General features: G+C 47.4%; 2 protein-coding genes across 5 annotated transcripts; both read left to right on the top strand.

Moving 5' to 3' along the window:
* Positions 1-31,166: 31,166 nt before the first annotated feature.
* On the top strand, positions 31,167-64,564 carry LOC142188965 (TATA box-binding protein-associated factor RNA polymerase I subunit C-like). Its single transcript, XM_075262075.1, has 15 exons — positions 31,167-31,249; positions 36,900-37,037; positions 46,384-46,477; positions 46,712-46,821; positions 48,454-48,549; positions 48,676-48,746; positions 51,894-52,132; positions 52,479-52,598; positions 54,179-54,296; positions 56,072-56,143; positions 56,239-56,374; positions 56,448-56,576; positions 61,974-62,151; positions 62,230-62,367; positions 62,679-64,564. The coding sequence occupies exons 2-15, from the start codon at positions 36,903-36,905 to the stop codon at positions 64,370-64,372; spliced, it is 3,330 nt and encodes a 1,109-aa protein (XP_075118176.1). The 5' UTR covers positions 31,167-31,249; positions 36,900-36,902; the 3' UTR covers positions 64,373-64,564.
* A 10,786-nt stretch (positions 64,565-75,350) lies between these two features.
* Positions 75,351-112,246, top strand: LOC142188967 (putative HIT-like protein Synpcc7942_1390). 4 transcript variants are annotated; one of them, XM_075262078.1, is made up of 8 exons: positions 75,356-75,406; positions 92,222-92,544; positions 92,623-92,675; positions 95,211-95,323; positions 104,817-104,948; positions 110,439-110,543; positions 110,756-110,828; positions 112,095-112,246. In XM_075262078.1, exons 4-8 carry the CDS (start codon positions 95,213-95,215, stop codon positions 112,184-112,186), a joined length of 513 nt encoding a protein of 170 aa, XP_075118179.1. In that variant the 5' UTR covers positions 75,356-75,406; positions 92,222-92,544; positions 92,623-92,675; positions 95,211-95,212; the 3' UTR covers positions 112,187-112,246. The 4 variants fall into 4 exon arrangements, with proteins under 4 accessions (XP_075118178.1, XP_075118179.1, XP_075118180.1 ...); XM_075262077.1 differs by lacking the exon at positions 92,222-92,544 and having other exon boundaries at positions 75,351-75,406; XM_075262079.1 differs by lacking the exons at positions 92,222-92,544; positions 92,623-92,675 and having other exon boundaries at positions 75,369-75,406.
* Positions 112,247-144,179: the final 31,933 nt, after the last annotated feature.

Below are 144,179 nucleotides of genomic sequence, written 5' to 3'. Positions count from 1 at the left end.
ACTCAGCCTCATCAGGAGCATGTCCAGGTGTTGTAGGGAGGTCATACAGACACGTGGAGGTCACACATACTACTCAGCCCCATCAGGAGCATGTCCAGGTGTTGTAGGGAGGTCATACAGACACGTGGAGGTCACACACACTACTCAGTCTCATCAGGAGCATGTCCAGGTGTTGTAGGGAGGTCATACAGACACGTGGAGGTCACACACACTACTCAGTCTCATCAGGAGCATGCCCAGGTGTTGTAGGGAGGTTATACAGGCCCGTGGAGGTCACACACACTACTCAGCCTCATCAGGAGCATGTCCAGGTGTTGTAGGGAGGTTATACAGGCCCGGGGAGGTCACACACACTACTCAGTCTCATCAGGAGCATGTCCAGGTGTTGTAGGGAGGTCATACAGGCCTGTGGAGGTCACACACACTACTCAGCCTCATCAGGAGCATGTCCAGGTGTTGTAGGGAGGTCATACAGACACGTGGAGGTCACACATACTACTCAGCCCCATCAGGAGCATGTCCAGGTGTTGTAGGGAGGTCATACAGACACGTGGAGGTCACACACACTACTCAGTCTCATCAGGAGCATGTCCAGGTGTTGTAGGGAGGTCATACAGACACGTGGAGGTCACACACACTACTCAGTCTCATCAGGAGCATGCCCAGGTGTTGTAGGGAGGTCATACAGACACGTGGAGGTCACACACACTACTCAGTCTCATCAGGAGCATGCCCAGGTGTTGTAGGGAGGTCATACAGACCCATGGAGGTCACACACACTACTCAGCCTCATCAGGAGCATGCCCAGGTGTTGTAGGGAGGTTATACAGCCACGTGGAGGCCACACACACTACTCAGCCTCATCAGGAGCATGCCCAGGTGTTGTAGGGAGGTCATACAGCCACGTGGAGGCCACACACACTACTCAGCCTCATCAGGAGCATGTCCAGGTGTTGTAGGGAGGTCATACAGGCCCGTGGAGGTCACACACACTACTCAGCCTCATCAGGAGCATGCCCAGGTGTTGTAGGGAGGTTATACAGGCCCAAGGAGGTCACACACACTACTCAGCCTCATCAGGAGCATGTCCAGGTGTTGTAGGGAGGTCATACAGGCCCGTGGAGGTCACACACACTACTCAGCCTCATCAGGAGCATGGCCAGGTGTTGTAGGGAGGTCATACAGGCCCGTGGAGGTCACACACACTACTCAGCCTCATCAGGAGCATGTCCAGGTGTTGTAGGGAGGTTATACAGGCCCAAGGAGGTCACACACACTACTCAGCCTCATCAGGAGCATGTCCAGGTGTTGTAGGGAGGTCATACAGGCCCGTGGAGGTCACACACACTACTCAGCCTCATCAGGAGCATGCCCAGGTGTTGTAGGGAGGTTATACAGGCCCAAGGAGGTCACACACACTACTCAGCCTCATCAGGAGCATGTCCAGGTGTTGTAGGGAGGTCATACAGACACGTGGAGGTCACACACACTACTCAGTCTCATCAGGAGCATGTCCAGGTGTTGTAGGGAGGTCATACAGGCCCGTGGAGGTCACACACACTACTCAGCCTCATCAGGAGCATGTCCAGGTGTTGTAGGGAGGTCATACAGCCACGTGGAGGTCGCACACACTACTCAGCCTCATACTGACAGGTTTTATGGACATTACATCACAGTTGGATCAGCATGTAGAGCAGGGGTAGGGAACGTACGGCTCTCCAGCTGTTGCAAAACTACAACTCCCAGCATGCATACTTGCTCTGCTGTTCTTGGAACTCCAATGAAGGTGAATGGAGCATGATGGGAGTTGTAGCTTCACAGCAGCTGGAGAGCTGAAGGTTTCCTATCCCTGGTGTAGAGGGTTTTTCCACTTTAATTTTGGGGGCGGACTCCAAATCCAGGTCTCAATTGGTTAAATGTGATTTCCATTGATGATGTTTCTGGGATTTTGTTGTCATCACATTCAGCTTTGTACAGAACAAACAATGAGAAGATTTCATTCCTTCAGATCCAGGAAGTTATTGGGGGGCCCTTTAGTTTTTTTGAGCAGTGTACCCTCTATAGAGGACAGGTAAGCGATGGCGATGGGCTTGTGGAGGACACATAAGAGGTGGTGATGGGAGAATCGTGTGAGCCTTTACTATTTGTTGCACGATCTGAATTATTCTGGTCACACATTCCCAAGTTTTATGGTTTTTTGACTTAGTCAGAAATAGTTTTGGAAACACTTAGTTCCCTTCGCTTGGGTTTCGTACATTGTTAGATGGTGGAATTCATCCGCATACTTGGGCAGATAACTCTGTAGAATTCTTAGTACAGGCATGTTGTACATCTGATCCTTCCCATACGTCCAATAATAATGATCCATTCCTGTGATTTGTCCTCTATTCTCAGGTAACATTAGTGTGGCCTCCACCATGACTGGCAACACCAGAGATTCCTTCAACTTCTTTGGAACAAGAGCCATTTGCTCCTGCAACGACTCAGCACAAAGCTCGCAAAGTCCTATAACCAGAAGCAGCACCCCGAAAGTGACCGTCACATTTACCAGCCAGACCAGTATGAGCTGCAGAGGTAGATAGCACATTGATATGCAGCACATCTTGCCTTGGCCTCTGGCACAGGCCTTGCTTTCTGTCAAGTTTTCATACTTCTGTTTCCAGTTCTCCAGACTTCTTTGTCCCTTCTCCACACTCCTCTTCCATCCTCTTCACATTTCTGTCACCTCCTCCAGACCCCCCTGTATCTGTGTCTCCCTCTGCAAACTTCTCGGTTCATTCCTTCAGACCCCTCTGTTCCTGCAAATACATTGGAAATACATTGGTCTACTTCTCAGGACTTCTCTGTTCCCCTGTAGGCTCTTCTGTCACTTTCTACAGAACCTTCCTAGTGTCCTTTCTTCCAGATCCCTCTCATCCCATGTATATCCCTTGGTTCATTCCGCCAGACCACCTCTACTTCTGCAGACCTTCTTTCTCTCCGTGCACACTCTTCTGTTCTCTGCTCCAGATCTCTTGGCCCATTCCTCCAGGCTCATAGTTTGGATGGTAGCTTTAGGGCTCCCCAGATTGGTACCAGACATTGTAAGTCCCTTCAGGATTATCAATAGGTAAATACAGAACAAAACTGAGTCTCAGATTCTTTTGTGTGATCTTGTAATAGGTGACATTTCTGGTATTTACGTGATGATGACCCCGTTGAACTGGTGGGAGGCCCTGCGCTATTGCCGCCGCTACTACACAGATCTACTCAGTATACCAGATAGGAACACCCAGGACCTGGTGGCCACTGCAGCTGCGAACATCACTAGAGAGTCATCTGGATTGTGGATCGGGCTCCGTCGGCATAGAATTTGGGGCCTCCTATATTGGACAGATGGGCAACCTACAGATTATGTGAACTGGGGAAAACATAGACCAGCTGACCCCTTAAATAAAATGTGCACTGCCCTAGAACCAGACAAGAACTTCACCTGGTATGACCACTGCTGTGACAGAAAACTGAATTTTATCTGTTATTGATCCCTCTCCATAAGTTCTCACTTACTGTGATGTCATAGAGAACAGGACTGACACTGCCCTGACTATGATGTCATAGGTACAGGACTGACACCTCTCCTGATAATGACACTACCCCATCTGTGATGTCATAGAGCACTGCACTGATAACTCTCCTTCCATAGGCACTGCCCTATATATGACGTCAGAGCACTGGACAGACAGCACTCTGGATGATGACACTTCCTCAAATGTGATGTCATGGAGCACAAGACTAACTCCTTCCTTACCCTGACATTGCCCCTCTGGCTGAGCACTAGACTGACGCCTCTTCTATCCTCTTAGTGTAATGCGCTTGAGGCCTGGACTGACTCTGCTGGGTGATATCATAGAGCGCTGGACTCACACATCTTCTTACATCATCACTTATTGTGATGTAATAGAGCACTGACATCATCAGTTACATCACTGCAAACTTTGACCTGTTGCCTTTCTGATTTGTGTGTAATAAAACCAGAATCTGCTTGCAGACGAGTCCTTCATGTGCAACAAAATCATAGAACTTGTAAGAGAATTTAACAGAATCCAAGAATGGCCCGTAAGTGAGTAGCCAACCATGGGTGCCCCTCAGAGTAGAAACTTAGTCATGGGTTTCTTGTATCAGAAAGCACTTGGAAGTCCAAGTGTGGATATGGGCAGCGAGCATTGGTTGGCGACTACATGTGGAATCAGAAACAATTCTAGGAATAAAATATAAAGTTCTCCCCCTCCCCCACAAGGCTCTCACAGCAGAATGTAAGGAGGGAGAGATCACACAGGCAATACTGTATCGGAGTGTAGAGAGGGAGGAGAGCACACATAGCAGTATATAAGGAGGGAGAGATCATACAGGCAGTATATAAGGAGGGAGAGATTACACAGGCAGTACTGTATCCCAGTGTAGAGAGGGAGGAGAGCACACATAGCAGAATGTAAGGAGGGAGAGATCACACAGGCAGTACTGTATCCCAGTGTAGAGAAGGAGGAGAGCACACATAGCAGTATATAAGGAGGGAGAGATTACACAGGCAGTACTGTATCCGAGTGTAGAGAGGGAGGAGAGCACACATAGCAGAATGTAAGGAGGGAGAGATCATACAGGCAGTACTGTATCCGAGTGTAGAGAGGGAGGAGAGCACACATAGCAGTATATAAGGAGGGAGAGATCATACAGGCAGTACTGTATATGAGTGTAGAGAGGGAGGAGAGCACAAATAGCAGTATATAAGGAGGGAGAGATCACACAGGCAGTACTGTATCCGAGTGTAGAGAGGGAGGAGAGCACACATAGCAGAATGTAAGGAGGGAGAGATCACACAGGCAGTACTGTATCCGAGTGTAGAGAGGGAGGAGAGCACACATAGCAGTATATAAGGAGGGAGAGATCATACAGGCAGTACTGTATCCCAGTGTAGAGAGGGAGGAGAGCACACATAGCAGTATATAAGGAGGGAGAGATCATACAGGCAGTACTGTATATGAGTGTAGAGAGGGAGGAGAGCACAAATAGCAGTATATAAGGAGGGAGAGATCACACAGGCAGTACTGTATCCGAGTGTAGAGAGGGAGGAGAGCACACATAGCAGAATGTAAGGAGGGAGAGATCACACAGGCAGTACTGTATCCGAGTGTAGAGAGGGAGGAGAGCACACATAGCAGAATGTAAGGAGGGAGAGATCATACAGGCAGTACTGTATCCCAGTGTAGAGAAGGAGGAGAGCACACATAGCAGAATGTAAGGAGGGAGAGCTCATACAGGCAGTACTGTATCCGAGTGTAGAGAAGGAGGAGAGCACACATAGCAGTATATAAGGAGGGAGAGATTACACAGGCAGTACTGTATCCCAGTGTAGAGAGGGAGGAGAGCACACATAGCAGAATGTAAGGAGGGAGAGATCACACAGGCAGTACTGTATCCCAGTGTAGAGAAGGAGGAGAGCACACATAGCAGTATATAAGGAGGGAGAGATTACACAGGCAGTACTGTATCCGAGTGTAGAGAGGGAGGAGAGCACACATAGCAGAATGTAAGGAGGGAGAGATCATACAGGCAGTACTGTATCCGAGTGTAGAGAGGGAGGAGAGCACACATAGCAGTATATAAGGAGGGAGAGATCATACAGGCAGTACTGTATCCCAGTGTAGAGAGGGAGGAGAGCACACATAGCAGTATATAAGGAGGGAGAGATCATACAGGCAGTACTGTATATGAGTGTAGAGAGGGAGGAGAGCACAAATAGCAGTATATAAGGAGGGAGAGATCACACAGGCAGTACTGTATCCGAGTGTAGAGAGGGAGGAGAGCACACATAGCAGAATGTAAGGAGGGAGAGATTACACAGGCAGTACTGTATCCGAGTGTAGAGAGGGAGGAGAGCACACATAGCAGTATATAAGGAGGGAGAGATCATACAGGCAGTACTGTATCCCAGTGTAGAGAAGGAGGAGAGCACACATAGCAGAATGTAAGGAGGGAGAGCTCATACAGGCAGTACTGTATCCGAGTGTAGAGAAGGAGGAGAGCACACATAGCAGTATATAAGGAGGGAGAGATCACACAGGCAGTACTGTATCTGAGTGTAGAGAGGGAGGAGAGCACACATAGCAGTATATAAGGAGGGAGAGATCATACAGGCAGTACAGTATCCGAGTGTAGAGAGGGAGGAGAGCACACATAGCAGTATATAAGGAGGGAGAGATCACACAGGCAGTACTGTATCCGAGTGTAGAGAGGGAGGAGAGCACACATAGCAGAATGTAAGGAGGGAGAGATCATACAGGCAGTACTGTATCCCAGTGTAGAGAAGGAGGAGAACACACATAGCAGAATGTAAGGAGGGAGAGCTCACACAGGCAGTACTGTATCCGAGTGTAGAGAAGGAGGAGAGCACACATAGCAGAATGTAAGGAGGGAGAGCTCATACAGGCAGTACTGTATCCGAGTGTAGAGAGGGAGGAGAGCACACGTAGCAGTATATAAGGAGGGAGAGATCATACAGGCAGTACTGTATCTGAGTGTAGAGAGGGAGGAGAGCACACATAGCAGAATGTAAGGAGGGAGAGATCATACAGGCAGTACTGTATCCCAGTGTAGAGAAGGAGGAGAACACACATAGCAGAATGTAAGGAGGGAGAGCTCATACAGGCAGTACTGTATCCGAGTGTAGAGAAGGAGGAGAGCACACATAGCAGAATGTAAGGAGGGAGAGCTCATACAGGCAGTACTGTATCCGAGTGTAGAGAGGGAGGAGAGCACACATAGCAGTATATAAGGAGGGAGAGATCATACAGGCAGTACTGTATCTGAGTGTAGAGAGGGAGGAGAGCACACATAGCAGTATATAAGGAGGGAGAGATCATACAGGCAGTACTGTATCCGAGTGTAGAGAAGGAGGAGAGCACACATAGCAGAATGTAAGGAGGGAGAGCTCATACAGGCAGTACTGTATCCGAGTGTAGAGAGGGAGGAGAGCACACATAGCAGTATATAAGGAGGGAGAGATCATACAGGCAGTACTGTATCCCAGTGTAGAGAGGGAGGAGAGCACACATAGCAGTATATAAGGAGGGAGAGATCATACAGGCAGTACTGTATCCGAGTGTAGAGAGGGAGGAGAGCACACATAGCAGTATATAAGGAGGGAGAGATCATACAGGCAGTACTGTATCCGAGTGTAGAGAGGGAGGAGAGCACACATAGCAGTATATAAGGAGGGAGAGATCATACAGGCAGTACTGTATCCGAGTGTAGAGAGGGAGGAGAGCACACATAGCAGAATGTAAGGAGGGAGAGCTCATACAGGCAGTACTGTATCCGAGTGTAGAGAGGGAGGAGAGCACACATAGCAGTATATAAGGAGGGAGAGATCATACAGGCAGTACTGTATCCCAGTGTAGAGAGAGAGGAGTGCACACATAGCAGTATATAAGGAGGGAGAGATCATACAGGCAGTACTGTATCCCAGTGTAGAGAGGGAGGAGAGCACACATAGCAGTATATAAGGAGGGAGAGATCATACAGGCAGTACTGTATCCGAGTGTAGAGAGGGAGGAGAGCACACATAGCAGTATATAAGGAGGGAGAGATCATACAGGCAGTACTGTATCCCAGTGTAGAGAGGGAGGAGAGCACACATAGCAGTATATAAGGAGGGAGAGATCATACAGGCAGTACTGTATCCCAGTGTAGAGAGGGAGGAGAGCACACATAGCAGTATATAAGGAGGGAGAGATCATACAGGCAGTACTGTATCCGAGTGTAGAGAGGGAGGAGAGCACACATAGCAGAATGTAAGGAGGGAGAGATCATACAGGCAATACTGTATCCCAGTGTAGAGAGGGAGGAGAGCACACATAGCAGAATGTAAGGAGGGAGAGATCATACAGGCAGTACTGTATCTGAGTGTAGAGAGGGAGGAGAGCACACATAGCAGTATATAAGGAGGGAGAGATCATACAGGCAGTACTGTATCCGAGTGTAGAGAGGGAGGAGAGCACACATAGCAGAATGTAAGGAGGGAGAGATCATACAGGCAGTACTGTATCCCAGTGTAGAGAGGGAGGAGAGCACACATAGCAGAATGTAAGGAGGGAGAGCTCATACAGGCAGTACTGTATCCGAGTGTAGAGAGGGAGGAGAGCACACATAGCAGTATATAAGGAGGGAGAGATCATACAGGCAGTACTGTATCCGAGTGTAGAGAGGGAGGAGAGCACACATAGCAGTATATAAGGAGGGAGAGATCACACAGGCAGTACTGTATCCGAGTGTAGAGAGGGAGGAGAGCACACATAGCAGTATATAAGGAGGGAGAGATCATACAGGCAGTACTGTATCCGAGTGTAGAGAGGGAGGAGAGCACACATAGCAGTATATAAGGAGGGAGAGATCATACAGGCAGTACTGTATCCGAGTGTAGAGAGGGAGGAGAGCACACATAGCAGAATGTAAGGAGGGAGAGATCACACAGGCAGTACTGTATCCGAGTGTAGAGAGGGAGGAGAGCACACATAGCAGTATATAAGGAGGGAGAGATCATACAGGCAGTACTGTATCCGAGTGTAGAGAGGGAGGAGAGCACACATAGCAGAATGTAAGGAGGGAGAGATCATACAGGCAGTACTGTATCCCAGTGTAGAGAGGGAGGAGAGCACACATAGCAGAATGTAAGGAGGGAGAGCTCATACAGGCAGTACTGTATCCGAGTGTAGAGAGGGAGGAGAGCACACATAGCAGAATGTAAGGAGGGAGAGATCATACAGGCAGTACTGTATCTGAGTGTAGAGAGGGAGGAGAGCACACATAGCAGTATATAAGGAGGGAGAGATCATACAGGCAGTACTGTATCTGAGTGTAGAGAGGGAGGAGAGCACACATAGCAGTATATAAGGAGGGAGAGATCATACAGGCAGTACTGTATCCGAGTGTAGAGAGGGAGGAGAGCACACATAGCAGAATGTAAGGAGGGAGAGCTCATACAGACAGTACTGTATCCGAGTGTAGAGAGGGAGGAGAGCACACATAGCAGAATGTAAGGAGGGAGAGATTACACAGGCAGTACTGTATCCGAGTGTAGAGAGGGAGGAGAGCACACATAGCAGTATATAAGGAGGGAGAGATCATACAGGCAGTACTGTATCCCAGTGTAGAGAGGGAGGAGAGCACACATAGCAGTATATAAGGAGGGAGAGATCATACAGGCAGTACTGTATCCGAGTGTAGAGAGGGAGGAGAGCACACATAGCAGTATATAAGGAGGGAGAGATCATACAGGCAGTACTGTATCCGAGTGTAGAGAGGGAGGAGAGCACACATAGCAGTATATAAGGAGGGAGAGATCATACAGGCAGTACTGTATCCCAGTGTAGAGAGGGAGGAGAGCACACATAGCAGTATATAAGGAGGGAGAGATCATACAGGCAGTACTGTATCCGAGTGTAGAGAGGGAGGAGAGCACACATAGCAGTATATAAGGAGGGAGAGATCATACAGGCAGTACTGTATCCGAGTGTAGAGAGGGAGGAGAGCACACATAGCAGTATATAAGGAGGGAGAGATTACACAGGCAGTACAGTATCCGAGTGTAGAGAGGGAGGAGAGCACACATAGCAGTATATAAGGAGGGAGAGATCATACAGGCAGTACTGTATCCGAGTGTAGAGAGGGAGGAGAGCACACATAGCAGTATATAAGGAGGGAGAGATCATACAGGCAGTACTGTATCCGAGTGTAGAGAGGGAGGAGAGCACACATAGCAGAATGTAAGGAGGGAGAGCTCATACAGGCAGTACTGTATCCGAGTGTAGAGAGGGAGGAGAGCACACATAGCAGAATGTAAGGAGGGAGAGATCACACAGGCAGTACAGTATCCGAGTGTAGAGAGGGAGGAGAGCACACATAGCAGTATATAAGGAGGGAGAGATCACACAGGCAGTACAGTATCCGAGTGTAGAGAGGGAGGAGAGCACACATAGCAGAATGTAAGGAGGGAGAGCTCATACAGGCAGTACTGTATCCGAGTGTAGAGAGGGAGGAGAGCACACATAGCAGTATATAAGGAGGGAGAGATCACACAGGCAGTACAGTATCCGAGTGTAGAGAGGGAGGAGAGCACACATAGCAGAATGTAAGGAGGGAGAGCTCATACAGGCAGTACTGTATCCGAGTGTAGAGAGGGAGGAGAGCACACATAGCAGTATATAAGGAGGGAGAGATCACACAGGCAGTACAGTATCCGAGTGTAGAGAGGGAGGAGAGCACACATAGCAGAATGTAAGGAGGGAGAGCTCATACAGGCAGTACTGTATCCGAGTGTAGAGAGGGAGGAGAGCACACATAGCAGAATGTAAGGAGGGAGAGATCACACAGGCAGTACTGTATATGAGTGTAGAGAAGGAGGAGAGCACACATAGCAGTATATAAGGAGGGAGAGATCACACAGGCAGTACTGTATCCGAGTGTAGAGAGGGAGGAGAGCACACATAGCAGTATATAAGGAGGGAGAGATCATACAGGCAGTACTGTATCCGAGTGTAGAGAGGGAGGAGAGCACACATAGCAGTATATAAGGAGGGAGAGATCATACAGGCAGTACTGTATCCGAGTGTAGAGAGGGAGGAGAGCACACATAGCAGTATATAAGGAGGGAGAGATCATACAGGCAGTACTGTATCCGAGTGTAGAGAGGGAGGAGAGCACACATAGCAGTATATAAGGAGGGAGAGATCACACAGGCAGTACTGTATATGAGTGTAGAGAAGGAGGAGAGCACACATAGCAGTATATAAGGAGGGAGAGATCACACAGGCAGTACTGTATCCGAGTGTAGAGAGGGAGGAGAGCACACATAGCAGAATGTAAGGAGGGAGAGATCACACAGGCAGTACTGTATCCGAGTGTAGAGAGGGAGGAGAGCACACATAGCAGTATATAAGGAGGGAGAGATTACACAGGCAGTACAGTATCCGAGTGTAGAGAGGGAGGAGAGCACACATAGCAGAATGTAAGGAGGGAGAGCTCATACAGGCAGTACTGTATCCGAGTGTAGAGAGGGAGGAGAGCACACATAGCAGAATGTAAGGAGGGAGAGATCACACAGGCAGTACTGTATCTGAGTGTAGAGAGGGAGGGGAGCACACATAGCAGAATGTAAGGAGGGAGAGATCATACAGGCAGTACTGTATTTGAGTGTAGAGAGCACACATAGCAGAATGTAAGGAGGGAGAGATCACACAGGCAGTACTGTATCCAAGTGTAGAGAGGGAGGAGAGTACATACAGCAAAATGTAAGGAGGGAGAGATCATACAATTAAACATGAAACCAGAACCAGTTACACTATCAGAACAAAGCAAAAACTCAGCACAGACCCAGCTACGCCCACATGAAGCATTTGCACACAACAGGCTAACTGGACACCCTTCTACTATGTGATGACTACGCTCCTCATGGGTGGTGTCTGACCAATCGTCTTTGGCGCACAGCCCAGGAGCATAGTGTTCTAGAAGAAGCCACTCCTAGATTGCGTACTGGGCGCCAGTGGAAGTGCCACTCTGATGGAACACTATATGGCTGGTAGGACCTTTGCAGACCAGCAGAACACATGTAACTCAGCTGGATAGTGAGCTTCTCCTCCACTTCTGATAGCTGCTCCAGACAGGAAGACAACTGCATACACCCCACACTGGTCCACAGCCGCACATGTCCTACACTGGAAAACAACTGCACACACCCCATACCGATCCACAGCCACAAATGTTCTCCACTGGAAGACGACTGCACACACCCCACACTGGTCCACAGCTGTACATGTCCTAGACCTGAAGACAACTGCACACACCCCACACTGGTCCACAGCTGCACATGTCCTACACTGGCAAACAACTGCACACACCCGATGCCGATCCACAGCCACACATGTCCTACACCAGAAGACAACTGCACACACCCCACACCGGTCCACAGCTGCACATGTCCTTTATATGCCGATTTTTTTCTTATGTCCAATGGCACAACGACTGTGAACACTTTTTTCCTGTAAATAAATTGGTTGTATTTTCTTCAAATTAGTGTGTGCAGCAGCATTTTTGTATACTACACTGGAAGACAACTGAACACACTACACACCAATACACAGCCACACATGTTCTACACCGGAAGACAACTGCACACACCCCACACCGGTCCACAGCTGCACATGTCCTACATCGGAAGACAACTGCACACACCCACACCGGTCCACAGCCGCACATGTCCTACACCGGAAGACAACTGCACACACCCCACACCGGTCCACAGCTGCACAAGTTCTACCCCAGAAGACAACTGCACACACCCAACACCGGTCCACAGCCGCACATGTCCTACATCAGAAGACAACTGCACACACCCCATACCGGACCACAGCCACACATGCCCTACCCTGGAAGACAACTGCACACACCTCATACTGGTCCACAGCCGCACATGTCCTGCACTGGAAAACAACTGCACACACTACACAGCCGCACATGTCCTACACCGGAAGACAACTGCACACACCCCACACCGGTCCACAGCTGCACAAGTTCTACCCCAGAAGACAACTGCACACACCCAACACCGGTCCACAGCCGCACATGTCCTACACTGGAAAACAACTGCACACACCCCATGCTGATCCACAGCCACACATGTCCTACACCGGAATACAACTGCACACACCCCACACCAGTCCACAGCCACACACGTCCTACACCAGAAGACAACTGCACACACCCCACACCGGTCCACAGCCGCACATGTCCTACATCGGAAGACAACTGCACACACCCCACACCAGTCCACAGCCGCACATGTCCTACACCAGAAGACAACTGCACACACCCCACACCGGTCCACAGCTGCACAAGTTCTACACCAGAAGACAACTGCACACACCCAACACCGGTCCACAGCCGCACATGTCCTACATCAGAAGACAACTGCACACACCCCACACTGGTCCACAGCTGCACATGTCCTACACTGGAAAACAACTGCACACACCCCATGCTGATCCACAGCCACACATGTCCTACACCGGAATACAACTGCACACACCCCACACCGGTCCACAGCCACACACGTCCTACACCAGAAGACAACTGCACACACCCCACACCGGTCCACAGCCGAACATGTCCTACATCGGAAGACAACTGCACACACCCCACACCAGTCCACAGCCGCACATGTCCTACACCAGAAGACAACTGCACACACCCAACACCGGTCCACAGTCGCACATGTCCTACATCGGAAGACAACTGCACACACCCAACACCGGTCCACAGCCGCACATGTCCTACACCGGAAGACAATTGCACACACCCCACACTGGTCCACAGCCGCACATGTCCTACACTAGAAAACAACTGCACACACTGGTCCACAGCCGCACATGTACTACACAGGAAGACAACTGCACACACCCCACACTGGTCCACAGCCGCACATGTCCTACACCAGAAGACAACTGAAAACACTACACACCAATACACAGCCGCACATGTCCTACACCGGAAGACAACTGCACACACCCAACACCGGTCCACAGCCGCACATGTCCTACACCGGAAGACAACTGCACACACCCCACACTGGTCCACAGCCGCACATGTCCTACACTAGAAAACAACTGCACACACTGGTCCACAGCCGCACATGTACTACACAGGAAGACAACTGCACACACCCCACACTGGTCCACAGCCGCACATGTCCTACACCAGAAGACAACTGAAAACACTACACACCAATACACAGCCGCACATGTCCTACACCGGAAGACAACTGCACACACCCCACACTGGTCCACAACTGCACATGTTCTACACTGGAAAAAAACTGCACACACCCCACACCGGTCCACAGCCACACATGTTCTACACCAGAAGACAACTGCACACACCCCACACCGGACCACAGCCGCATATGACCTACAACGAAAGATAACTGCATACATCCCATACCGGACCACAGTCAAACATGCCCTACCCTGGAAGACAACGGCACACACCCCACACTGGTCCACAGCCACACATGTCCTACAACAGAATACAACTGCATACACCCCACACCGGTCCACAGCTGCACATGTTCTACACCAGAAGACAACTGCATACAGCTCATACTGGACCACAGCCACACATGCCCTACCCTGGAAGACAACTGCACATGTAACACTCAGGAGGGCCAGGGCTGGTACCACGGGTAATATATCAGATGTGACCGGCTTTCAGGAGGTCCCTGGGTCCCAAATGTGCACAAAATCTCCTTTTTGATGTCCCCGACTACCCACCCCCACGTGATATCTGACAATGACAACAGACAACCAGGTCTCGGGGGTAGTCGTTGCTCTTTTACTAGCAGGACAAAGTAATACAAATGTACATATGGAGTAATTCTTCACATACAATACAGCGATCTTTGTAGGTAGTGTCCAGTTAGCAGGTGATGGAGCTTGGAGCAGGAATGCTTTGGATAGTTTAATTAGTAGTTGCTTGGGTAGTTAAACTTGTATATACTTGTAAAGATGGCCTGTATCCAGGGGGTTAGTCCTCAACAAACTGGGTACACGTATGTAGAAGAGCAAATACAATTTTCAGCAGCGGGAGACCCTCAATTTATGCCAGACTAGCTATGGGCTTCTTAAATATAGATTTGTCCCAAAGACTTACTTGAATAGAGAGATATGTGTAGAAGTCCCAGATGTATGGATAAAACAGGTTCGTAAACTTTAGTGCTCGTAGGCTTGGAGCTTCAGAGGAAAGTGTTCTCTGAGGAGAATCTAGAGTACAGAGGAAAAGACATCTCTGTTTGGAATGCCCTGAGACTTGGCTGCCATTTTCAGCTCCACATGTGCTGGTAGCTCCACACAAAAGACCCAGACAAAAGGTCCCCAACCCCCCTCGAGGGGGGCTGTAACTCCTCCTCCTCCAGGCCAGTCAAGGGAGCTTGATTGGTCCTGAAGGTCACCTGATCATACTGGACATTCCTGTACACTGGCAACTCAAATTACAATGGCAAGTATAGGCAGGTGTAGTTCACAAAAACATCCACAAGATGGCGCATTAATAGACCCCCCCCCCCCCTGTGTGCTGGCTCGGGTAAAATAGAAACACTGGTAAATATATAGAAGGAATGAAGGGGGAGGAATCTCTTTACCTTATATGCAAATGTCCATACCATCTCGGTCTGCAAGGACTAGTAAAGGGAATGGGATGAGCAGTACCAGGACATTACACACACACCCCACACTGGTTCACAGCCGCACATGTCCTACACTGGAAAACAACTGCACACACCCCATTATTATTTATATAGCACCATTAATTCCATGGTGCTTTACATTTGGGGGTTACATACAGTACACAGAATATACAGGTAGATATAATACTAACAATGACTGACTGGCACAGTGGGGTAGAGGGCCCACAATCTATGAGGGAAAGGGGTAGAGACAGAAGGAGAGGGGGAGACTGTACAGATGGGGGTGCGGTGATAGTGTTATAGGGGGGTGTAGGCCTTCCTGAATAGGGGAGTCTTCAGTGCCTTCTTGAAGCCTGTGATTGTGGGGGTCAGTCTTATGTGTCGTGGTAAGGAGTTCCAGAGTATGGGGGTGTCAGGATTTGAACCTGTGACCTGCTGTCTTGCTCAGTGTCTCCTTGCTACCTGAGCTATCAGGCTCGTGGAATCATGGCCTGTTGGACTTCTGTGTGGAGCCTACTCCTGAGGCTCATCAGCTGCTGCTAATGATTGGAACCCGCCCTGTATTAACCTTGATTGGACTGGCTATATATAGGTGACTCTGACACTTCCTGTTGTGTTGGTATTGTGTTCTGTTTATTCCGGATACAGCCTGAACACCCAGGAGACCTCCTCGCTGGAGATCTTCAGTTCCTTGGAACTTCACCTGCTGGCTGCAAGCTCACCGTAGCTTTACTACAGCTCCTGAAAGACTACAAACTTCTACCTGGTCTTTACTCATCTGCTCTTGGACTACTGCCTCAGACCCCTGTGGGCTATCCACCTGCTGTCTCCAGCCTCCTCTGCATTTACCCGACGACTGGACTCCTGATCCTGTACCACTAGTATCGTGACAGGGGGATGCACGAGAGAAATCTTGGAGACGGTTGTGTGAGGAGCGGATGAGAGCAGAGCGGAGTAGGAGGTCATTGGAGGATCTGAGGTTACGTGTGGGCAGGTAGCAGGAGATGAGGTCAGAGATATATGGAGGGGACAGGGTGTGGATGGCTTTGTATGTTAGCGTTAGTAGCTTGAACTCAATTCGCTGGGCTATGGGTAACCAGTGGAGGGACTGGCAGAGGGGAGCAGCTGATGAAGATCGGGGCGTGAGGTGGATTAAGCGAGCAGCGCAGTTTAGGGTGGACTGGAGGGGGACGAGGGTGTTAGCTGGGAGTCCATGGAGAAGGGTGTTGCAGTAGTCTAGGAGGGAGATTATGAGGGCCTGGACGAGCATCTTGGTAGTTTCCTGGGTGAGGAAGGGGCGAATACAGTGGATGTTCTTGAGCTGGAGGCGGCAGGAGGTGTTGAGGGCTTGAATATGTGGCTTGAAGGATAGTTCAGAGTCCAGGGTTACCCCAAGGCATCGGGCCTGTGGGACAGGGGTAATTGTGGTTCCATTAACTTTGATGGATGGGTCAGGTGGAGAGGCCATACAGGATGGGCTGAAGATGATAAACTCTGTTTTCTCCATGTTGAGTTTGAGAAAGCGGGAGGAGAGGAAGGAGGCTACGGCCGCTAAACAATCTGGAACTCTGGCCAGTAGGGAGGTCATGTCTGGTCCAGAGATGTAGATTTGGGTGTCATCGGCATAGCAGTGGTACTGAAAGCCATGAGATTCTATGAGTTGGCCCAGGCCAAGGGTGTAGATGGAGAACAGGAGGGGTCCTAGGACGGAGCCCTGGGGGACACCTACAAAGAGAGGGCGAGGTGAGGAGGTGGTGTGCGAGTGGGAGACGCTGAATGTGAGGTATGAGGAGATCCAGGAATGGGCCAGGTCTGAGATACCAAGGGATGAGAGAATTTCTAACAGGAGGGAGTGGTCAACTGTGTCAGAGGCAGAGGAGAGGTCGAGGAGGAGGAGGACAGAGTAATGGCGCTTGGCTTTGGCGGTTAGCAGGTCGTTAGTGACTTTTGTTAGGGCAGTTTCAGTGGAGTGTCGGGGTCTGAATCCTGACTGAAGTCTGTCAAAAAGCAGGTTGGATGAGAAATAGGAGAGTTCGGAGTGGACATGCTGCTCAAGAAGTTTTGAGGCGTACGGGAGCAGTGAGATGGGATGATAGTTGGCTGGAGAGGATGGGTCGAGGGACGGTTTCTTAAGTATAGGAGTGACAGTGGTGTGTTTGAAGGCTGAGGGGAAGGATCCATTGGTTAGGGATAGATTGAAGAGATGGGTTAGGGCTGGAGTAATGACTTCAGCGAGTTTGGGGATGAGATGTGACTGAATTGGGTCGAGCACGCAGGAGGTGAGGTGGGATTTGGAGATTAGAGAGGAGAGTTTTTCGTCAGTTATGGAGGAGAAACAGGTCAGGGATGAGGAACAGTAAGTAGTTGGTAGAGGGGTTGTCAGGGGAGTAGGGTGAGACTGTCTCTGATGGTGTCAATTTTAGTTTTAAAGTAAGAGTCAGTCGTCAACTGAGATAAGTGATGTCGGAGGGGGGGCAGGAGGACGGAGGAGGGAGTTGAAGGTGGAGAATAGCTGTTTGGGGTTGCGAGAGAGTGCAGATATGAGTGTGGTGAAGTAGACCTGCTTGGCAGAGGTGAGTGCGTTCTTAAATGAGAGAACTGCTTCTTTGTACCTGAGGAAATCCTCCTTAGAGTGGCTTTTCTTCCAGAGGCGTTCTGCAACCCGGGAGGCACGTCTCAGTTTTTTAGTCAGGTCAGTGTGCCAGGGTTGTCTATTGATCGGTCGGGCTCTGGTGTATGTGTAGGGGGCTACAGAATCAAGGGCTGAAGTAATGGTGGTATTATAGAAGGCAGCAGCGGCATCTGTGTCCTGGAGTGAGGAGATGTCAGAGAGTGGTAGGAGAGAGTCTGAGAGGGTGCAGGTGTCAAGGCGGTTGAGGTTCCTGTGGGGGCGCGTTGGTTTAGAGGTTGGGGTTTCTATTGAAGAGGAGAGGGCAGAGAATGTCAGCAGGTTGTGGTCCGAGAGCGTGGATGGAGAGTTAGAGAGGTTGCATATGGAGCAGAGGCGGGTGAATATTAGGTCTAGTGTGCCCCCCTTTATGTGGGTGGCAGAGGAGGACCATTGGGAGAGACCAAAGGAGGCGGTGAGGGACAGGAGACTGGAGGTGGGGGGGGGGTGGCATGTGTTAATGGGGATGTTGAAGTCACCCATGATGATGGTGGGTAGTGGTGTCTGTGGGTAGGAAGTGTGTAAGCCAGGTGGTGAAGTGGTCGATAAAGGCAGCGGTAGGTCCCGGCGGTCGATTTATGACGGCCAGTTGGAGGGTGAGTAGATACGAACAGAGTGCACTTCAAAGGATGGGGGGGTGAGGGCAGGTAGCGCCTGGATAGGGGCAAATGAGCACTTGTCTGTCAGGAGGACGCCTACACCTCCACCAGGTTTGTTGTTGGGGCGGGGGGTATGTGAGAAGTGCAGACCTCCATAGGAGAGGGCGGCGGGGGAGGCTGTGTCTGAGGGGGTCAGCCATGTTTCTGTGAGACAGAGAAATGTAAGTTTAAGAATAAAAAGGTCGTGGATGTAGGCAAGTTTATTACATACGGAGTGGGCATTCCATAGTGCACCAGGGAGGGCAGGGGGAGGGGTAGGAGTGAGTGTGATTGGTAGGAGATTTCGGGGGTTCTGTGCTCTAGCACCAGTTGTGGGGAAACGGCTGACAGTGGAGATTTGCTGGGGAGGTCCAGGGTTAGGAGATATGTCACCAGAAGTAAGGAGGAGTAAGGAGGAGTGACAGCAGGTGTAGGTAGGAGAGGCTGTGGGGGGGTTGTGTGTGTCTGGGGCAGAAAGCCTGCAGGTTTGTGAGGACCTGCACAGAGAAAGTTATATGGTGGGGTAGGAGAGAGGGAGAGATGAGGATTTCTTTACTGACCAGGCTGGTTTGGGGTGGAAAGTGGTTTTTACAAGGAGTGGAAGAACAACAGTGATTAAAGTGAGAAGCATTTCTGTTAGAGCAGTTTACAGCAGTTGGATTATGTTACCTTCTGTTCCCTTCTGGTGCAATTCTGGCATAATTCTGAAGCTACACTTAGTTGCATACTTGGATTGCACACTGATAGCACAAATGACCGGAGGCCTTACATTTATACAAGCCAAAGTTTGTATGTCTATCAGGTGTGAATGGGCTGTGCATATAAGCAGACGCAATCGGGCCAGGGGGAGCCCAGCAGGGTGTACAGACAGGGGGAGCCCGGCAGGGTGTACAGACAGGGGGAGCCCGGCAGGGTGTACAGACAGGGGGAGCCCGGCAGGGTGTACAGACAGGGGGAGCCCGGCAGGGTGTACAGACAGGGGGAGCCCGGCAGGGTGTACAGACAGGGGGAGCCCGGCAGGGTGTACAGACAGGGGGAGCCCGGCAGGGTGTACAGACAGGGGGAGCCCGGCAGGGTGTACAGACAGGGGGAGCCCGGCAGGGTGTACAGACAGGGGGAGCCCGGCAGGGTGTACAGACAGGGGGAGCCCGGCAGGGTGTACAGACAGGGGGAGCCCGGCAGGGTGTACAGACAGGGGGAGCCCGGCAGGTTGTATAGACAGGGGGAGCCCGGCAGGGTGTACAGACAGGTATCACAACTGATATAATGGCTACAAAATGCTTAGAGACATACCAACAGAATGCTTGATTGATAATAGCAGGTAGAAAGAAATACAGTTAGACTGGACACAGGAGTGACACTCATGCCGATCCACAGCCACACATGTCCTACACCTGAAGACAATTGCACACACCCAACACCTGTCCACAGTCACACATATTCTACAACAGAAGACAACTGCACACACCTCATACCGGATCACAGCCACACATGCCCTACCCTGGAAGACAACTGCACACGCCTCATACTGGTCCACAGCCGCACATGTCCTGCACTGGAAAACAACTGCACACACCCCACACTGGTCCACAGCCACGCATGTCCTACACTGGAAAACAACTGCGTACACACCCCACACCGATCCACAGCCGCACATGTCCTACGCCGGAAAACAACTGCACACAACCCACACTGGTCCCTAGCCACATGTCCTACATCGGAAGACAACTGCACACACCCCATACCGGACCACAGCCGCACAAGTTCTACACCAGAATACAACTGTACACACCCAACACCGGTCGATAGCCACACATGTCCTACACCGGAAAACAACTGCACACACCCCACACCAGTCCACAGCCGCACATGTCCCACATCGGAAAACAACTACACACATCACACACTGGTCCACAGCTGTACACATCCTACACTGGAAAACAAATGCACAAAACACAGTCACACTTGCCCTATGCCAGGTGACAGTTTCAAACACCTCAAACCCACAAATCTGCATATTTGCAGATGACAGCAATAAACAGCCCCAATTAGACCACAGTTTACCATAAACCACAGCCTGATTGTCCACAACTGCAAACTCCATTTGTCAGACCACAGTTCTATACGCTCATGTTCAGACTACAGCTATATACAGCCATGGACAGACCACAGCTGTATACTCTCATAGTCAGACTACAGCTGTATACTCTCATCAGTGGCGTAACTACCACCATAGCAGCGGTAGCAGCTGCCACAGGGCCCGGGACATTAGGGGCCCGGTGACAGCTGCTACCGCTGCTATCATTATTCTCGGAGGTCTTTTCGGACCCCCGAGTATAATGATCGGGGCCCCCTGTTGGTGGAATACTTTCCACCAACAGGGGGCCCCGAAGCTGCAGCAACGGCTGAGACACAGGAGCTGCAGCTCGGGCTCCTGTCAGCGCTGCAGGACGCTCCCCCTCTCTCCCCCCTCCCTTTCTCTGCTGTCCTCTGCCCACCAATGAGAGGAGGAGGCGGGGCTTATCGTCCAGCACAGAAGAGAAGAGGAAGAAGCTGCTCCAGGAAAATGACACTGAAGCTACACAGGTACGTACTGGGGTTACTTATTACTATCAGGCATTTGGGGGGATTACTTGTGTTTTAGTAACTCCATGTGCCTCATAGTAATAGCAGTTAACCCCATCATCTCCCTCACATTAACCCCTGTGTGCCTCACCATAAGAGTTACTGATATGTAGCTTATAGATATGTAGGTTATAGAGGAGCAGATTGTATATAGTGTCCTATCTACAGGATATAGAGGAGCAGATTGTATATAGTGTCCTATCTACAGGATATAGAGGAGCAGATTGTATATAGTGTCCTATCTACAGGATATAGAGGAGCAGATTGTATATAGTGTCCTATCTACAGGTTATAGAGCAGATTGTATATAGTGTCCTATCTACAGGTTATAGAGCAGATTGTATATAGTGTCCTATCTACAGGTTATAGAGGGGCAGATTGTATATAGTGTCCTATCTACAGGATATAGAAGAGCAGATTGTATATAGTGTCCTATCTACAGGTTATAGAGCAGATTGTATATAGTGTCCTAGCTACAGGTTATAGAGGAGCAGATTGTATATAGTGTCCTATCTACAGGTTATAGAGCAGATTGTATATAGTGTCCTATCTACAGGTTATAGAGCAGATTGTATAGTGTCCTATCTACAGGTTATAGAGGAGCAGATTGTATATAGTGTCCTATCTACAGGTTATAGAGGAGCAGATTGTATATAGTGTCCTATCTACAGGTTATAGAGGAGCAGATTGTATATAGTGTCCTATCTACAGGATATAGAGGAGCAGATTGTATATAGTGTCCTATCTACAGGTTATAGAGCAGATTGTATATAGTGTCCTATCTACAGGGTATAGAGGGGCAGATTGTATATAGTGTCCTAGCTACAGGTTATAGAGGAGCAGATTGTATATAGTGTCCTATCTACAGGTTATAGAGGAGCAGATTGTATATAGTGTCCTATCTACAGGTTATAGAGGAGCAGATTGTATATAGTGTCCTATCTACAGGTTATAGAGCAGATTGTATATAGTGTCCTATCTACAGGTTATAGAGCAGATTGTATATAGTGTCCTATCTACAGGTTATAGAGCAGATTGTATATAGTGTCCTATCTACAGGTTATAGAGGAGCAGATTGTATATAGTGTCCTATCTACAGGTTATAGAGCAGATTGTATATAGTGTCCTATCTACAGGTTATAGAGGAGCAGATTGTATATAGTGTCCTATCTACAGGTTATAGAGGAGCAGATTGTATATAGTGTCCTATCTACAGGTTATAGAGGAGCAGATTGTATATAGTGTCCTATCTACAGGTTATAGAGCAGATTGTATATAGTGTCCTATCTACAGGGTATAGAGGAGCAGATTGTATATAGTGTCCTATCTACAGGGTATAGAGGGACAGATTGTATATAGTGTCCTATCTACAGGTTATAGAGCAGATTGTATATAGTGTCCTATCTACAGGTTATAGAGCAGATTGTATATAGTGTCCTATCTACAGGGTATAGAGGAGCAGATTGTATATAGTGTCCTATCTACAGGGTATAGAGGGACAGATTGTATATAGTGTCCTATCTACAGGTTATAGAGCAGATTGTATATAGTGTCCTATCTACAGGTTATAGAGGAGCAGATTGTATATAGTGTCCTATCTACAGGGTATAGAGGAGCAGATTGTATATAGTGTCCTATCTACAGGTTATAGAGGAGCAGATTGTATATAGTGTCCTATCTACAGGTTATAGGGGAGCAGATTGTATATAGTGTCCTATCTACAGGTTATAGGGGAGCAGATTGTATATAGTGTCCTATCTACAGGTTATAGAAGGGCAGATTGTATATACTGTCCTATCTACAGGGTATAGAGGGGCAGATTGTATATAGTGTCCTATCTACAGGTTATAGAGGAGCAGATTGTATATAGTGTCCTATCTACAGGTTATAGAGGGGCAGATTGTATATAGTGTCCTATCTACAAGGTATAGAGGAGCAGATTGTATATAGTGTCCTATCTACAGGTTATATAGAGCAGATTGTATATAGTGTCCTATCTACAGGTTATAGAGGGGCAGATTGTATATAGTGTCCTATCTACAGGTTATAGAGGAGCAGATTGTATATAGTGTCCTATCTACAGGTTATAGAGGAGCAGATTGTATATAGTGTCCTATCTACAGGTTATAGAGGATATATAGAGGTTATATACAATCTGCTCTATTACCTGTAGATAGGACACTATATACAATTGATAGGGACATATGGATCCCTCCGTATGTTGTAGAGGTCCTAATTAGATAATTAATTAGCAGGCCTAGATGGACTGCAGCCATCTTCTTTAAGCCTGGAGAACTGATTAAAGACACAAGATGGTAGTGTATCAAAAGAGTTCTGATTTTATTATAAGAAAAAGGTAGTTTAAATACATTACAGACAAAGAGCTGGCTTGGCTATTCTAATCAATACAACCATGATTGGTTATAGAGATATAAGACAAGCCTGGCACATGGCTATTGGCTGAGGCTCATTATAATCTGCATCTCATTATAACTTTCCACACTGGGATGGACTTTCCCATGAAACAAAGAAGGATTCAAAATACTTATGTGTGAGCTAACATCCCAGACTATGTCTATATGTATATATCATGGCAAAAGAGATAAGATGACATGTTGCAACTTGATTAACAATGAGCTACATAGATTCTGTGTCTGTACACTCTAAGTGACCTTCATATACCATAAAATATGACAGAGTGCCCAGAGACCATAAGATTAATACTTTTGTTGGTTATGTGTCCAAACATCATGTAAAGGAGATAAGAGATATACAAAGTCAGCTGCATCTTCTCAAAGTGAGCCCCTTGAGAGATAAGGATTAGCAACCTATGCATTAACGTTAATTATCACATTCCTTAAAATCTAACAAGGGGCCTCCTTGACTTAAGCAGAAAAATACATACTTATACAGTTTATATGTGAAAGAGTACAAGATGGCTGCCAAAATACAAAGATGGAGGACTTAACTCTAACACAATCTGCTCCTGTATAACCTGTAGATAGGACACTATATACAATCTGCTCCTCTATACCCTGTAGATAGGACACTATATACAATCTGCTCTATAACCTGTAGATAGGACACTATATACAATCTGCTCCTCTATAACCTGTAGATAGGACACTATATACAATCTGCTCCTCTATAACCTGTAGATAGGACACTATATACAATCTGCTCCTCTATAACCTGTAGATAGGACACTATATACAATCTGCTCCTCTATAACCTGTAGATAGGACACTATATACAATCTGCTCCTCTATAACCTGTAGATAGGACACTATATACAATCTGCTCCTCTATAACCTGTAGATAGGACACTATATACAATCTGCTCCTCTATAACCTGTAGATAGGACACTATATACAATCTGCCGCTCTATAACCTGTAGATAGGACACTATATACAATCTACTCTATAACCTGTAGATAGGACACTATATACCATCTGCTCCTCTATAACCTGTAGATAGGACACTATATACAATCTGCTCCCCTATAACCTGTAGATAGGACACTATATACAATCTGCTCCTCTATAACCTGTAGATAGGACACTATATACAATCTGCTCCCCTATAACCTGTAGATAGGACACTATATACAATCTGCTCCTCTATAACCTGTAGATAGGACACTATATACAATCTGCTCCCCTATAACCTGTAGATAGGACACTATATACAATCTGCTTCTCTATAACCTGTAGATAGGACACTATATACAATCTGCTCTTCTATAACCTGTAGATAGGACACTATATACACTCTGCCCCTCTATACCCTGTAGATAGGACACTATATACAATCTGCTCCTCTATAACCTGTAGATAGGACACTATATACAATCTGCTCCCCTATAACCTGTAGATAGGACACTATATACAATCTGCTCCTCTATAACCTGTAGATAGGACATTATATACAATCTGCTCTATAACCTGTAGATAGGACACTATATACAATCTGCTCCTCTATAACCTGTAGATAGGACACTATATACAATCTGCCCCTCTATACCCTGTAGATAGGACACTATATACAATCTGCTCCCCTATAACCTGTAGATAGGACACTATATACAATCTGCTCCTCTATAACCTGTAGATAGGACACTATATACAATCTGCTCCTCTATAACCTGTAGATAGGACACTATATACAATCTGCCCCTCTATACCCTGTAGATAGGACACTATATACAATCTGCTCCCCTATAACCTGTAGATAGGACACTATATACAATCTGCTCCTCTATAACCTGTAGATAGGACATTATATACAATCTGCTCTATAACCTGTAGATAGGACACTATATACAATCTGCTCCTCTATAACCTGTAGATAGGACACTATATACAGTCTGCTCTATAACCTGTAGATAGGACACTATATACAATCTGCTCCCCTATAACCTGTAGATAGGACACTATATACAATCTGCTCCTCTATAACCTGTAGATAGGACACTATATACAGTCTGCTCTATAACCTGTAGATAGGACACTGTATACAATCTGCTCCTGTATAACCTGTAGATAGGACACTATATACAATCTGCTCTTCTATAACCTGTAGATAGGACACTATATACAATCTGCTCCTCTATAACCTGTAGATAGGACACTATATACAATCTGCTCTATAACCTGTAGATAGGACACTATATACAATCTGCTCCTCTATAACCTGTAGATAGGACACTATATACAATCTGCCCCTCTATAACCTGTAGATAGGACACTATATACAATCTGCTCCTCTATAACCTGTAGATAGGACACTATATACAATCTGCTGCTCTATAAGCTGTAGATAGGACACTATATACAATCTGCTCTATAACCTGTAGATAGGACACTATATACAATCTGCTCCTCTATAACCTGTAGATAGGACACTATATACAATCTGCCCCTCTATAACCTGTAGATAGGACACTATATACAATCTGCTCCTCTATAACCTGTAGATAGGACACTATATACAATCTGCTCTATAACCTGTAGATAGGACACTATATACAATCTGCTCCTCTATAACCTGTAGATAGGACACTATATACAATCTGCCCCTCTATAACCTGTAGATAGGACACTATATACAATCTGCTCCTCTATAACCTGTAGATAGGACACTATATACAATCTGCTGCTCTATAAGCTGTAGATAGGACACTATATACAATCTGCTCTATAACCTGTAGATAGGACACTATATACAATCTGCTCCTCTATAACCTGTAGATAGGACACTATATACCATCTGCTCCTCTATAACCTGTAGATAGGACACTATATACAATCTGCTCCTCTATAACCTGTAGATAGCACACTATATACAATCTGCTCCTCTATAACCTGTAGATAGGACACTATATACAATCTGCTCTATAACCTGTAGATAGGACACTATATACAATCTGCTCCTCTATAACCTGTAGATAGGACACTATATACAATCTGCTCTATAACCTGTAGATAGGACACTATATACAATCTGCCCCTCTATACCCTGTAGATAGGACACTATATACAATCTGCCCCTCTATACCCTGTAGATAGGACACTATATACAATCTGCTCCTCTATAACCTGTAGATAGGACACTATATACAATCTGCTCTATAACCTGTAGATAGGACACTATATACAATCTGCTCTATAACCTGTAGATAGGACACTATATACAATCTGCTCCTCTATAACCTGTAGATAGGACACTATATACAATCTGCTCCCCTATAACCTGTAGATAGGACACTATATACAATCTGCTCCCCTATAACCTGTAGATAGGACACTATATACAATCTGCTCTATAACCTGTAGATAGGACACTATATACAATCTGCTCCTCTATAACCTGTAGATAGGACACTATATACAATCTGCTCCTCTATAACCTGTAGATAGGACACTATATACAATCTGCTGCTCTATAAGCTGTAGATAGGACACTATATACAATCTGCTCTATAACCTGTAGATAGGACACTATATACAATCTGCCCCTCTATAACCTGTAGATAGGACACTATATACAATCTGCTCTATAACCTGTAGATAGGACACTATATACAATCTGCTCCTCTATAACCTGTAGATAGGACACTATATACAATCTGCCCCTCTATACCCTGTAGATAGGACACTATATACAATCTGCTCCTCTATAACCTGTAGATAGGACACTATATACAGTCTGCTCCTCTATAACCTGTAGATAGGACACTATATACAATCTGCTCCTCTATAACCTGTAGATAGGACACTATATACAATCTGCTCTATAACCTGTAGATAGGACACTATATACAATCTGCTCTATAACCTGTAGATAGGACACTATATACAATCTGCTCCTCTATAACCTGTAGATAGGACACTATATACAATCTGCTCCCCTATAACCTGTAGATAGGACACTATATACAATCTGCTCCTCTATAACCTGTAGATAGGACACTATATACAATCTGCTCCTCTATATCCTGTAGATAGGACACTATATACAATCTGCCCCTCTATAACCTGTAGATAGGACACTATATACAATCTGCCCCTCTATAACCTGTAGATAGGACACTATATACAATCTGCCCCTCTATAACCTGTAGATAGGACACTATATACAATCTGCCCCTCTATAACCTGTAGATAGGACACTATATACAATCTGCACCTCTATAACCTGTAGATAGGACACTATATACAATCTGCCCCTCTATACCCTGTAGAACAGGACACTATATACAATCTGCCCCTCTATAACCTGTAGATAGGACACTATATACAATCTGCACCTATATAACCTGTAGATAGGACACTATATACAATCTGCCCCTCTATAACCTGTAGATAGGACACTATATACAATCTGCTCCTCTATAACCTGTAGATAGGACACTATATACAATCTGCCCCTCTATACCCTGTAGATAGGACACTATATACAATCTGCCCCTCTATAACCTGTAGATAGGACACTATATACAATCTGCTCCTCTATAACCTGTAGATATGACACTATATACAATCTGCTCCTCTATAACCTGTAGATAGGACACTATATACAATCTGCTCTATAACCTGTAGATAGGACACTATATACAATCTGCTCCTCTATACCCTGTAGATAGGACACTATATACAATCTGCCCCTCTATACCCTGTAGATAGGACACTATATACAATCTGCTCTATAACCTGTAGATAGGACACTATATACAATCTGCACCTATATAACCTGTAGATAGGACACTATATACAATCTGCACCTCTATAACCTGTAGATAGGACACTATATACAATCTGCTCCTCTATAACCTGTAGATAGGACACTATATACAATCTGCTCCTCTATAACCTGTAGATAGGACACTATATACAATCTGCTCCTCTATAACCTGTAGATAGGACACTATATACAATCTGCCCCTCTATAACCTGTAGATAGGACACTATATACAATCTGCCCCTCTATAACCTGTAGATAGGACACTATATACAATCTGCCCCTCTATAACCTGTAGATAGGACACTATATACAATCTGCACCTCTATAACCTGTAGATAGGACACTATATACAATCTGCCCCTCTATACCCTGTAGATAGGACACTATATACAATCTGCCCCTCTATAACCTGTAGATAGGACACTATATACAATCTGCACCTATATAACCTGTAGATAGGACACTATATACAATCTGCCCCTCTATAACCTGTAGATAGGACACTATATACAATCTGCTCCTCTATAACCTGTAGATAGGACACTATATACAATCTGCCCCTCTATACCCTGTAGATAGGACACTATATACAATCTGCCCCTCTATAACCTGTAGATAGGACACTATATACAATCTGCTCCTCTATAACCTGTAGATAGGACACTATATACAATCTGCTCCTCTATAACCTGTAGATAGGACACTATATACAATCTGCTCCTCTATAACCTGTAGATAGGACACTATATACAATCTGCTCTATAACCTGTAGATAGGACACTATATACAATCTGCCCCTCTATACCCTGTAGATAGGACACTATATACAATCTGCTCTATAACCTGTAGATAGGACACTATATACAATCTGCACCTATATAACCTGTAGATAGGACACTATATACAATCTGCACCTCTATAACCTGTAGATAGGACACTATATACAATCTGCCCCTCTATAACCTGTAGATAGGACACTATATACAATCTGCTCCTCTATAACCTGTAGATAGGACACTATATACAATCTGCTCCTCTATAACCTGTAGATAGGACACTATATACAATCTGCTCCTCTATAACCTGTAGATAGGACACTATATACAATCTGCTCCTCTATAACCTGTAGATAGGACACTATATACAATCTGCTCCTCTATACCCTGTAGATAGGACACTATATACAATCTGCCCCTCTATAACCTGTAGATAGGACACTATATACAATCTGCCCCTCTATAACCTGTAGATAGGACACTATATACAATCTGCTCCTCTATAACCTGTAGATAGGACACTATATACAATCTCCTCTATAACCTGTAGATAGGACACTATATACAATCTGCTCCTGTATAACCTGTAGATAGGACACTATATACAATCTGCCCCTGTATAACCTGTAGATAGGACACTATATACAATCTGCCCCTCTATAACCTGTAGATAGGACACTATATACAATCTGCTCCTCTATAACCTGTAGATAGGACACTATATACAATCTCCTCTATAACCTGTAGATAGGACACTATATACACTCTGCCCCTTTATAACCTGTAGATAGGACACTATATACCATCTGCCCCTCTATAACCTGTAGATAGGACACTATATACAATCTGCTCCTCTATAACCTGTAGATAGGACACTATATACAATCTGCACCTCTATAACCTGTAGATAGGACACTATATACAATCTGCTCCTCTATACCCTGTAGATAGGACACTATATACAATCTGCCCCTCTATAACCTGTAGATAGGACACTATATACAATCTGCTCCTCTATAACCTGTAGATAGGACACTATATACAATCTGCTCCTCTATAACCTGTAGATAGGACACTATATACAATCTGCTCCTCTATACCCTGTAGATAGGACACTATATACAATCTGCCCCTCTATAACCTGTAGATAGGACACTATATACAATCTGCTCCTCTATAACCTGTAGATAGGACACTATATACTATCTGCTCCTCTATAACCTGTAGATAGGACACTATATACAATCTGCTCCTCTATAACCTGTAGATAGGACACTATATACAATCTGCTCTATAACCTGTAGATAGGACACTATATACAATCTGCTCCTCTATACCCTGTAGATAGGACACTATATACAATCTGCCCCTCTATAACCTGTAGATAGGACACTATATACAATCTGCTCCTCTATAACCTGTAGATAGGACACTATATACAATCTGCACCTATATAACCTGTAGATAGGACACTATATACAATCTGCTGTATAACCTGTAGATAGGACACTATATACAATCTGCTCTATAACCTGTAGATAGGACACTATATACAATCTGCTCTATAACCTGTAGATAGGACACTATATACAATCTGCTCCTCTATAACCTGTAGATGGGACAGTATATACAATCTGCTCCTCTATAACCTGTAGATAGGACACTATATACAATCTGCCCCTCTATAACCTGTAGATGGGACAGTATATGTATAGTGATATAGAGATTAGATTGTCAGCTCCTGGGGTCAGTAATACTCAGGGCACTGTCGGATATAATGGCGCTCTCTGTATCAGCAGTAATGATGACGTCACGGTTTTAGTCAGCTATAAATCTCCCAGTGTGGGGCCGGGTAGGGGGCGTGGCTTTCGCCATTTTACCACTCCCTCTTTTTGTATTGTGGCGCTTCGGTGTGACGCTACCGGAAAAGGCGGGGCCTCTATAAGGAGGGGCGGAGTTTCCAGTGTCACGGTTTCTTTGCTGTGTATTGAAGTAGTGGAAGCCGGTCACGTGTTAGTGGTGTGGGAGACGCGGTGAGTACTGAGGGGTTTACATGGGACTGCTGGGAAGAGAGACAGACGGAGGCGCGCACCTGAGACTGCTGGGGGAAGAGAGAGAGGCGCGCACCTGAGACTGCTGGGGGAAGAGAGAGAGGCGCGCACCTGAGACTGCTGGGGGAAGAGAGAGAGGCGCGCACCTGAGACTGCTGGGGGAAGAGAGAGAGGCGCGCACCTGAGACTGCTGGGGGAAGAGAGAGAGGCGCGCACCTGAGACTGCTGGGGGAAGGGAGAGAGGCGCGCACCTGAGACTGCTGGGGGAAGAGAGAGAGGCGCGCACCTGAGACTGCTGGGGGAAGGGAGAGAGGCGCGCACCTGAGACTGCTGGGGGAAGGGAGAGAGGCGCGCACCTGAGACTGCTGGGGGAAGGGAGAGAGGCGCGCACCTGAGACTGCTGGGGGAAGGGAGAGAGGCGCGCACCTGAGACTGCTGGGGGAAGGGAGAGAGGCGCGCACCTGAGACTGCTGGGGGAAGGGAGAGAGGCGCGCACCTGAGACTGCTGGGGGAAGGGAGAGAGGCGCGCACCTGAGACTGCTGGGGGAAGGGAGAGAGGCGCGCACCTGAGACTGCTGGGGGAAGGGAGAGAGGCGCGCACCTGAGACTGCTGGGGGAAGGGAGAGAGGCGCGCACCTGAGACTGCTGGGGGAAGGGAGAGAGGCGCGCACCTGAGACTGCTGGGGGAAGGGAGAGAGGCGCGCACCTGAGACTGCTGGGGGAAGGGAGAGAGGCGCGCACCTGAGACTGCTGGGGGAAGGGAGAGAGGCGCGCACCTGAGACTGCTGGGGGAAGGGAGAGAGGCGCGCACCTGAGACTGCTGGGGGAAGGGAGAGAGGCGCGCACCTGAGACTGCTGGGGGAAGGGAGAGAGGCGCGCACCTGAGACTGCTGGGGGAAGGGAGAGAGGCGCGCACCTGAGACTGCTGGGGGAAGGGAGAGAGGCGCGCACCTGAGACTGCTGGGGGAAGGGAGAGAGGCGCGCACCTGAGACTGCTGGGGGAAGGGAGAGAGGCGCGCACCTGAGACTGCTGGGGGAAGGGAGAGAGGCGCGCACCTGAGACTGCTGGGGGAAGGGAGAGAGGCGCGCACCTGAGACTGCTGGGGGAAGGGAGAGAGGCGCGCACCTGAGACTGCTGGGGGAAGGGAGAGAGGCGCGCACCTGAGACTGCTGGGGGAAGGGAGAGAGGCGCGCACCTGAGACTGCTGGGGGAAGGGAGAGAGGCGCGCACCTGAGACTGCTGGGGGAAGGGAGAGAGGCGCGCACCTGAGACTGCTGGGGGAAGGGAGAGAGGCGCGCACCTGAGACTGCTGGGGGAAGGGAGAGAGGCGCGCACCTGAGACTGCTGGGGGAAGGGAGAGAGGCGCGCACCTGAGACTGCTGGGGGAAGGGAGAGAGGCGCGCACCTGAGACTGCTGGGGGAAGGGAGAGAGGCGCGCACCTGAGACTGCTGGGGGAAGGGAGAGAGGCGCGCACCTGAGACTGCTGGGGGAAGGGAGAGAGGCGCGCACCTGAGACTGCTGGGGGAAGGGAGAGAGGCGCGCACCTGAGACTGCTGGGGGAAGGGAGAGAGGCGCGCACCTGAGACTGCTGGGGGAAGGGAGAGAGGCGCGCACCTGAGACTGCTGGGGGAAGGGAGAGAGGCGCGCACCTGAGACTGCTGGGGGAAGGGAGAGAGGCGCGCACCTGAGACTGCTGGGGGAAGGGAGAGAGGCGCGCACCTGAGACTGCTGGGGGAAGGGAGAGAGGCGCGCACCTGAGACTGCTGGGGGAAGGGAGAGAGGCGCGCACCTGAGACTGCTGGGGGAAGGGAGAGAGGCGCGCACCTGAGACTGCTGGGGGAAGGGAGAGAGGCGCGCACCTGAGACTGCTGGGGGAAGGGAGAGAGGCGCGCACCTGAGACTGCTGGGGGAAGGGAGAGAGGCGCGCACCTGAGACTGCTGGGGGAAGGGAGAGAGGAGCGCACCTGAGACTGCTGGGGGAAGGGAGAGAGGAGCGCACCTGAGACTGCTGGGGGAAGGGAGAGAGGCGCGCACCTGAGACTGCTGGGGGAAGGGAGAGAGGCGCGCACCTGAGACTGCTGGGGGAAGGGGCTGGGGTGGATGCCGCACCAATCGTTTATCACATGCTCTTACACATGCGCGTTGAGCTCGTCACATGTTCTGTATGTTCGCCATGCTTATACAAGGTGTTACTGGGCGAGTAATTATTGGGGAACTCATAAAATTTGCAGATGATATGAAGATAGGAGGAATAGCCAACACTAGAGAGGAGAGAGAGTGTATTCAAAAGGACTTAGACACACTGGAACAATGGGCGGAGGCCAACAAAATGGGATTTAACAGGGACAAATGCAAAGTTCTACATCTGGGTAACAGAAATGTAAAAAACATATATAGTATGGGAGGAATAGAACTAAGTGATAGCATAGGGGAAAAGGACTTGGGCATAATAGTAGATCACAAATTCAACATGAGCCAACAGTGCGGTGCTGCTGCAAAAAAGGCGAATAAAATTCTGGGATGTATTAAGACAAGCATTGAATCTAGATGAAGAGAGGTCATTATTCCGCTGTCCTCTTCCCTGGTCAGACCACACCTGGAATACTGTGTACAGTTCTGGGCGCCTCAATTCAAGAAAGACATCGATATATTGGAGCAAGTCCAGAGAAGAGCAACCAAAATGGTGGAAGGTCTGCAAACCATGTCCTATGAGGAGCGGCTAAAAGAACTGGGATTGTTTAGTTTGCAGAAGAGAAGGCTGAGGGGAGATTTAATAGCAGTCTACAAATATCTGAAAGGTAGTCACAGTGCAGAGGGATCTCCCCTATTCTCATTAGCACAAGGAAGTACAAGAAGCAATGGGATGAAACGAAAGGGAAAGAGATACAGATTAGACATTAGGAAAAACTTTCTGACAGTGAGGGGAGTGAGAGAGTGGAATAGGCTGCCACGGGAGGTGGTGGGCGCTCCATCAATGGAAATCTTCAAGCGGAATCTGGATAAACATATAGCTGGGATGATTTAGGAAAACCTGCACTCGCAGGGGGTTGGACCCGATGGCCCTTGAGGTCCCTTCCAACTCTACCAAAAAGAAAAAAAAAAAAAGAGTTATTGACGTCACATTGTGGCCTTTATGCTCATTTGTCGCTACAACATCTTTTGACCTATGACCCTAACCATTTTTTAGTTTTTTTTCGCATGTCTTAAGCATTGTATGTATTTGACTATATCTATATGTGTGTGTGCGGTATAACAGATGGTTTGGGGTATAACCGTCCGTGGAGTCTCATCTTCCTCTTCGTTGGTGACTGCTATATGGGGAGGTGGGGGTGGGGCAGGTGTATTGGGATAAATATAACAGTCCGTGGAGTCTCATCTTCCTCTTAGTTGGTGACTGCTATATGGGGAGGGTGGGGTGGGTGTATTGGGATAAATATAACAGTCCATGGAGTCTCATCTTCCTCTTAGTTGGTGACTGCTATATGGGGAGGTGGGGGTGGGGCGGGTGTATTGGGATAAATATAACAGTCCGTGGAGTCTCATCTTCCTCTTAGTTGGTGACTGCTATATGGGGAGGTGGGGTGGGGCGGGTGTATTGGGATAAATATAACAGTCCGTGGAGTCTCATCTTCCTCTTGTTTGGTGACAGCTGGACACGTATTGGGCAGCGATCTCCACAGTGGCCTCTTCTTCTCCCAGTAGGATGTAGAGTTTCCTCTTCTCCCAGTCTGGGATGTGGGCAGAGAGTCTTTGGTAGTAGACGGCCCTCACAGCTGAGTATTTGGTGCAGTGTAGCAGGAAGTGGGTCTGGTCTTCTAGGGCCCCCTGGTCACAGTGCTGGCACAGTCTCTTCTCCCGTGGCTTGTACGTCTGCCTGTATCGCCCCGTCTCTATCTCTAGGTTGTGGGCGCTCAGTCTGTACCGGCTCAGGGTCTGTCTGTGCTTGGGGTGGCGTATTCTCTCCAGGTAGGTGGCCATGGTGTAGTCCCTTTGTAGGGATTGGTACACATTGGTGAGTTTCTTGGAGTTATTTATTTCGTTTCTCCATTCTTCAATGTACCGCTCTCTGTTTGCCTCTGTGGTCGCCTTTATTTCCACCTTGGTTATCATCTGTTGGTGTTTTTGGTTTGGTGGTTGGCTGCTGTTTGGTTGGGGGGTGTCTGGTTTGCTCAGGTGGCTTAGCCATGCTTGGTGGTGGTAGGAGTCGCTCCCCTGGATGTGTGCCTGGAAAGCTAGCGCCCTCTTCTGTATGGTGAGCCATAGGGGGAGTCTGCCTAGCTCTGCCCTGCAGGCTATGTTGGTGGTGTTGCGATGGACATGGAGCAGGTATTTGCAGAACTCCAGGTGGAAGTTCTCTGTTGGGCTGGAATCCCACTTTGACTGGTCTGGGTAGGTGGCTGGGCCCCAAACCTCACTGCCATAGAGAAGGATCGGGGAGATGACAGCGTCAAATATCTTCATCCAGACCCTCACCGGTGGTTTGAGGTGGTACAGTTGTCTTCTGATGGCGTAGAAGGTTCTGCAGGCTTTTGCTTTCAGGGTTTCTATTGCTGCTTTGAAGCTTCCTGATTGGCTGAGCTCCAGCCCCAGGTAGGTGTAGCTGTTGGTTTTCTCCAGTGTGGAGCCGTTCAGTGTGAATTGTGAGGTGGTGGAGGCTTTATTGTGGCCCTTCTTCTGAAATACCATGACTTTGGTCTTCTTCTGGTTGATGGGTAAGGCCCATGTGGTGCTGAATTTTTCCAGCACTGACAGGCTTTCTTGGAGGTCTTTCTTGGTGGGGGCCAGGAGTAGGAGGTCGTCCGCGTATAGCAGGAACTTCACCTCCCGGTCGTTCAGGGTGAGGCCTGGGGTTGGTGAGGCCTCCAGGGCTGTAGCCAGTTCATTGATATAGATGTTGAAGAGCGTTGGGCTCAGGCTCCAGCCTTGTCTGACCCCTCGGGCCTGTTGGAAGTATGCGGTCCTTTTCCCATTCACCTTCACACTGCACTGGTTTCCGGTGTAGGAGCGCTTGATGACGTCATACGTTCTTCCTCCTATTCCACTCTCTAGGAGTTTTAGGAGTAGGCCTGGGTGCCATTCTCTCCATTAAACAAATGGTCTGCCATGTAAATAATGAAGAGATGAAGGCCCTCTCCCGAGTGCTGCAGCCCCTTCAAACAACTGATCAGCGGGGATCCCACTAAGCTCTTATTAATGCCCTGTCCTGAGGACTGGAGGAACCCTTTAATTTAGACAGTTCTGCAGTAGTTTTTGCCATTAGGGGTAATTACGTTTTTTAGTCAGTGACTAATAGGTTTGTGATAAGTTGCTGGGACCAGCAGAGACCCCGCAGTATGGCAACCAGCTTTCACCATACATGTAGGACTGATGTCGGCAAGTGAAAGGAAAAGGTGGTGTTTGAGGGGCCCCAAGGAAGATGTCGAGTGTGCAGTGTGTGTGATGGACCCTGAAGGAATGTTAGGGAACAGTGTGTGATAGGCTCCGGGGAATATTGGGGGGGGGGGGGGGCGTGGCATGTTACAGATCCATGGTTGGTGATGAAGGAGCAGTGTGTGCTGAGCCATGGGGTTGATGTTGGGGAGCGACGTATTCTGGCCTCCAGTTCTCACCTCTTCTCTTTGTCCTCTCAGTGGATGGAGCTCCCTCATTCGCGGTTTCCGGGGTACTTCCTTGAGGGCTCCACTAATCGAGAGACCCCAGTTGTTGCTTCAGTCCTGGGATGGGGCAACCATGGCAGAGTTGTAGAGAGCATCAGAGACCCCGATAAGGTGAGTGCTTTATTATATGTATAGGGTGTCCGCCCCTTTTCTTTTGTAATTTTTACAGGACTGGTCATGTGGTACATGAGATCCTAGTGATAGTATCCTCCAGCAGCGTGCAACCCTTATAGTCTATGGGTGTTGCATAATTTTTTTGCATTAAAGTTCACCTTCACTTATAAACAAGACTTCATACATGACTAGTGCAGGTGTATATGACACTGTGTAATAGATGTCTTCTCTTTTCCTCCTATTATGCTCTTATCTGACGGCTTCTTTACATTATGTTATATTACATTATATCTGTCTTCAGCCTTACATATAGAGCTCTATGGGGAGGAAAGGGGGGAGGAAGAGTCTTCTGCTGGCTGGTTCATTGATTTATTGCCTCATTCTGTGCACTCCGAGCCTCCTATCTACAACATAGCAGAGCAAAAAAAATGTCAGGTAACATCAGAGCCAAGTGGAATTCTAGTAGCAAGCCAAAAGTCAATACAGAGCGGTCCCGCTCAAACGAAGTAGCACCATAGAGCAAGCACCAGGATGAGGAAGTGGATGGCTTAAATATCCCTCCTCAGCTGCTAGTTGAAGAGGTCTAAAAGATTTCGTCAAATATAGGAAATATCGGGGGACACTGGGGGGATTGTGTCTAAGTTGTAAAATACTTTTGGTAGAAGGGGTGAGAGATCACAGTTGAAATAGGGAAAGTTATTGGATTTAAGACTAAAATAATACAATGTGACTAGGAAATAACAAGTAATACTGGGGAGGATATAACTAGTAATACTGGGTGAGATATAACTAGTAATACTGGGTGGGATATAACTAGTAATACGGGGTGGGATATAACTAGTAATACTGGGTGGGATATAACTAGTAATACTGGGTTGGATATAACTAGTAATACTGGGTGGGATATAACTAGTAATACTGGGTTGGATATAACTAGTAATACGGGGTGGGATATAACTAGTAATACTGGGTGGGATATAACTAGTAATACTGGGTGGGATATAACTAGTAATACTGGGTGGGATATAACTAGTAATACTGGGTGGGATATAACTAGTAATACTGGGTGGGATATAACTAGTAATACTGGGTGGGATATAACTAGTAATACTGGGTGGGATATAACTAGTAATACGGGGTCGGCTTCTGTTCCTATTCAGTCACTTTCCCTTGTAGTTTCCTATGCCCTGACATTGTATTTCTCGCTCCTCCTCCTCTGTTTCCTCCATTAGCGGCAGATCTGAGCGCTCTCTGTAATCTTCTCCCTCCATTCTCGGCTCGGCGGTATTACTTATTATTATTATCATATCTTTGTTATATTCGGCTCTGATGAAGGTCTAATATAAACCGAAAACCGTCTCCCCCTTATTATTGGATTGTAGATTTCTGTAATAAGTTTCCAATTTCTTTGCACAACTACACTACACCAAGTTATTAGGAGCAGCAGGGGTGGTGCTACAATGTCACAGACCAGGTCGGAGTCAGTCACACGTCTGCTCTGTATTCCCGGGTCAAACACATCACCACGCCCTGTTTTTGTGAATGTGTATATAATTTTGTTAAAAACTGTTCATTTTGGAATATTTGGGTTGAATCCGGTTCTTTCCGAACTGCTTTGCACATCTTTACTGTCCAAGTCCCATTACATTATACAGGGCTGAGAAATATTCACCGAGCCGCAACCATATCTTCTCACCTTCCATGTACAAAGCTGAAGGAACCTCAGGGGTAACGAGGGGTCATTACTAATTTATCTGCTATGAAATGAGCGGCACAGATTATAGGAAGGAACAAAGGCCTACTAAGGGTCACCGTAACCGTTACGTAACAATACCATTTATTTATAGAGCCCCATTAATCCCATGGTGCTGTACAATATTATATTAATCCCATGGTGCTGTACATTATTATATTAATCCCATGGTGCTCTGTACATTATTATATTAATCCCATGGTGCTCTGTACATTATTATATTAATCCCATGGTGCTCTGTACATTATTATATTAATCCCATGGTGCTCTGTACATTATTATATTAATCCCATGGTGCTCTGTACATTATTATATTAATCCCATGGTGCTCTGTACATTATTATATTAATCCCATGGTGCTCTGTACATTATTATATTACTCCCATGGTGCTCTGTACATTATTATATTAATCCCATGGTGCTGTACATTATTATATTAATCTCATGGGGCTCTGTACATTATTATATTAATCTCATGGTGCTCTGTACATTATTATATTAATCCCATGGTGCTCTGTACATTATTATATTATTCCCATGGTGCTCTGTACATTATTATATTATTCCCATGGTGCTCTGTACATTATTATATTAATCCTATGGTGCTCTGTACATTATATTAATCCCATGGTGCTCTGTACATTATTATATTAATCCCATGGTGCTCTGTACATTATTATATTAATCCCATGGTGCGCTGTACATTATTATATTAATCCCATGGTGCTCTGTACATTATTATATTAATCCCATGGTGCGCTGTACATTATTATATTATTCCCATGGTGCTCTGTACATTATTATATTAATCCTATGGTGCTCTGTACATTATATTAATCCCATGGTGCTCTGTACATTATTATATTAATCCCATGGTGCGCTGTACATTATTATATTAATCCCATGGTGCGCTGTACATTATTATATTAATCCCATGGTGCTCTGTACATTATTATATTAATCCCATGGTGCTCTGTACATTATATTAATCCCATGGTGCTCTGTACATTGTTATATTAATCCCATGGAGGGGACAGATTGTGGATGAGGTCAGAGATATATGGAGAGGACAGGTGTGGGCAGAGATATATGGAGAGGACAGGTGTGGGCAGAGATATATGGAGAGGACAGGTGTGGGCAGAGATATATGGAGAGGACAGGTGTGGGCAGAGATATATGGAGAGGACAGGTGAGGATGATGTCAGAGATATATGGAGGGAACAGGTGTGGATGGGGTCAGAGATATATGGGGGGACAGGTGTGGATGAGGTCAGAGATATATGGAGGGGACAGGTGAGGATGAGGTCAGAGATATATGGAGGGGACAGGTGAGGATGATGTCAGAGATATATGGAGGGGACAGGTGAGGATGATGTCAGAGATATATGGAGAGGACAGGTGAGGATGAGGTCAGATATATATGAAGGGGACAGGTGAGGATGAGGTCAGAGATATATGGAGGGAACAGGTGTGGATGGGGACAGAGATATATGGAGGGGACAGGTGAGGATGGGGTCAGAGATATATGGAGGGGACAGGTGAGGATGAGGTCAGAGATATATGGAGGGGACAGGTGAGGATGAGGTCAGAGATATATGGAGGGGACAGGTGTGGTCAGAGATATATGGAGGGGACAAGTGTGGTCAGAGATATATGGAGAGGACAGGTGAGGATGAGGTCAGAGATATATGAAGGGGACAGGTGAGGATGACGTCAGAGATATATGGAGGGAACAGGTGTGGATGGGGTCAGAGATATATGGAGGGGACAGGTGAGGATGAGGTCAGAGATATATGGAGGGGACAGGTGAGGATGAGGTCAGAGATATATGGAGAGGACAGGTGAGGATGAGGTCAGAGATATATGGAGGGGACAGGTGTGGTCAGAGATATATGGAGGGGACAGGTGAGGATGAGGTCAGAGATATATGGAGGGGACAGGTGAGGATGAGGTCAGAGATATATGGAGGGGGCAGGTGAGGATGAGGTCAGAGATATATGGAGGGGACAGGTGTGGTCAGAGATATATGGAGGGGACAGGTGTGGTCAGAGATATATGGAGGGGACAGGTGTGGTCAGAGATATATGGAGGGGACAGGTGAGGATGGGGTCAGAGATATATGGAGGGGACAGGTGAGGATGAGGTCAGAGATATATGGAGGGGATAGGTGAGGATGAGGTCAGAGATATATGGAGGGGGCAGGTGAGGATGAGGTCAGAGATATATGGAGGGGACAGGTGTGGTCAGAGATATATGGAGGGGACAGGTGAGGATGAGGTCAGAGATACATGGAGAGGACAGGTGAGGATGAGGTCAGAGCTATATGGAGGTGAGAGGTGAGGTCAGAGATATATGGAGGGGACAGGTGAGGATGAGGTCAGAGATATATGGAGAGGACAGGTGAGGATGAGGTCAGAGATATATGGAGGTGACAGGTGAGGATGTGGTCAGAGATATATGGAGGGAACAGGTGTGGATGAGGTCAGAGATATATGGAGGGGACAGGTGAGGATGAGGTCAGAGATATATGGAGGGGACAGGTGAGGATGAGGTCAGAGATATATGGAGGGGACAGGTGAGGATGAGGTCAGAGATATATGGAGGGGACAGGTGAGGATGAGGTCAGAGATATATGGAGAGGACAGGTGAGGATGAGGTCAGAGATATATGTAGGGGACAGGTGTGGTCAGAGATATATGTAGGGGACAGGTGAGGATGAGGTCAGAGATATATGTAGGGGACAAGTGTAGTCAGAGATATATGGAGGGGACAGGTGTGGTCAGAGATATATGGAGGGGACAGGTGAGGATGGGGTCAGAGATATATGGAGGGGACAGGTGAGGATGAGGTCAGAGATATATGGAGGGGATAGGTGAGGATGAGGTCAGAGATATATGGAGGGGGCAGGTGAGGATGAGGTCAGAGATATATGGAGGGGATAGGTGAGGATGAGGTCAGAGATATATGGAGGGGGCAGGTGAGGATGAGGTCAGAGATATATGGAGGGGACAGGTGTGGTCAGAGATATGGAGGGGACAGGTGAGGATGAGGTCAGAGATATATGGAGGTGAGAGGTGAGGTCAGAGATATATGGAGGGGACAGGTGAGGATGAGGTCAGAGATATATGGAGGGGACAGGTGAGGATGAGGTCAGAGATATATGGAGGGGACAGGTGAGGATGAGGTCAGAGATATATGGAGGGGACAGGTGAGGATGAGGTCAGAGATATATGGAGGGGACAGGTGTGGTCAGAGATATATGGAGGGGACAGGTGAGGATGAGGTCAGAGATACATGGAGAGGACAGGTGAGGATGAGGTCAGAGATATATGGAGAGGACAGGTGAGGTCAGAGATATATGGAGGGGACAAGTGAGGATGAGGTCTGAGATATATGGAGGGGACAGGTGAGGATGAGGTCAGAGATACAGTTAGGGCCAGAAATATTTGGACAGTGACACAATTTTCGCGATTTGGGCTCTGCATGCCACCACATTGGTTTTGAAATGAAACCTCTACAACAGAATTCCAGTGCAGATTGTAACGTTTAATTTGAAGGGTTGAACAAAAATATCTGATAGATAATGTAGGAATTGTACACATTTCTTTACAAACACTCCACATTTTAGGAGCTCAAAAGTAATTGGACAAATAAACATAAACCAAACAAAATATTTTTATTTTCAATATTTTGTTGTGAATCCTTTGGAGGCAATCACTGCCTTAAGTCTGGAACCCATGGACATCACCAAACGCTGGGTTTCCTCCTTCTTAATGCTTTGCCAGGCCTTTACAGCCGCAGCCTTCAGGTCTTGCTTGTTTGTGGGTCTTTCCGCCTTAAGTCTGGATTTGAGCAAGTGAAATGCATGCTCAATTGGGTTAAGATCTGGTGAGTGACTTGGCCATTGCAGAATGTTCCACTTTTTTGCACTCATGAACTCCTGGGTAGCTTTGGCTGTATGCTTGGGGTCATTGTCCATCTGTACTATGAAGCGCCGTCCGGTCAACTTGGCAGCATTTGGCTGAATCTGGGCTGAAAGTATATCCCGGTACACTTCAGAATTCATCCGGCTACTCTTGTCTGCTGTTATGTCATCAATAAACACAAGTGACCCAGTGCCGCCATTGAAAGCCATGCATGCCCATGCCATCACGTTGCCTCCACCATGTGTTACAGAGGATGTGGTGTGCCTTGGATCATGTGCCGTTCCCTTTCTTCTCCAAACTTTTTTCTTCCCATCATTCTGGTACAGGTTGATCTTTGTCTCATCTGTCCATAGAATTCTTTTCCAGAACTGAGCTGGCTTCTGGAGGTGTTTTTCAGCAAATGTAACTCTGGCCTGTCTATTTTTGGAATTGATGAATGGTTTGCATCTAGATGTGAACCCTTTGTATTTACTTTCATGGAGTCTTCTCTTTACTGTTGACTTAGAGACAGATACACCTACTTCACTGAGAGTGTTCTGGACTTCAGTTGATGTTGTGAACGGGTTCTTCTTGACCAAAGAAAGTATGCGGCGATCATCCACCACTGTTGTCATCCGTGGACACCCAGGCCTTTTTGAGTTCCCAAGCTCACCAGTCAATTCCTTTTTTCTTAGAATGTACCCAACTGTTGATTTTGCTACTCCAAGCATGTCTGCGATCTCTCTGATGGATTTTTTCTTTTTTTTTCAGCCTCAGGATGTTCTGCTTCACCTCAATTGAGAGTTCCTTTGACCGCATGTTGTCTGATCACAGCAACAGCTTCCAAATGCAAAACCACACACCTGGAATCAACCCCAGACCTTTTAACTACTTCATTGATTACAGGTTTACGAGGGAGACGCCTTCAGAGTTAATTGCAGCCCTTAGAGTCCATTGTCCAATTACTTTTGGTCCCTTGAAAAATAGGAGGCTATGCATTACAGAGCTATGATTCCTAAACCCTTTCTCCGATTTGGATGTGGAAACTCTCATATTGCAGCTGGGAGTGTGCACTTTCAGCCCATATTATATATATATAATTGTATTTCTGAACATGTTTTAGTAAACAGCTAAAATAACAAAACTTGTGTCACTGTCCAAATATTTCTGGCCCTAACTGTATATGGAGGGGACAGGTGAGGATGAGGTCAGAGATATATGGAGGGGACAGGTGTGGCTGAGGTCAGAGATATATGGAGGGGACAGGTGAGGTCAGACATATATGGAGAGGACAGGTGAGGATGAGGTCAGAGATATATGGAGGGGACAGGTGAGGATGAGGTCAGAGATATATGGAGGGGACAGGTGAGGATGAGGTCAGAGATATATGGAGGGGACAGGTGAGGATGAGGTCAGAGATATATGGAGGGGACAGGTGAGGATGAGGTCAGAGATATATGGAGGGGACAGGTGAGGATGAGGTCAGAGATATATGGAGGGGACAGGTGAGGATGAGGTCAGAGATATATGGAGAGGACCGGTGAGGATGAGGTCAGAGATATATGGAGAGGACAGGTGAGGATGAGGTCAGAGATATATGGAGGTGACAGGTGTGGCTGAGGTCAGAGATATATGGAGAGGACCGGTGAGGAAGAGGTCAGAGATATATGGAGGGGACAGGTGTGGCTGAGGTCAGAGATATATGGAGGGGACAGGTGAGGATGAGGTCAGAGATATATGGAGGGGACAGGTGAGGATGAGGTCAGAGATATATGGAGGGGACAGGTGTGGCTGAGGTCAGAGATATATGGAGGGGACAGGTGAGGATGAGGTCAGAGATATATGGAGGGGACAGGTGAGGATGAGGTCAGAGATATATGGAGGGGACAGGTGAGGATGAGGTCAGAGATATATGGAGGGGACAGGTGAGGATGAGGTCAGAGATATATGGAGGGGACAGGTGAGGATGAGGTCAGAGATATATGAAGGGGACAGGTGAGGATGAGGTCAGAGATATATGGAGGGGACAGGTGTGGCTGAGGTCAGAGATATATGGAGAGGACCGGTGAGGATGAGGTCAGAGATATATGGAGAGGACAGGTGAGGGTGAGGTCAGAGATATATGGAGGGGACAGGTGAGGATGAGGTCAGAGATATATGGAGGGGACAGGTGAGGATGAGGTCAGAGATATATGGAGAGGACTGGTGAGGATGAGGTCAGAGATATATGTTGGTTGACAGGTGAGGATGAGGTCAGAGATATATGGAGAGGACCGGTGAGGATGAGGTCAGAGATATATGGAGAGGACAGGTGAGGTCAGAGATATATGGAGGGGACAGGTGAGGATGAGGTCAGAGATATATGGAGAGGACCGGTGAGGATGAGGTCAGAGATATATGGAGAGGACCGGTGAGGATGAGGTCAGAGATATATGGAGAGGACAGGTGAGGATGAGGTCAGAGATATATGGAGAGGACAGGTGAGGATGAGGTCAGAGATATATGGAGAGGACCGGTGAGGATGAAGTCAGAGATATATGGAGAGGACAGGTGAGGATGGGGTCAGAGATATATGGAGGGGACCGGTGAGGATGGGGTCAGAGATATATGGAGGGGACAGGTGAGGATGTGGTCAGAGATATATGGAGGGGACAGGTGAGGATGAGGTCAGAGATATATGGAGGGGACAGGTGAGGATGAGGTCAGAGATATATGGAGGGGACAGGTGAGGATGAGGTCAGAGATATATGGAGGGGACAGGTGAGGATGAGGTCAGAGATATATGGAGGGGACAGGTGAGGATGAGGTCAGAGATATATGGAGGGGACAGGTGAGGATGAGGTCAGAGATATATGGAGGGGACAGGTGAGGATGAGGTCAGAGATATATGGAGGGGACAGGTGAGGTCAGAGATATATGGAGGGGACCGGTGTGGCTGAGGTCAGAGATATATGGAGGGGACCGGTGTGGCTGAGGTCAGAGATATATGGAGGATGTTTGATGGATGTTCTTGAGTTGGAGGCGGCAGGACGTGTTGAGGGTTTGAACGTGTGTCTTGAAGGATAGGTCAGAGTCCAGAGTTATCCCAAGGCATCGGACCTGTGGGACAGGGGTAAGTTTGGTTCCGTCACCTTTGATAGATGGGTCAGGTAGAGGGGCCATATGAGGTGGGGTGAAGGTGATGACCTCCCTTTTCTCCATGCATTCCATCCATTTACCTTCTGTGTCGCCATCAGACGTTGTCAGTCACTGTCCCATATAGGACTTAGTCTTCTTCCCTATCACTACATCTTTGGAGTGTGGGAGAAAACACAGGGAGAGCCAAGAAACTCCGAGCCACCTGCGGCCCATGTTAGTAAGTTGTGGTCGGAGAGAGAGCAGAGGCCGCTCCATTGACTGCCCCTATATGTGAGTGACGAAGGAGGTGGGAAGGGCCGGACGTCTGGAAGGTTGGTTTGAGTTATTGGGGATGATTTGGGTTTCTGTAGATAGGGAGTGTTAGTCAGTAAGACATTCTCAATGTTCAGTGATCGCCTAAGGGCGCAATAGTTTATTTATCGGAGTCTGATATCATTTTATGGGCTCTGATTATATTTGGCTTTAGAAAGCGACTCGTCGGTGGTGCAATCTGCCAGTTCTCGCCCTGTAAGTGCATTTATCCTTTGTCCCCGTCTTTCTCCTCCAGAATCCTGGCCGGTTCATCCCCTTGTACAGCAGACAGAAGGAGACTTGGATCCCAGCAAAGCCTGTCCCTGCCCCTCTGCTCCCACCCAACGCGGGTAAGACTGGAGAATTGTAATTTAGGATTTCATGTGTCAGGAAACCGTCAGCAGGTAGGGCTTCTGCTATCAGTAACCCAGGCCCTGATTGTTGGTTTAACCTCCCAGTGCTACATAGAAACCATCAGCAAGGAATAAAAGGTGATGAGGGAGATTCAGCAGTGGGGTTCAGGCTATGAGAGGGGAAGCGCCCCCGAATGGGATATTTCTGCTTCTGACTGTTTCCTTTTCTAGATTGCAGATTTGCTCCGGTTACAGAGTCGGATTTGGTTTATAAGAAGACAAAATATGAGCGACACACAAAACCAGATGTGTCTGGGGTGACCCTCGCCTTCAGCAAACAGGTCAGGGGTGTCCTAAAACCTTTCTAGTGAGAATCTGTATCTGACGTCAAGATAAGGGAAACCGAGAAAGTGGGAACACAAACAGCGCGGAACGCGAATAGTCTAATACAGTGCGGGGGGTAATAGTGTAATACAGTGCGGGGGGTAATAGTGTAATACAGTGCGGGGGGGGGGGGGGTAATAGTGTAATACAGTGCGGGGGGTAATAGTGTAATACAGTACGGGGGGGGTAATAGTGTAATACAGTACGGGGGGGTAATAGTGTAATACAGTACGGGGGGGGTAATAGTGTAATACAGTACGGGGGGGGTAATAGTGTAATACAGTACGGGGGGGGTAATAGTGTAATGCAGTACGGGGGGTAATAGTGTAATACAGTATGAGGGGGGTAATAGTGTAATACAGTATGAGGGGGGTAATAGTGTAATACAGTATGAGGGGGGTAATAGTGTAATACAGTATGAGGGGGGTAATAGTCTAATACAGTATGAGGGGGGTAATAGTCTAATACAGTATGAGGGGGGTAATAGTCTAATACAGTATGGAGGTAATAGTGTAATACAGTATGGAGGTAATAGTGTAATACAGTGCGGGGGGGGGTAATAGTGTAATACAGTGCGGGGGGTAATAGTGTAATACAGTACGGGGGGGGGGTAATAGTGTAATACAGTACGGGGGGGTAATAGTGTAATACAGTACGGGGGGGGTAATAGTGTAATACAGTATGGGGGGTAATAGTGTAATACAGTACGGGGGGGGGTAATAGTGTAATACAGTACGGGGGGGTAATAGTGTAATACAGTACGGGGGGGGTAATAGTGTAATACAGTACGGGGGGGGGTAATAGTGTAATGCAGTACGGGGGGTAATAGTGTAATACAGTATGAGGGGGGTAATAGTGTAATACAGTATGAGGGGGGTAATAGTGTAATACAGTATGAGGGGGGTAATAGTGTAATACAGTATGAGGGGGGTAATAGTCTAATACAGTATGAGGGGGGTAATAGTCTAATACAGTATGAGGGGGGTAATAGTCTAATACAGTATGGAGGTAATAGTGTAATACAGTATGGAGGTAATAGTGTAATACAGTGCGGGGGGGGGTAATAGTGTAATACAGTACGGGGGGTAATAGTGTAATGCATTACGGGGGGTAATAGTGTAATACAGTATGGGGGATAATAGTGTAATACAGTACGGGGGGGTAATAGTGTAATACAGTACGGGGGGGTAATAGTGTAATACAGTACGGGGGGTAATAGTGTAATACAGTACGGGGGGTAATAGTGTTATGCAGTACGGGGGGTAATAGTGTAATACAGTATGGGGGGTAATAGTGTAATGCAGTACGGGGGGTAATAGTGTAATGCAGTACGGGGGGTAATAGTGTGATACAGTTTGAGGGGGGTAATAGTGTGATACAGTATGAGGGGGGTAATAGTGTAATGCAGTACGGGGGGGTAATAGTGTAATACAGTACGGGGGTAATAGTCTAATACAGTATGGAGGTAATAGTGTAATACAGTACAGCTGGGGGCTTGAGCACATGGTGTACATGTATAGGGGGGCTGGAACGCGTTTTGTATGTATGTAGTCTAGGTTGGCACTGACTCTTCCTTCTCTATTCCACAGATTGGAAACTTTTGCTGGGATCATAACAGCATTGCTTTCCAGTGTATGGGCCGACTGTTGGAGCCGCACTGCCATCTGGGAGATTCCCTACTAACGGTGACACCTCAAATATTACACATCAGACATAGGAGACACTGCCACATGACACAGAGTGATGGGGGACACTATGACAGTAGCACCCCCATTATTACTTGTATTTCTGAACAGCCTATGTTTTTATAGGGTAACATCCGTGAACACTCCAAGCGGATGACCAGCCTGATGCAGTGTCTGCAGAGCGCACCATACCAAGAGTAAGCCCATCCTGCGGGTCCCCACTACACCCCTCATGTCATTGTTACTATTACTCATTGTATGATCTTCCCAGTGGGTAACCCCTGATCTTTGGGTGGTATTTCTATTTCTATCATGATTTCTCCTACCATCTTGCTTCCGCTGAGTTCTGCTTCCGCTGAGTTCTGCTTCCGCTGAGTTCTGCTTCCGCTGAGTTCTGCTTCCGCTGAGTTCTGCTTCCGCTGAGTTCTGCTTCCGCTGAGTTCTGCTTCCGCTGAGTTCTGCTTCCGCTGAGTTCTGCTTCCGCTGAGTTCTGCTTCCGCTGAGTTCTGCTTCCGCTGAGTTCTGCTTCCGCTGAGTTCTGCTTCCGCTGAGTTCTGCTTCCGCTGAGTTCTGCTTCCGCTGAGTTCTGCTTCCGCTGAGTTCTGCTTCCGCTGAGTTCTTAGTATTTATTCCTCTCCATTACTTGATCTCTTTCCGCACATTGGCGGTTGCTGGTGGACAGTCTGCCACGTTTCGGTTTGGCCCTTGTATCTGCGAGTTCCACGTCCACTGGTCTTTCATTGCTGTATTTCTCATGTATCTGCGCTGTTCACCAGGCCACGAATCACCATCTTCATACACGCCCATCTCCAGACGAGCCTCTGAGGCAAGGGGGTGTGTCCAGTGGTTTGATTGGCCGGGTGCTTATGACATCAGCGTAAGAGGCGTGTCGCTAGTCTGGGCCTGTCCTTTATAAGGGGAAGTGCGCACAGACATCGGCGTCCGCAGTTATCCAAGTATTGGCGCCCACCACCAGGACATCGGGAACAGTTCTATCCACAAGTGCTTGTTATTTTGATTCTCCTGATGAATTTAGAAACGCGTGGAGCGATCGGGCACTAGGAGGTCCCTTATACTTGTAACCAGATTGCCCCCATAATATATGCTTTCTATGTGCGATGCTTCCCAATGTCTTTTTGTTTGTAGGGTATGTTGGTTACTCGGTGTAATTGAGGTGGGGTCTGCTTAGACATCCAGCATTTTCCCCTCCTTTTATTAAGAGCTGTTTGGCTTCTGGCCTTTCCCAATCACTGGCCGAGGGGCCCGATAAATTCTACCCAGTAGAAACCACATACTGGGACTAATATCCTGAGCACCATATGGGACCATTTATTAGGATGCCGATAAACGGGATGTCTGGGCTTCCAAGACTACGGGGCCCTATACAGTCATGCAGACCCTCAAACCACCGAATATTTATGACCTCAGACGACCTAATAATTTATAGAAAAATTCATTATTATTTCCAGGATTAGGTTTTAGTTTCACTTTTCACTTCAGGAATCTCTTCATTCCTCCTCTATCATCATTTTATCAGCTTCTCTTTCTGTTCCCTGTGTCTCCTCCTGTCATCTCATCACTGTCGCCGGTCCATTTATCCTTCTTCTCAGTCCATTCCTGGTGTCTCTTCTCCATTTCTCCTTCTTCTCAGCCAGTCCCTGTTGTCTCTTCTCCATTACTCCTTCTTCTCAGTCCATTCCTGGTGTCTCTTCTCCATTCCTCCTTCTTCTCAGCCAGTCCCTGTTGTCTCTTCTCCATTACTCCTTCTTCTCAGTCCATTCCTGGTGTCTCTTCTCCATTTCTCCTTCTTCTCAGTCAGTTCCTGGTGTCTCTTCTCCATTTCTCCTTCTTCTCAGTCAGTTCCTGGTGTCTCTTCTACATTACTCTTTCTCAGTCAGTTCCTGTGTCTCTTCTTATTTCTCCTTCTTCTCAGTCAGTTCCTGGTGTCTCTTCTCTGTTCCTCCTTCTTCTCAGTCAGTTCCTGGTGTCTCTTCTCCATTCCTCCTTCTTCTCAGCCAGTCCCTGTTGTCTCTTCTCCATTACTCCTTCTTCTCAGTCCATTCCTGGTGTCTCTTCTCCATTACTCCTTCTTCTCAGTCCATTCCTGGTGTCTCTTCTCCATTTCTCCTTCTTCTCAGTCCATTCCTGGTGTCTCTTCTCCATTTCTCCTTCTTCTCAGTCCATTCCTGGTGTCTCTTCTCCATTTCTCCTTCTTCTCAGTCAGTTCCTGGTGTCTCTTCTCCATTACTCCTTCTTCTCAGTCCATTCCTGGTGTCTCTTCTCCATTACTCCTTCTTCTCAGTCCATTCCTGGTGTCTCTTCTCCATTTCTCCTTCTTCTCAGTCAGTTCCTGGTGTCTCTTCTCCATTTCTCCTTCTTCTCAGTCAGTTCCTGGTGTCTCTTCTACATTACTCTTTCTCAGTCAGTTCCTGGTGTCTCTTCTCCATTCCTCCTTCTTCTCAGCCAGTCCCTGTTGTCTCTTCTCCATTACTCCTTCTTCTCAGTCCATTCCTGGTGTCTCTTCTCCATTACTCCTTCTTCTCAGTCCATTCCTGGTGTCTCTTCTCCATTTCTCCTTCTTCTCAGTCCATTCCTGGTGTCTCTTCTCCATTTCTCCTTCTTCTCAGTCCATTCCTGGTGTCTCTTCTCCATTTTTCCTTCTTCTCAGTCAGTTCCTGGTGTCTCTTCTCTGTTCCTCCTTCTCAGTGAGTTCCTGGTGTCTCTTCTCTATTCCTCCTTCTTCTCAGTCAGTTCCTGTTGTCTCTTCTCCATTCCTCCTTCTTCTCACTCAGTTCCTGGTGATTCCCTTCTTTGTTCCTCCTTCTTCTCAGTCAGTTCCTGTTGTCTCTTCTCCATTCCTCCTTCTTCTCAGTCAGTTCCTGGTGTCTTATCCATTCCTCCTTCTTCTCAGTCAGTTCCTGGTGTCTCTTCTCCATTTCTCCTTCTTCTCAGTCAGTTCCTGGTGTCTCTTCTCCATTTCTCCTTCTTCTCAGTCAGTTCCTGGTGTCTCTTCTCTGTTCCTCCTTCTTCTCAGTCAGTTCCTGGTGTCTCTTCTCTGTTCCTCCTTCTTCTCAGTCAGTTCCTGGTGTCTCTTCTCCATTCCTCCTTCTTCTCAGTCAGTTCCTGGTGTCTTATCCATTCCTCCTTCTTCTCAGTCAGTTCCTGGTGTCTTATCTATTCCTCCTTCTTCTCAGTCAGTTCCTGGTGTTTCTCCTTTTCCGCCTAGTCTTGATTTATCTGTATCTTTCTGCCCTTCTCTCCATTGGATCCTTTTTGTCTTAGTGTGTTTTATATTATTTTGGTTTCTAAGAGATATATATATTGTATGTTTTCTCTTGTTGCAGTTGTCCTTTCGCTCACGCCAATTACCTTGTACGTTCCTTCTCTTATTTTACCCGTGATTGGCTTCAGGATGTGCCTCCAGAATTACTGGCAGAGCTAGTGAATGATGGCATGACTGAGGACTGGAAAGCGTTGCAGTTTCAGGCCTCTCTTACAGGGGGTGCTTTAACCTGGATGTCTTACCCTGGGACACCGTGTGGCTGCCTCATCTATCCACGAGGAGCGGCTATGAACAAACTTTGTATCCTGCCCATGCCAATGCAGTGTCCTCTTTATGTATCACCCACATAAATTACCAAATGTTCTTTTTATGTAACCCCCCCACACCCCACCACCATCATGTCTAGCCCACCTCTGGCCTCCGTTTTGAGCGGTCTTTGGTCTCTGTTTTTTTTCTGTTATATTGGGGTTCTATGCCTCCTGTGTAAGGGAGCGAGGTGGGGTGAACTATTTTCTGGTGGGGGGTATTCTATCTACTGTGTGCTTGTAGAGGGCGAGGGATCTTCTGTCTCTACAGGTGGGCGGTATTCACACTTTTGGACCTAGTGTAGATTCTTTCTGGATGTTACTGCCTTAACTTGGCTCAGACTTTCAGCAGGTTCTATTGGATGAGTCTGATGAACTTGGAGTGAAATTACAAGGAGATGCGGCTATTTATGAGCTGAAAGAGCGAATCCAACAAGTGAGCGCAGGACGCTATGACCAGAGTAAGACCCTTCTCTATATAGGCCAGTTGTATCTATTGGTTGGGGGGTGGCTGGATGTGGTGCTGGGGCAGGTGGTGTATACGACCGGTCACTATATAGTATGTATTGGTGGGGAGGGTGGATACGACCGGTCACTATATAGTATGTATTGGTGGGGAGGGTGGATATGACCGGTCACTATATAGTATGTATTGGTGGGGAGGGTGGATACGACCGGTCACTATATAGTATGTATTGGTGGGGAGGGTGGATACGACCGGTCACTATATAGTATGTATTGGTGGGGAGGGTGGATATGACTGGTCACTATATAGTATGTATTGGTGGGGAGGGTGGATATGACCGGTCACTATATAGTATGTATTGGTGGGGAGGGTGGATACGACCGGTCACTATATAGTATGTATTGGTGGGGAGGGTGGATATGACTGGTCACTATATAGTATGTATTGGTGGGGAGGGTGGATATGACAGGTCACTATATAGTATGTATTGGTGAGGAGGGTGGATATGACTGGTCACTATATAGTATGTATTGGTGGGGAGGGTGGATATGACCGGTCACTATATACTATGTATTGGTGGGGAGGGTGAATATGACTGGTCACTATATAGTATGTATTGGTGGGGAGGGTGGATATGACTGGTCACTATATAGTATGTGTTGGTGGGGAGGGTGGATATGACTGGTCACTATATAGTATGTATTGGTGGGGAGGGTGGATATGACCGGTCACTATATAGTATGTATTGGTGGGGAGGGTGGATATGACCGGTCACTATATAGTATGTATTGGTGGGGAGGGTGAATATGACCGGTCACTATATAGTATGTATTGGTGGGGAGGGTGGATATGACTGGTCACTATATAGTATGTATTGGTGGGGAGGGTGGATATGACAGGTCACTATATAGTATGTATTGGTGAGGAGGGTGAATATGACCGGTCACTATATCGTATGTGTTGGTGGGGAGGGTGGATATGACCGGTCACTATATACTATGTGTTGGTGGGGAGGGTGGATATGACCGGTCACTATATACTATGTGTTGGTGGGGAGGGTGGATATGACCGGTCACTATATAGTATGTGTTGGTGAGGAGGGTGAATATGACCGGTCACTATATCGTATGTGTTGGTGGGGAGGGTGGATATGACCGGTCACTATATAGTATGTGTTGGTGGGGAGGGTGGATATGACCGGTCACTATATAGTATGTATTGGTGGGGAGGGTGGATATGACCGGTCACTATATAGTATGTATTGGTGGGGAGGGTGGATATGACCGGTCACTATATAGTATGTATTGGTGGGGAGGGTGGATATGACCGGTCACTATATAGTATGTATTGGTGGGGAGGGTGGATATGACCGGTCACTATATAGTATGTATTGGTGGGGAGGGTGGATATGACCGGTCACTATATAGTATGTATTGGTGGGGAGGGTGGATATGACCGGTCACTATATAGTATGTATTGGTGGGGAGGGTGGATATGACCGGTCACTATATACTATGTATTGGTGGGAGTGACGTGTAAATGACCAGTTGCTCAATCTCACTCCTTTATCTGCAGTGATGGTTGGTGTTCGATCCTCTTTCCACTTGGCCTCTTGGAGTTTCTCAGCTCAAGATCCTCCAAAACTTCTTAGTATTTTGAGTACAAAGAACCCAAGCACCTGCATCAATGCCAGGTAACGTATATTACACTGTGGGGAGGAGGGGGGCACACTCTGCATCAGTGCCAGGTGGGGGACCACACTGCCTCAGTGCCAGGTAACGTATATTACACTGTGGGGAGGAGGGGGGCACACTCTGCATCAGTGCCAGGTGGGGGACCACACTCTGCCTCAGTGCCAGGTAACGTATATTACACTGTGGGGAGGGGGCCACACTCTGCATCAATGCCAGGTAACGTATATTACACTGTGGGGAGGAGGGGGCCACACTCTGCATCAATGCCAGGTAACGTATATTACACTGTGGGGAGGAGGGGGCCACACTCTGCCTCAGTACCAGGTAACGTATATTACACTGTGGGGAGGAGGGGGCCACACTCTCCTTCAGTGCCAGGTAACGTATATTACACTGTGGGGAGGGGGACACACTCTCCTTCAGTGCCAGGTAACGTATATTACACTGTGGGGAGGAGGGGGGCACACTCTGCATCAGTGCCAGGTAACGTATATTACACTGTGGGGAGGAGGGGGGCACACTCTGCATCAATGCCAGGTAACGTATATTACACTGTGGGGAGGAGGGGGGCACACTCTGCATCAGTGCCAGGTAACGTATATTACACTGTGGGGAGGAGGGGGGCACACTCTGCATCAGTGCCAGGTAGGGGACCACACTCTGCATCAGTGCCAGGTAACGTATATTACACTGTGGGGAGGAGGGGGGGCACACTCTGCCTCAGTGCCAGGTAGGGGACCACACTCTGCCTCAGTGCCAAGTAACGTATATTACACTGTGGGGAGGGGGACACACTCTCCTTCAGTGCCAGGTAACGTATATTACACTGTGGGGAGGAGGGGGGCACACTCTGCATCAGTGCCAGGTAACGTATATTACACTGTGGGGAGGAGGGGGCCACACTCTGCATCAGTGCCAGGTAGGGGACCACACTCTGCATCAGTGCCAGGTAACGTATATTACACTGTGGGGAGGAGGGGGGCACACTCTGCATCAGTGCCAGGTAGGGGACCACACTCTGCATCAGTGCCAGGTAACGTATATTACACTGTGGGGAGGAGGGGGGCACACTCTGCCTCAGTGCCAGGTAGGGGACCACACTCTGCCTCAGTGCCAAGTAACGTATATTACACTGTGGGGAGGGGGCCACACTCTGCCTCAGTACCAGGTAGGGGACCACACTCTGCCTCAGTGCCAGGTAACGTATATTACACTGTGGGGAGGGGGCCACACTCTGCATCAATGCCTGGTAACGTATATTACACTGTGGGGAGGAGGGGGCCACACTCTGCATCAATGCCAGGTAACGTATATTACACTGTGGGGAGGAGGGGGCCACACTCTGCCTCAGTACCAGGTAGGGGACCACACTCTGCCTCAGTGCCAGGTAACGTATATTACACTGTGGGGAGGAGGGGGCCGCACTCTGCCTCAGTACCAGGTAGGGGACCACACTCTGCCTCAGTACCAGGTAGGGGACCACACTCTGCCTCAGTACCAGGTAGGGGACCACACTCTGCCTCAGTACCAGGTAGGGGACCACACTCTGCCTCAGTGCCAGGTAACGTATGTTACACCATGGGCAGAGGACGATGCTCTATGTCAGTGCCAGGTAACAATCATGCTATAAGAGGGGGGGGGGGGGGGGGGGGTCTCCAGCTGCTTCATGGCAGTACAGACCCCCCCCCTTCCCCCCCCAGACTGCAGCCTGTGCCACATTCAGTCCCTTGCTGGGTTTGGGCCTTTCATACAGGATTCCTGTTTTGTCTTGCAGTCCACACATTGCAGCGGAGTTCTGTGTGTGCACAGAAGGTGGTAGCCTGTACCTGTGGAGTGTGGAGACTGGGTAAGAAGCGCGGCGCTCCCCTTTATTCTGTCACATCCACTTTGTGTGTTTCTGTGCCTGTGCGATGCATAGATTAACCCTTCTATTTTTGGTAGGTTGCAGCAGGTACGACAGGACTCTGACACCTTGTTTTTCCGTGATGACCCTTACTGGAGGTGGAGCGACTTCACATCACACCCTCGGGTGCTGACCTTTGCTGACCGGACGGGGGTTCAGTTTGCAGATATCAGAGTGAGTGTCGCCATCAGATGTCCAGGCAAAGGACCTATAGGTTGTGCATCACATTAACCCTTTGTCTGCACAGGTTCCCAATTCTCAAGGCCAGGAGCTGTTTCGTATTGGGCAGGAGTCTTCATGTCAGAAAGGAGAACGAGTGATACTGCCTCGCTGTCTGTGGGAGACCAACCCGGCACACTGCCTTGTGAGCACTCAGGTATGGACCCCGTATAATATACCCCTCATACTGCCTGGTGAGCACTCAGGTATGGACCCCGTATAATATACCCAGCGTACTGCCTGGTGAGCACTCAGGTATGGACCCCGTATAATATACCCATCATACTGTCTGATGAGCACGGGGGTACAGACCCCGCAGAGTATACCCAGCATACTGCCTAATGAGCACTGGGGTACAGACCCCGCAGAGTATACCCATCATACTGCCTGGTGAGCACTCAGGTACGGACCCTGCAGAGTATACCCAGCGTACTGCCTGGTGAGCACTCAGGTACAGACCCCGCATAGTATACCCAGCGTACTGCCTTGTGAGCACTCAGGTATGGACCCCGTATAGTATACCCCTCATACTGCCTGATGAGCACTCAGGTATGGACCCCGTATAATATACCCAGCGTACTGCCTGGTGAGCACTCAGGTATGGACCCCGTATAATATACCCAGTGTACTGCCTGGTGAGCACTCAGGTATGGACCCCGTATAATATACCCATCATACTGTCTGATGAGCACGGGGGTACAGACCCCGCAGAGTATACCCAGCATACTGCCTAATGAGCACTGGGGTACAGACCCCGCAGAGTATACCCATCATACTGCCTGGTGAGCACTCAGGTACGGACCCCGCAGAGTATATACCCAGCATACTGCCTAATGAGCACTGGGGTACGGACCCCGCATAGTATACCCATCATACTGCCTGGTGAGCACTCAGGTACAGACCCCGTATAATATACCCAGCGTACTGCCTGGTGAGCACTCAGGTATGGACCCCGTATAATATACCCATCATACTGTCTGATGAGCACGGGGGTACAGACCCCGCAGAGTATACCCAGCATACTGCCTGGTGAGCACTCGGGTACAGACCCCGCAGAGTATACCCAGCGTACTGCCTGGTGAGCACTCAGGTATGGACCCCGCATAGTATACACAGCGTACTGCCTGGTGAGCACTCAGGTACAGACCCCGCATAGTATACCCAGCGTACTGCCTGGTGAGCACTCAGGTACAGACCCCGCATAGTATACCCAGCGTACTGCCTTGTGAGCACTCAGGTATGGACCCCGTATAGTATACCCCTCATACTGCCTGATGAGCACTCAGGTACGCACCCCGCAGAGTATACCCATCATACTGCCTGTTGAGCACTCGGGTACAGACCCCGCATAGTATACCCAGCGTACTGCCTGGTGAGCACTCGGGTACGGACCCTGCAGAGTATACCCATCATACTGCCTGGTGAGCACTCAGGTATGGACCCCGCAGAGTATACCCAGCGTACTGCCTGGTGAGCACTCAGGTACGGACCCTGCAGAGTATATACCCAGCGTACTGCCTGGTGAGCACTCAGGTACAGACCCCGCAGAGTATATACCCAGCGTACTGCCTGGTGAGCACTCAGGTACGGACCCTGCAGAGTATACCCAGCGTACTGCCTGGTGAGCACTCAGGTACGGACCCCGCATAGTATACACAGCGTACTGCCTGGTGAGCACTCAGGTACAGACCCCGCATAGTATACCCAGCGTACTGCCTGGTGAGCACTCAGGTACAGACCCCGCATAGTATACCCAGCGTACTGCCTTGTGAGCACTCAGGTACAGACCCCGCATAGTATACCCAGCGTACTGCCTGGTGAGCACTCAGGTACGGACCCTGCAGAGTATACCCAGCGTACTGCCTGGTGAGCACTCAGGTATGGACCCCGCATAGTATACACAGCGTACTGCCTGGTGAGCACTCAGGTACAGACCCCGCATAGTATACCCAGCGTACTGCCTGGTGAGCACTCAGGTACAGACCCCGCATAGTATACCCAGCGTACTGCCTTGTGAGCACTCAGGTACGGACCCCGTATAGTATACCCCTCATACTGCCTGATGAGCACTCAGGTACGCACCCCGCAGAGTATACCCATCATACTGCCTGTTGAGCACTCGGGTACAGACCCCGCATAGTATACCCAGCGTACTGCCTGGTGAGCACTCAGGTACGGACCCCGCAGAGTATACCCATCATACTGCCTGGTGAGCACTCAGGTATGGACCCCGCAGAGTATACCCATCATACTGCCTGGTGAGCACTCAGGTACAGACCCCGCAGAGTATATACCCAGCGTACTGCCTGGTGAGCACTCGGGTACAGACCCTGCAGAGTATACCCAGCGTACTTCCTGGTGAGCACTCGGGTACGGACCCCGCATAGTATACCCATCATACTGCCTGGTGAGCACTCAGGTATGGACCCCGCATAGTATACCCATCATACTGCCTGGTGAGCACTCGGGTACGGACCCTGCAGAGTATACCCAGCGTACTGCCTGGTGAGCACTCAGGTACGGACCCTGCAGAGTATACCCATCATACTGCCTGGTGAGCACTCGGGTACAGACCCCGCATAGTATACACAGCGTACTGCCTGGTGAGCACTCAGGTATGGACCCTGCAGAGTATACCATTGTACTGCCTGGTGAGCACTCAGGTACGGACCCCGCAGAGTATACCCATCATACTGCCTGGTGAGCACTCAGGTATGGACCCCGCAGAGTATACCCATCATACTGCCTGGTGAGCACTCAGGTACAGACCCCGCAGAGTATATACCCAGCGTACTGCCTGGTGAGCACTCGGGTACAGACCCTGCAGAGTATACCCAGCGTACTGCCTGGTGAGCACTCGGGTACAGACCCCGCATGGTATACCCAGCGTACTTCCTGGTGAGCACTCGGGTACGGACCCCGCATAGTATACCCATCATACTGCCTGGTGAGCACTCAGGTATGGACCCCGCATAGTATACCCATCATACTGCCTGGTGAGCACTCGGGTACGGACCCTGCAGAGTATACCCAGCGTACTGCCTGGTGAGCACTCAGGTACGGACCCCGCAGAGTATACCCATCATACTGCCTGGTGAGCACTCGGGTACAGACCCCCGCATAGTATACACAGCGTACTGCCTGGTGAGCACTCAGGTATGGACCCTGCAGAGTATACCATTGTACTGCCTGGTGAGCACTCAGGTATGGACCCCGCATAGTATACCCATCATACTGCCTGGTGAGCACTCAGGTACGGACCCTGCAGAGTATACCCAGCGTACTGCCTGGTGAGCACTCAGGTACAGACCCCGCAGAGTATACTCAGCATTCTGCCTGGTGAGCACTCAGGTATGGACCCCGCAGAGTATACTCAGCATTCTGCCTGGTGAGCACTCAGGTACGGACCCCGCAGAGTATACCCAGCGTACTGACTCGTGAGCACTTAGGTACAGACCCCGCATAGTATACCCATCATACTGCCTGGTGAGCACTCAGGTATGGACCCCGTATAGTATACCCATCATACTGCTTGATAAGCACTCGGGTACGGACCCTGCAGAGTATACCCAGCGTACTGCCTAGTGAGCACTCAGGTACGGACCCCGCAGAGTATACCCAGCGTACTGCCTGGTGAGCACTCAGGTACGGACCCTGCAGAGTATACCCAGCATACTGCCTGGTGAGCACTCGGGTACAGACCCCGCATAGTATACCCAGCGTACTGACTCGTGAGCACTCGGGTACGGACCCTGCAGAGTATACCCAGCATACTGCCTGGTGAGCACTCGGGTACGGACCCTGCAGAGTATACTCAGCATTCTGCCTGGTGAGCACTCAGGTACGGACCCCGCAGAGTATACCCAGCGTACTGACTCGTGAGCACTTAGGTACAGACCCCGCATAGTATACCCATCATACTGCCTGGTGAGCACTCAGGTATGGACCCCGTATAGTATACCCATCATACTGCTTGATAAGCACTCGGGTACGGACCCTGCAGAGTATACCCAGCGTACTGCCTAGTGAGCACTCAGGTACGGACCCCGCAGAGTATACCCAGCGTACTGCCTGGTGAGCACTCAGGTACGGACCCTGCAGAGTATACCCAGCATATTGCCTGGTGAGCACTCGGGTACAGACCCCGCATAGTATACCCAGCGTACTGACTCGTGAGCACTCGGGTACGGACCCTGCAGAGTATACCCAGCATACTGCCTGGTGAGCACTCGGGTACGGACCCTGCAGAGTATACCCAGCGTACTGCCTGGTGAGCACTCGGGTACGGACCCTGCAGAGTATACCCAGCGTACTGCGTGGTGAGCACTCTGGTACGGACCCTGCAGAGTATACCCATCGTACTGCCTGGTGAGCACTCAGGTACGGACCCTGCAGAGTATACCCAGCATTCTGCCTGGTGAGCACTCAGGTACGGACCCTGCAGAGTATACCCAGTGTACTGCCTGGTGAGAACTCAGGTACGGACCCTGCAGAGTATACCCAGTGTACTGCCTGGTGAGCACTCAGGTACGGACCCTACAGAGTATACCCAGCGTACTGCCTGGTGAGCACTCGGGTACGGACCCCGCAGAGTATATACCCAGTGTACTGCCTGGTGAGCACTCAGGTACGGACCCTGCAGAGTATACCCAGTGTACTGCCTGGTGAGCACTCAGGTACAGACCCTGCAGAGTATACCCAGCGTACTGCCTGGTGAGCACTCAGGTACGGACCCCGCAGAGTATACCCAGCGTACTGCCTGGTGAGCACTCAGGTACAGACCCTGCAGAGTATACCCAGCGTACTGCCTGGTGAGCACTCAGGTCTAGATCCCGCGGACCCCGCAGAGTATACCCATTGTACTGCCTGGTGAGCACTCAGGTACGGACCCTGCAGAGTATACCCAGCGTAGTGCCAGCTGCAGCCGCCTTATTGTATGTTGTGTGATAGGGCAGAGACCAATGCTGGAGTATACTTTACTGGTGTACCTAGGCCTTCCTACCTCACAGGAGACATTATCTATATGTGGGTGTATTCATACTGTGTAAATTACTCCTCAGGATTGTTAAGCCACGCACATGTAGAGGTATAGATACATAGAGGTGGGTGCTCTGTATAGAGTAGTGTATAGGTACAGTAGTGTATAAGTACAGCAGTGTATACCAACCAGACGGTTGTGGGTGACTCTGTATAGAAGTGGGTATGGTTATAACAACGGCAGGTGGAAGTGGGTGCCTCTGTATAGACATAGCGACGTATTCCAACCCTTTTCTGCTTTCCCAGTCCATACTGGATGTAACGCAGTGTGAATACTCCGAGGCTAAGGCCCCACGTTGTAGAAACGCAGCTTGTTTTTGTTGCAGTTTTGAGAGCCAAAGCCAGGAGAGGATTAAGCAGAAGGGGGGCTGTAAGAGCTTTCTATATATTTATCATTCCTTTATGGTCAATCTTGGCTTTGGGTAAAAAAAAAAAGAAAAAGCAACAAAATCTGCAACAAAGAAAGCTGCGTTTCCACAACTTGGGGTCTTAGCCATACTCTTATTTCTCTCCACAGTTCTCTCTGTACATCATGGATGAGCGATTTCCTCTAGTGCCACTGGCCAAATGGGACCATATGCTGGAGGGACCCCCAACATACATCAATGTCATCCCTGGTGGAGCTACAGATGGCACCAACAAGATCCTGCTCGGTACTCAGCACAGTCAGGAAACGCTCATGGTGCAGTACTCAGGTACGTCTTCTCTGTACATGGCTCTGTCTATGGACAGCCTGGTCTTCCACCTGTTTTCTGAGGTTCCTTGTGTTGCAGATCGCCCCACTAGCCCTTTCCAGCTGCTTTTACCAGCCCTATGTCTGCCGCGGATTTCAGAGTCTCTTGCTCATCTGTCTCCATTGTTACCTCATCGCCATGATGCAGTGCTCCAGAGACTGCGGTCTCCACTGGCAGGTCAGTACACATGTTCACTAGTTGGTTGCTGGAGTATGGGCTGAAATATAACTCATTCAGCACCAGGAAGAGCTAGGCCAGTTTGCCCCCAGGACAGAGGTGTTCTGTAGGTTTGATTGGTCATGAGGGCACAATTTGTGCCAGTCTTGCCCATCATGTCATGGCTGAGTTTGACCAGGTTCATTGTATTGTGCAGAGAATCTTTCTCTGAGTCTCTCCTGTCAGTTTTACCTTCCTTTTGTTCGCTTTCTCAGGAGTCTGCACTGGGTTCTGTCTCTTTACTTCATCTGTTTCTTTGTCTCTCCTGTCAGGATTGGCGACTGCTTCCTCTGACCAGGCTGGAGATCAGTTGCAAGTTTTCCAGTTAACAGCGGATGGCGATCTTTTCATTCAGAAACTTTTGCAGGATCCCTCCGACACACCAAGTGACACCTTTGGCGTTAGAGTAGGATCCTCTGTATGTCCCTCCATCTTGGAGGAGCCAGCTGCTGACTCTTCCCACCAGTCAGTCTCTGCCAATGAGGCGGTCATCCACCCCACAAGAGCCAAGCATCAAGGGTCTCCCAGCACCCACCCCTCCTGCTTGATCAGGGCCAGCTCTACAACGAGTTTCAGTAGGTTCCTCCATGATTTCTGCAAAGCCTATACTTGGAGAGGAACTTTTCCCCGTCCACGATACAAAATTCACAATCTCCTTCCTGAGAAGATGAGTAAGAGCATTCAGGAGGCGTCGGGGCTGCGGGAACAACTGCGACTGAGTATGAAACAGGGAACGCTCGTCCCATCAATGGTAACACCCTCGTCTCCCCAATTGGAGGCCTTCCGGCCAGAGAGCTGGAAAGACCCATTAAGTCAAAGGTTGACAGCTTCCTGGGAGGGAAAACTCGAACTGTGGTGGGACGATTGTCTTGGAACAAACCGGGAAAGTAAGATCCGGGCTCTGAGAGAAAAGCGCCGAAGGCAAAAGCTACTGCGATCCCGAAGCAGGAGCACGCTGTCTGGGAGCTTCACAAGCTCCATTGTCTCTGACCCTTATGAGACCGAGGCCAGCTCTCCAAAGTCATGTGATGCTGCCACTGATGACTTATCATTATGGTCCTCCACAAATGAAGACTGTGCCTTCGATGCCTCCCAGGTGAAGGCCACCTCAAGCCAGTCCCTAAACTCCCCTGCCTTTATGTCCTCACAATCTCTCCGGGCCAAAGGCATCCCACACGAGAAAAGACACACACTGCGAAATTTCTTCTCCTTGTTAGAAACCAGCAGTGTGCATGATCCCGGGCACTCAGGATCCCAGTCACAGACTCTCTCCCAGCCCATAGGAGACTGCACCAGTACTGGGCCCGAGTCTGCACCCACAGGCTCCCAGTCACAGACTCTCTCCCAACGCTCAGGAGGCCGCACCAGTACTGGACCGGAGTCTGCACTCACAGGCTCCCAGTCACAGACTCTCTCCCAACGCTCAGGAGGCCGCATCAGTACTGGGCCCAAGTCTGCACCCACAGGCTCCCAGTCACAGAGTCTCTCCCAATGCTTAAGAGCCCGCACCAGTACTGGGCCCAAGTCTGCACCCACAGGCTCCCAGTCACAGACTCTCTCCAAACGCTCAGGAGGCCGCACCAGTACTGGACCGGAGTCTGCACTCACAGGCTCCCAGTCACAGACTCTCCCCCAACGCTCAGGAGCCCGCACCAGTACTGGGCCCGAGTCTGCACTCACAGGCTCCCAGTCACAGACTCTCCCCCAACGCTCAGGAGGCCGCACCAGTACTGGGCCCAAGTCTGCACCCACAGGCTCCCAGTCACAGAGTCTCTCCCAATGCTTAGGAGCCCGCACCAGTACTGGACCGGAGTCTGCACTCACAGGCTCCCAGTCACAGACTCTCTCCCAACGCTCAGGAGCCCGCACCAGTACTGGGCCCGAGTCTGCACTCACAGGCTCCCAGTCACAGACTCTCTCCCAACGTTCTCAGCCTCCAAGTAAGAGATTTCGGATGGGCTTTTAACTAAGCAGGTCTGGCTTGGGGCCCTTCTGGGTTGTGTTCACACAAGGCAGTGCTACACATAAATAAAAATATTTCTCCCGCAGTTCAGTGCACATTGAATTCAGTAGAATTGAGGCTCCTGCCTTGGGTATAACTGAAATATTAGGCAGTATGTGAGTGGAGTATTAGACATGTCCAGCTCAGGAGCAGGGAGAGAGCAAACAGGGAACCAGCAGCTTGTAGAATGTATTTGTGTCCATACAGCTCCATGTCATGTGGCTGGTGTAAAGCCAGGTTTTGGGTGTTTGTTGATTTAACAAAATCAACAACCACAAAAAACCAAAATAAATCCAGTCCTGCACCAAAATTGCCAAATGTGACCATGTCTGGAAGTAAACTCTATTGTGCCATTAAAATGCACCATTTACCCAGCCTTCCATACACTGAGTAACACGGCTGCCCTGCTCTACATGTAATAACTGCTATGGAGACTCAAAAGGCCAAATTCAATGTATATGGTGGCTATTCCATTGGATGGCGCCATGAGGAAGCATTGCTTCCAGGACAGGATAACTATGTGCACGTGGAAACAGTACACCCAAGTTGAGCTCTGATGGGGCCATACACATAGTAGCATAGTTGATGAGTTTGGATGAAGACGCAGGTCCATCAAGTCCATCCTGTTACCTTAGTGTTGATCTGGAGAAAGGCAAAAAAAAAAAAAACACATGAGGCTGATGCCAAATGCCCCATGTCAGGGGAAAAAATTTGGAGTTCAAATCCAGCAATCCGTATAAAAACCTCTATCCTGTAATATTTCTCTATTTGAGGAAGTCATCCAGGCCCTCTTTTAACTTGCACAATGAATCCACCATAACTACATCCTGTGGAAGTGACTTCCATGGTCCACTGCTCTTACAGTAAAGAATCTGTCTATGATGCTGGTGAAATATTCTCTACTATTGGTGTTTCCTTGTCACAGTCACTGGCCTAGCTGTAGAGAAATGCCCCATTGTCACAATCACTGACCTAAGTGTGAAAAGATCATTAGAAAAGTCTTGCTGTAGCATGACTATTCGGCATCAACCACCATGTGTGTACATCAGGATAACACTAGATCTGCCCAATATATAATTTGTATTCCCCAGGCTTTAACCGTAACTCTTGGTTCTTCCTGAGCTGGTAGTTGGAGACTAGCATCTGTGATGTCTACCGCCATATACTGCAGACAGAGAGTAGAAGAGAATCTGCTCTATACAATAACTACTATGCCTGCCATACACTACTGCTATATCTACCATACACTGTACAGGGTATGTAGAGAAGAATCTGCTGTATAGAATAACTGCTGTATCTACCATACACTGTACACAGTATGTAGAGGAGAATCTGCTCTATAGGATAACTGCTATATCTACCATACACGGTATGTACAGAAGAATCTGCTCTATAAGGTAACTGCTATATCTACCATACGCTATACACGGTATGTACAGAAGAATCTGCTCTATAGGATAATTGCTATATACACTATACACGGTATGTAGAGGAGAATCTGCTGTATAGGATAACTGCTATATCTACCATACACTTTACACGGTATGTACAGAAGAATCTGCTGTATAGGATAACTGCTCTATCTACCATACACTTTACACGGTATGTACAGAAGAATCTGCTGTATAGGATAACTGCTATATCTACCATACACTTTACACGGTATGTACAGAAGAATCTGCTGTATAGGATAACTGCTATATCTACTCTACACGGTATGTACAGAAGAATCTGCTGTATAGGATAACTGCTATATCTACCATACACTGTACACGGTATGTACAGAAGAATCTGCTGTATAGGATAACTGCTATATCTACCAGACACTGTACACGGTATGTACAGAAGAATCTGCTGTATAGGATAACTGCTATATCTACCAGACACTGTACACGGTATGTACAGAAGAATCTGCTGTATAGGATAACTGCTATATCTACCATACACTGTACACGGTATGTACAGAAGAATCTGCTCTATAGGATAATTGCTATATACACTATACACGGTATGTAGAGGAGAATCTGCTGTATAGGATAACTGCTATATCTACCATACACTTTACACGGTATGTACAGAAGAATCTGCTGTATAGGATAACTGCTATATCTACCATACACTTTACACGGTATGTACAGAAGAATCTGCTGTATAGGATAACTGCTATATCTACCAGACACTGTACACGGTATGTACAGAAGAATCTGCTGTATAGGATAACTGCTATATCTACCATACACTGTACACGGTATGTAGAGGAGAATCTGCTCTATAGAATAACTGCTATATCTACCATACACTGTACACGGTATGTACAGAAGAATCTGCTGTATAGGATAACTGCTATATCTACCATACACTGTACACGGTATGTACAGAAGAATCTGCTGTATAGGATAACTGCTATATACACTATACACGGTATGTAGAGGAGAATCTGCTCTATAGAATAACTGCTATATCTACCATACACGGTATGTACAGAAGAATCTGCTGTATAGGATAACTGCTATATCTACCATACACTGTATACGGTATGTAGAGGAGAATCTGCTCTATAGGATAACTGCTGTATCTACTGTACACGGTATGTAGAGGAGAATCTGCTGTATAGAATAACTGCTGTATCTCCCATACACTATACACGGTATGTACAGAAGAATCTGCTCTATAGGATAACTGCTATATCTACCATACACTGTACACGGTATGTACAGAAGAATCTGCTGTATAGGATAACTGCTATATACACGGTATGTAGAGGAGAATCTGCTCTATAGGATAACTGCTGTATCTCCTATACATGGTAACTAGAGGAGAATCTGCTCTATAGGATAACTGCTATATCTACTCTACACGGTATGTAGAGGAGAATCTGCTCTATAGGATAACTGCTGTATCTACCATACACTGTACACGGTATGTACAGAAGAATCTGCTCTATAGGATAACTGCTTTATCTACCATACACTATACACAGTATGTAGAGGAGAATCTGCTCTATAGAATAACTGCTATATCTACCATACACTGTACACGGTATGTAGAGGAGAATCTGCTCTATAGGATAACTGTTATATATCTACCATACACTGTATACGGTATGTAGAGGAGAATCTGCTCTATAGGATAACTGCTATATCTACTCTACACGGTATGTAGAGGAGAATCTGCTCTATAGGATAACTGCTATATCTACCATACACGGTATGTACAGAAGAATCTGCTGTATAGGATAACTGCTATATACACTATACACGGCAAGTAGAGGAGATTCTGCTCTATAGGATAATTGTTATATATCTACCATACACTGTATACGGTATGTAGAGGAGAATCTGCTCTATAGAATAACTGCTATATCTACCATACACTGTATACGGTATGTAGAGGAGAATCTGCTCTATAGGATAACTGCTGTATCTACTGTACACGGTATGTAGAGGAGAATCTGCTCTATAGAATAACTGCTATATCTACCATACACTGTATACGGTATGTAGAGGAGAATCTGCTCTATAGGATAACTGCTGTATCTACTGTACACGGTATGTAGAGGAGAATCTGCTCAATAGGATAACTGCTGTATCTACCATACACTGTACACGGTATGTAGAGGAGAATCTACTCTATAGGATAACTGCTGTATCTACTGTACACTATACACAGTATGTAGATGAGAATCTACTCAATAGGATAAATGCTGTATCTACCATACACTATACACAGTATGTAGATGAGAATCTACTCTATAGGATAACTGATATATATATATATATATATATATATATATATATATATATATATATATGTGTGTCTCTCTCTCTGGCTGACATCTTGTGTGTCTCTCTGGGTGACATCTCATTTGTCTCCCTGGGTGACATCTTGTGTGTGTCTCTGACATCTTGTCTCTCTGGCTGACATCTTGTGTGTCTCTCTGGGTGACATCTCGTTTGTCTCTCTGGGTGACATCTTGTATGTGTCTCTGACATCTTGTCTCTCTGGCTGACATCTTGTGTGTCTCTCTGGGTGACATCTCGTTTGTCTCTCTGGGTGACATCTTGTGTGTGTCTGGGTGACATCTTGTGTGTCTCTCTGGCTGACATCTTGTGTGTCTCTCTGGCTGACATCTTGTGTGTCTCTCTGGCTGACATCTTGTGTGTCTCTCTGGGTGACATCTCGTTTGTCTCTCTGGGTGACATCTTGTGTGTGTCTCTGACATCTTGTCTCTCTGGCTGACATCTTGTGTGTCTCTCTGGGTGACATCTCGTTTGTCTCTCTGGGTGACATCTTGTGTGTGTCTGGGTGACATCTTGTGTGTCTCTCTGGCTGACATCTTGTGTGTCTCTCTGGGTGACATCTCGTTTGTCTCTCTGGGTGACATCTTGTGTGTGTCTGGGTGACATCTTGTGTGTCTCTCTGGCTGACATCTTGTGTGTCTCTCTCTGGCTGACATCTTGTGTGTCTCTCTCTGGCTGACATCTTGTGTGTCTCTCTGGCTGACATCTTGTGTGTCTCTCTGGGTGACATCTCATTTGTCTCCCTGGGTGACATCTTGTGTGTGTCTCTGACATCTTGTCTCTCTGGCTGACATCTTGTGTGTCTCTCTGGGTGACATCTCGTTTGTCTCTCTGGGTGACATCTTGTGTGTGTCTGGGTGACATCTTGTGTGTGTCTGGGTGACATCTTGTGTGTCTCTCTGGCTGACATCTTGTGTGTCTCTCTGGCTGACATCTTGTGTGTCTCTCTGGCTGACATCTTGTGTGTCTCTCTGGCTGACATCTTGTGTGTCTCTCTGGCTGACATCTTGTGTGTCTCTCTGGCTGACATCTTGTGTGTCTCTCTGGCTGACATCTTGTGTGTCTCTCTGGCTGACATCTTGTCTCTCTGAATGACATCTTGTCTCTCTGGATGACACCTTGTGTGTGTCTCTCTGGATGACACCTTGTGTGTGTCTCTCTGGCTGACATCTTGTGTGTGTCTCTCTGGCTGACATCTTGTGTGTCTCTCTGGCTGACATCTTGTCTCTCTGGCTGACATCTTGTCTCTCTGGATGACATCTTGTGTGTGTCTCTCTGGCTGACATCTTGTGTGTGTCTCTCTGGCTGACATCTTGTGTGTCTCTCTGGCTGACATCTTGTGTGTCTCTCTGGCTGACATCTTGTGTGTCTCTCTGGCTGACATCTTGTGTGTCTCTCTGGCTGACATCTTGTGTGTCTCTCTGGCTGACATCTTGTGTGTGTCTCTCTGGATGACATCTTGTGTGTGTCTCTCTGGATGACATCTTGTGTGTCTCTCTGGCTGACATCTTGCGTGTGTCTCTGGGTGACATCTTGTGTGTTTGTGTGTGTGTCTCTCTCTGGGTGACATCTTGTGCGTGTGTCTCTCTGGGTGACATCTTGTGTGTGTGTCTCTCTGGGTGACATCTTGTGTGTGTGTGTGTCTCTCTGGGTGACATCTTGTGTGTGTGTGTGTCTCTCTGGGTGACATCTTGTGTGTGTGTCTCTCTGGGTGACATCTTGTGTGTGTGTCTCTCTGGGTGACATCTTGCGTGTGTCTCTGGGTGACATCTTGCGTGTGTGTCTCTCTGGGTGACATCTTGTGTCTCTCTGGCTGACATCTTGTGTGTGTGTGTCTCTCTGGGTGACATCTTGTGTGTGTGTCTCTCTGGGTGACATCTTGTGTGTGTGTCTCTCTGGGTGACATCTTGTGTGTGTGTGTGTCTCTCTGGGTGACATCTTGTGTGTGTGTGTGTCTCTCTGGGTGACATCTTGTGTGTGTGTGTCTCTCTGGGTGACATCTTGTGTGTGTGTCTCTCTGGGTGACATCTTGTGTGTGTGTGTCTCTCTGGGTGACATCTTGTGTGTGTGTGTCTCTCTGGGTGACATCTTGTGTGTGTGTGTCTCTCTCTGGGTGACATCTTGTGTGTGTGTGTCTCTCTCTGGGTGACATCTTGTGTGTGTGTGTCTCTCTCTGGGTGACATCTTGTGTGTGTGTGTGTCTCTCTGGGTGACATCTTGTGTGTGTGTGTGTCTCTCTGGGTGACATCTTGTGTGTGTGTGTGTCTCTCTGGGTGACATCTTGTGTGTGTGTGTGTCTCTCTGGGTGACATCTTGTGTGTGTGTGTCTCTCTGGGTGACATCTTGTGTGTGTGTGTCTCTCTGGGTGACATCTTGTGTGTGTGTGTCTCTCTCTGGGTGACATCTTGTGTGTGTGTGTGTGTCTCTCTGGGTGACATCTTGTGTGTGTGTCTCTCTGGGTGACATCTTGTGTGTGTGTCTCTCTGGGTGACATCTTGTGTGTGTGTCTCTCTGGGTGACATCTTGTGTGTGTGTCTCTGGCTGACATCGTGTGTGTGTCTCTGGCTGACATCTTGTGTGTCTCTGGGTGACATCTTGTGTGTGTCTCTCTGGCTGACATCTTGTGTGTGTCTCTCTGGGTGACATCTTGTGTGTCTCTCTCTGGGTGACATCTTGTGTGTCTCTCTCTGGGTGACATCTTGTGTGTCTCTCTCTGGGTGACATCTTGTGTGTCTCTCTCTGGGTGACATCTTGTGTGTCTCTCTCTGGGTGACATCTTGTGTGTCTCTCTCTGGGTGACATCTTGTGTGTCTCTCTCTGGGTGACATCTTGTGTGTCTCTCTCTGGGTGACATCTTGTGTGTCTCTCTCTGGGTGACATCTTGTGTGTCTCTCTCTGGGTGACATCTTGTGTGTGTGTCTCTGGCTGACATCTTGTGTGTCTCTGGCTGACATCTTGTGTGTCTCTGGGTGACATCTTGTGTGTGTCTCTCTGGCTGACATCTTGTGTGTGTCTCTCTGGCTGACATCTTGTGTGTGTCTCTCTGGCTGACATCTTGTGTGTGTCTCTCTGGCTGACATCTTGTGTGTGTCTCTCTGGGTGACATCTTGTGTGTCTCTCTCTCTGGGTGACATCTTGTGTGTCTCTCTCTCTGGGTGACATCTTGTGTGTCTCTCTCTCTGGGTGACATCTTGTGTGTCTCTCTCTGGGTGACATCTTGTGTGTCTCTCTCTGGGTGACATCTTGTGTGTCTCTCTCTGGGTGACATTTTGTGTGTGTATCTCTGGGTGACATCTTGTGTGTGTCTCTCTCTGGCTGACATCTTGTGTGTCTCTGGGTGACATCTTGTCTCTCTGGGTGACATCTTGCGTGTGTGTCTCTCTGGGTGACATCTTGTGTCTCTCTGGCTGACATCTTGTGTGTGTGTGTCTCTCTGGGTGACATCTTGTGTGTGTGTCTCTCTGGCTGACATCTTGTGTGTGTCTCTCTGGATGACATCTTGTGTGTCTCTCTGGCTGACATCTTGTGTGTGTCTCTCTGGCTGACATCTTGTGTGTGTCTCTCTGGCTGACATCTTGTGTGTGTCTCTCTGGATGACATCTTGTGTGTGTCTCTCTGGCTGACATCTGGTGTGTCTCTCTGGCTGACATCTGGTGTGTCTCTCTGGCTGACATCTTGTGTGTCTCTGGCTGACATCTTGTGTGTGTCTCTCTGGATGACATCTTGTGTGTGTCTCTCTGGATGACATCTTGTGTGTGTCTCTGGGTGACATCTTGTGTGTTTGTGTGTGTGTCTCTCTCTGGGTGACATCTTGTGCGTGTGTCTCTCTGGGTGACATCTTGTGTGTGTGTCTCTCTGGGTGACATCTTGTGTGTGTGTGTGTGTGTGTCTCTCTGGGTGACATCTTGTGTGTGTGTGTCTCTCTGGGTGACATCTTGTGTGTGTGTGTGTCTCTCTGGGTGACATCTTGCGTGTGTCTCTGGGTGACATCTTGCGTGTGTGTCTCTCTGGGTGACATCTTGTGTCTCTCTGGCTGACATCTTGTGTGTGTGTCTCTCTCTGGGTGACATCTTGTGTGTGTGTCTCTCTGGGTGACATCTTGTGTGTGTGTGTCTCTCTGGGTGACATCTTGTGTGTGTGTGTGTCTCTCTGGGTGACATCTTGTGTGTGTGTGTCTCTCTGGGTGACATCTTGTGTGTGTGTCTCTCTGGGTGACATCTTGTGTGTGTGTCTCTCTGGGTGACATCTTGTGTGTGTGTGTGTCTCTCTGGGTGACATCTTGTGTGTGTGTGTGTCTCTCTCTGGGTGACATCTTGTGTGTGTGTGTCTCTCTCTGGGTGACATCTTGTGTGTGTGTCTCTCTGGGTGACATCTTGTGTGTGTGTCTCTCTGGGTGACATCTTGTGTGTGTGTCTCTCTGGGTGACATCTTGTGTGTGTGTCTCTGGCTGACATCGTGTGTGTGTCTCTGGCTGACATCGTGTGTGTGTCTCTGGCTGACATCTTGTGTGTGTCTCTCTGGCTGACATCTTGTGTGTCTCTCTCTGGGTGACATCTTGTGTGTGTGTCTCTCTGGGTGACATCTTGTGTGTGTGTGTCTCTGGCTGACATCGTGTGTGTGTCTCTGGCTGACATCTTGTGTGTCTCTGGGTGACATCTTGTGTGTCTCTCTCTGGGTGACATCTTGTGTGTGTGTCTCTCTGGGTGACATCTTGTGTGTGTGTCTCTCTGGGTGACATCTTGTGTGTGTGTCTCTGGCTGACATCGTGTGTGTGTCTCTGGCTGACATCGTGTGTGTGTCTCTGGCTGACATCTTGTGTGTCTCTGGGTGACATCTTGTGTGTGTCTCTCTGGCTGACATCTTGTGTGTGTCTCTCTGGCTGACATCTTGTGTGTGTCTCTCTGGCTGACATCTTGTGTGTGTCTCTCTGGGTGACATCTTGTGTGTCTCTCTCTGGGTGACATCTTGTGTGTCTCTCTCTGGGTGACATCTTGTGTGTCTCTCTCTGGGTGACATCTTGTGCGTCTCTCTCTGGGTGACATCTTGTGTCTCTCTGGCTGACATCTTGTGTGTGTGTCTCTCTCTGGCTGACATCTTGTGTGTGTCTCTGGGTGACATCTTGTGTGTGTGTCTCTCTCTGGGTGACATTTTGTGTGTGTCTCTCTCTGGGTGACATCTTGTGTGTGTTTCTCTCTGGGTGACATCTTGTGTGTGTCTGGGTGACATCTTGTGTGTCTCTCTGGGTGACATCTTGTGTGTGTTTCTCTCTGGGTGACATCTTGTGTCTCTCTCTGGCTGACATCTTGTGTGTGTCTCTGGGTGACATCTTGTGTGTGTCTCTGGGTGACATCTTGTGTGTGTCTCTCTCTGGGTGACATTTTGTGTGTGTATCTCTGGGTGACATCTTATCTCTCTGGGTGACATCTTGTGTGTGTATCTCTGGGTGACATCTTGTGTGTGTTTCTCTCTGGGTGACATCTTGTGTCTCTCTCTGGCTGACATCTTGTGTGTGTCTCTGGGTGACATCTTGTCTCTCTGGGTGACATCTTGTGTGTGTCTCTGGGTGACATCTTGTGTGTGTCTCTCTGGGTGACATCTTGTGTGTGTTTCTCTCTGGGTGACATCTTGTGTGTGTCTGGGTGACATCTTGTGTGTCTCTCTGGGTGACATCTTGTGTCTCTCTCTGGCTGACATCTTCTGTGTGTCTCTGGGTGACATCTTGTCTCTCTGGGTGACATCTTGTGTGTGTCTCTGGGTGACATCTTGTGTGTGTGTCTCTCTCTGGGTGACATTTTGTGCGTGTATCTCTGGGTGACATCTTGTGTGTGTCTCTGGGTGACATCTTGTCTCTCTGGGTGACATCTTGTGTGTGTATCTCTGGATGACATCTTGTGTGTTTCTCTCTGGGTGACATCTTGTGTCTCTCTCTGGCTGACATCTTGTGTGTGTCTCTGGGTGACATCTTGTCTCTCTGGGTGACATCTTGTGTGTGTCTCTCTCTGGGTGACATCTTGTGTGTGTTTCTCTCTGGGTGACATCTTGTGTGTGTCTGGGTGACATCTTGTGTGTCTCTCTGGGTGACATCTTGTGTGTGTTTCTCTCTGGGTGACATCTTGTGTCTCTCTCTGGCTGACATCTTGTGTGTGTCTCTGGGTGACATCTTGTCTCTCTGGGTGACATCTTGTGTGTGTCTCTCTCTGGGTGACATCTTGTGTGTGTCTCTCTCTGGGTGACATCTTGTGTGTCTCTGGCTGACATCTTGTGTGTGTCTCTGGGTGACATCTTGTGTGTGTCTCTCTCTGGGTGACATCTTGTGTGTGTGTGTCTCTCTCTGGGTGACATTTTGTGTGTGTATCTCTGGGTGACATCTTGTGTGTGTTTCTCTCTGGGTGACATCTTGCGTGTGTCTGGCTGACATCTTGTGTGTCTCTCTCTGGGTGACATCTTGTGTCTCTCTCTGGCTGACATCTTGTGTGTGTCTCTGGGTGACATCGTGTGTGTGTGTCTCTCTCTGGGTGACATCTTGTGTCTCTCTCTGGCTGACATCTTGTGTGTGTCTCTGGGTGACATTTTGTGTGTGTCTCTCTGGGTGACATCTTGTCTCTCTGGCTGACATCTTGTGTGTGTCTCTGGGTGACATCTTGTGTGTGTCTCTCTCTGGGTGACATCTTGCGTGTGTCTGGCTGACATCTTGTGTGTCTCTCTCTGGGTGACATCTTGTGTCTCTCTCTGGCTGACATCTTGTGTGTGTCTCTGGGTGACATCGTGTGTGTGTGTCTCTCTCTGGGTGACATCTTGTGTCTCTCTCTGGCTGACATCTTGTGTGTGTCTCTGGGTGACATTTTGTGTGTGTCTCTCTGGGTGACATCTTGTCTCTCTCTGGGTGACATCTTGTGTGTGTCTCTGGGTGACATTTTGTGTGTGTCTCTCTGGGTGACATCTTGTCTCTCTGGCTGACATCTTGTGTGTGTCTCTGGGTGACATCTTGGCTGACCAAAACCCTCATAGATAAAACCAACATCTCCTGGCACACAAAGGGTTAGCGGTTGCAGCTGATGAATCACGTGTGCAATAAGGGAGGAGACTGCGGAGGATTAGAAGTCACGTGACGAGCTAAGCACGCCCACAGTTCTATCAGAAAGGAAAGGCGGTGCGGAGACCTCGTGACAGGGGCGTGGCCTGGAGCCGGAAGTCTGAGGTCCGTAAGTTCTATCGACCCCCGTGCCCTTCTGATTGTGTCCTCTGTATGTGATATATAGCCTGTGCCCCCCCCCCCCCGAATATACACACATCATATATAGTCTGTGCTCCCCCCTCAGTATACACACATCATATATAGTCTGTGCCCCCCCCCGGAATATACACACATTATATATTATATATAGCCTGTGCCCCCCCCCCCCCCCGAATATACACACATCATATATAGCCTGTGCTCCCCCAGTATACACACATTATATATTATATATAGCCTGTGCCCCCCCCCCCCCCGAATATACACACATCATATATAGCCTGTGCTCCCCCAGTATACACACATTATATATTATATATAGCCTGTGCCCCCCCCCCCCCCCCGGAATATACACACATTATATATAGCCTGTGCTCCCCCGCCCGAGTATACACACCTTATATATTATATATAGCCTGTGCCCCCCCCCTCAGTATACACACCGTATATATTATATATAGCCTGTGCCCCCCCCCTCAGTATACACACCGTATATATTATATATAGCCTGTGCCCCCCCCTCAGTATACACACCGTATATATTATATATAGCCTGTGCCCCCCCAGTATACACACATTATATATTAAATATAGCCTGTGCCCCCCCTGAGTATACACACATTATATATTATATATAGCCTGTGCCCCCCCCGAGTATACAGACCTTATATATTATATATAGCCTGTGCCCCCCCAGTATACACACCTTATATATTATATATAGCCTGTGCCCCCCCCCTCAGTATACACACATCATATATAGTCTGTGCCCCCCCCCTCAGTATACACACATTATATATTATATATAGCCTGTGCCCCCTCCCTCAGTATACACACATCATATATAGTCTGTGCCCCCCCCCCTCAGTATACACACATTATATATTATATATAGCTTGTGCCCCCTCCCTCAGTATACACACATTATATATTATATATAGCCTGTGCCCCCCCTCAGTATACACACATTATATATAGCCTGTGCCCCCCCCTCAGTATACACATATTATATATAGCCTGTGCCCCCCCCTGAGTATACACACCTTATATATTATATATAGCCTGTGCCCCCCCTGAGTATACACACCTTATATATTATATATAGCCTGTGCCCCCCCCCGAGTATACACACATTATATATAGCCTGTGCTCCCCCGCCCGAGTATACACACATTATATATTATATATAGCCTGTGCCCCCCCCCCAGTATACACACATTATATATAGACTGTGCCCCCCCCAGAGTATACACACATTATATATAGACTGTGCCCCCCCCAGAGTATACACACCTTATATATTATATATAGCCTGTGCTCCCCCCCTGAGTATACACACCTTATATATTATATATAGCCTGTGCCCCCCCTGAGTATACACACCTTATATATTATATATAGCCTGTGCCCCCCCTGAGTATACACACCTTATATATTATATATAGCCTGTGCCCCCCCCTGAGTATACACACCTTATATATTATATATAGCCTGTGCCCCCCCTGAGTATACACACCTTATATATTATATATAGCCTGTGCCCCCCCCCCCCCCGAGTATACACACATCATATATAGTCTGTGCTCCCCCGCCCGAGTATACACACCTTATATTATATATAGCCTGTGCCCCCTCCCTCAGTATACACACATTATATATAGCCTGTGCCCCCCCCTCAGTATACACACATTATATATAGCCTGTGCTCCCCCCCTGAGTATACACACCTTATATATTATATATAGCCTGTGCTCCCCCCCTGAGTATACACACCTTATATATTATATATAGCCTGTGCTCCCCCCCTGAGTATACACACCTTATATATTATATATAGCCTGTGCCCCCCCCTGAGTATACACACCTTATATATTATATATAGCCTGTGCCCCCCCCTGAGTATACACACCTTATATATTATATATAGTCTGTGCCCCCCCTGAGTATACACACCTTATATATTATATATAGCCTGTGCCCCCCCGAGTATACACACCTTATATATTATATATAGTTTGTGCCCCCCCTGAGTATACACACCTTATATATTATATATAGCCTGTGCCCCCCCTGAGTATACACACCTTATATATTATATATAGCCTGTGCCCCCCCTGAGTATACACACCTTATATATTATATATAGTCTGTGCCCCCCCCTCAGTATACACACCTTATATATTATATATAGCCTGTGCCCCCCCTGAGTATACACACCTTATATATTATATATAGCCTGTGCCCCCCCTGAGTATACACACCTTATATATTATATATAGCCTGTGCCCCCCCCCTGAGTATACACACCTTATATATTATATATAGCCTGTGCCCCCCCCTCAGTATACACACATTATATATAGCCTGTGCCCCCCCTGAGTATACACACCTTATATATTATATATAGCCTGTGCCCCCCCCTGAGTATACACACCTTATATATTATATATAGCCTGTGCCCCCCCCTCAGTATACACACATTATATATAGCCTGTGCCCCCCCCGAGTATACACACCTTATATATTATATATAGTCTGTGCCCCCCCTGAGTATACACACCTTATATATTATATATAGCCTGTGCCCCCCCCCCCTGAGTATACACACCTTATATATTATATATAGCCTGTGCCCCCCCCCTGAGTATACACACCTTATATATTATATATAGCCTGTGCCCCCCCCCTGAGTATACACACCTTATATATTATATATAGCCTGTGCCCCCCCCCTGAGTATACACACCTTATATATTATATATAGTCTGTGCCCCCCCTGAGTATACACACCTTATATATTATATATAGCCTGTGCCCCCCCCCTGAGTATACACACCTTATATATTATATATAGCCTGTGCCCCCCCCTGAGTATACACACCTTATATATTATATATAGCCTGTGCCCCCTCCCTCAGTATACACACATTATATATAGCCTGTGCCCCCCCCTCAGTATACACACCTTATATATTATATATAGCCTGTGCCCCCCCTCAGTATACACACCTTATATATTATATATAGCCTGTGCCCCCTCCCTCAGTATACACACATTATATATAGCCTGTGCCCCCCCCTGAGTATACACACCTTATATATTATATATAGCCTGTGCCCCCCCCCCTCAGTATACACACATTATATATAGCCTGTGCCCCCCCCTCAGTATACACACCTTATATATTATATATAGCCTGTGCCCCCCCCCCGAGTATACACACCTTATATATTATATATAGCCTGTGCTCCCCCCCTCAGTATACACACCTTATATATTATATATCGCCTGTGCCCCCCCTGAGTATACACACCTTATATATTATATATCGCCTGTGCCCCCCCTGAGTATACACACCTTATATATTATATATAGCCTGTGCCCCCCCTGAGTATACACACCTTATATATTATATATAGCCTGTGCCCCCTCCCTCAGTATACACACATTATATGTAGCCTGTGCCCCCCCCCTCAGTATACACACATTATATATAGCCTGTGCCCCCTCCCCCAGTATACACACCTTATATATTATATATAGCCTGTGCCCCCCCTGAGTATACACACCTTATATATTATATATAGCCTGTGCCCCCCCCTGAGTATACACACCTTATATATTATATATAGCCTGTGCCCCCCCTGAGTATACACACCTTATATATTATATATAGCCTGTGCCCCCCCAGTATACACACCTTATATATTATATATAGCCTGTGCCCCCCCCCTGAGTATACACACCTTATATATTATATATAGTCTGTGCTCCCCCGCCCGAGTATACACACCTTATATATTATATATAGCCTGTGCCCCCCCTGAGTATACACACCTTATATATTATATATAGCCTGTGCCCCCCCTGAGTATACACACCTTATATATTATATATAGCCTGTGCCCCCCCTGAGTATACACACCTTATATATTATATATAGCCTGTGCCCCCCCCCAGTATACACACCTTATATATTATATATAGCCTGTGCCCCCCCCTGAGTATACACACCTTATATATTATATATAGCCTGTGCCCCCCCCTGAGTATACACACCTTATATATTATATATAGCCTGTGCCCCCCCTGAGTATACACACCTTATATATTATATATAGCCTGTGCCCCCCCCCCCCGAGTATACACACATCATATATAGTCTGTGCTCCCCCGCCCGAGTATACACACCTTATATATTATATATAGCCTGTGCCCCCTCCCTCAGTATACACACATTATATATAGCCTGTGCCCCCCCCTCAGTATACACACCTTATATATTATATATAGCCTGTGCCCCCCCTCAGTATACACACATTATACATTATATATAGCCTGTGCTCCCCCCTGAGTATACACACCTTATATATTATATATAGCCTGTGCCCCCCCCTGAGTATACACACCTTATATATTATATATAGTCTGTGCCCCCCCTGAGTATACACACCTTATATATTATATATAGCCTGTGCCCCCCGAGTATACACACCTTATATATTATATATAGCCTGTTCCCCCCCTGAGTATACACACATTATATATTATATATAGCATGTGCCCCCCCTGAGTATACACACCTTATATATTATATATAGCCTGTGCCCCCCCCCAGTATACACACATTATATATAGCCTGTGCCCCCCCCTGAGTATACACACCTTATATATTATATATAGCCTGTGCCCCCCCCTGAGTATACACACCTTATATATTATATATAGCCTGTCCCCCCCCCCCCGAGTATACACACATCATATATAGTCTGTGCTCCCCCGCCCGAGTATACACACCTTATATATTATATATAGCCTGTGCCCCCTCCCTCAGTATACACACATTATATATAGCCTGTGCCCCCCCCTCAGTATACACACATTATATATAGCCTGTGCCCCCCCCTCAGTATACACACATTATATATAGCCTGTGCCCCCCCCTCAGTATACACACATTATATATAGCCTGTGCTCCCCCCCTGAGTATACACACCTTATATATTATATATAGCCTGTGCCCCCCCCCTCAGTATACACACATTATATGTAGCCTGTGCTCCCCCCCTCAGTATACACACCTTATATATTATATATAGCCTGTGCCCCCCCCTGAGTATACACACCTTATATATTATATATAGCCTGTGCCCCCCCTGAGTATACACACCTTATATATTATATATAGCCTGTGCCCCCCCTGAGTATACACACCTTATATATTATATATAGCCTGTGCCCCCCCTCAGTATACACACATTATATATAGCCTGTGCTCCCCCTGAGTATACACACCTTATATATTATATATAGCCTGTGCCCCCCCTGAGTATACACACCTTATATATTATATATAGCCTGTGCCCCCCCCAGTATACACACATTATATATAGCCTGTGCCCCCCCTGAGTATACACACCTTATATATTATATATAGCCTGTGCCCCCCCCTGAGTATACACACCTTATATATTATATATAGCCTGTGCCCCCCCCCCCCGAGTATACACACATCATATATAGTCTGTGCTCCCCCGCCCGAGTATACACACCTTATATATTATATATAGCCTGTGCCCCCTCCCTCAGTATACACACATTATATATAGCCTGTGCCCCCCCTCAGTATACACACATTATATATAGCCTGTACTCCCCCCCTGAGTATACACACCTTATATATTATATATAGCCTGTGCCCACCCCCTCAGTATACACACATTATATATAGCCTGTGCCCCCCGAGTATACACACCTTATATATTATATATAGCCTGTGCCCCCCCTGAGTATACACACCTTATATATTATATATAGCCTGTGCCCCCCCTGAGTATACACACCTTATATATTATATATAGCCTGTGCCCCCCCTGAGTATACACACCTTATATATTATATATAGCCTGTGCCCCCCCCCTGAGTATACACACCTTATATATTATATATAGCCTGTGCCCCCCCCTGAGTATACACACCTTATATATTATATATAGCCTGTGCCCCCTCCCTCAGTATACACACATTATATATAGCCTGTGCCCCCCCCCTCAGTATACACATATTATATATAGCCTGTGCTCCCCCCCGAGTATACACACCTTATATATTATATATAGCCTGTGCCCCCCCTCAGTATACACACATTATACATTATATATAGCCTGTGCTCCCCCCCTGAGTATACACACCTTATATATTATATATAGCCTGTGCCCCCCCCTCAGTATACACACCTTATATATTATATATAGCCTGTGCCCCCCCTCAGTATACACACCTTATATATTATATATAGCCTGTGTCCCCCCCTCAGTATACACACCTTATATATTATATATAGCCTGTGCCCCCCCCTCAGTATACACACCTTATATATTATATATAGCCTGTGCCCCCCCTCAGTATACACACATTATACATTATATATAGCCTGTGCTCCCCCCCTGAGTATACACACCTTATATATTATATATAGCCTGTGCCCCCCCTCAGTATACACACCTTATATATTATATATAGCCTGTGCCCCCCCCTCAGTATACACACCTTATATATTATATATAGCCTGTGCTCCCCCCTGAGTATACACACATTATATATAGCCTGTGCTCCCCCCACCTGAGTATACACACCTTATATATTATATATAGCCTGTGCCCCCCCCTGAGTATACACACCTTATATATTATATATAGCCTGTGCCCCCCCCTGAGTATACACACCTTATATATTATATATAGCCTGTGCCCCCCCCCTCAGTATACACACATTATATATAGCCTGTGCTCCCCCCTGAGTATACACACCTTATATATTATATAGCCTGTGCCCCCCCCCCTGAGTACACACACCTTATATATTATATATAGCCTGTGCCCCCCCTCAGTATACACACATTATATATTATATAGAGCCTGTGCCCCCCCTGAGTATACACACCTTATATATTATATATAGCCTGTGCCCCCCCTCAGTATACGCACCTTATATATTATATATAGCCTGTGCCCCCCCCCGAGTATACACACATTATATATAGTCTGTGCTCCCCCCCCCCGAGTATACACACCTTATATATTATATATAGCCTGTGCCCCCCCTCAGTATACACACCTTATATATTATATATAGCCTGTAGCCCCCCTCAGTATACACACCTTATATATTATATATAGCCTGTGCCCCCCCCCCGAATATACATACCTTATATATTATATATAGCCTGTGCCCCCCTGAGTATACACACCTTATATATAGCTTGTGCCCCCCCTGAGTATACACACATTATATATTATATATAGCCTGTGCCCCCACTCAGTATACACACCTTATATATTATATATAGCCTGTGGCCCCCCCTCAGTATACACACCTTATATATTATATATAGCCTGTGCCCCCCCCGAGTATACATACCTTATATATTATATATAGCCTGTGCCCCCCCTGAGTATACACACCTTATATATTATATATAGCCTGTGCCCCCCCCAGTATACACACCTTATATATTATATATAGCCTGTGCCCCCCCCCCTCAGTATACACACATTATATATAGCCTGTGCTCCCCCCCCTGAGTATACACACCTTATATATTATATATAGCCTGTGCCCCCCCAGTATACACACCTTATATATTATATATAGCCTGTGCCCCCCCTGAGTATACACACCTTGTATATTATATATAGCCTGTGCCCCCCCCGAGTATACACACCTTATATATTATATATAGCCTGTGCCCCCCCTGAGTATACACACCTTATATATTATATATAGCCTGTGCCCCCCCTCAGTATACACACCTTATATATTATATATAGCCTGTGCCCCCCCCCCCCCGAGTATACACACATCATATATAGTCTGTGCTCCCCCGCCCGAGTATACACACCTTATATATTATATATAGCCTGTGCCCCCTCCCTCAGTATACACACATTATATATAGCCTGTGCCCCCCCTCAGTATACACACATTATATATAGCCTGTACTCCCCCCCTGAGTATACACACCTTATATATTATATATAGCCTGTGCCCACCCCCTCAGTATACACACATTATATATAGCCTGTGCCCCCCGAGTATACACACCTTATATATTATATATAGCCTGTGCCCCCCCTGAGTATACACACCTTATATATTATATATAGCCTGTGCCCCCCCTGAGTATACACACCTTATATATTATATATAGCCTGTGCCCCCCCTGAGTATACACACCTTATATATTATATATAGCCTGTGCCCCCCCCCTGAGTATACACACCTTATATATTATATATAGCCTGTGCCCCCCCCTGAGTATACACACCTTATATATTATATATAGCCTGTGCCCCCCCCCCGAGTATACACACATCATATATAGTCTGTGCTCCCCCGCCCGAGTATACACACCTTATATATTATATATAGCCTGTGCCCCCTCCCTCAGTATACACACATTATATATAGCCTGTGCCCCCCCCCTCAGTATACACATATTATATATAGCCTGTGCTCCCCCCCCGAGTATACACACCTTATATATTATATATAGCCTGTGCCCCCCCCTCAGTATACACACCTTATATATTATATATAGCCTGTGCCCCCCCCCTCAGTATACACACCTTATATATTATATATAGCCTGTGCCCCCCCTCAGTATACACACCTTATATATTATATATAGCCTGTGCCCCCCCCCTCAGTATACACCCCTTATATATTATATATAGCCTGTGCCCCCCCCTCAGTATACACACCTTATATATTATATATAGCCTGTGCCCCCCCCTCAGTATACACACATTATACATTATATATAGCCTGTGCTCCCCCCCTGAGTATACACACCTTATATATTATATATAGCCTGTGCCCCCCCCTCAGTATACACACCTTATATATTATATATAGCCTGTGCCCCCCCCTCAGTATACACACCTTATATATTATATATAGCCTGTGCTCCCCCCTGAGTATACACACATTATATATAGCCTGTGCTCCCCCCACCTGAGTATACACACCTTATATATTATATATAGCCTGTGCCCCCCCCTGAGTATACACACCTTATATATTATATATAGCCTGTGCCCCCCCCTGAGTATACACACCTTATATATTATATATAGCCTGTGCCCCCCCTGAGTATACACACCTTATATATTATATATAGCCTGTGCCCCCCCCCTCAGTATACACACATTATATATAGCCTGTGCTCCCCCCTGAGTATACACACCTTATATATTATATAGCCTGTGCCCCCCCCCCTGAGTACACACACCTTATATATTATATATAGCCTGTGCCCCCCCTCAGTATACACACATTATATATTATATAGAGCCTGTGCCCCCCCTGAGTATACACACCTTATATATTATATATAGCCTGTGCCCCCCCTCAGTATACGCACCTTATATATTATATATAGCCTGTGCCCCCCCCCGAGTATACACACATTATATATAGTCTGTGCTCCCCCCCCGAGTATACACACCTTATATATTATATATAGCCTGTGCCCCCCCTCAGTATACACACCTTATATATTATATATAGCCTGTAGCCCCCCTCAGTATACACACCTTATATATTATATATAGCCTGTGCCCCCCCCCCGAATATACATACCTTATATATTATATATAGCCTGTGCCCCCCTGAGTATACACACCTTATATATAGCTTGTGCCCCCCCTGAGTATACACACATTATATATTATATATAGCCTGTGCCCCCACTCAGTATACACACCTTATATATTATATATAGCCTGTGGCCCCCCCTCAGTATACACACCTTATATATTATATATAGCCTGTGCCCCCCCCGAGTATACATACCTTATATATTATATATAGCCTGTGCCCCCCCTGAGTATACACACCTTATATATTATATATAGCCTGTGCCCCCCCCCTCAGTATACACACATTATATATAGCCTGTGCTCCCCCCCCTGAGTATACACACCTTATATATTATATATAGCCTGTGCCCCCCCAGTATACACACCTTATATATTATATATAGCCTGTGCCCCCCCCTGAGTATACACACCTTGTATATTATATATAGCCTGTGCCCCCCCCGAGTATACACACCTTATATATTATATATAGCCTGTGCCCCCCCTGAGTATACACACCTTATATATTATATATAGCCTGTGCCCCCCCTCAGTATACATACCTTATATATTATATATAGCCTGTGCCCCCCCTCAGTATACACACCTTATATATTATATATAGCCTGTGCCCCCCCCGAGTATACATACCTTATATATTATATATAGCCTGTGCCCCCCCCGAGTATACATACCTTATATATTATATATAGCCTGTGCCCCCCCTCAGTATACACACCTTATATATTATATATAGCCTGTGCCCCCCCCGAGTATACATACCTTATATATTATATATAGCCTGTGCCCCCCCCCTGAGTATACACACCTTATATATTATATATAGCCTGTGCCCCCCCTCTGAGTATACACACCTTATATATTATATATAGCCTGTGCCCCCCCTGAGTATACACACCTTATATATAGCCTGTGGCCCCCCCTCAGTATACACACCTTATATATTATATATAGCCTGTGCCCCCCCCCTCCGAGTATACACACCTTATATATTATATATAGCCTGTGCCCCCCCTGAGTATACACACCTTATATATTATATATAGCCTGTGCCCCCCCTGAGTATACATACCTTATATATTATATATAGCCTGTGCCCCCCCCTGAGTATACACACCTTATATATTATATATAGCCTGTGCCCCCCTGAGTATACATACCTTATATATTATATATAGCCTGTGCCCCCCCTGAGTATACACACCTTGTATATTATATATAGCCTGTGCCCCCCCCGAGTATACACACCTTATATATTATATATAGCCTGTGCCCCCCCTGAGTATACACACCTTATATATTATATATAGCCTGTGCCCCCCCTCAGTATACACACCTTATATATTATATATAGCCTGTGCCCCCCCCGAGTATACATACCTTATATATTATATATAGCCTGTGACCCCCCTCAGTATACATACCTTATATATTATATATAGCCTGTGCCCCCCCCCCGAGTATACATACCTTATATATTATATATAGCCTGTGCCCCCCCCTCAGTATACACACCTTATATATTATATATAGCCTGTGCCCCCCCCCGAGTATACATACCTTATATATTATATATAGCCTGTGCCCCCCCCTGAGTATACACACCTTATATATTATATATAGCCTGTGCCCCCCCTCTGAGTATACACACCTTATATATTATATATAGCCTGTGCCCCCCCCTGAGTATACACACCTTATATATAGCCTGTGGCCCCCCTCAGTATACACACCTTATATATTATATATAGCCTGTGCCCCCCCCCTCCGAGTATACACACCTTATATATTATATATAGCCTGTGCCCCCCCCTGAGTATACACACCTTATATATTATATATAGCCTGTGCCCTCCCTGAGTATACATACCTTATATATTATATATAGCCTGTGCCCCCCCCTGAGTATACACACCTTATATATTATATATAGCCTGTGCCCCCCCTGAGTATACATACCTTATATATTATATATAGCCTGTGCCCCCCCTGAGTATACACACCTTATATATTATATATAGCCTGTGCCCCCCCCTGAGTATACACACCTTATATATTATATATAGCCTGTGCCCCCCCTCTGAGTATACACACCTTATATATTATATATAGCCTGTGCCCCCCCCTGAGTATACACACCTTATATATAGCCTGTGGCCCCCCCTCAGTATACACACCTTATATATTATATATAGCCTGTGCCCCCCCCCGAGTATACATACCTTATATATTATATATAGCCTGTGCCCCCCCTGAGTATACACACCTTATTTATTATATATAGCCTGTGCCCCCCCCTCAGTATACACACCTTATATATTATATATAGCCTGTGCCCCCCCCTCAGTATACACACCTTATATATTATATATAGCCTGTGCCCCCCCTGAGTATACATACCTCATATATTATATATAGCCTGTGCCCCCGAGTATACACACCTTATATATTATATATAGCCTGTGCCCCCCCTGAGTATACATACCTTATATATTATATGTCGCCTGTGCTTCTGAGTATACACAGGCTATATATAATATATAAGGTGTGCATACTCGGGGGGGGGGGGGGCACAGGCTATATATAAGGTGTGCCCCCCTGAGTATACACACCCTATATATTATATATAGCCTTTGCCCCCCTGAGTATACACACCCTATATGTGATATATAGCCTGTGCCCCCCCTCAGTATACACACATTATATATAGCCTGTGCCCCCCCTCAGTATACACACCCTATATATTATATATTGCCTGTGCCCCTCCTGAGTACGCACACTCTGTATGTGATTATACAGCCACTATATATGATATATAGTATATACCCCCTGTATGTGCTATATATCTCGTATCCCTCCTGAGTATACATCCCTGTATGTTTTAAATCCTTAGAGTATGCAATATATACCTGTGCCCCTCCTGAATATACACCCCCTATATGCGCTATATACCCTCTTCTCCTCCGGAGTACACACCCTAAATGACATATATAGCCTGCACTCCTCGTGATTATACAGCCACTACATAAGATATATACGCTGTGATCCTCCTCAGTATACACCCCCTATATATTATACCTATTTTTTTCCGCTCCTGAGTATACACACCTATATGTGATATATACCCTCGTAGAGCTCGTGATTTTACAGCTATACCCTATATATGATATATACCCTGTACCACCTCAAACCACCGGTGAGGGTCTGGCTGAAGATATTTGACGCAGTCATCTCCCCGATCCTTCTCTATGGCAGTGAGGTTTGGGGCCCAGCCACCTACCCAGACCAGTCAAAGTGGGATTCCAGCCCAACAGAGAACTTCCACCTGGAGTTCTGCAAATACCTGCTCCATGTCCATCGCAACACCTCCAACATGGCCTGCAGGGCAGAGCTAGGCAGACTCCCCCTATGGCTCACCATACAGAAGAGGGCGCTAGCTTTCCAGGCACACATCCAGGGGAGCGACTCCTACCACCACCAAGCATGGCTAAGCCACCGGAGCAAACCAGACACTCACCAACCAAACAGCAGCCAACCACCAAACCAAAAACACCAACAGATGATAACCAAGGCCGAAATAAAGGCGACCACAGAGGCAAACAGAGAGCGGTACATTGAAGAATGGAGAAACCAAATAAATAACTCCAAGAAACTCACCAATGTGTACCAATCCCTACAAAGGGACTACACCATGGCCACCTACCTGGAGAGAATACGCCACCCCAAGCACAGACAGACCCTGAGCCGGTACAGACTGAGCGCCCACAACCTAGAGATAGAGACGGGGCGATACAGGCAGACGTACAAGCCACGGGAGAAGAGACTGTGCCAGCACTGTGACCAGGGGGCCCTAGAAGACCAGACCCACTTCCTGCTACACTGCACCAAATACTCAGCTGTGAGGGCCGTCTACTACCAAAGACTCTCTGCCTACATCCCAGACTGGGAGAAGAGGAAACTCTACATCCTACTGGGAGAAGAAGAGGCCACTGTGGAGATCGCTGCCCAATACGTGTCCAGCTGTCACCAAACCAGAGGAAGATGAGACTCCACGGACTGTTATATTTATCCCAATACACCCGCCCCACCCCCACCTCCCCATATAGCTGTCACCAACGAAGAGGAGACTCCACGGACTGTTATATTTATCCCAATACACCCGCCCCACCCCACCTCCCCATATAGCGGTCACCAACTAAGAGGAAGATGAGACTCCACGGACTGTTATATTTATCCCAAACCACCCACCCCACCCCCACCTCCCCATATAGCAGTCACCAACTAAGAAGAAGATGAGACTCCATGGACTGTTATACCCCAAATCACCCCCCCTCCCCCCATACTCACCACTCCCCCCCTTCACTTTACTAGCTTTGGCAATGCCAAATATCTATTTGGGCATGCCAATAAAGCTTGTTTGATTCCTTGATTGACTCTTGATTCCCTGTAATCCCCCTATATATTATACATATTCTTTACAGCTCCTGAGTATACACCCCCTATATCAGTGATGGCGAACCTTTTAGAGACCGAGTGCCCAAACTGCAACCCAAAACCCACTAAATTTTCGCGGAGTGCCAACACGACAATATAGACTTAATACTATGCGGATCCACAATTGCGGACAGTTACTGACCAAAAATTACAGTCATGTGGGGCTTTACAGAGCTTTCAATAATACAAACAACGTTGTACTGAAATGTAAAGGTCTCGGCATTTGGGACTTTGAACAATTAATTTTCACTATTTACATCGCACAGGATCTGTTTTATAGTGAGCGTGTAATATTCTTACATCCTGTACTAATATCACGTCTGCTATAAAACAGATACTGTGTGATATAAATAGTGAGGGGACCCCAGACAGTATTATATGCTCTGCAGTGGGCCCACCACACAATATTATATTCTCCACAGTACCACAGTAGCCCCCCAGTGTTATATGCGCCGCAGTAGGTGTCCCCCCCCCCCACAGGATTATATGCTCCACAGTGGCATCCACACACAGTATTGTGTGCTTATAAATAGCCCCCCCCCCAGTATTATATGCTCTTTAGTACACCCCCCAGTATTATAAGCCACCCCAGTATTATAAGCCCCCCCAGTATTATACACTCCCCCCAGTATTATAAGCCCCCTCAGTATTATACACTCCCCCCAGTATTATACACCCCACCCAGTATTATACACCCCACCCAGTATTATAAGCCCCCCCAGTATTATACACTCCCCCCAGTATTATACACTCCCCCCAGTATTATACACCCCACCCAGTATTATACACTCCCCCCAGTATTATACACTCCCCCCAGTATTATACACTCCCCCCAGTATTATAAGCCCCCTCAGTATTATACACTCCCCCCAGTATTATACACTCCCCCCAGTATTATACACCCCACCCAGTATTATAAGCCCCCCCAGTATTATACACTCCCCCCAGTATTATAAGCCCCCCCAGTATTATACACTCCCCCCAGTATTATAAGCCCCCCCAGTATTATACACTCCCCCCAGTATTATAAGCCCCCTCAGTATTATACACTCCCCCCAGTATTATACACTCCCCCCAGTATTATACACCCCACCCAGTATTATAAGCCCCCCCAGTATTATACACTCCCCCCAGTATTATAAGCCCCCCCAGTATTATACACCCCACCCAGTATTATACACTCCCCCCAGTATTATACACTCCCCCCAGTATTATACACTCCCCCCAGTATTATACACCCCACCCAGTATTATAAGCCCCCCCAGTATTATAAGCCCCCCCAGTATTATACACTCCCCCCAGTATTATAAGCCCCCCCAGTATTATACACTCCCCCCAGTATTATAAGCCCCCCCAGTATTATACACCCCACCCAGTATTATACACCCCACCCAGTATTATACACCCCACCCAGTATTATACACTCCCCCCAGTATTATAAGCTCCCCCCAGTATTATACACTCCCCCCAGTATTATACACTCCCCCCAGTATTATACACCCCACCCAGTATTATACACTCCCCCCAGTATTATACACTCCCCCCAGTATTATACACTCCCCCCAGTATTATACACTCCCCCCAGTATTATACACCCCACCCAGTATTATACACTCCCCCCAGTATTATAAGCCCCCCCAGTATTATACACCCCACCCAGTATTATACACTCCCCCCAGTATTATACACTCCCCCCAGTATTATACACTCCCCCCAGTATTATAAGCCCCCTCAGTATTATACACTCCCCCCCAGTATTATACACCCCACCCAGTATTATAAGCCCCCCCAGTATCATACACCCCACCAAGTATTATAAGCGCTCCCCCCAACATCATATACACAGTGAGCCACTCTCATACTCACCCCTGAAGAGCCGCCGGCATCCACCTTCTTGTCACTGGCGGCGCTGATGACGTCATCGCGCCCGCGTCGGGGCAGAGGTCAAACTCTGCAGCCAGTGTAGGCCGCGGTTGCGCGATCCGCGGCCTACCCTGACAGCTTTCAGCTGTATGTGCATTTGCACATACAACTGAAGGCAGTGATCGCTCATCAACGGGGAATCCTGTACCGGATTCCCTGTTGGTGAGCGATCCGGGCGACCGCACGCGTGCCATAGGTTCGCCATCACTGCCCTATGTTCTATATATTGCATATCCCTTCTGAGTATACATCCCTGTAGGTTATAAATCCCCAGAGGAATCAATATATACCAGTGCTCCTCCTGTATATACACCCCCTATATGTGCTATATACCCTCTGCTCCTCCAGAGTACACCCCCCCTATATGAGATATATAGCATGAACGCCTTGTGATTATACAGCCACTATATATGATATATACCCTGTAATCCTCCGGAGTATATCACGTACTTCGCCCTCCTCGATGTTGAAAGTGATTCAAGTATTCCCGTATCTCGATGATTGGCTAATAGCCGCGGCGTCCGTACCCCTTCTGTAAATGAGAAATGCGCTTCGTCTCCTACCTTTAGATGTCTTCTCTGCGCCGCCGTTTGGTAGAAATCCCGGTTTTCTTCTGTATGCAAATGAGTTCTCTTGCCGCACTGGGGGCAGGCCCAATACTGCGAGGGAACTCTCCAGCACTGCCTCCATCTTCTTCAGGAATGGCCTCTTCACGCATCTTCTTCTGGAGCTGGGTTCAAACTTCTAGGCCTCGGGCAGAGCCGACTGCGCAAGAAAATGGCCGCTTACTTACTGTGTAGACGCTGTACAGCAGCCTCGTGGCCGAGGATACACAAGTCTCCACCTTCACCAAGCGTTATCATCTGAGGGTCCAGCCATTGGCACAGCAGAACTTCTTACAGTGTCCCCCTTTATGTGCCAGCGAGGTCCCATCTCTGCTGCCGCAGGAACAATAAGAAAGACAACATTGAGTTTACCTGAAATTCTGCTTTGAGTACAAGGCAGCGCCGGGATCCCTCCAAGTAACAACACAAAGAGATAGTGGGGGAGGGGATCTGACACCCTTCATTATGGTAATTCACTGTCTCATTGCCATGTAGGTCCTAGGAGGAAGGAAGACACTTCTGGGCTGCCAAAGCAAGGAAAAGTCCAGGTAACCCAATTTATCCCGTATCACTCCTGAGCGTACACTCTATGTATTATATATATATGCTCTTCTCTCTCTCTCTTTCCTTTTGGTCTCTCTCTTTCTCTCTCCGTCTCTCTCTCTTGGTCTGTCTCGGTCTGTGTCTCTTTCTCTCTCCGTCTCTATTTCTCTGTGTCTCTTTCTGTCTTGGTCTGTCTCTGTGTGTGTGTGTGTCTCTCTCTTGGTCTCTCTCTTGTTCTGTCTCGGTCTGTGTCTCTTTCTCTGTCTCTATTTCTCTGTGTCTTTCTGTCTTGGTCTCTCTCTTGGTCTGTCTCTTTCTCTCTCCCTCTCTTTCTCTCTCCGTCTCTTTCTCTCTCAGTCTCTTTCTCTCTCTGTCTCTATTTCTCTGTGTCTCTTTCTGTCTTGGTCTGTCTCTGTGTGTGTGTGTCTCTCTCTTGGTCTCTCTCTTGTTCTGTCTCGGTCTGTGTCTCTTTCTCTGTCTCTATTTCTCTGTGTCTTTCTGTCTTGGTCTCTCTCTTGGTCTGTCTCTTTCTCTCTCCGTCTCTTTCTCTCTCCGTCTCTTTCTCTCTCCGTCTCTTTCTCTCTCCGTCTCTTTCTCTCTCCGTCTCTTTCTCTCTCCGTCTCTTTCTCTCTCCGTCCCTTTCTCTGTCTCTATTTCTCTGTGTCTCTTTCTGTCTTGGTCTCTCTCTTGGTCTGTCTCTTTCTGTCTCGGTCTGTGTCTCTTTCTCTCTCTGTCTCTATTTCTCTGTGTCTCTCTCTTGGTCTCTCACTCTCTCTCGGTCTGTCTCTCTTTCTCTCTCTGTCTCTTTCTCTCTCCGTCTCTTTCTCTCTCCCTCTCTTTCTCTCTCTGTCTCTTTCTCTCTCCGTCTCTCTCTCTCCGTCTCTTTCTCTCTCCGCCTCTTTCTCTCTCTGTCTCTATTTCTCTGTGTCTCTCTCTTGGTCTGTCTCTTTCTGTCTCGGTCTGTGTCTCTTTCTCTCTCCGTCTCTTTCTCTCTCCCTCTCTTTCTCTCTCCGTCTCTCTCTCTCCGTCTCTCTCTCTCTGTCTCTATTTCTCTGTGTCTCTTTCTCTCTTCGTCTCTTTCTCTCTCCGTCTCTTTCTCTCTCCGTCTCTTTCTCTCTCCGTCTCTTTCTCTGTCTCTATTTCTCTGTGTCTCTTTCTGTCTTGGTCTCTCTCTTGGTCTGTCTCTTTCTGTCTCGGTCTGTGTCTCTTTCTCTCTCTGTCTCTATTTCTCTGTGTCTCTCTCTTGGTCTCTCACTCTCTCTCGGTCTGTCTCTCTTTCTCTCTCTGTCTCTTTCTCTCTCCGTCTCTCTCTCTCCGTCTCTTTCTCTCTCCGTCTCTTTCTCTCTCTGTCTCTATTTCTCTGTGTCTCTCTCTTGGTCTGTCTCTTTCTGTCTCGGTCTGTGTCTCTTTCTCTCTCCGTCTCTTTCTCTCTCCCTCTCTTTCTCTCTCCCTCTCTTTCTCTCTCCGTCTCTCTCTCTCCGTCTCTCTCTCTCTGTCTCTATTTCTCTGTGTCTCTTTCTGTCTTGGTCTGTCTCTTTCTGTCTCGGTCTGTGTCTCTTTCTCTCTCCGTCTCTCTGTCTCTATTTCTCTGTGTCTCTTTCTGTCTTGGTCTGTCTCTTTCTGTCTCGGTCTGTGTCTCTTTCTCTCTCTGTCTCTTTCTCTCTCTGTCTCTTTCTCTCTCCGTCTCTTTCTCTCTCCGTCTCTTTCTCTCTGTGTCTCTTTCTCTCTGTGTCTCTATTTCTCTGTGTCTCTATTTCTCTGTGTCTCTTTCTCTCTCCGTCTCTTTCTCTCTCCGTCTCTTTCTCTCTCCGTCTCTTTCTCTCTCCGTCTCTATTTCTCTCTCCGTCTCTATTTCTCTCTCCGTCTCTATTTCTCTCTCCGTCTCTTTCTCTCTCCGTCTCTTTCTCTCTCCGTCTCTTTCTCTCTCCGTCTCTTTCTCTCTCCGTCTTTCTCTCTCCGTCTCTTTCTCTCTCCGTCTCTTTCTCTCTCCGTCTCTTTCTCTCTCCGTCTCTTTCTCTCTCCGTCTCTTTCTCTCTCCGTCTCTATTTCTCTGTGTCTCTTTCTCTCTCCGTCTCTTTCTCTCTCCGTCTCTTTCTCTCTCCGTCTCTTTCTCTCTCCGTCTCTTTCTCTCTCCGTCTCTTTCTCTCTCCGTCTCTTTCTCTCTCCGTCTCTTTCTCTCTCCGTCTCTTTCTCTCTCCGTCTCTATTTCTCTGTGTCTCTTTCTCTCTCCGTCTCTTTCTCTCTCCGTCTCTTTCTCTCTCCGTCTCTTTCTCTCTCCGTCTCTTTCTCTCTCCGTCTCTTTCTCTCTCCGTCTCTTTCTCTCTCCGTCTCTTTCTCTCTCCGTCTCTTTCTCTCTCCGTCTCTTTCTCTCTCCGTCTCTTTCTCTCTCCGTCTCTTTCTCTCTCCGTCTCTTTCTCTCTCCGTCTCTTTCTCTCTCCGTCTCTTTCTCTCTCCGTCTCTTTCTCTCTCCGTCTGTCTCTTACCCTCTCTGTCTCTGATTTGTACTGAGGTCTCGTGTGGATTTGGTTGGTCTCTTGTAGTGATGCCTGCGCTGTCACTCTGGAGGGCGCTCTACACCAGTTTTGCAGTAGGATGTTCAGGAACATTTCGCTCGTCCCTTGCGCTGGGTAATTCGTGGACTCGGCCACAGCAGGTAGGTTGGTGATGGCGGTGCCATTAAGGTGTGACCTGCGCCCGATGGTGTGTACAGCGCTCAGCCTCATAGGGCTCAAGCTGGGGCCATTACTGCAACATGTGAACACAACCATAGACTAGACCTACAGCCACACAAGAAGTATTTCTATAGGATGTGCTCAAGGTGCAGAATCAGAACAGTGTGAACAGAGCCTGACCCTCAGATGTCGTGGGATACAATGGTATAAGTGGCTGTCGGCATTGGTGCAGAACATAACACAGTCCTGCCCTCGAGGAGCCGAGGATTTAGTGCTGTAGCGTTAGCACCCCGGCCAGGCTGCAGGTCGCAGGGTGAGCGGACGTCATGTTGTGAGGCTCAACAGCGACAAACTTCACACGTCAGTAAATGATTTCCATCTCCCAAAGCTGCAGAATGTGAAGGGATCCTAAAATATAATGTCGTACTCCTAAAATCTCTCTATTAGTCCAGAGCAGCCTCTAAAATACTAAAACAGCCATTTCTCTCAGGTAGTAACCCTAAAGTGCGGAGAGGATGGTGGACGAGTCCTCCAAGGGACACCCCGCTACACATAAAGGGTGGACGGGGAGAGGAAGCCAATTCATCAATCCCATCCTCCAGTCTGTAGACCCTCCGCCTTACTACAGGAACGAAAGGATGAGACAGATTGTTCTGGAGGGCTCGTCTACCATCCCCTCCACACTTTAGGGGGCAGTATTTTATAGGGTGCGCTGGACTAATAGAGAGAGTTTAGGACTACAACGTTATGTTTTAGGGTTCCTTCACGTTCTGAAATTTTGGGATTTTCCTGTGAACAATTTCCACTCAAATATTTGGTGGAAATCACTTCAAATACATTTCACTATGTCTATAGATATGTAGTCCTAGGAGTCCTGACAGTGTCATACACTATGTATTATAGATATATATAGTCCTAGGAGTCCTGACAGTGTCATACACTATGTATTATAGATATATAGTCCTAGGAGCCTGACAGTGTCATACACTATGTATTATAGATATATATAGTCCTAGGAGTCCTGACAGTGTCATACACTATGTATTATAGATATATATATAGTCCTAGGAGCCCTGACAGTGTCATACACTATGTATAATAGATATATATAGTCCTAAGAGTCCTGACAGTGTCATACACTATGTATTATAGATATATATAGTCCTAGGAGCCCTGACAGTGTCATACACTATGTATTATAGATATATATAGTCCTAGGAGCCCTGACAGTGTCATACACTATGTATTATAGATATATATAGTCCTAGGAGCCCTGACAGTGTCATACACTATGTATTATAGATATATATAGTCCTAGGAGCCCTGACAGTGTCATACACTATGTATTATAGATATATATATAATCCTAGGAGCCCTGGCAGTGTCATACACTATGTATTATAGATATATATAGTCCTAGGAGCCCTGACAGTGTCATACACTATGTATTATAGATATATATAGTCCTAGGAGCCCTGACAGTGTCATACACTATGTATTATAGATATATATAGTCCTAGGAGCCCTGACAGTGTCATACACTATGTATTATAGATAGATATATATAGTCCTTGGAGTACCTGATATAATGTGGGAGTTGCAGGTGTCTGTGACAGAGGAGCTGAGATCATTGTGTAGCCTTTCGCTTTGGGGACATGTCACTGCTGCATCATTGGCTAGCATTATGTATGAAGTGGCCGCTGTGTACATGACTACCACACGCCCCTGTAGACACATTTGGTTCCTGCTGAGTAGCAGACCAGAGCAGATCACACCAAAGCAAACCTACGCTACCCTAAGGGTTGGTTCACACTAGCGCTTGTATTCCATCCGGAATTAGTCCGCATAGACACCCCCCCGGACAAATGATTCGTGCAGGCGGTGCACAGCAAGCACACGGACCCTATAGACTATAATGGGCTCCGTGTGCTTTGACAGTACATCGCTTTCAATTGCATTTGTATTCCATCCGGGGGACATCCTTGAGAACGGAATACAAGCGCTAGTGTGAACCAACCCTAAGAGAACAAACCAATGATTGGGTAAAGCAGCTCAGGCTTGAGTTTTGACGTCTACCTATCCCTAGATACAGGGTCACTACTTTCGACACCTCTTGTCCAAATCCAAAGACACTTGTCCTCCGTACACCCACACTCCCAGAAGATAGCTTCGGCTGGACCGTAACACTGGCTCTACACACGAGGCACCGGCACACTCAGCATTACACCGTAACACTGGCTCTACACACGAGGCACTGGCACACACAGCATTACACTGTAACACTGGCATTTCACACATGGCACTGGCACACTCAGCATTACACCGTAACACTGGCTCTACACACATGGCACCGGCACACTCAGCATTACACCGTAACACTGGCTCTACACACATGGCACCGGCACACTCAGCATTACACCGTAACACTGGCTCTACACACGAGGCACCGGCACACTCAGCATTACACCGTAACACTGGCATTTCACACATGACACCGGCACACTCAGCATTACACCGTAACACTGGCATTTCACACATGGCACCGACACACAAAGCATTATACCGTAACACTGGCTCTACACACGAGGCACTGGCACACACAGCATTACACTGTAACACTGGCATTTCACACATGGCACTGGCACACTCAGCATTACACCGTAACACTGGCTCTACACACATGGCACCGGCACACTCAGCATTACACCGTAACACTGGCATTTCACACATGGCACCGGCACACTCAGCATTACACCGTAACACTGGCATTTCACACATGGCACCGGCACACTCAGCATTACACCGTAACACTGGCATTTCACACATGGCACCGACACACAAAGCATTATACCGTAACACTGGCTCTACACACGAGGCACTGGCACACACAGCATTACACTGTAACACTGGCATTTCACACATGGCACCGGCACACTCAGCATTACACCGTAACACTGGCATTTCACACATGGCACCGGCACACTCAGCATTACACCGTAACACTGGCTCTACACACATGGCACCGGCACACTCAGCATTACACCGTAACACTGGCATTTCACACATGGCACCGGCACACTCAGCATTACACCGTAACACTGGCATTTCACACATGGCACCGGCACACTCAGCATTACACCGTAACACTGGCATTACACACATAGCCCTGACACACAAAGCATTATACCGTAACACTGGCTCTACACACGAGGCACTGGCACACACAGCATTACACCGTAACACTGGCATTACACACGTGGCACTGGCACACTCAGCATTATAGCGTAACACTGGCTCTACACATGAGGCATCGGCACACTCAGCATTACACCGTAACACTGCCATTAAACACGTGGCACTGGCACACTCAGCATTATAGCGTAACACTGGCTCTACACATGAGGCATCGGCACACTCAGCATTACACCGTAACACTGCCATTACACACATAGCCCGGACACACACAGCATTACACCGTAACACTGGCATTACACACGAGGCACTGGCACACTCAGCATTACACCGTAACACTGGCATTACACACATAGCCCTGACACACAAAGCATTATACCGTAACACTGGCTCTACACACGAGGCACTGGCACACACAGCATTACACCGTAACACTGGCATTACACACGTGGCATTGGCACACTCAGCATTACACCGTAACACTGGCATTACACACGAGGCACCGGCACACTCAGCATTACACCGTAACACTGGCATTTCACACATGGCACCGGCACACTCAGCATTACACCGTAACACTGGCTCTACACACGAGGCACTGGCACACACAGCATTACACTGTAACACTGGCATTTCACACATGGCACTGGCACACTCAGCATTACACCGTAACACTGGCTCTACACACATGGCACCGGCACACTCAGCATTACACCGTAACACTGGCTCTACACACGAGGCACCGGCACACTCAGCATTACACCGTAACACTGGCATTTCACACATGACACCGGCACACTCAGCATTACACCGTAACACTGGCATTTCACACATGGCACCGACACACAAAGCATTATACCGTAACACTGGCTCTACACACGAGGCACTGGCACACACAGCATTACACTGTAACACTGGCATTTCACACATGGCACTGGCACACTCAGCATTACACCGTAACACTGGCTCTACACACATGGCACCGGCACACTCAGCATTACACCGTAACACTGGCATTTCACACATGGCACCGGCACACTCAGCATTACACCGTAACACTGGCTCTACACACATGGCACCGGCACACTCAGCATTACACCGTAACACTGGCATTTCACACATGGCACCGGCACACTCAGCATTACACCGTAACACTGGCATTTCACACATGGCACCGGCACACTCAGCATTACACCGTAACACTGGCATTTCACACATGGCACCGGCACACTCAGCATTACACCGTAACACTGGCATTTCACACATGGCACCGACACACAAAGCATTATACCGTAACACTGGCTCTACACACGAGGCACTGGCACACACAGCATTACACTGTAACACTGGCATTTCACACATGGCACCGGCACACTCAGCATTACACCGTAACACTGGCATTTCACACATGGCACCGGCACACTCAGCATTACACCGTAACACTGGCTCTACACACATGGCACCGGCACACTCAGCATTACACCGTAACACTGGCATTTCACACATGGCACCGGCACACTCAGCATTACACCGTAACACTGGCATTTCACACATGGCACCGGCACACAAAGCATTATACCGTAACACTGGCTCTACACACGAGGCACTGGCACACACAGCATTACACCGTAACACTGGCATTACACACATAGCCCTGACACACAAAGCATTATACCGTAACACTGGCTCTACACACGAGGCACTGGCACACACAGCATTACACCGTAATACTGGCATTACACACGTGGCACTGGCACACTCAGCATTATAGCGTAACACTGGCTCTACACATGAGGCATCGGCACACTCAGCATTACACCGTAACACTGCCATTAAACACGTGGCACTGGCACACTCAGCATTATAGCGTAACACTGGCTCTACACATGAGGCATCGGCACACTCAGCATTACACCGTAACACTGCCATTACACACATAGCCCGGACACACACAGCATTACACCGTAACACTGGCATTACACACGAGGCACCGGCACACTCAGCATTACACCGTAACACTGGCATTACACACATAGCCCTGACACACAAAGCATTATACCGTAACACTGGCTCTACACACGAGGCACTGGCACACACAGCATTACACCGTAACACTGGCATTACACACGTGGCATTGGCACACTCAGCATTACACCGTAACACTGCCATTACACACGTGGCACTGGCACACTCAGCATTACACCGTAACACTGGCATTACACACATAGCCCTGACACACAAAGCATTATACCGAAACACTGCCATTACACACGTAACACTGGCTCTACACACGAGGCACCGGTACACTCAGCATTACACCGTAACACTGGCATTACACACGTGGCAGCGGCACACTCAGCATTACACCGTAACACTGGCTCTACACACGAGGCACTGGCACACACAGCATTACACCGTAACACTGCCATTACACACGTGGCACTGGCACACTCAGCATTACACCGTAACACTGGCATTACACACATAGCCCTGACACACAAAGCATTATACCGTAACACTGGCATTACACACATGGCACTGGCACACTCAACATTACACCGTAACACTGGCTCTACACACGAGGCACTGGCACACACAGCATTACACCGTAACACTGCCATTACACACGTGGCACTGGCACACTCAGCATTACACCGTAACACTGGCATTACACACATAGCCCTGACACACAAAGCATTATACCGTAACACTGGCATTACACACATGGCACTGGCACACTCAACATTACACCGTAACACTGGCTCTACACACGAGGCACTGACACACACAGCATTACACCGTAACACTGCCATTACACACGTGGCACTGACACACTCAGCATTACACCGTAACATTGGCATTACACACATAGCCCTGACACACAAAGCATTATACCGTAACACTGCCATTACACACGTAACACTGGCTCTACACACGAGGCACCGGTACACTCAGCATTACACCGTAACACTGGCTCTACACACGAGGCACTGGCACACTCAGCATTACACCGTAACACTGGCATTACACACGTGGCAGCGGCACACTCAGCATTACACCGTAACACTGGCTCTACACACGAGGCACCGGCACACTCAGCATTACACCGTAACACTGGCTCTACACACGAGGCACTGGCACACTCAGCATTACACCGTAACACTGGCTCTACACACCTGGCACCGGCACACTCAGCATTATAGCGTAACACTGGCATTACACACATAGTCCTGACACACACAGCATTACACCGTAACACTGGCTCTACACACGAGGCACTGGCACACTCAGCATTACACCGTAACACTGCCATTACACACGTGGCACTGGCACACTCAGCATTACACCGTAACACTGGCATTACACACATTGCCCTGACTCACAAAGCATTATACCGTAACACTGGCATTACACACATGGCACTGGCACACTCAACATTACACCGTAACACTGGCTCTACACACGAGGCACCGGCACACTCAGCATTACACCGTAACACTGGCTCTACAGACGTGGCACCGGCACACACAGCATTACACCGTAACACTGCCATTACACACATAACACTGGCTCTACACACGAGGCACCGGTACACTCAGCATTACACCGTAACACTGGCATTACACACGTGGCAGCGGCACACTCAGCATTACGCCGTAACACTGGCTCTACACACGAGGCACTGGCACACTCAGCATTATAGCGTAACACTGGCATTACACACATAGCCCTGACACACAAAGCATTATACCGTAACACTGGCTCTACACACGAGGCACTGGCACACTCAGCATTATAGCGTAACACTGGCATTACACACATAGCCCTGACACACAAAGCATTATACCGTAACACTGGCTCTACACACGAGGCACTGGCACACACAGCATTATACCGTAACACTGGCATTACACACGAGGCACTGGCACACACAGCATTACACCGTAACACTGCCATTACACACGTGGCACTGGCACACTCAGCATTACACCGTAACACTGGCATTACACACATAGCCCTGACACACAAAGCATTATACCGAAACACTGCCATTACACACGTAACACTGGCTCTACACACGAGGCACCGGTACACTCAGCATTACACCGTAACACTGGCATTACACACGTGGCAGCGGCACACTCAGCATTACACCGTAACACTGGCTCTACACACGAGGCACCGGCACACTCAGCATTACACCGTAACACTGGCTCTACACACGAGGCACTGGCACACACAGCATTACACCGTAACACTGCCATTACACACGTGGCACTGGCACACTCAGCATTACACCGTAACACTGGCATTACACACATAGCCCTGACACACAAAGCATTATACCGTAACACTGGCATTACACACATGGCACTGGCACACTCAACATTACACCGTAACACTGGCTCTACACACGAGGCACTGGCACACACAGCATTACACCGTAACACTGCCATTACACACGTGGCACTGGCACACTCAGCATTACACCGTAACACTGGCATTACACACATAGCCCTGACACACAAAGCATTATACCGTAACACTGGCATTACACACATGGCACTGGCACACTCAACATTACACCGTAACACTGGCTCTACACACGAGGCACTGACACACACACAGCATTACACCGTAACACTGCCATTACACACGTGGCACTGGCACACTCAGCATTACACCGTAACACTGGCATTACACACATAGCCCTGACACACAAAGCATTATACCGTAACACTGCCATTACACACGTAACACTGGCTCTACACACGAGGCACCGGTACACTCAGCATTACACCGTAACACTGGCTCTACACACGAGGCACTGGCACACTCAGCATTACACCGTAACACTGGCATTACACACGTGGCAGCGGCACACTCAGCATTACACCGTAACACTGGCTCTACACACGAGGCACCGGCACACTCAGCATTACACCGTAACACTGGCATTACACACGTGGCAGCGGCACACTCAGCATTACACCGTAACACTGGCTCTACACACGAGGCACCGGCACACTCAGCATTACACCGTAACACTGGCTCTACACACGAGGCACTGGCACACTCAGCATTACACCGTAACACTGGCTCTACACACCTGGCACCGGCACACTCAGCATTATAGCGTAACACTGGCATTACACACATAGTCCTGACACACACAGCATTACACCGTAACACTGGCTCTACACACGAGGCACTGGCACACTCAGCATTACACCGTAACACTGCCATTACACACGTGGCACTGGCACACTCAGCATTACACCGTAACACTGGCATTACACACATTGCCCTGACTCACAAAGCATTATACCGTAACACTGGCATTACACACATGGCACTGGCACACTCAGCATTATAGCGTAACACTGGCATTACACACATAGTCCTGACACACACAGCATTACACCGTAACACTGGCTCTACACACGAGGCACTGGCACACTCAGCATTACACCGTAACACTGGCATTACAAACGTGGCACCGGCACACTCAGCATTACACCGTAACACTGGCACTACTCACATAGTCCTGACACACACAGCATTACACCGTAACACTGGCACTACTCACATAGTCCTGACACACACAGCATTACACCGTAACACTGGCACTACTCACATAGTCCTGACACACACAGCATTATACTGTAATACTGGCATTACACCGTAACACTGGCTCTACACACGAGGCACTGGCACACTCAGCATTACACCGTAACACTGGCATTACAAACGTGGCACCGGCACACTCAGCATTACACCGTAACACTGGCACTACTCACATAGTCCTGACACACACAGCATTACACCGTAACACTGGCACTACTCACATAGTCCTGACACACACAGCATTATACTGTAATACTGGCATTACACCGTAACACGTGGCACTATACACGAGGCAGTGACACAGTATAGTGAGTGTGTACTGCCAGTGTTACGGTTTTCCAGTGCCATGTCCAATGTTTCGATGTAGTGCTGAGTGTGCCAGGTGGCCTTGGGGACAGAATTACCCCAAAAGACTGAAGACTGATTTATCGTCCCCCTCCCTCATACACAGTAAGAGGTGGGGGCTGCATTACACCCCCTCCCCCAGCACTAGATCAATGTATAAGATTGGGATGTACGTTCCATGTCTTTCTTTTTTTGGATACATTACACCCCCCTTTGCCAGGCAATGTGTATGGAATAAAACAGCCCCTCCCCCTTGTTCGGGGATGCCATTTCCTAGCTGGTTTTCATTTTCACCACTTGCCTTCTCAGCGAGCTTATTGTGCCAGTGACGAGGTGCAGCGGGCGCAGCGATCAGCGGCAGGACAGGGCACCTCCCCCACCATCTTCTCCCGTATCCTGGATCGGAGCCTTCCTGCAGATATCATCTATGAGGATGAGCAGGTAGTGAGCGGACAGCTGTGTGTATACACGCTCCCTGTGTGTACATGTATGTGTTCGTATCTACACTCAGTGTGTGTGTGTTTGTATACATGCTCCCCGTGTATGTACATGCTCCCTGTGTATGTGTGGGTGTATACACTGTGTGTGTGTGTGTGCTCCATATGTATGTATGTGTGTGTGTGTGTACACGCTCCCTGTATATGTGTATGCGCTCTCTGTATATGTGTGTACATGCTCCCTGTGTATGTGTGGGTATGTGCTCCATATGTATATATGTATGTGTGTACACGCTCCCTGTATGTGTATGCGCTCTCTGTATATGTGTGTACGCGCTCCCTGTATATGTGTGTACGCGCTCTCTGTATATGTGTGTACGTGCTCCCTGTGTATGTGTGGGTATGTGCTCCATATGTATATATGTATGTATGTGTGTGTACGTGCTCCCTGTGTATGTGTGGGTGTGTGCTCCATATGTATGTATGTATGTGTGTGTATACACGCTCCCTGTATGTGTGTATGCGCTCTCTGTATATGTGTGTACGTGCTCCCTGTGTATGTGTTCGTATGTACACTCAGTGTGTGTGTGTATACATGCTCCCCGTGTATGTGTGGGTGTATACGCTGTGTGTGTGTGTGTGTGTGCGCTCCATAAGTATGTATGTATGTGTGTGTACACGCTCTCTGTATGTGTGTACGTGCTCCCTGTGTATGTGTGTGTGTGCTCCATATGTATGTATGTATGTATGTGTGTGTGTACACGCTCCCTGTATATGTGTGTACATGCTCCCTGTGTATGTGTTTGTATGTACACTCAGTGTGTGTGTGTATACATGCTCCCCGTGTATGTGTGGGTGTATACGCTGTGTGTGTGTGTGCGCTCCATATGTATGTATGTGTGTGTGTACACGCTCCCTGTATATGTGTATACGCTCTCTGTATATGTGTGTACGTGCTCCCTGTGTATGTGTGTGTGTGTATATACGTACACTCCGTGGGTGTGTGCATGTGTGTTTGTGTACACGCTCCCTGTATATGTGTATACGCTCCCTGTATATGTGTGTACGTGCTCCCTGTGTGTGCTCCATATGTATGTATGTATGTGTCGCGGGGTGTTTAGAGTCTATACTATAGGCAATGTGTAATATATATTTCATGTGGAATGTATTCTCTAACCTGTTGTATACATCAATGTGTAGTTGGCTGATTCGGGTCTAGTGTGTTAGCACATTGTATGCAAATCCCTCTAACTAGTGAGGACAATGGGTGGAGATAATCTGATCAGTGTCTCCAAGAAGATGTTGGATGGTGCATTGTCCATAGTAGACAGGGAGTCTGCTCTCCTTGGTATAGGTGAGGGGGGAAGGATCTGTGACTCAGCCCTTCCCACCCACAGATATAGGTGTAACAGTCTTAGTATATAGTATATAGCTAGCAGTTAGTATGTGTTAGCCGGCCTGTGCACAGCTCTGCAGAGAGCCAGGATATAGTTACAGGACCAAGGAACCAAAGCTATCATTGGATTGTGACTTCTGTGGACTTATTGTTATTACGGTTGATGTGACCGCCGCCGGCTACTAACTTTGTGGATTACAATAAATTGCTGTTGTCTCCCGACCTCTTGTGTCCGTGTTGATTCAAGATATCCTCCGGAGGAAGGACTACCTTTGCTCCGTGACAGTATGTATGTGTGTATGTGTGTGTACACGCTCCCTGTATATGTGTATGCGCTCTCTGTATATGTGTGTATGTGCTCCCTGTGTATGTGTGTATATACGTACACTCCGTGGGTGTGTGTTTGTGTACACGGTCTGTGTATGTGTGGGTGTGTGCATGTCTGTGTGTGTGTACACGCTCTGTGTGTGTGTGTATGTGCTCCCTGTGTATGTGTATACGCTGTGTGTGTGTGCTCCATATGTATGTGTGTGTGTACACGCTCCCTTTATGTGTATGCGCTCTCTGTATATGTGTGTACACGCTCCCTGTGTATGTGTATGCGCTCTCTGTATATGTGTGTACGTGCTCCCTGTGTATGTGTATGTGTGGGTGTGTGCTCCATATGTATGTATGTATGTATGTGTGTGTGTGTACACGCTCCCTGTATGTGTGTATGCGCTCTCTGTATATGTGTGTACATGCTCCCTGTGTATGTGTGGGTATGTGCTCTGTATGCATGTATGTGTGTGTGTATGTGCTCCCTGTGTATGTGTATGCGCTGTCTGTATATGTGTGTACGTGCTCCCTGTGTATGTGTGTGTGTGCTCCATATGTATGCATGTGTGTGTGTACACGCTCTCTGTATATGTGTGTACGTGCTCCCTGTGTATGTGTGTGTGTGTGCGCGCTCCATATGTATGTATGTATGTATGTACACGCTACCTGTATGTGTGTATGCGCTCTCTGTATATGTGTGGGTGTGTGCTCCATATGTATGTATGTGTGTGTGTACACGCTCCCTGTATGTGTGTATGCGCTCTCTGTATATGTGTGGGTGTGTGCTCCGTATGTATGTGTGTGTGTACACGCTCCCTGTATGTGTGTATGCGCTCTCTGTATATGTGTACGTGCTCCCTGTGTATATGTGTGTGTGCTCCATATGTATGTATGTATGTGTGTGTACACGCTCCCTGTATGTGTGTATGCTCTCTCTGTATATGTGTACGTGCTCCCTGTGTATATGTGTGTGTGCTCCATATGTATGTATGTATGCATGTATGTATGTGTGTACACGCTCCCTGTATGTGTGTATGCTCTCTCTGTATATGTGTGTATGTGCTCCCTGTGTATGTGTGGGTGTGTGCTCCATATGTATGTATGTGTGTGTACACGCTCCCTGTATATGTGTGTACGCGCTCTCTGTATATGTGTGTACGTGCTCCCTGTGTATGTGTGGGTATGTGCTCCATATGTATATATGTATGTATGTGTGTGTACGTGCTCCCTGTGTATATGTGTGTGTGCTCCATATGTATGTATGTGTGTGTACACGCTCCCTGTATGTGTGTATGCTCTCTCTGTATATGTGTACGTGCTCCCTGTGTATATGTGTGTGTGCTCCATATGTATGTATGTATGTGTGTGTACACGCTCCCTGTATGTGTGTATGCTCTCTCTGTATATGTGTGTATGTGCTCCCTGTGTATGTGTGGGTGTGTGCTCCATATGTATGTATGTGTGTGTACACGCTCGCTGTATGTGTGTGTATGTGCTCCCTGTGTATGTGTGTGTGCTCCATATGTATGTATGTGTGTGTACGTGCTCCCTGTATGTGTGTATGCGCTCTCTGTATATGTGTGTACGTGCTCCCTGTGTATGTGTGTGTGCTCCATATGTATGTATGTGTGTGTGTACACGCTCCCTGTATGTGTGTATGTGCTCCCTGTGTATGTGTGTGTGCGCTCCATATGTATGTGTGTGTACGTGCTCCCTGTATGTGTGTATGCGCTCTCTGTATATGTGTGTACGTGCTCCCTGTGTATGTGTGTATGCTCTCTCTGTATATGTGTGTACGAGCTCCCTGTGTATGTGTGGGTGTGCTCCGTATGTATGTATGTGTGTGTGTGTGTGTACACGCTCCCTGTATATGTGTATGCGCTCTCTGTATATGTGTGTACATGCTCCATGTATGTGTGTGCTCTCTGTATGTGTGTACACGCTCCCTGTATATGTGTGTACGTGCTCCCTGTATGTGTGTATGTGCTCTCTGTATATATGTGTATGTGCTCCCTGTGTATGTGTATACGCTGTGTGTGCTCCATATGTATGTATGTGTGTGTGTGCTCCATATGTATGTATGTGTGTGTGTACGTGCTCCCTGTGTATGTGTGTATGCGCTCTCTGTATATGTGTGTACGAGCTCCCTGTGTATGTGTGGGTGTGCTCCGTATGTATGTATGTGTGTGTGTGTACACGCTCCCTGTATTTGTATGCGGTCTCTGTATATGTGTGTACACACTCCCTGTATATGTGTATGTGCTCTCTGTATATATGTGTACGTGCTCCCTGTGTATGTGCTCTCTGTATATGTGTGTACGTGCTCCCTGTGTATGTGTATGCGCTCTCTGTATATGTGTACGTGCTCCATATGTATGTATGTGTGTGTGTGCTCTCTGTGTATATATGTGTTCGTGCTCCGTGTATGTGCTCTCTGTATATGTGTGTACGTGCTCCCTGTGTATGTGTATGCGCTCTCTGTATATGTGTACGTGCTCCATATGTATGTATGTGTGTGTGTGTACACGCTCCCTGTATGTGTATGCGCTCTCTGTATATATGTGTACGTGCTCCCTGTGTATGTGCTCTCTGTATATGTGTGTACGTGCTCCCTGTGTATGTGTATGCGCTCTCTGTATATGTGTATGTGCTCCATATGTATGTATGTGTGTGTGTGCTCTCTGTATATATGTGTACGTGCTCCCTGTGTATGTGCTCTCTGTATATATGTGTATGCGCTCTCTGTATATGTGTACGTGCTCCATATGTATGTATGTGTGTGTACACGCTCCCTGTATGTGTATGCGGTCTCTGTATATGTGTGTACGTGCTCCCTGTATATGTGTATGCGCTCTCTGTATATGTATACGTGCTCCATATGTATGTATGTATGTGTGTGTGTGCTCTCTGTATATATGTGTACGTGCTCCCTGTGTATGTGTATGCGCTCTCTGTATATGTGTATGTGCTCCATATGTATGTATGTGTGTGTGTGCTCTCTGTATATATGTGTACGTGCTCCCTGTGTATGTGCTCTCTGTATATGTGTGTACGTGCTCCCTGTGTATGTGTATGCGCTCTCTGTATATGTGTATGTGCTCCATATGTATGTATGTGTGTGTGTGCTCTCTGTATATATGTGTACGTGCTCCCTGTGTATGTGCTCTCTGTATATGTGTGTACGTGCTCCCTGTGTATGTGTATGCGCTCTCTGTATATGTGTATGTGCTCCATATGTATGTATGTGTGTGTGTGCTCTCTGTATATATGTGTACGTGCTCCCTGTGTATGTGCTCTCTGTATATATGTGTACGTGCTCCCTGTGTATGTGTATGCGCTCTCTGTATATGTGTATGTGCTCCATATGTATGTATGTGTGTGTGTGCTCTCTGTATATATGTGTACGTGCTCCCTGTGTATGTGTATGCGCTCTCTGTATATGTGTACGTGCTCCATATGTATGTATGCGTGTGTGTGTACACGCTCCCTGTATGTGTATGCGGTCTCTGTATATGTGTGTACGTGCTCCCTGTATATGTGTATGCGCTCTCTGTATATGTATACGTGCTCCATATGTATGTATGTGTGTGTGTGCTCTCTGTATATATGTGTACGTGCTCCCTGTGTATGTGTATGCGCTCTCTGTATATGTGTATGTGCTCCATATGTATGTATGTGTGTGTGTGCTCTCTGTATATATGTGTACGTGCTCCCTGTGTATGTGTGTGTGTGTGTGTGTGTGTGTGTGTACGTCCCACTGACCTCTCCCTTCTCTTTCAGTGTTTGGCATTTCGGGATGTTTCTCCTCAGGCGCCCGTTCATTTTCTTGTGATTCCAAAACTTCTGATTCCCAGAATAAGTCAAGTAACTGTGGGCGACAAGGAGGTAAGTGGGCGACAACTGACCCTCCAATGTACTGGATATGACCCCTCCCCCCCCTGTCTATCTCTATAACCCCCCCTCCACCCCCCACCCCCCCGATTGCTGACCCCTACCATGTATACCGCTGAGCCCGGACTAGATGTCATCCATCTGCTACTACAACTCCCATCATTCACCTGCCTGTGAGAGTCATTCTCTGCTTTCCATTGGTCCAGCTCCTCGGTCATCTGTTGGTCACGGCCGCGCAACTGGCACAAAAAGAAGGTCTGACTGATGGCTACAGGATCGGTGAGTAGGCGTGCGTGTATATATATATATATATATATATATATATATGTATGTATGTATGCACACACATATATATACACACACACATATACTGTACATATATATATATATATATATATATATATATATATATGTATACACACACACACACGCAACTACACACAGAGATAGATGTAGTGGGGAGGTGGCTGGGTAGTAGCAGTGGTGCCGACCTAAACAGTCCGAGAAAGGGACACAAAATGCAGCAAACTGGTTTATTTAGAAAAAACAGGACAATAAATAAACCTTCACTTCAGGCACAAAATGAGCAAAACAATAAATCCTGCTCGTCTGAGCCACTAACTGGAACAGATAACCTAACCATACATGGGGCTTACTGCCAGCCACATAGACACAACAGGAGCAGTATAGTGTCACCGGACTCAGGGTTACAGGACAGACCCGGCGCCTCCTCTCACCTCATAGAACTGCCCTGCAATGTAGGAGCTGCAGCCTTTATGGGTCAGTAATGACTCCAAGATCTGCCCCCGTGCTGAGGCTCCTCCAGATCTGCCCCCGTGCTGAGGCTCCTCCAGATCTGCCCCCGAGCTGAGGCTCCTCCAGATCTGCCCCCGAGCTGAGGCTCCTCCAGATCTGCCCCCGTGCTGAGGCTCCTCCAGATCTGCCCCCGAGCTGAGGCTCCTCCAGATCTGCCCCCGTGCTGAGGCTCCTCCAGATCTGCCCCCGAGCTGAGGCTCCTCCAGACCTGCCCCCGTGCTGAGGCTCCTCCAGACCTGCCCCCGTGCTGAGGCTCCTCCAGACCTGCCCCCGTGCTGAGGCTCCTCCAGACCTGCCCCCGTGCTGAGGCTCCTCCAGACCTGCCCCCGTGCTGAGGCTCCTCCAGATCTGCCCCCGTGCTGAGGCTCCTCCAGATCTGCCCCCGTGCTGAGGCTCCTCCAGATCTGCCCCCGAGCTGAGGCTCCTCCAGATCTGCCCCCGAGCTGAGGCTCCTCCAGATCTGCCCCCGTGCTGAGGCTCCTCCAGACCTGCCCCCGTGCTGAGGCTCCTCCAGACCTGCCCCCGTGCTGAGGCTCCTCCAGACCTGCCCCCGAGCTGAGGCTCCTCCAGATCCTGGGGGAGATATTGCGGGACCCCAGCACTCTGCCTGTCACCTCCTCACAGTATATATTACACACATCTCATATACACACACACACACAACGGGGGGGGGGGGGGGGCTCCATATAATTTATATGGTCTCCATCACTGGTTCTCTTCTCCTTACAGTTGTCAATGATGGCCAGCAGGGGGCGCAATCCGTCTATCATCTCCATTTACATGTCATCGGTGGCCGGCAGATGAGCTGGCCTCCGGGGTAATAATAACCGACTGCAACCCAACATGTGACTGACTACAATAAAATGAGAAGAGTCTAATAATGCAGTCCTATGTAACACCACAGATAACACCGGCAGTCCTATGTAACACCACAGATAACACCGGCAGTCCTATGTAACACCACAGATAACACAGTGATACTCTCTATATACAGGTAATGTAGTAGATGTCACCGGCAGTCCTATGTAACACCACAGATAACACAGTGATAACTCTCTATATACAGGTAATGTAGTAGCTGTCACCGGCAGTCCCATGTAACACCACAGATAACACAGTGATCACTCTCTATATACAGGTAATGCAGTAGATGTCACCGGCAGTCCCATGTAACACCACAGATAACACAGTGATAACTCTCTATATACAGGTAATGTAGTAGATGTCACCGGCAGTCCCATGTAACACCACAGATAACACAGTGATAACTCTCTATATACAGGTAATGTAGTAGATGTCACCGGCAGTCCTATGTAACACCACAGATAACACAGTGATAACTCTCTATATACAGGTAATGTAGTAGATGTCACCGGCAGTCCTATGTAACACACAGATAACACAGTGATAACTCTCTATATACAGGTAATGTAGTAGATGTCACCGGCAGTCCTATGTAACACCACAGATAACACAGTGATAACTCTCTATATACAGGTAATGTAGTAGATGTCACCGGCAGTCCTTTGTAACACCACAGATAACACAGTGATAACTCTCTATATACAGGTAATGTAGTAGATGTAACCGGCAGTCCCATGTAACACCACAGATAACACAGTGATAACTCTCTATATACAGGTAATGTAGTAGATGTCACCGGCAGTCCCATGTAACACCACAGATAACACAGTGATAACTCTCTATATACAGGTAATGTAGTAGATGTCACCGGCAGTCCCATGTAACACCACAGATAACACAGTGATAACTCTCTATATACAGGTAATGTAGTAGGTGTCACCGGCAGTCCCATGTAACACCACAGATAACACAGTGATAACTCTCTATATACAGGTAATGTAGTAGGTGTCACCGGCAGTCCCATGTAACACCACAGATAACACAGTGATAACTCTCTATATACAGGTAATGTAGTAGATGTCACCGGCAGTCCCATGTAACACCACAGATAACACAGTGATAACTCTCTATATACAGGTAATGTAGTAGATGTCACCGGCAGTCCCATGTAACACCACAGATAACACAGTGATAACTCTTTATATACAGGTAATGTAGTAGATGTCACCGGCAGTCCCATGTAACACCACAGATAACACAGTGATAACTCTCTATATACAGGTAATGTAGTAGGTGTCACCGGCAGTCCCATGTAACACCACAGATAACACAGTGATAACTCTCTATATACAGGTAATGTAGTAGATGTCACCGGCAGTCCTATGTAACACCACAGATAACACAGTGATAACTCTTTATATACAGGTAATGTAGTAGATGTCACCGGCAGTCCTATGTAACACCACAGATAACACAGTGATAACTCTCTATATACAGGTAATGTAGTAGGTGTCACCGGCAGTCCCATGTAACACCACAGATAACACAGTGATAACTCTCTATATACAGGTAATGTAGTAGGTGTCACCGGCAGTCCCATGTAACACCACAGATAACACAGTGATAACTCTCTATATACAGGTAATGTAGTAGATGTCACCGGCAGTCCCATGTAACACCACAGATAACACAGTGATAACTCTCTATATACAGGTAATGTAGTAGATGTCACCGGCAGTCCCATGTAACACCACAGATAACACAGTGATAACTCTCTATATACAGGTAATGTAGTAGATGTCACCGGCAGTCCCATGTAACACCACAGATAACACAGTGATAACTCTCTATATACAGGTAATGTAGTAGATGTCACCGGCAGTCCCATGTAACACCACAGATAACACAGTGATAACTCTCTATATACAGGTAATGTAGTAGATGTCACCGGCAGTCCCATGTAACACCACAGATAACACTGTGATAACTCTCTATATACAGGTAATGTAGTAGATGTCACCGGCAGTCCCATGTAACACCACAGATAACACAGTGATAACTCTCTATATACAGGTAATGTAGTAGATGTCACCGGCAGTCCCATGTAACACCACAGATAACTGTGATAACTCTCTATATACAGGTAATGTAGTAGATGTCACCGGCAGTCCCATGTAACACCACAGATAACACAGTGATAACTCTCTATATACAGGTAATGTAGTAGATGTCACCGGCAGTCCCATGTAACACCACAGATAACACAGTGATAACTCTCTATATACAGGTAATGTAGTAGATGTCACCGGCAGTCCCATGTAACACCACAGATAACAGTGATAACTCTCTATATACAGGTAATGTAGTAGATGTCACCGGCAGTCCTATGTAACACCACAGATAACACAGTGATAGCTCTCTATATACAGGTAATGTAGTAGATGTCACCGGCAGTCCTATGTAACACCACAGATAACACAGTGATAACTCTCTGAGTACAGGTAATGTAGTAGATGTCACCGGCAGTCCTATGTAACACCACAGATAACACAGTGATAACTCTCTATATACAGGTAATGTAGTAGATGTCACCGGCAGTCCCATGTAACACCACAGATAACACAGTGATAACTCTCTATATACAGGTAATGTAGTAGGTGTCACCGGCAGTCCCATGTAACAGCACAGATAACACAGTGATAACTCTCTATATACAGGTAATGTAGTAGATGTCACCGGCAGTCCCATGTAACACTACAGATAACACAGTGATAACTCTCTATATACAGGTAATGTAGTAGGTGTCACCGGCAGTCCTATGTAACACCACAGATAACACAGTGATAACTCTCTATATACAGGTAATGTAGTAGATGTAACCGGCAGTCCCATGTAACACCACAGATAACACAGTGATAACTCTCTATATACAGGTAATGTAGTAGGTGTCACCGGCAGTCCTATGTAACACCACAGATAACACAGTGATAACTCTCTATATACAGGTAATGTAGTAGATGTCACCGGCAGTCCTATGTAACACCACAGATAACACAGTGATAACTCTCTATATACAGGTAATGTAGTAGATGTAACCGGCAGTCCCATGTAACACCACAGATAACACAGTGATAACTCTCTATATACAGGTAATGTAGTAGGTGTCACCGGCAGTCCCATGTAACAGCACAGATAACACAGTGATAACTCTCTATATACAGGTAATGTAGTAGATGTCACCGGCAGTCCCATGTAACACTACAGATAACACAGTGATAACTCTCTATATACAGGTAATGTAGTAGGTGTCACCGGCAGTCCTATGTAACACCACAGATAACACAGTGATAACTCTCTATATACAGGTAATGTAGTAGATGTCACCGGCAGTCCCATGTAACACCACAGATAACAGTGATAACTCTCTATATACAGGTAATGTAGTAGATGTCACCGGCAGTCCTATGTAACACCACAGATAACACAGTGATAGCTCTCTATATACAGGTAATGTAGTAGATGTCACCGGCAGTCCTATGTAACACCACAGATAACACAGTGATAACTCTCTATATACAGGTAATGTAGTAGATGTCACCGGCAGTCCTATGTAACACCACAGATAACACAGTGATAACTCTCTATATACAGGTAATGTAGTAGATGTCACCGGCAGTCCTATGTAACACACAGATAACACAGTGATAACTCTCTATATACAGGTAATGTAGTAGATGTAACCGGCAGTCCCATGTAACACCACAGATAACACAGTGATAACTCTCTATATACAGGTAATGTAGTAGGTGTCACCGGCAGTCCCATGTAACAGCACAGATAACACAGTGATAACTCTCTATATACAGGTAATGTAGTAGATGTCACCGGCAGTCCCATGTAACACTACAGATAACACAGTGATAACTCTCTATATACAGGTAATGTAGTAGGTGTCACCGGCAGTCCTTTGTAACACTACAGATAACACAGTGATAACTCTCTATATACAGGTAATGTAGTAGATGTCACCGGCAGTCCTATGTAACACACAGATAACACAGTGATAACTCTATATACAGGTAATGTAGTAGATGTAACCGGCAGTCCCATGTAACACCACAGATAACACAGTGATAACTCTCTATATACAGGTAATGTAGTAGGTGTCACCGGCAGTCCCATGTAACAGCACAGATAACACAGTGATAACTCTCTATATACAGGTAATGTAGTAGATGTCACCGGCAGTCCTATGTAACACTACAGATAACACAGTGATAACTCTCTATATACAGGTAATGTAGTAGATGTCACCGGCAGTCCTATGTAACACCACAGATAACACAGTGATAACTCTCTGAGTACAGGTAATGTAGTAGATGTCACCGGCAGTCCTATGTAACACCACAGATAACACAGTGATAACTCTCTATATACAGGTAATGTAGTAGATGTCACCGGCAGTCCCGTGTAACAGCACAGATAACACAGTGATAACTCTCTATATACAGGTAATGTAGTAGATGTCACCGGCAGTCCTATGTAACACTACAGATAACACAGTGATAACTCTCTATATACAGGTAATGTAGTAGATGTCACCGGCAGTCCTATGTAACACCACAGATAACACAGTGATCACTCTCTATATACAGGTAATGTAGTAGATGTCACCGGCAGTCCTATGTAACACCACAGATAACACAGTGATAACTCTCTATATACAGGTAATGTAGTAGATGTCACCGGCAGTCCTATGTAACACCACAGATAACACAGTGATAACTCTCTATATACAGGTAATGTAGTAGGTGTCACCGGCAGTCCCATGTAACACCACAGATAACACAGTGATAACTCTCTATATACAGGTAATGTAGTAGATGTCACCGGCAGTCCCATGTAACACCACAGATAACACAGTGATAACTCTCTATATACAGGTAATGTAGTAGATGTCACCGGCAGTCCCATGTAACACCACAGATAACACAGTGATAGCTCTCTATATACAGGTAATGTAGTAGATGTCACCGGCAGTCCCATGTAACAGCACAGATAACACAGTGATAACTCTCTATATACAGGTAATGTAGTAGATGTCACCGGCAGTCCTATGTAACACCACAGATAACACAGTGATAACTCTCTATATACAGGTAATGTAGTAGATGTCACCGGCAGTCCCATGTAACACCACAGATAACACAGTGATAGCTCTCTATATACAGGTAATGTAGTAGATGTCACCGGCAGTCCCATGTAACAGCACAGATAACACAGTGATAACTCTCTATATACAGGTAATGTAGTAGATGTCACCGGCAGTCCCATGTAACACCACAGATAACACAGTGATAACTCTCTATATACAGGTAATGTAGTAGATGTCACCGGCAGTCCTATGTAACAGCACAGATAACACAGTGATAACTCTCTCTATATACAGGTAATGTAGTAGATGTCACCGGCAGTCCTGTGTAAAACCACAGATAACACAGTGATAACTCTCTGAGTACAGGTAATGTAGTAGATGTCACCGGCAGTCCTATGTAACACCACAGATAACACAGTGATAACTCTCTATATACAGGTAATGTAGTAGATGTCACTGGCAGTCCCATGTAACACCACAGATAACACAGTGATAACTCTCTGAGTACAGGTAATGTAGTAGATGTCACCGGCAGTCCCATGTAACACCACAGATAACACAGTGATAACTCTCTATATACAGGTAATGTAGTAGATGTCACCGGCAGTCCTATGTAACACCACAGATAACACAGTGATAACTCTCTGAGTACAGGTAATGTAGTAGATGTCACCGGCAGTCCCATGTAACACCACAGATAACACAGTGATAGCTCTCTATATACAGGTAATGTAGTAGATGTCACCGGCAGTCCTATGTAACACCACAGATAACACAGTGATAGCTCTCTATATACAGGTAATGTAGTAGATGTCACCGGCAGTCCTATGTAACACCACAGACAGGATAATCCTTTACATGGGGACAATGAGTGTTACAGCAGCGGATAACACAGTGATATATTACAGGACAGACACAGACAAGCTCAGAGCAACTAAGAAGAGAAGAAAGTTTCCGGATCATTTAGTTCTCTGTGCGGAGTGTCTCCACTTGGTCTGATGTAGATTATACAGCCTGACCGCGGTTGGGAGGAAGGCTCTCCGGTAGCTCCTTCTCACACTTGGGATGAAGCAGTCGGTCACTGACAGGACTGCCCGGTGCTATCACGGTCCCATACATGGGGTGGGATTTGTTCTCCTGCATGGAGGTCACCACAGACAGTGTCCTTCTGTCACCCCCCACCTGTACTGGGTCCAGGGGGCTCCCCAGGACAGAGCTGGCTCTTCTAACCAGCCTGACAAGTCTATTCCTATCCCTGGCTGGTATGTTGCTCCCCCCCCCCCCAGCAGGCCACACTGAAGAAGTTGGAAAAAGCCCTAAGAAGTGGCCCCTGGACCACCGGCCCTAAGAAGTGTCCCCTGGACTCCGAAGGCCCTAAGAAGTGGCCCCTGGACCCCCGGCCCTCGGCCTCCTGAGCAGGTAGAGTCTGCTGTGGCCCTTTCTGTGCAGCGCCTCCAGGTGATCGGCCCAGTCTAGTTTATTATTGAGGAGCACGCCCAGATACTTATAGGTCCTGACTATCTCAGTACATGTCCCTTGGATCTCCACCGGGGTCGGAGCACTTCTCCGCTTACTAAAGTCCACCACCATCTCCTTGGTCTTCCCAGCATTAACCCTGAGCTGGTTCTGCTGACACCAGTCCACACAGTCCCGGTTTAAGTCTCTGTATTCCCTATCATCGCCATCAGTGATAAGGCCGACTATAGCAGAGACATCGGAGGACTTCTGTAAGTAACAGCTGGAGGAGTTGTGCCTAAAGTCAGCAGTGTACAGTGTGAGCAGGGGCGAGAGCTGGACCTTGTGGTGCCCCCGTACTACAGATCACAGTGTCAGACACACAGTCCCGGGCTCTCACATACTGAGGGCGGGGTGTCAGGTAGTCTAGGATCCAGTAGGACAGGTGATGGTCCCTCCACCAAGGTCCAGCTTCTCCCTCAGTAGTCCCGGGCTCTCACATACTGAGGGCGGGGTGTCAGGTAGTCTAGGATCCAGTAGGACAGGTGATGGTCCCTCCACCAAGGTGCAGCTTCTCCCTCAGTAGTCCTGGGCTCTCACATACTGAGGGCGGGGTGTCAGCTAGTCTAGGATCCAGTAGGACAGGTGATGGTCCCTCCACCAAGGTTCAGCTTCTCCCTCAGTAGTCCTGGGCTCTCACATACTGAGGGCGGGGTGTCAGCTAGTCTAGGATCCAGTAGGACCGGTGATGGTCCCTCCACCAAGGTGCAGCTTCTCCCTCAGTAGTCCTGGGCTCTCACATACTGAGGGCGGGGTGTCAGCTAGTCTAGGATCCAGTAGGACCGGTGATGGTCCCTCCACCAAGGTGCAGTTTCTCCCTCAGTAGTCCTGGGCTCTCACATACTGAGGGCGGGGTGTCAGCTAGTCTAGGATCCAGTAGGACCGGTGATGGTCCCTCCACCAAGGTCCAGCTTCTCCCTCAGTAGTCCCGGGCTCTCACATACTGAGGGCGGGTTGTCAGGTAGTCTAGGACCAGTAGGACCGGTGATGGTCCCTCCACCAAGGTCCAGCTTCTCCCTCAGTAGTCCCGGGCTCTCACATACTGAGGGCGGGGTGTCAGGTAGTCTAGGATCCAGTAGGACAGGTGATGGTCCCTCCACCAAGGTGCAGCTTCTCCCTCAGTAGTCCTGGGCTCTCACATACTGAGGGCGGGGTGTCAGCTAGTCTAGGATCCAGTAGGACAGGTGATGGTCCCTCCACCAAGGTTCAGCTTCTCCCTCAGTAGTCCTGGGCTCTCACATACTGAGGGCGGGGTGTCAGCTAGTCTAGGATCCAGTAGGACCGGTGATGGTCCCTCCACCAAGGTGCAGCTTCTCCCTCAGTAGTCCTGGGCTCTCACATACTGAGGGCGGGGTGTCAGGTAGTCTAGGATCCAGTAGGACCGGTGATGGTCCCTCCACCAAGGTGCAGCTTCTCCCTCAGTAGTCCCGGGCTCTCACATACTGAGGGCGGGTTGTCAGCTAGTCTAGGATCCAGTAGGACCGGTGATGGTCCCTCCACCAAGGTGCAGTTTCTCCCTCAGTAGTCCTGGGCTCTCACATACTGAGGGCGGGGTGTCAGCTAGTCTAGGATCCAGTAGGACAGGTGATGGTCCCTCCACCAAGGTCCAGCTTCTCCCTCAGTAGTCCCGGGCTCTCACATACTGAGGGCGGGTTGTCAGCTAGTCTAGGATCCAGTAGGACAGGTGATGGTCCCTCCACCAAGGTCCAGCTTCTCCCTCAGTAGTCCCGGGCTCTCACATACTGAGGGCGGGGTGTCAGCTAGTCTAGGATCCAGTAGGACAGGTGATGGTTCCTCCACCAAGGTCCAGCTTCTCCCTCAGTAGTCCCGGGCTCTCACATACTGAGGGCGGGTTGTCAGCTAGTCTAGGATCCAGTAGGACAGGTGATGGTCCCTCCACCAAGGTCCAGCTTCTCCCTCAGTAGTCCCGGGCTCTCACATACTGAGGGCGGGTTGTCAGGTAGTCTAGGATCCAGTAGGACAGGTGATGGTCCCTCCACCAAGGTCCAGCTTCTCCCTCAGTAGTCCCGGGCTCTCACATACTGAGGGCGGGGTGTCAGCTAGTCTAGGATCCAGTAGGACAGGTGATGGTCCCTCCACCAAGGTGCAGCTTCTCCCTCAGTAGTCCCGGGCTCTCACATACTGAGGGCGGGTTGTCAGGTAGTCTAGGATCCAGTAGGACAGTGTGAAGAGGTAAACTATTTTGTGTTATGTTTCCATGTGATTTCTTCTTTGTAACCTTAGTGGTGGTACATAAGACCCCAGATCTGGTAATATCTCTGTGTGAATGTTCTATTACTGCTTCTTATTCCTTTCTTTCCTCATTAGGCTGGCCACCTAATGCTCTATTTTCCTACTATTTCTTGTCTTACCATCTGGGAACCATATACTAACACTAAGGAACTGTTCACATTAACATGGATTTATAAAGTGTTTTTGCATATTTACCTGCATGAGTGGAGTTGCACTGGGTGTGTCTCCCCTGATCTTATAAGAGGCAAGTCTGCAGCAACTCCAGGGTTTTATAGGGAAAACTGCAGAGTATTATGGGAAATGTCTAAGGTATAAAATGATTCCAATTCCCAGAAAGCTGGGTGTGTTGGTGAAGTTCACATGATGAATTGTTTGTGAGACTACAGCAGCCTGAGGTACAAGGTGTTTGTTGTATACATTATGGAAATTTTCTGAAGAATTATTTTTTTTGTTAAAACTGGACTTCCTGAAATAAACTCCTTGGATTCTTTTCATCAATCAAGGTCCGATTGTTTTTTTGAAAAATCCCATGCTTCACATATGGTGTCAGAAACGGGATGATTTTTGGAGTATTGCTGTAAGTACTCAAGCCTAAAGAAACAAGGGAGTTATGTACAAGACACATTCCTGGCGTATTAATGCAAAGCCACCAACTAAGTCTGCAAAGCGAACTGTTGCAAGGAAACTGGTGAATATGGAAAGTCAAGGTGTCAGACAGAGAGCACTGCTAGAGGAGGATGCAGAAGTGCAAGGAGCCACGGTAGAAGAGGATGCAGAAGTGCAAGGAGCCACAGCTGCTCCATTAACTCCAAGTGTTGCTGAGCCTTCTGAAAAGACTTTACCAGAGAGCATTGCTGACCTTATGAAATGGTTAACTGTGCAGCAGATCAATGCAGAAAAAAGGCAAATGGAGGAAGCCAGGAGAAATTGCGAGGAATTGCGACATCAGGATGAACGCTGGAGGGAGCTGTTTCAAACCCTGAGACCGCCTGTTGCTTGGAAAGACCCTCGCATGACCAAACTTTCTCCAGAAGATGATATTGAAGCATATTTAACCACATTTGAAAGAATTGTACATACCTGTCAGTGGCCTAAGGAACAGTGGGTTGTAAGACTGGCGCCATATCTTACTGGACAAGCCCAACTGGCATATAGCCACATGAACATGAATGATGCAAATAACTATGACTTGGTTAAAGAGACTATTCTAAGGCGATATGACATCAGTGAGGAAACCTATAGACAGAGGTTCAGAGAACTCAAGTACAGCTACACTGATGGTCCAAGAGAAGTCTTTACTCGCCTGCAAGACTTATATATGAAATGGATGAAACCAGACAACAAGACGACTGAGCAGATCAGTGAAGCGATCATACTTGAACAGTTTCTACAAATTCTTCCAGCTGATGTTCTTGCTTGGGTTAAAAAACATCGGCCCAAAAATGCTGACAAAGCTATTTCTTTGGCAGAGGACTTTATCCTAGCAAAGAGAGACTTAAGCAGGTCTGCAACTGGCCCATCCAAACCATTCAGAACTTTCTCTGGAGGGAGAGGTCAAGAAACCAGAAGTCCATTAAAAACTGTCACCAGTGAAAAAATGTGCTATATTTGCCAAGAAAAGGGACACATTGCGAAATTCTGCCCCAGGAAAAGCGCTAAAGGCACAAAGTCTGGATTGTTTTTTGCTAGCAGTGACTTCATGCTGCCAATCCAAGTTAATGGACAGAACGTGGATGCTTTGCTTGATTCTGGCAGTAAATTAAGCTTGGTAAAGGAGAACCTAATAATTCAGAAGATGGACTCTCCCAAAGTGCCAATTACTTGTGTTCATGGAGATACAAAAAAATACTCCACATCAAATATTGACCTGCAGTTGGATGAGAAATGTTTTACCATGCCAGCAGTTGTTGTTCCAGAACTACAAGTACCAGTGATCCTTGGAAGAACCACACCCGGATTCAAAGATTTGCTAATGGGGAAAAGCCAGCTGTCTGCTGTGACTACCAGGGCTAAAGCAAAGGCACACAAGAGAGGTGAGACATTGGAGGACATTTTCCCATTTCATGAGGACATCATGGAGCCGCCATCATCCAAGCCTCTGAGAGTTCCAGGACAGCAGGATGTCTCTAGGATGAGTTTCCCTGGATGGAAGTATAACAATGCTGACTTGTGGGACACTGATATTACATTGGAACAAAAACAGGACATTGACTTATATGCATTGTATGAACACGGTTTAACTAACAGTAAAGTGGTTGCAGAAAGTGGTAAGCAGCTTGTTACACCCTATTATCTGGTGGAAAACAATATTTTATATAGAGTGTGTAGTCACCCAAAAACAGGAGAGCAAGTGCAACAGTTAGTTGTGCCAAAAAAGTTTAGACCAGAAATTTTGAAATGAGCGCATGATATTCCTGTTGCTGGACATTTGGGTTATAAAAGAACTTTGGCCAGAGTACTCTATCGGTTCTATTGGCCTGGAGTTTATGATGAGATCACTACTTACTGTCGTAGTTGCCCAATATGTCAGTACACTGCTTCAGCTCCTCCCAAAGCAGAGCTTATACCCTTACTAATAATGGATGAATCATTTAATACTGTGGGTGTGGATATTATCGGTCCACTAGAAAGAACTTACAAAGGTAACCGTTTCATTCTTACAATTGTTGATTACTGTACCAAGTATCCTGAAGCCATACCTATGCGCACAGTTACTGCTAAAAGAGTTGCAGAGGAAATTTTGAAGGTGTTTAGCAGGGTTGGATTACCTAAGCATATCCTTACTGACCAGGGGAGTAACTTTACATCTTCCTTTCTGTTAGAAGTTTATAAGCTTCTTGGTATACAGCCTCTCAGGACTACCCCGTATCATCCACAAACTGATGGGTTGACTGAACGGTATAACCAAACCTTGAAGAACATGCTTAGGAAACTTACACATAATGATCCCAAACTGTGGGACAAATGGTTGCCCTTTCTGTTATTTGCCTATCGTGAGGTTCCACAAAAGTCCACAGGGTTTAGCCCTATTGGATTGTTATATGGGAGACGACCCAGGGGACTCTTGGATGTTATTAAAGAGGTATGGGAAGGTAAAGATGGTCATCAGAAGAATGTGGTGGAACATGTATTGGAAATGAGAGAAAGATTAATGAAATTGATTAAGGTAGCTCATGATAATGTCCACAAGGCAAAAGTTTACCAAAAGAAATGGTATGATCAACATGCCAAAAATAAATCGATTAAAGTTGGGGATAAGGTTCTTCTCTTGCTTCCCAGCAGTGAGAATAAGTTGTTGGCCAGATGGCAAGGGCCATATAAAGTGGTTAGACAAACAGGTCCTGTTGACTTTGAAATTGAAACCCCAGATAAAAAACAAAAAAATAAGGTTTACCATGTAAATTTATTAAAACGTTGGATTGAACCAGAGGTTAGTCCTAAAGATAACACTACGTGTACTATTGTAGCAGAGTCTTCACAGGATATGTCTGAAGAAATCTATGATTTGTTGAAAAATTGTGCTCACTGGTCAGAGGTAACATTGAATCCAAAGTTATCTAAAGAGCAATATTGTGACCTGAGGAAGATTATTGGGTCTAGTTCACATATTTTTGGAAGTAAGCCTGGCCGTGTGTCTTTAGTTTCTCATACAATAAATACTGGAGATCATCCGCCTATCAGACATAGACCTTATCGTATACCTGAAAAATTAAAGGGTAAGACTGAAAATGAGGTTCAGGAAATGCTTAAATTGGGCGTTATTGAACCCTCTAAAAGTCCTTGGTCATCACCTGTAGTGATGGTTGGGAAAAAAGATGGGACAATAAGATTTTGCATAGATTTTCGTAAAATTAATGCTATATCTAGTTTTGACAATTACCCAATGCCGCGTATTGATGAGCTCATAGATAGATTGGGGTGTGCAGAATATATTTCTACCCTAGATTTATGTAAGGGGTACTGGCAAATTCCACTTGATGAGAAATCAAAAGAAAAAACTGCCTTTGTGATGCCTAATGGTTTGTATCAGTTCAGAAACATGCCATTTGGTCTTCATGGTGCTCCAGCCACGTTTCAAAGAGCCATGGACTTACTCTTGAAGGATCATACGGAGTACAGCGCTGCTTATTTAGATGATGTGGTAATCTTTAGCAAATCATGGGAAGAGCACTTGTATCACTTGGAAAAGGTGATAACTGAAATTGGGAAAGCAGGATTTACAATTAATCCACGTAAATGTGCTTTGGGATTCCAAGAAACAAAGTACCTTGGGTTTATTGTGGGTAGTGGTAAAGTAAGGCCAGAGATATCCAAAGTACAAGCCATTCAATCTGCGACTATTCCAGCCACAAAGAAAGAGGTCAGATCCTTTTTAGGTCTTGTTGGCTATTATAGACGTTTTATTCCAAACTTTGCTACTATCGTTGCTCCCTTAACCGACCTAACTAAAAAAAACAGTAGAGAGGACGTGATATGGACAACAGAATGTGATTTAGCTTTTGAACAAATAAAAGAAATTTTGTGTAAAGAACCAGTCTTACAAAGCCCAAACTATGACAAACCATTTATTGTACAGACGGATGCATCTGAGGTGGGACTTGGGGCAGTCCTGAGTCAAGAGATTAATGGTGAGGAACACCCTATTCTTTAAGTAGGAAACTTTTTCCCCGTGAACAAAAGTATTCTACAATCGAGAAGGAAGGGCTGGCGATAAAGTGGGCATTGGAGGCATTACGCTATTATTTATTAGGAAGAGAGTTTACTTTAGTGACGGATCATCATCCCCTCACTTGGATTCATACCATGAAGGACAAAAATGCCAGAATAACTAGATGGTATCTAGCATTACAGCCATTTAAATTTGAGATACAACATCGGTCAGGGTCCAAGCACCAAAATGCCGATCATTTGTCTAGGTATGGTGCTGAAGTGAAAGCGGTCTGAAGAAGGACAAGCTTCTTCTTAAGGGGGGAGGAATGTGAAGAGGTAAACTATTTTGTGTTATGTTTCCATGTGATTTCTTCTTTGTAACCTTAGTGGTGGTACATAAGACCCCAGATCTGGTAATATCTCTGTGTGAATGTTCTATTACTGCTTCTTATTCCTTTCTTTCCTCATTAGGCTGGCCACCTAATGCTCTATTTTCCTACTATTTCTTGTCTTACCATCTGGGAACCATATACTAACACTAAGGAACTGTTCACATTAACATGGATTTATAAAGTGTTTTTGCATATTTACCTGCATGAGTGGAGTTGCACTGGGTGTGTCTCCCCTGATCTTATAAGAGGCAAGTCTGCAGCAACTCCAGGGTTTTATAGGGAAAACTGCAGAGTATTATGGGAAATGTCTAAGGTATAAAATGATTCCAATTCCCAGAAAGCTGGGTATGTGTTGGTGAAGTTCACATGATGAATTGTTTGTGAGACTACAGCAGCCTGAGGTACAAGGTGTTTGTTGTATACATTATGGAAATTTTCTGAAGAATTATTTTTTTTGTTAAAACTGGACTTCCTGAAATAAACTCCTTGGATTCTTTTCATCAATCAAGGTCCGATTGTTTTTTTGAAAAATCCCATGCTTCACAGACAGGTGATGGTCCCTCCACCAAGGTGCAGTTTCTCCCTCAGTAGTCCCGGGCTCTCACATACTGAGGGCGGGGTGTCAGCTAGTCTAGGATCCAGTAGGACCGGTGATGGTCCCTCCACCAAGGTTCAGCTTCCTCCCTCAGTAGTCCTGGGCTCTCACATACTGAGGGCGGGGTGTCAGGTAGTCTAGGATCCAGTAGGACAGGTGATGGTCCCTCCACCAAGGTGCAGTTTCTCCCTCAGTAGTCCCGGGCTCTCACATACTGAGGGCGGGGTATCAGCTAGTCTAGGATCCAGTAGGACCGGTGATGGTCCCTCCACCAAGGTTCAGCTTCCTCCCTCAGTAGTCCTGGGCTCTCACATACTGAGGGCGGGGTGTCAGGTAGTCTAGGATCCAGTAGGACCGGTGATGGTCCCTCCACCAAGGTCCAGCTTCTCCCTCAGTAGTCCTGGGCTCTCACATACTGAGGGCGGGGTGTCAGCTAGTCTAGGATCCAGTAGGACCGGTGATGGTCCCTCCACCAAGGTGCAGTTTCTCCCTCAGTAGTCCCGGGCTCTCACATACTGAGGGCGGGGTGTCAGGTAGTCTAGGATCCAGTAGGACCGGTGATGGTCCCTCCACCAAGGTCCAGCTTCTCCCTCAGTAGTCCCGGGCTCTCACATACTGAGGGCGGGGTGTCAGGTAGTCCAGGATCCAGTAGGACAGGTGATGGTCCCTCCACCAAGGTGCAGTTTCTCCCTCAGTAGTCCCGGGCTCTCACATACTGAGGGCGGGGTGTCAGCTAGTCTAGGATCCAGTAGGACAGGTGATGGTCCCTCCACCAAGGTGCAGTTTCTCCCTCAGTAGTCCCGGGCTCTCACATACTGAGGGCGGGGTGTCAGCTAGTCTAGGATCCAGTTGGACCGGTGATGGTCCCTCCACCAAGGTTCAGCTTCTCCCTCAGTAGTCCTGGGCTCTCACATACTGAGGGCGGGGTGTCAGGTAGTCTAGGATCCAGTAGGACAGGTGATGGTCCCTCCACCAAGGTCCAGCTTCTCCCTCAGTAGTCCCGGGCTCTCACATACTGAGGGCGGGGTGTCAGGTAGTCTAGGATCCAGTAGGACAGGTGATGGTCCCTCCACCAAGGTTCAGCTTCTCCCTCAGTAGTCCTGGGCTCTCACATACTGAGGGCGGGGTGTCAGCTAGTCTAGGATCCAGTAGGACAGGTGATGGTCCCTCCACCAAGGTCCAGCTTCTCCCTCAGTAGTCCCGGGCTCTCACATACTGAGGGCGGGTTGTCAGCTAGTCTAGGATCCAGTAGGACAGGTGATGGTCCCTCCACCAAGGTCCAGCTTCTCCCTCAGTAGTCCCGGGCTCTCACATACTGAGGGCGGGTTGTCAGGTAGTCTAGGATCCAGTAGGACAGGTGATGGTCCCTCCACCAAGGTCCAGCTTCTCCCTCAGTAGTCCTGGGCTCTCACATACTGAGGGCGGGGTGTCAGCTAGTCTAGGATCCAGTAGGACAGGTGATGGTCCCTCCACCAAGGTGCAGCTTCTCCCTCAGTAGTCCCGGGCTCTCACATACTGAGGGCGGGTTGTCAGGTAGTCTAGGATCCAGTAGGACAGTGTGAAGAGGTAAACTATTTTGTGTTATGTTTCCATGTGATTTCTTCTTTGTAACCTTAGTGGTGGTACATAAGACCCCAGATCTGGTAATATCTCTGTGTGAATGTTCTATTACTGCTTCTTATTCCTTTCTTTCCTCATTAGGCTGGCCACCTAATGCTCTATTTTCCTACTATTTCTTGTCTTACCATCTGGGAACCATATACTAACACTAAGGAACTGTTCACATTAACATGGATTTATAAAGTGTTTTTGCATATTTACCTGCATGAGTGGAGTTGCACTGGGTGTGTCTCCCCTGATCTTATAAGAGGCAAGTCTGCAGCAACTCCAGGGTTTTATAGGGAAAACTGCAGAGTATTATGGGAAATGTCTAAGGTATAAAATGATTCCAATTCCCAGAAAGCTGGGTGTGTTGGTGAAGTTCACATGATGAATTGTTTGTGAGACTACAGCAGCCTGAGGTACAAGGTGTTTGTTGTATGCATTATGGAAATTTTCTGAAGAATTATTTTTTTTGTTAAAACTGGACTTCCTGAAATAAACTCCTTGGATTCTTTTCATCAATCAAGGTCCGATTGTTTTTTTGAAAAATCCCATGCTTCACAGACAGGTGATGGTCCCTCCACCAAGGTGCAGTTTCTCCCTCAGTAGTCCCGGGCTCTCACATACTGAGGGCGGGGTGTCAGCTAGTCTAGGATCCAGTAGGACCGGTGATGGTCCCTCCACCAAGGTTCAGCTTCCTCCCTCAGTAGTCCTGGGCTCTCACATACTGAGGGCGGGGTGTCAGGTAGTCTAGGATCCAGTAGGACCGGTGATGGTCCCTCCACCAAGGTCCAGCTTCTCCCTCAGTAGTCCCGGGCTCTCACATACTGAGGGCGGGGTGTCAGCTAGTCTAGGATCCAGTAGGACCGGTGATGGTCCCTCCACCAAGGTTCAGCTTCCTCCCTCAGTAGTCCTGGGCTCTCACATACTGAGGGCGGGGTGTCAGGTAGTCTAGGATCCAGTAGGACAGGTGATGGTCCCTCCACCAAGGTGCAGTTTCTCCCTCAGTAGTCCCGGGCTCTCACATACTGAGGGCGGGGTGTCAGGTAGTCTAGGATCCAGTAGGACCGGTGATGGTCCCTCCACCAAGGTCCAGCTTCTCCCTCAGTAGTCCCGGGCTCTCACATACTGAGGGCGGGGTGTCAGCTAGTCTAGGATCCAGTAGGACCGGTGATGGTCCCTCCACCAAGGTTCAGCTTCCTCCCTCAGTAGTCCTGGGCTCTCACATACTGAGGGCGGGGTGTCAGGTAGTCTAGGATCCAGTAGGACAGGTGATGGTCCCTCCACCAAGGTGCAGTTTCTCCCTCAGTAGTCCCGGGCTCTCACATACTGAGGGCGGGGTATCAGCTAGTCTAGGATCCAGTAGGACCGGTGATGGTCCCTCCACCAAGGTTCAGCTTCCTCCCTCAGTAGTCCTGGGCTCTCACATACTGAGGGCGGGGTGTCAGGTAGTCTAGGATCCAGTAGGACAGGTGATGGTCCCTCCACCAAGGTCCAGCTTCTCCCTCAGTAGTCCCGGGCTCTCACATACTGAGGGTGGGGTGTCAGCTAGTCTAGGATCCAGTAGGACCGGTGATGGTCCCTCCACCAAGGTTCAGCTTCCTCCCTCAGTAGTCCTGGGCTCTCACATACTGAGGGCGGGGTGTCAGGTAGTCTAGGATCCAGTAGGACCGGTGATGGTCCCTCCACCAAGGTCCAGCTTCTCCCTCAGTAGTCCTGGGCTCTCACATACTGAGGGCGGGGTGTCAGCTAGTCTAGGATCCAGTAGGACCGGTGATGGTCCCTCCACCAAGGTGCAGTTTCTCCCTCAGTAGTCCCGGGCTCTCACATACTGAGGGCGGGGTGTCAGGTAGTCTAGGATCCAGTAGGACCGGTGATGGTCCCTCCACCAAGGTCCAGCTTCTCCCTCAGTAGTCCCGGGCTCTCACATACTGAGGGCGGGGTGTCAGGTAGTCCAGGATCCAGTAGGACAGGTGATGGTCCCTCCACCAAGGTGCAGTTTCTCCCTCAGTAGTCCCGGGCTCTCACATACTGAGGGCGGGGTGTCAGCTAGTCTAGGATCCAGTAGGACAGGTGATGGTCCCTCCACCAAGGTGCAGTTTCTCCCTCAGTAGTCCCGGGCTCTCACATACTGAGGGCGGGGTGTCAGCTAGTCTAGGATCCAGTTGGACCGGTGATGGTCCCTCCACCAAGGTTCAGCTTCTCCCTCAGTAGTCCTGGGCTCTCACATACTGAGGGCGGGGTGTCAGGTAGTCTAGGATCCAGTAGGACAGGTGATGGTCCCTCCACCAAGGTCCAGCTTCTCCCTCAGTAGTCCCGGGCTCTCACATACTGAGGGCGGGGTGTCAGGTAGTCTAGGATCCAGTAGGACAGGTGATGGTCCCTCCACCAAGGTCCAGCTTCTCCCTCAGTAGTCCCGGGCTCTCACATACTGAGGGCGGGGTGTCAGGTAGTCTAGGATCCAGTAGGACAGGTGATGGTCCCTCCACCAAGGTGCAGCTTCTCCCTCAGTAGTCCCGGGCTCTCACATACTGAGGGCGGGGTGTCAGGTAGTCTAGGATCCAGTAGGACAGGTGATGGTCCCTCCACCAAGGTGCAGCTTCTCCCTCAGTAGTCCCGGGCTCTCACATACTGAGGGCGGGGTGTCAGCTAGTCTAGGATCCAGTAGGACCGGTGATGGTCCCTCCACCAAGGTTCAGCTTCCTCCCTCAGTAGTCCTGGCTGATGGTGGAGAAGTCACAGGACATTATTCTCCCAGTGTTCCCGGGTTTCTCCAGGTGAGAGGGTTCTCTGTGAAGGAGGTGGATGATGGCATCTGAAGGCTTTATTTTTCTCCTTGAGAAGAGCTTTTATATTGGGGTTAATCCATTGCTTGTTTTTAGAGAAAGACCTCAGCACTTTTGTGGGTTCCGTGTTGTCTATACAGTAATTGATGTAGTCCATTCTGCATTGTGTAAGCCCCTCAATGTCATTCAGAAGGGAACCCTGCAGCACTGCCCATGTAGTTGTATGAGAACAGTCCCTCAGAGCCCCCCACACTTCCCTGACCAGATCCTCACTGTACGAGTAACAGCTGGTTCACTAAGTACAAGTGGCTTGTGTATCGGTCGCAGATGCACCAGGTTGTGATCTGATCTGCCTAGGGGCGGTAGGGCAGACGAGATATATGCATCCCGTACGTTGGCAAAGAGCAAGTCCAGCATTTTGTTGTCTCTTGTGTGGCAGGTTACATACTGTGTGAAGCTGGCTAGGGTGGATGCTGGAGAGATGTGGATGAAGTTTCCAGACACCAGGAGGAGGGCATGGGGGGGGGGGGGGGTGATGAATGCAGCTCGCTCACCACAGCATGTAGCACCGCGCAGGCGGCTTCAGCTCTTACAGAGGGGGGGGCATATGCAGCTAGCACGATGACATGTGATAATTCCCCTGGCAGATAATAATGTCTCATGTTCATGGCTAATACTTCCATATCCTACAGCACGATTATTCCTTAACTACAATGTGCCCTGTGTTACACCATCTTTCATTCACAAATATCGCAAGCCCCCCTCCTTTCTTCTCACCCAGTGGCATAACTACGAATGGGGGGCCCCATGGCGAACTTTTGACATCCCCCCCCCGGCTGACACCGTAGACCCCGACCAACTGAACCATGCTCACAGTTATACCCCACAGTGGCCCCAGTACACAGTATTATGTTCCATAGTGGCCCCTGCGCACAGTATTATGTCCCATAGTGGCCCCTGCACACAGTATATTCCCCATAGTGGCCCCTGCACACAGTATTATGTCCCATAGTGGCCCCTGCACACAGTATTATCCCCCATAGTGACCCCTGCACACAGTATGATGTCCCATAGTGGCCCCTGCACACAGTATGATGTCCCATAGTGGCCCCTGCACACAGTATGATGTCCCATAGTGGCCCCTGCACACAGTAATATCCCCCATAGTGGCCCCTGCACACAGTATGATGTCCCATAGTGGCCCCTGCGCACAGTATTATCCCCCATAGTGGCCCCTGCACACAGTATTATGTCCCATAGTGGCCCCTGCACACAGTATGATGTCCCATAGTGGCCCCTGCACACAGTAATATCCCCCATAGTGGCCCCTGCACACAGTATTATGTCCCATAGTGTCCCCTGCACACAGTATTATGTCCCATAGTGGCCCCTGCACACAGTATGATGTCCCATAGTGGCCCCTGCGCACAGTATTATCCCCCATACTGGCCCCTGCGCACAGTATTATGTCCCATAGTGGCCCCTGCGCACAGTATTATGTTCCATAGTGGCCCCTGCGCACAGTATTATGTCCCATAGTGGCCCCTGCGCACAGTATATTCCCCATAGTGGCCCCTGCACACAGTATTATGTCCCATAGTGGTCCCTGCACACAGTATTATGTCCCATAGTGGCCCCTGCACACAGTATTATGCCCCATAGTGGCCCCTGCACACAGTATTATGCCCCATAGTGACCCCTGCACACAGTATTATCCCCCATAGTGACCCCTGCACACAGTATGATGTCCCATAGTGGCCCCTGCACACAGTATTATGTCCCATAGTGGTCCCTGCACACAGTATTATGTCCCATAGTGGCCCCTGCACACAGTATTATCCCCCATAGTGACCCCTGCACACAGTATTATCCCCCATAGTGGCCCCTGCACACAGTATGATGTCCCATAGTGGCCCCTGCACACAGTATTATGTCCCATAGTGGCCCCTGCGCACAGTATGATGTCCCATAGTGGCCCCTGCGCACAGTATTATCCCCCATACTGGCCCCTGCGCACAGTATTATGTCCCATAGTGGCCCCTGCGCACAGTATTATGTTCCATAGTGGCCCCTGCGCACAGTATTATGTCCCATAGTGGCCCCTGCGCACAGTATATTCCCCATAGTGGCCCCTGCACACAGTATTATGTCCCATAGTGGTCCCTGCACACAGTATTATGTCCCATAGTGGCCCCTGCACACAGTATTATGCCCCATAGTGACCCCTGCACACAGTATTATGTCCCATAGTGGCCCCTGCACACAGTATTATGTCCCATAGTGGTCCCTGCACACAGTATTATGTCCCATAGTGGTCCCTGCACACAGTATTATGTCCCATAGTGGTCCCTGCACACAGTATTATGTCCCATAGTGGCCCCTGCACACAGTATTATACCCCATAGTGGCCCCTGCACACAGTATGATGTCCCATAGTGGCCCCTGCACACAGTATGATGTCCCATAGTGGCCCCTGCACACAGTATGATGTCCCATAGTGGCCCCTGCACACAGTATTATGTCCCATAGTGGCCCCTGCACACAGTATTATGTCCCATAGTGGCCCCTGCACACAGTATTATGCCCCATAGTGACCCCTGCACACAGTATTATCCCCCATAGTGGCCCCTGCACACAGTATTATGTCCCATAGTGACCCCTGCACACAGTATTATGTCCCACAGTGGCCCCAGTACAGAGTATTATGTTCCATAGTGGCCCCTGCACACAGTATTATGTCCCATAGTGGCCCCTGCACACAGTATTATGTCCCATAGTGACCCCTGCACACAGTATTATCCCCCATAGTGACCCCTGCACACAGTATTATGCCCCATAGTGACCCCTGCACACAGTATTATCCCCCATAGTGACCCCTGCACACAGTATTATGCCCCATAGTGACCCCTGCACACAGTATTATCCCCCATAGTGGCCCCTGCACACAGTATTATGCCCCATAGTGACCCCTGCACACAGTATTATCCCCCATAGTGGCCCCTGCACACAGTATTATCTCCCATAGTGGCCCCTGCACACAGTATTATGTCCCATAGTGACCCCTGCACACAGTATTATGTCCCATAGTGACCCCTGCACACAGTATTATCCCCCATAGTGACCCCTGCACACAGTATTATGTCCCATAGTCGCCCCTGTACACAGTATTATGTCCCATAGTGGCCCCTGCACACAGTATTATACCCCAAAGTGGCCCCTGCACACAGTATTATACCCCAAAGTGGCCCCTGCACACAGTATTATGCCCCATAGTGGCCCCTGCACACAGTATTATGTCCCATAGTGTCCCCTCCACACAGTATTATGTCCCATAGTGGCCCCTGCACACAGTATTATGTCCCATAGTGGTCCCTGCACACAGTATGATGTCCCATAGTGGCCCCTGCACACAGTATTATGTCCCATAGTGGCCCCTGCACACAGTATTATGTCCCATAGTGGCCCCTGCACACAGTATTATGTCCCATAGTGGCCCCTGCACACAGTATTATGTCCCATAGTGGCCCCTGCACACAGTATTATACCCCATAGTGGCCCCTGCACACAGTATTATGTCCCATAGTGACCCCTGCACACAGTATTATCCCCCATAGTGACCCCTGCACACAGTATTATGTCCCATAGTGGCCCCTGCACACAGTATTATGTCCCATAGTGGCCCCTGCACACAGTATTATGTCCCATAGTGGCCCCTGCACACAGTATTATGTCCCATAGTGGCCCCTGCACACAGTATTATACCCCATAGTGGCCCCTGCACACAGTATTATCCCCCATAGTGACCCCTGCACACAGTATTATCCCCCATAGTGACCCCTGCACACAGTATTATGCCCCATAGTGGCCCCTGCACACAGTATTATGTCCCATAGTGGCCCCTGCACACAGTATTATGTCCCATAGTGGCCCCTGTACACAGTATTATGTCCCATAGTGGCCCCTGCACACAGTATTATGTCCCATAGTGGCCCCTGCACACAGTATTATGTCCCATAGTGGCCCCCGCACACAGTATTATGTCCCATAGTGGCCCCCGCACACAGTATTATGCCCCATAGTGGCCCCCGCGCACAGTATTATCCCCCATAGTGGCCCCTGCGCACAGTATTATGTCCCATAGTGGCCCCTGCGCACAGTATATTCCCCATAGTGGCCCCTGCACACAATATTATGTCCCATAGTGGTCCCTGCACACAGTATTATGTCCCATAGTGGCCCCTGCACACAGTATTATGCCCCATAGTGGCCCCTGCACACAGTATTATGCCCCATAGTGACCCCTGCACACAGTATTATCCCCCATAGTGACCCCTGCACACAGTATGATGTCCCATAGTGGCCCCTGCACACAGTATTATGTCCCATAGTGGTCCCTGCACACAGTATTATGTCCCATAGTGGTCCCTGCACACAGTATTATGTCCCATAGTGGCCCCTGCACACAGTATTATCCCCCATAGTGACCCCTGCACACAGTATTATACCCCATAGTGGCCCCTGCACACAGTATGATGTCCCATAGTGGCCCCTGCACACAGTATGATGTCCCATAGTGGCCCCTGCACACAGTATTATGTCCCATAGTGGCCCCTGCACACAGTATTATGTCCCATAGTGGCCCCTGCACACAGTATTATGTCCCATAGTGGCCCCTGCACACAGTATTATGCCCCATAGTGGCCCCTGCACACAGTATTATCCCCCATAGTGGCCCCTGCACACAGTATTATGTCCCATAGTGACCCCTGCACACAGTATTATGTCCCATAGTGGCCCCTGCACACAGTATTATGTCCCATAGTGGCCCCTGCACACAGTATTATACCCCATAGTGGCCCCTGCACACAGTATTATGTCCCATAGTGACCCCTGCACACAGTATTATCCCCCATAGTGACCCCTGCACACAGTATTATGTCCCATAGTGGCCCCTGCACACAGTATTATGTCCCATAGTGGCCCCTGCACACAGTATTATGTCCCATAGTGGCCCCTGCACACAGTATTATACCCCATAGTGGCCCCTGCACACAGTATTATCCCCCATAGTGACCCCTGCACACAGTATTATCCCCCATAGTGACCCCTGCACACAGTATTATGCCCCATAGTGGCCCCTGCACACAGTATTATGTCCCATAGTGGCCCCTGCACACAGTATTATGTCCCATAGTGGCCCCTGTACACAGTATTATGTCCCATAGTGGCCCCTGCACACAGTATTATGTCCCATAGTGGCCCCTGCACACAGTATTATGTCCCATAGTGGCCCCCGCACACAGTATTATGTCCCATAGTGGCCCCCGCACACAGTATTATGCCCCATAGTGGCCCCCGCACACAGTATTATCCCCCATAGTGGCCCCCGCACACAGTATTATGTCCCATAGTGGCCCCTGCACACAGTATTATGTCACATAGTGGTCCCTGCACACAGTATTATGTCCCATAGTGGCTCCTGCACACAGTATTATCCCCCATAGTGGCCCCTGCACACAGTATTATGTCCCATAGTGGCCCCTGCACACAGTATTATGTCCCATAGTGGCCCCTGCACACAGTATTATGTCCCATAGTGGCCCCTGCACACAGTATTATGTCCCATAGTGGCCCCTGCACACAGTATTATGTCCCATAGTGGCCCCTGCACACAGTATTATGTCCCATAGTGGCCCCTGCACACAGTATTATGTCCCATAGTGGCCCCTGCACACAGTATTATGTCCCATAGTGACCCCTGCACACAGTATTATGTCCCATAGTGGCCCCTGCACACAGTATTATGTCCCATAGTGGTCCCTGCACACAGTATTATCCCCCATAGTGACCCCTACGCACAGTATTATCCCCCATAGTGGCCCCTGCACACAGTATTATGTCCCATAGTGGCCCCTGCACACAGTATTATGTCCCATAGTGACCCCTGCACACAGTATTATGTCCCATAGTGGCCCCCGCACACAGTATTATGTCCCCATAGTGGCCCCTGTAGACAATATTATCTTTTCAGACTCCAGAGTATAATAATCAAGACCCGGGGGATACAAACATAGAAGGGATTTTTGTACTCACCATTAACCCCTTAGTGACCAGCCTGTTTTGGACCTTAGTCACACAGGGCAAATTTCCAAAATTTGGCTTGATCATTATCAGTGAATAATTCTGTAACAGTATAGCGCATCGAAGCGATTCTGATATTGTTTTTTCGTGACATGTTGTACTTTACTGAGAAGGTAAAATTAGACTGCTATAACTTGTGTAAATTTATTAAAAAACTGAAATTTTTTCAATGTTTTCCATTTTCAGCTGTGATATCTCACATTTACACAATGATACAGGGCAAAACAGTTAGTAGTTATATATTTCTAAATGTTCCTTTTGCGTTTCAAGCATATTTGAAATAATTTCACCATATTTGAGTAATTTAGATAATTTAGAAGTTTATCAAGTTTATAAGCAAATTTTGGAAATTTAGAGTTTGTGATTTTTTTTTTCCTGTACCAAGCTCTGTTTGCAGACAGGAATTGGTGTCATAATGACAGAACCTCCCATTAAATGACCCAATTTGTAAAACTCGCCCCCTTCAGGTATCTTTGAGGGGTACAGTGAGTATTTTGATCAAACAAATATTGTTTTGCAAGAATTATTACAAATGATGAAAAAAATTTCATTTTAATTTTTTTCAAATATGTCTCATTTTAAAGCCAGTTTTTTTGCACACAAGACATCAAAAAGAAGAAACACACCCCAAAATATATCACCCCACTTCTCCTGTGTTAAAAAAATGTGGCCTTAGACCTATAGACGCACGTACAGGAGGACCCGAGAGGTAGGGAAGGCCAAATGGATTGCAAAACACAAATTTTGCTTGCAGATATTTCAGGCCCATTGCACATTTCAACAAGATTTCAGTTTCCAAAGCAATTGAAACCCCCATAAATGACCCCATTTTATAAACTACACCCCTTAAGGTATTCATTGAGGGTATAGTGATTACTTTGGCCCCATAAGTTTTGAGAAAATTTGCGTCAAACAAAAAAAAAATCATATTTTTTTTTACACAAAAGTGTCATTTTATAGGCAGTTAGGGAATTGCTAGAACAGCAATTCCCCAGTAACTGTTTGAACCCTGGGACAGGACGGGACACGAGACAGTGAGCCCTAAGCTGAAGCCCCTAACTGTCCCTTCCTATTGTCAGGCCCTATCCTACGTAATAAGCGGCAACCACGAAGACAATCCCTCCCTGTATAAGTGTTACACAAAACTCAGACAAGACGGACAACAACAAAGGGAGGTCAGCTAGCCAAGGGTCAGTAAGTCGAGCGATGCAGTGCCAAATCAGAGTCCAAAGAATAGTCAGTAGGGAAAGCCAGAGGTCAAGGATAAGAATGCAAACAAGAATAGTGACAGCAAAGAGCACGTATGCACAAGGCAATAGCAAGCACTGGTGTGAATGGGAGCCAATCGGCTGCGTATTCATTTATGGATAATAAGTTATAGCAACATTTGGGGGTTGGAAATTCTCTCTGTACCCCTGGAGAAATCCTTCACGGGTGTCGTTTCCAAAATACGGTCAAATATCAGGGGATTCCACTTTACTGGCGTTTCAGCTCTGCAAAAGTGTCATGCAGCGCCGCACCTCCCATGAGGCGACCTGAAGCGAGCGCTTCAGGCGGCACTATGTCAGGACCCCAGGGAGGGCGGCATTTTTGCTTACCTAAGCCAGTCCAGGACAAGCTGTCCTGGACTGGCTTAGCACCGAGCGGTGGATTGGGGAGGCCGCTGAAGCAGCGCTGCTCCAGCAGCCTCCCCTCACGCTCAGGCAGAGAGCAGGTCCTCTTCCTGCCTGCTCTCTGCCTGCAAATGCTGCTAAGCCCCGCCCCTTTTCTTCACCCCGTCCCCTCTGCTCCACCCCCTCCTCCCGGGGGAGGGGGGGCGGCTTTCTGTCGTTCGCCTCGGGCTGCTAAAGGGGTAGGTTCACCCCTGGTGTCATGGCATCCAAAAACCAAACCGTCTGTGTTCCACAAACCCAATAACCCTTCTGTGTCCGGCTGTGCCCTAATATCACCTGTAACGGGATTTGCTCAGGGATCGCTGTCTTCAGCACTTTTTGGCACAAAATGAAAGTCCAATCCAGCCAAGTAGGGTGCAACTAGCCGCAACCAGTTTTATTAGGATTTTTCCAGGCAAAACAAAACAGAAACAATGCCAAATAAAACCCTAGCAGTCCGGCTTCTCCCTTCAGCAGCAGGGGTCCTAACTATGAGAGCGGGGCCTTCTGCACAGTCCCCTAAACACCAGAATACAGCAGTATTACTCACAAGGATTTGTCCCCAGGAGCAGACAGAGCCGTATACCTGTATATACCTGTGGGCTTTCTGTCTCTTTATACACAACCTTTAGGAACACAGGAATTAACCCCACACATCTCAGAACCTGGAGTGGCTGAGTGGCGTATAGACACCCCCAATACTCCCTGCTCCAGCAGCCAGACCTATACCAGGGGTTTGGTAAGACCCACCAGCCAGGAGCGCAGCTAGATTGTGTATGACAGGAACCTGGGAGAGATGTATACTGCTTCTACCACTTTTACCCTGGTCCTGTCACACAGTATATACCACATATGACATTACATACGTTATCCGGGGTACACCAGTGTCATACATGTGTCCTAATATCAGTATATACCACATATGACATTACACACGTTATCCTAGGTACACCAGTGTCATACATGTACCTAATATCAGTATATACCACATATGACATTACATATATTACCCGGGGTACACCAGTGTCATACATGTACCTAATATCAGTATATACCACATATGACATTACATACGTTATCCTGGGTACACCAGTGTCATACATGTGTCCTAATATCAGTATATACCACATATGACATTACATATATTACCCGGGGTACACCAGTGTCATACATGTACCTAATATCAGTATATACCACATATGACATTACATATATTACCCGGGGTACACCAGTGTCATACATGTACCTAATATCAGTATATACCACATATGACATTACATATGTTATCCGGGGTACACCAGTGTCATACATGTACCTAATATCAGTATATACCACATATGACATTACACACGTTATCCTGGGTACACCAGTGTCATACATGTACCTAATATCAGTATATACCACATATGGCATTACATATATTACCCGGGGTAGACCAGTGTCATACATGTACCTAATATCAGTATATACCACATATGGCATTACATATATTACCCGGGGTACACCAGTGTCATACATGTACCTAATATCAGTATATACCACATATGACATTACATACGTTATCCTGGGTACACCAGTGTCATACATGTACCTAATATCAGTATATACCACATATGGCATTACATATATTACCCGGGGTAGACCAGTGTCATACATGTACCTAATATCAGTATATACCACATATGACATTACATATATTACCCGGGGTACACCAGTGTCATACATGTACCTAATATCAGTATATACCACATATGACATTACATACGTTATCCTGGGTACACCAGTGTCATACATGTGCCCTAATATCAGTATATACCACATATGACATTACATATATTACCCGGGGTACACCAGTGTCATACATGTGTCCTAATATCAGTATATACCACATATGACATTACATATATTACCCGGGGTACACCAGTGTCATACATGTACCTAATATCAGTATATACCACATATGACATTACATATATTACCCGGGGTACACCAGTGTCATACATGTACCTAATATCAGTATATACCACATATGACATTACATATATTACCCGGGGTACACCAGTGTCATACATGTGCCCTAATATCAGTATATACCACATATGACATTACATACGTTATCCTGGGTACACCAGTGTCATACATGTGCCCTAATATCAGTATATACCACATATGGCATTACATATGTTATCCTGGGTACACCAGTGTCATACATGTGCCCTAATATCAGTATATACCACATATGACATTACGTACGTTATCCTGGGTACACCAGTGTCATACATGTTCCCTAATATCAGTATATACCACATATGATATTACATACGTTATCCTGGGTACACCAGTGTCATACATGTGCCCTAATATCAGTATATACCACATATGACATTACATACATTATCCTGGGTACACCAGTGTCATACATGTGCCCTAATATCAGTATATACCACATATGACATTACATATGTTATCCTGGGTACACCAGTGTCATACATGTGCCCTAATATCAGTATATACCACATATGACATTACATATGTTGCGGACATTAAAGAGTCCTCATAGTATGTTGCAGAGCTCCAAATTAAATAATTAATTAACAGGCCTAGATGGGCTACCACCCATTGGGCCTGGAGAAGCCACACAGACACGCAGGTGATTGTGTATCAAGTGAGTTCTGATTTATTATAAGAAAAAGGTAGTTTAAATACATTACAGACAAAGAGCTGGCTTGGCTATTCTAATCAGGTACAACACGATTGGTTATAGAGATATAAGACAAGCCTGGCACATGACTATTGGCTGAGGTCTGCATATCATTATTACACTCCAACCTGGGATGACTTTTCTCATGACATGAAAAAGAATCTAAGATATTTATGTGTAAGCCAACATCATACACTAGTTCTAGATGTATATCACAGAAAGAGAGATAATGATCACGTACTGGTCCGCTCCGGCCTTGGGGCTAACGACCAAACAGGTTATTTGAACCGGTTTCTACACCCACTCTCAAAGATGACCACAAATAGATAAGGAGTTATAACCCAACCATTAACATTCCACACGCCTTATCCCCTAAAGGGGTCTCTTAGACTCTAAACAGACATCCTTATGAAGCTTAGAACAGAAAATGCTTATAAAATGGCTGACAGAATACAAGATGGAAGATGTGATCCTAACAGTTCCCCCATTTTGAGATAATTGGATACAGGAATTCATATTTAGGTACTTCAGTGACTTAACATCTACTGCTGGACCTTTCCAGATTCCCCTCATATGTTCCTGTATTCCAAATTAATCTCAATCATAGTTCTGGCCTGTTATTTTCAGTCTGCTTTGTATTTTTCAAACACATAAACATAAGATTATACATTCACTTGCGTATACTATGTATCATTACTTCCTGTTGTGTTATGAAAACAGCTATATAACATGACTGAGGCTAATATGGGGCTATGAGGACATATCCTACAGTCTGACACATTCAGATCTTCGTTCAAAATCATATGAAAAAAAAAAAAAACTTATTGTCCCACTCATTGTCAAATGTTCTATGCAGGCTTATTGCCAGAATAATCTATAACAGTAATATCAGGAGAATCTTCATCGCTGTGTGTAGAGACTTCTTTGTAATGTGAAGCATGGATACAATTAGGCTTTCCGTCAAGTTTCATAGAAGTATTAGTAGTTAGCAGCACTTGGAGCGAATCATCAAATCTTGGTTCAAGAGGATTTCTCACGTGTCATCAATCTCTTGGCTTAAATGAATAGGTCCCATCCACTTAACTTAAAATCTGAGCGTGAGGAGAAAACTCAAAACTATACATTAGTCAGATGTTTTTGCCAAGACATCACATAGTCAGTCAGTACACCATAATACAACCCTAACCTAGGGGCTGACCCAAAGAAAGTTTGCTATGGGCTAAAACCAATTCTTCTGTCAGGAGGGTACCTTACAGAAAATACAAATACAAGTGACACACTACATCTTTCAATAGCCGTCTACCTGCAGCCCACTTGTGATGGCTTTTTTCACCAGATATGCCCCAGGCCATCCTGAAGAGAAATCACTATACACACAAGCACGTACTTATACCGTCTCATCTTTAGTAGTTACTAAAGTTATAGTTATAGCATATAGTTATCCTGCAATCTCTGGAACAGGTACAAGGGCTCTGGGCATGGCTCAAAGACACTTTTCATTTATGACATGCCATGCAGGCTCACATATATATCTGTCAGTAGTGATACTAAATCCTGCAGCCGCCCATCCTCCGCTCACCGGGTCACACATGGCTACTTCTACTCAAAGAAACTTTTCACTTTGCCTGAACTCTGCTCAATCCGAAATACATACATTATTTTATTCATTATCTCACCTGTGAAATGTGTCCCTCTATCAGACTCTATCATTTCAGGTATCCCCAATCTACACACAAGCTCAGATATCAATTTCTTGGCAGTTACCTGTGTCGTTGCTCGGCTGATCCAACCTGAGAACAAATACACAGACCAACACATATTTGTACGTTCAGATTCAGGCAATTGTATGTAATGGATACAGGGGTTTTGGTGTGCATGTGGTGTGTCTTAACTACCTGTCCTGGATTGTGTAGAGCACCTATGTGACATGCTTTTATGTGATTCCCTGCAGCCCTTCCAAACCCTGAGCAAACTATAGTTTACCCACTAATGACTCCATGGCATTTCAAGAGGCATGCACCTTACCGTGGGCCAAACCAGCCATTTGGGGGTACACTGATTTATCCCCCATTTTCACATTCTGTTCACATTCTCTGGCACCAGCCTTTGTCCATTTCTCAATTTCCTCACCAGTCACCTTAGAGTACAGCCCCTTGGGGTCTGCTATTTTTCTCACCTGGTTGAGACCCTTCCATGGCAGTAGTACCGCTGCTCAATCAGCCTTCTCATTTCCAATACTCTCAAGGTCTCTTCCCTTTGTGTGAGCTCTGACTTTCACAATTGCCAACTGCTTACGGAGCAATGTGGCCTCCATCAACTGACTTACTAAGTTTCCCTTCTTAATTGGCTTGCCCTGTGCCGTCAGGAAGTTCCTGGACCTCCATATTGGACCATAACCATGTGCAATGCCAAACGCATACCTGGAGTCAGTGTGAATGTTTGCTGTGCTATCAGGCTTCTATAAGGTCAGCATCTTATACTGACATGTGTGGTGGAAGGGCTTCTTAT

Source organism: Leptodactylus fuscus, unplaced genomic scaffold (assembly GCF_031893055.1).
Source record: "Leptodactylus fuscus isolate aLepFus1 unplaced genomic scaffold, aLepFus1.hap2 HAP2_SCAFFOLD_88, whole genome shotgun sequence".
Lineage (NCBI taxonomy): Eukaryota > Metazoa > Chordata > Amphibia > Anura > Leptodactylidae > Leptodactylus > Leptodactylus fuscus.
This window is presented reverse-complemented; position numbering and strand designations above follow the sequence as displayed.

Excerpts from the sequence above, each read along its gene's own strand:
- LOC142188967 (XM_075262077.1), top strand. The coding sequence starts at position 95,213 with ATGCCTGCGCTGTCACTCTGGAGGGCGCTCTACACCAGTTTTGCAGTA. Across the intron at positions 104,949-110,438 it reads TCATCTATGAGGATGAGCAG|TGTTTGGCATTTCGGGATGT; the intron begins GTAGTGAGCGGA and ends CTTCTCTTTCAG. Across the intron at positions 110,544-110,755 it reads TAACTGTGGGCGACAAGGAG|CTCCTCGGTCATCTGTTGGT; the intron begins GTAAGTGGGCGA and ends CCATTGGTCCAG.
- LOC142188965 (XM_075262075.1), top strand. The coding sequence starts at position 36,903 with ATGGAGCTCCCTCATTCGCGGTTTCCGGGGTACTTCCTTGAGGGCTCC. Across the intron at positions 48,747-51,893 it reads CAGAGCGCACCATACCAAGA|TTGTCCTTTCGCTCACGCCA; the intron begins GTAAGCCCATCC and ends CTCTTGTTGCAG. Across the intron at positions 54,297-56,071 it reads AGCACCTGCATCAATGCCAG|TCCACACATTGCAGCGGAGT; the intron begins GTAACGTATATT and ends TTTGTCTTGCAG.